General features: G+C 46.4%; 2 protein-coding genes and 1 long non-coding RNA gene across 6 annotated transcripts in view; all 3 read right to left on the reverse strand.

Annotated features, from left to right (window-relative positions):
- Nucleotides 1-8,237: 8,237 nt before the first annotated feature.
- LOC310677819 lies at nt 8,238-9,419 on the reverse strand. Its single transcript, XR_014511478.1, has 2 exons — nt 9,376-9,419; nt 8,238-9,239 (listed from the first exon to the last, which is right to left on the reverse strand). It is a non-coding gene; the product is annotated as an uncharacterized lncRNA (long non-coding RNA).
- Nucleotides 9,420-11,316: 1,897 nt separating this feature from the next.
- On the reverse strand, nt 11,317-120,327 carry SYT16 (synaptotagmin 16). Of its 4 annotated transcripts, none has more exons than XM_083436826.1 (8): nt 84,378-84,814; nt 73,499-73,525; nt 65,991-66,170; nt 55,182-55,762; nt 34,878-35,134; nt 20,405-20,848; nt 18,775-18,964; nt 11,317-13,103 (listed from the first exon to the last, which is right to left on the reverse strand). In XM_083436826.1, the coding sequence occupies exons 4-8, from the start codon at nt 55,669-55,671 to the stop codon at nt 12,790-12,792; spliced, it is 1,695 nt and encodes a 564-aa protein (XP_083292952.1). In that variant the 5' UTR covers nt 55,672-55,762; nt 65,991-66,170; nt 73,499-73,525; nt 84,378-84,814; the 3' UTR covers nt 11,317-12,789. The 4 variants fall into 4 exon arrangements, with proteins under 4 accessions (XP_083292952.1, XP_083292953.1, XP_083292951.1 ...); XM_083436825.1 differs by lacking the exons at nt 55,182-55,762; nt 84,378-84,814 and adding exons at nt 40,062-40,274; nt 120,107-120,327 and having other exon boundaries at nt 12,296-13,103; XM_083436827.1 differs by lacking the exon at nt 73,499-73,525.
- Nucleotides 120,328-126,121: 5,794 nt separating this feature from the next.
- SNAPC1 (small nuclear RNA activating complex polypeptide 1) overlaps nt 126,122-143,774 on the reverse strand; it is an 18,497-nt gene continuing 844 nt past the window's right edge. The window contains exons 2-10 of the mRNA XM_083439076.1: nt 141,890-142,049; nt 141,309-141,449; nt 139,590-139,697; nt 136,305-136,463; nt 133,663-133,731; nt 132,351-132,413; nt 130,860-131,001; nt 127,488-127,589; nt 126,122-126,810 (exon numbers count right to left, since the gene is read on the reverse strand). Of these exons, the coding sequence (XP_083295202.1) occupies nt 126,776-126,810; nt 127,488-127,589; nt 130,860-131,001; nt 132,351-132,413; nt 133,663-133,731; nt 136,305-136,463; nt 139,590-139,697; nt 141,309-141,449; nt 141,890-142,049 (979 nt within the window). The 3' untranslated portion in view covers nt 126,122-126,775. The remainder of the gene's footprint in view (nt 126,811-127,487; nt 127,590-130,859; nt 131,002-132,350; nt 132,414-133,662; nt 133,732-136,304; nt 136,464-139,589; nt 139,698-141,308; nt 141,450-141,889; nt 142,050-143,774) is intronic.

Consider the following 143,774-nt stretch of genomic DNA (forward strand, 5'->3'; position numbering starts at 1 on the left):
TCATTTAGGGATAGTTCCTTTGTATTAAGAAGTTGGTACGTTGAGGACTTGCCCTAACGTCATAGGACAAGGCAGTTCCAAAGGCCTGAAGGCCGCTGCACAAATTTGCCTTAGGAAGGTCTGAAAAATAAAGTTGCGTCAAGCCATACCCACATTCCTCTGGTCTGCCTGCAGAACGATTCCATCACCTATACAGGCAACTTTTTTTATTGGTTTGTGGGTGCAATGCATTCGCAGTAGTCTGGTTTGTGATAAGCTGATCTGTGGTTGCTAGGTAAAGGGTAAAGGGACCCCTGACCGTTACGTCCAGTCGCGGACGACTCTGGAGTTGTGGCGCTCATCTCGCTTTATTGGCCAAGGGAGCCAGCGTACAGCTTCCGGGTTATGTGGCCAGCATGACTAAGCCGCTTCTGGCGAGCCAGAGCAGCACACGGAAACGCCGTTTACCTTCCCGCTGGAGTGGTACCTATTTATCTACTTGCACTTTGACGTGCTTTTGAACTGCTAGGTTGGCAGGAGCAGGGACCGAGCAATGGAGCTCACCCCGTCACAAGGATTCGAAACACCGACCTTCTGAACGGCAAGCCCTAGGCTCTGTGGTTTAACCCACAGCGCCACCTGTGTCCCTGTGGTTGCTAGATGCCGTCAAAAAAGTGGTATTTTCTTCTCGCAGGGGAGCAGAAAAAAATCCAAACATGTGCAATGGATGAACAGAGTGTTTTTGGCGATTCCTGATTCCCCACTCACCAGTCCTTTTTATTAAAGATGTGAAAAAGCAATAGGAAAATGCTCAATTTTATTTATTTATTTTTAATCATTATGGACTTTATTTTAAAAAATCTCAGTTGAATGTACTGAGCAAATTCAGGATGCTGTGCTTTTTTGAGAAAAAAGAAAAACCATTTCCACTGTTTACCATAACAATCCTTCAGTAACTTCCTGTTAATGCATCAATCAATGTACTGAGTCACTCCAGCCATTGTGAGATCTCACACTTCAAATATCAAATTATATAAAACGAAACATGTGATTGAATATTATTGTGACATTTTAAGGTCCAGTAATTAATGGATAAGCTCTCCATACATACGCTATCAGCACATCCATCTTTCCTCCTTCTATAACATATTCATTTAGTAAGAAGAAGAAAAAGAAAGTTATATACCAGATTTCCATATGCCGTTGCTTTTTATCTGGTCTACCAGGAGATTTCCAGTTATCTGCTGTTACTAGTTTCTTTGCTATTAATAACACCATTGTTTAGTTCTAGGTCTCTGTCATTAACAGCTCCTTTTAGGCAGCCAAGGAGAATTTGCTTTGGATTTAAAGCTATATCACATCCAGTTACGTCATTTGTTTTATTTAACATCTCCTGCTGAAAGGACTTGATTTGTGTACGATAACAAAATATATGAATGCAACTGAATTCCAATATATCTCACATATATCCTGTTGGAGATTGCAATTTTTTTCACCAATACTGTATTTTATAATCATTTATTTCATTTTAATTGGTATTACATTTTAACATTTTAATAAATTCAGATCCATTCATGCACCTATGTCCTGTTTAGTCTCAGAATTGGGAACCTTTTGAGTTATATCAAGAAAAATTCTGGACTAGGGATTCTATCCTGTAAGGTTTCTATTTCCAAAGATTGCAAGTTTACGTTGATCCATTCTGTTTTTATAACTTTTATCTTATATAAGTCAAAATAACCAAACACCAGATATAGAACTTTCAGACTGAAGTAAGGTGATGGTCACATCATCTGCATAAATATTTTTCCTCCACATTGACCCAAGATTAAAGCTTTGATATACATATTAGTTCTAACTGCTGTACTGAGGGGTTTTGTGTGGATAATAATGGTGAGGGGAGAACCTTGCCAACTCCTTTGCTTAATGTAACTGGATCAGAGATATTTCCATTTACTAATATCATTGTACACAGGGCATTATAAATACTTCTGACTCAGTTTATGAAGCTTACCTAAGTACCAAAAGCTTGTAATATATTCCCACGGATTTGACATTCAATTCTGTCAAAAGCCTTTTCGGCATCTAAACACAGACTAGTGTTTTTTTCTTATTTCATTGTAAGTTTTCTATAATATTTATCAGTCGTTTGATATTAATTCACATATTATATCCTGCTATAAAACCAGTTCAGTCTCCTCAATATATTTTACATAATAAATTTGCTGCTAATAAAGTGCACCATAATTTGAAGCAATGATTAAGATAAGCTGTATATATGAAGAAGATAAGAATGGGTCTTTTTCAGTTTTAGGATGAGCATGGTACTGGTTTCACTTTTTAATTTATTTTGTGTTTTTATATCAGTATATTGAAAACAAGCATTCTTAGTGGATTTAGAATGCTGTATATTTTTTCCCCTTAAACTATTTTTTCAACCCTACAGTAGAAATATGTGACAAGTGACTTGGTGTATAAGGTGTTTTCTATTTTGTAGTACCGATTAATTAATCTCTGACTAGTTTTATGTCACTAATCCCAGCAAAAATTAGTACTGTGTATACTGACAATATTTACTTGTGCAGCATACTGGAGGGGGATGACGACCAGACATTTTAATTCATCCCTCTGCCTGCCCTTCTACTAAGAGTCTTATAAAGATGTTTCATGATAAATACTAAAAAGGCCTTTCAATGACAAGAGCCATTGTGCCACATAAAGCAAACAGGTTTCACTGAGGCACCAAACATGAGATTGTTTTTATTGTTAAATCATTTTGAGATGTTTCATAGGGAATTTGTAACTGGAATAAAATAAAATTATGAGAGGTGCATATATATAAAATTCTATCTTCTGCTTTATTAGCAGCTTTTGATTTAGAGTGTAAGTTATATATTATCTATTATATGGCCTAGAACCCTCATACCTACGGGACCGCCTCTCCCGGTATGCCCCACAGAGAGCCTCAAGGTCCATAAATAGCAACACCCTAGTGGTCCTGGGCCCTAAGGAAGTTATATTAGCTTCAACCAGAGCCAGGGCCTTTTCAACACTGGCCCCAGCCTAGTGGAACACTCTGCCTCATGAGACCAGGGCCCTGCAGGATCTGATTTCTTTCCGCAGGGCCTGTAAGACAGAGTTGTTCCACCTGGCCTTTGGCTTGGAGCCAATTTGATTCCCTCCCCCTCTTTCTTTTTTCTTTTTCCTTTCTCCTCCTGTGATGAAGCTGCATTTTAATATTTTAATGTTTCAATATTTTAATGTTGCATTTTAATCTTGTTTTTAAGTTGTATTCTGTCAACTTGTTTTTATTATTGCTTGTTAGCCGCCCTGAGCCTGGCTGGGGAGAGCAGGGTATAAAGAAAAATTATTATTATTATTATTCTTGTTGTTGTTGTTGTTGTTGTTGCCTTAGGGTCTACAGCCCAACCCTGAGCTCTTGTGGGATGGACAGTACCTCCACAACAGTTAGCCAGTTGCTACCTGTCCTTCAAGGATTAAGAACTCACTCCAAGAGCCCCACCCACTTCAGACTCAGGAAATGGAGCCTTGCAGCTGTGTCTAGGTGAGGTCCACTAGCCCCATTTGAGGGCAGAGGGTGGTATATGGCTGATCAGGCAGGGAACCTGACCACTGGGGTGGTGTCAGGGACTAGGCAGAGGAGGAATGGTGGAGACCGCCTCCCCAGCCTAACCCTTCCAGAGAAGAAGAAGATGGTTCAGAATTACAGCTGGGGTTTGATGGAGGTCACAGCTCAGAGGAAGATGAGAAGTTGGGAAATAATGGGAGAGGAGGAGGCAGAGCTGGAGCAGCTGCCTGACACGTTATCACTAGAAAGCATTCCAGATCCACCATCTCCCAGAACCCGGCGAGCCTTAAAAGTAGGGGAGCAAAGAGCTCGAAGATGGCCCTAAGTGGCAACCGTAGGGGTGTGCGTGCTGTTGACGAATGAGGAAGTGGGAGAGAAGGAGGGTGTTGTTTTTCTTGGGACAAGGCCACTATTCCATTATTACTTCAACAATGGGGAACTTGTGGCTCTCCAGCTGTTGACCTCCAACTCCCATCACCCAGCATGCGATGATGTGGCTTGTAGTCTGTTATGTACTGAGTTAAATAGGATTCAGAATGCAGCAGTCTGATTGGTCCTAGAACAATAGGATTCAGAATGCAGCAGTCTGATTGGCCCTAGAACAATAGGATTCAGAATGCAGCAGTCTGATTGGTCCTAGAACACTAGGATCCAGAATGCAGCAGTCTGATTGGTCCTAGAACAATAGGATTCAGAATGCAGCAGTCTGATTGGCCCTAGAACAATCGGATCCAGAATGCAGCAGTCTGATTGGTCCTAGAACACTAGGATCCTGAATGCAGCAGTCTGATTGGTCCTAGAACAATAGGATTCAGAATGCAGCAGTCTGATTGGTCCTAGAACAATAGGCTCCAGAATGCAGCAGTCTGATTGGTCCACAGGAGCCACCCAATCCAGCTCCAGGTGGAAGGGAATCCGCAACCTGATTGGCTTACAGGAGAATCCCGGAATTAGCCAATCACGTGGGGCCCATTGTGTAAATAATGTATATAAAGCAGACATTTTGGGGGAATTTCTATTCCTCCTCACCACTATGAGCTGAATAAAGAGCATGAAATCCACTCTCGACTCCGAGTATATTTCATAGTTCAGCAACATCTGGAGAACTTCGGGTTCCCCTTTGTCCTTCCCTTGGAGACCAGAGTGCAAAAGCTCCAACACTTTCGCTACACGCAAATGCCTGCCATCCGATGCCCTTCTGCAGCTATCTCCAAGCCTTTCCTCCTGACCTTGCGTCACCCTACAGGATAATGATTGTTCGTCTCTCTCCTCCTCTTAATAACACAAGACTCATTCACAGCCCTCAAAGCCCAGCGCTTCACAGAAATCTATGCCCGCACAACAGATCAATGCCAGGCTAGAGATGCAGGCAGAATACAAACCAGAGAGTGTGGCGATGAAGCGGAGGAAACGTTTCTGAAGGTTCACCTCCGCTCCAGATCTCGAAAAGGCGTGATGGGGTGTGGGAAAAGAAAACACACACCAATTACTGTGCATCTGCACTTCCCTTTGCATCAGACAGAAGGGTGATTGCGAGGCATGGTTTTTACAAGCGCCAGCAGTCCCTGGCTTGAAGAGATATGTGCAATTTCTATGAGGAGCAGGTGGTGGAATGCAGCTGCTGCATAATCACACGCATCCTCCCCAAAAGGAGCTCATCAATAGTCAATGGGGTGAAGTTAAACATGGGGTGAGGGAGAACCCGCAATGATAAATGGCATCACAGATGAAAAGAAGCAGAAATGCTAGAAGTGGAAACGGCACTAGCAATCAAGCCAAAAACCTGCTCCCAAAATTCTACCTCATATATGCTTTTTTTTTAAAAAAAAATCAGCTTTAAAGAAATAGGTCGTTCCAGAGTTACGTGTTTCATTTTCAGAGAGCTGGATGAGACCCTGAGGATCATCCAGCCCACCCCCCCTGCGATGCAGGAATATGCAGCTGTCCCATGCGGGGATCGAACCTGTAACCTTGGCGTTATCAGCACCATGCTCTAACCAACTGAGCTATCCAGGCTGAGCTGATTTGTTGGGGAGAGTGTGGGACACTCACATCCTGCTTAGGGGCTTCTAAGAGGTATTTGGCCACCCACTGTGACAACAGAAGAAGTCTGTCTTCATTTAAATTACACTCAGAGTAGACCCATTGGAGTTATTTGATTTATTTAACCAACTGGATGTGCCAACAACCCTTTAAGCTCCCGGGATTCCTTGGAGAAAGTCATGTGCTTTTAAATGTGCATCGAATGCGCTTTAAATGTATGGTGTTTGTGTGACCCTTTTGGTTCTGCGCGGCTTCGCATAAACCTCTACCATAGCTCAGTGGCAGAATCATGCCTTTTCATGCGCAAGCAGTGGCGTAGCTTGGGGGTGCAGGGGGGGCCGGCCGCACCAGGCGCAAAACATCTGGGGGGGCCGCGCTCGCACTCGCAGCTCTCTGCCCCTACCTGGCTCACTCACTCTCTCTCACTGCAGTGCTGGCTGTGCGAATCCGATCCGAGCCGCCGGGTCGCCGCCCACTGTGGAGGGGGGGGTGCCAGGTGTGCGGTGCGCAGAGAGCGCGAGGGACTATCTGGGGGAGGGACAGTGCAGCGGGGGGGCGCAAATTACTTGCCTTGCCCCGGGCGCTGACAACCCACGCTACACCACTGTGCGGAAGGATCCCAGTTCTATCCTTCCCCAGTTTAAGTGGTCAGGTGGCAGGTGATGGGGAAAGAGCCTTCTCAGACCTGGGGAGTTGTTGCTAAACAATCCTGGAACAGATAGACAAAACGTTCTGGCTCGGCTTCGTATTCCTTTATCAAGATTGGAGGAAGGAATGGGATCGATGCTAATCCGGTTAAAATTCTCTTTCCTCTGGGGGTGGGGGGAATCTTGTAATGCAAACTCCATGCATTACAAGAGTCAGAATGATCCATCTGCAAAGCACATTGCTGCATTTTGTAGAGGAGGCTCTAAGCAAAGAGCGAAAGGATCGTTCCTGAATGCCCCCCAACCCAAAGAGCGTGCTTTGCAAAGAGAATAATGAAAGGGTACTTTGCTTACCGCTTGACTCAAGAGAAACCAGATACCGTATTTTTCGTTCTATAAGACGCACCAGACCATAAGACGCACCTAGTTTTGGGAGGAGGAAAACAAGAAAAAAAAATATTCTGAATCTCAGAAGCCAGAACAGCAAGAGGGATCGCTGCGCAGTGAAAGGAGCAATCCCTCTTGCTGTTCTGGCTTCTGGGATAGCTGCGCAGCCTGCATTCGCTCCATAAGACGCACACACATTTCCCCTTACTTTTTAGGAGGGAAAAAGTGAGTCTTATAGAGCAAAAAATACGGTAATTGGTCGAGTTCAATGCACAAGCAGACTCTGTGGATGCTGTATTTGCATCCTGACGTCTACTGTGGCTTTGGTACTCCATGCAAATGTCTTCAATTGCTTGTGTATGCGGCTGCAATACTGGAAAAGTGTGCTGCTGCGGCCGCCAGTTTGCAGTGATGTGAGAGCCCTGACCCAGCCATTTTTGCTTTGCACCGACAGCTTGGGACTCAAACATTTAAGGAAAGGTTCTTTCTAGATCAGGCAAGCAAACCCCATGTGCAACTTTTGTAACCTTCTCCAAGCTGTGCAAAGTGGAAATGGTTTCCCCCAAAGGCTTGGTGTGGCCTAGTCACTAGAAGCAATGGATACTGACAGTCCCAGTCACTGGAAAGAAAGGACTCCGCTGCATCAATAATAATAATAATTTTTTTTAAAGTGTTTTAAATGCATTATAGCACTGTGACACCAGATGGCGCTGTGGAGTTCCGTCTTTCGGTAACATGATTTTCCCCTTACAAGGTTTATGATGCGTTTTCCCAAAACATTTTTTTGATGTGTCTAGATCCAGCCAAAGTCTCCGCAATGCAATACAAGGAACTGGAGTGATCTCAAATGGCAGTTATTTCTACCTAAGTGCACTTTGGATTGCAACCTAACTAGCAGAGTGGGACTGAATACTAGTTTGCGTGAACAGAGTGGATAAGAACAGTCAGATCTGGATTTGGCTGGCAAAAGAGAGAAAGAGAGAGAATTGGTTTTTTAAAAGTGCTCATATTGCTTTGGGAGTGGTACTGTGCCCTGTCAACCTCCACATTTGTGAACCCACAACTTAAACCCACAAACCACCTCCTGCAAGCCTCTTTAACTTTGCTTTGTTGCTTTGAAATTCTCACTGCACAGCAAAGGGAGACGGGAAGTACTGTATTTTTTGCTCTATAAGACTCACTTTTTCCATCCTAAAAAGTAAGGGGAAATGTGTGTGCGTCTTATGGAGCGAATGCAGGCTGTGCAGCTATCCCAGAAGCCAGAACAGCAAGAGGGATTGCTGCTTTCACTGCGCAGCGATCCCTCTTGCTGTTCTGGCTTCTGAGATTCAGAATATTTTATTTCTTGTTTTCCTCCTCCAAAAACTAGGTGCGTCTTGTGGTCTGATGCGTCTTATAGAGCAAAAAATACGGTATTTCGCTGCTTGGGATCAACAATTGCAAGTAGTTTCTGAACTCCGCATCAATAAGATCCATCCCTTCTGCATCCCATCACCTCTTTGGGCGGTTTTGTGCATGTGTGTGTGTGTGTGTGTGTATGTGTATATATATTTGCTGTAAAGCAGACAGCACTCTATACTTGCACATGACAGTTAAGAGAAATCTTGCAAGTTTAATGTTGCACATTCAGAATGATCTCACACAAAAGTAAGTATCTGAAAACGGTCAAGGTGTACATTTCGTTTCTATCGGTAAAAACTAAAACAATGCATACATTTAAACCAAGGGTATTCTGATGCAAGAACAAAACTACAATTATATAGATTTCAAAAAAATTAATAATAATTAGGTATTGCCCATAAACTGTGCTTAATTTATCCTGAAGATTTTGATCCCAATTCTTACCGATCAGCTACTCTGATGAACTGTGCTTCTGCATTTAGCAAGTCTAAAAAGGGGCTCCTTTGACTGGATGGAGGGTTGACCCCATGCTCATGCACCCATTTCACTGACATGCTTAAGGGACAGGCACGCTGCATAAGGGACTTTGGGGGTGAACGCTCTTGCAGAGCCAACCATTTACTGACTGAGGACAAGGGCACGGAACATTTCTGGCTCCAGTGATCTCCTCCCAGCCCTGCCAGCCAATTTGAGATGCCCTAAGCTCAGTCCTTCTCAATTGCTGGTCACAGGGCTGGCCAAGCTGCTTTCTGCAGGGATTGTGTCCCCCACAGAGAACTTGCCAATCCAGCCAGGTCTCTCCCTGCCCCCCAAACCTGATCTCAAACGCAGCATCAGGTGTGCAGGGCAGGTGGGCATGGTTTGGGGAAAATGTCCTTGCAGGCTGAAATGCACGGGCTGTAGGTTCCCCACCTCTGACATGGAAGCAGCACCCCAAATCCCACCCCCTGCTGCACTCACCCCACACATCAGACAGGGCTATGGGGCTCATAGGCTGTTTGCTGGATCTTGGGGCTCCTCCCCAGTGGCCCAGTGCACCCTTCTTGTGGCTGCACATGCCTGCAAATACATGTGACATTTCCTGGGATGACTACGTCCAACCTCCCAGCAAGCAAATCAGAATGAATGCTCCTTTTCTTCCCTGGAAAACCTGTCCAAACATATCCGAGATAAATGCTAAATAAACACGTTGTCTGGAAGCAACCCCAGGCAAGTGGCAACTCATCACACATGGCGGGCAGGAGTTATGCAGCACCTGTGTGTGTAGCAACACCCCCCAAGCAAGGTGAGATTGGTGAGTACGAGGTGCCCGTTTTTGGCTGTGCGCACACAACATTTTATTCTAGACTCAATGGAGATCAAGTACTTGTTTTCATAGAATCATAGAGTTGGAAGAGACCACAAGGGCCATCGAGTCCAACCCCCTGCCAAGCAGGAAACACCATCAGAGCACTCCTGACATATGGTTGTCAAGCCTCTGCTTAAAGACCTCCAAAGAAGGAGACTCCACCACACTCCTTGGCAGCAAATTCCATTGTCGAACAGCTCTTACTGTCAGGAAGTTCTTCCTAATGTTTAGGTGGAATCTTCTTTCTTGTAGTTTGGATCCATTGCTCCGTGTCCGCTTCTCTGGAGCAGCAGAAAACAACCTTTCTCCCTCCTCTATGTGACATCCTTTTATATATTTGAACATGGCTATCATATCACCCCTTAACCTCCTCTTCTCCAGGCTAAACATGCCCAGCTCCCTTAGCCATTCCTCATAAGGCATCATTTCCAGGCCTTTGACCATTTTGATTGCCCTCCTCTGGACATGTTCCAGTTTGTCAGTGTCCTTCTTGAACTGTGGTGCCCAGAACTGGACACAGTACTCCAGGTGACATCTGATCAGAGCAGAATACAGTGGCACTATTACTTCCCTTGATCTAGATGCTATACTCCTATTGATGCAGCGTGTTTTCTTCTTCCACACGCAATCTAGAACTACTGCATATTTTTCCTGATCTCTGGACAGCGTTTTTGGAGGAACAGGTTTCAACATGAAAAGCTCGTGGCAGATTGAGTCTGCATTACCATGCAAGTGTGTCCGTTTAAAAAATGATGAAATTCTATGTAGGCAGTCCCTTCGGGGTGTTGGTGTGTCTATCCAAGCCTGCCCAATGATATGTGAGAGCCATACACCGAGATCGTAAGCACCACTTCCTTCTTCATTCACTTGGGGCAGGTTCGGGGATGGAAAAGCATGGATAACCTACCCAACAGAGGGTTTTCAATTGGTTCTCAAGCAATCACACTCATCATTGTGGATAGCAGGCTCTAGAATCAATCTGCATCGAAAGGAGCCTGTTGAGGACGAGTGGGAACAATTCTGGATTCAGAAACAAGTTAGGTTTTTGTGCTGCAAACGAGTGTGTGTTCAGCCTTTGCGCAGAAATGCCCACCTCTGTGTGCAAAGGCTGGCAAATGAACAATTGGGCCTTTTGCCTCGGAAATTAAGGAGCTGCGGAATGGATTTCAGCCAAAGCCCCTCTCTCAATAAAAATAATTTGGGAAGCAGCCCTGGTTCTGGAATTCCCACTGGTGGATTTGGCAAGGAAAGAAAACACAGAGGTCTGAAGACGGACAACACAAGCCACACCTCCTTATAATTGTGCCATCCATCAAATTGCTGCATCACATTCTCACGCAACTATTTGAACATTGCGGATGATGGGGAGATGTTGAAAGGTTTTGCATCTTCCCAACTACCGATGGAGGAGTTCTTTGCTCATTTTGGATCCACTGCTATTCTTGGCACATATCCAAGTTTGAGCACAGCCTATAGGCACTTGGAAGTTTAAAGGGTGGGGGCAGGGATCTACAGATCTCCCAAAGGTGATCTGTTGGTCCGCATGCTTCAAATCACTGTTGTCCCTCAACCCCTTTCCAAGCCGGCAGTTGCAGCAAACGATGTTTTGTCTCAGGAATAGAAAATAAAACCCCAGGTTGTTGTTGTTGTTGTTTTAAAAAAAGAATAGATGAGTAATATGCAGTGCTAGACCAATGACATCATCTGCATAATTTCAGATTGTAAGGGTTAGAAGGGACCTAAGGGGTCATCTAGTCCAACCCCGACAATGCAGGAATCCTAGCTAAAGCATCCCCAAAAGATGGCCATGCACTGAAGGAGCTTGCTTCGCTTACTGGTCCGTGATGCTTAAAGGAGGTCATTTTTGTCTGTGCTGGTTTTTCCTGGGCCCTGTTTTCCAAGGCTAGGATTGATTTCAGCTATTTGGGGGCGGGGGACTTAATTGGTATTCTATTGAGTTCTGACCCGATGTACTGCACATTCAGGGCCCGCTTTTTTCAGATGATTCTCCTTTCCTCGTGGGAGGTCTAGAGGACACACCAGTCTAGAAGCTAGACAAAATCTTTGCAGTCTCTGCTCCCAGAGAGGGAACTCCTGACTCTCTACTCAGATTCAACGAACTCCAGTAACGAAACCATCTATTAGCTAAACCATACAAATGGCACCATCCACACACCCTCTATGTTCTGAGTGCACAAGCCAAGCTTTGCCAGACGTTTTTCTGTGTGCAGCTTTGTGCCTCAACTTGTTAAAACAAAGTTTCTAGCCCTCATGGGCTTATACTAGGAATTCTGCACTTGTGGCCCTCCAAGTATCGTTGGATTGCCATCCCATCATCTCTGATCATTGACTGTGGCTGTTTGGGCTGAGTTATAGGTGTGGCTCAGCAAAAGCACATAGGCCATGCTCAGTTTAGAAAACGGAAGGACCACACTTGGAGGAGGCTGAGAAATTAAAAAGGAAGACTTGAGCAGGGTCTATCATGGTCAGGCCAGCTTTTACGCCCAGTTTCTCCGACTATCCTACACTATAGTGCTGACGGCCAGCCTTCTAGATACTGTCTCCCCCCTTCCATGGCTTCTACCAAACATTCCCGTCGGAACCATTCATTCTTTCCATTCTTTGCCAAGCAGCCTCTTCCGAACGTCATCTCAGCGGCTGCCATCGTATAAGCAAATTGGAGTTGAGCCAAATGTTCCCCAGCAAGCATTATTTTTGGCATGGAAAAAGGGGATGGGAGGGTTTTGAAGAGAAAAACTGTACCCTTGAAGCATACTTCTTGCATGACAACTTGCTGCTGTTTACTGCCCCTCTTCCACTGGCCAACCAATCAGATTTGGCTACATGATGGCATCGCCAAAGACAAAGAAAGCCTCGTTTGGAAGCGGGGAATCTCAGGCCTTGCAATCTGGTCCTCAAAACTCAACACCCTGGCCGGAATGCATCCTTTCAACCCTAAAAACGTCTCTTGCTGGTGTGGACAAGGACTGTGTGCTGTGAGTGTCTAGAAACTCAGCCTACTGGACAAATGTAACGTTCGCCTCCCATTGCCCCCACCCTCCAAATTTGCCTCAACAGTCGCATGTGGCCCTCGGGAGGTTGCCGAGAGCAGAATGAGGCCCCGGGAGCAGAAAAGGTTCATCAGCCCTGGCCTACTTCTCTGAGGGGCCGGATCCGAGTGCCAATCCTGCTCTGCCTTTGCCAATGGCGGTCGTTTTGAGAGATCTTTTGTGGAAGGGAAGAGTGCAAATACAACTAGTAAAAATCATCAGAAGTCCAGTTCATAACAGGAACTTGGCAGTCCTTCATGTTTGGGACGCCGGGGAGGGTTGGCCTACCCCTCTGGGCCTCGGGAGGAGACAACCGCCATGCCGGGACCTCGGAGGCCCTTCCCCTTAGGATTCCAGGAGAGTGTGCCACCGGCACACCTGCTGAGCCTTACATTCCTTCATCTCCTGCCAGTGGCTCAGCTCTTCCTCCCCGCTACTGTTCTGCCCCATGGAGAGCCAGCCAATCATCTCCTTGCGCTTGATGCTGCGGCGGTTGTAGACGGAGATCATCAGCGTGACGTCCGAGAGCTGGAACAAGGCAACCTGGAAGACGAAAGTCTCTTTGTAGACGGGATTCGGCTGCCCTCGGCGGAGGGACGTCTTGCAGCGGGACATCTCCTGGCCGACGGAGTTGAGGAGGCAGAGCTTTCCGTAAGTGTCTGCAGGACAAAAATGGACATGCAAAGAAAGGGGGAAGGGACAGGTTATTGCAGGGGTCAGCAACCTTTTTCCCAAAAAAAATGTTTTATTGCTTTTCCACATTTATAACAAATATAACATAAAAAACACACAAAAGAAAACACATTACAGTACTAAAAAGAAACAAAAATATAAACACATATTACTTGTTAAACCCAATTTATCTTTCATTGTTAACCGATGTCCTCGAATCCCCCCTAACTGAATTTCAATTGTAACAGCTCTCAAAAATCATCTTTCTAGTAAAATTAACTCCTTCAATTTACTATTTACCTTCTTCAGCAGAGGGCGGTCCACCGTCCCTCAGACCTTGTGGGGGGCCGGACTATAGTTTGGGAAAAAATACGAACGAATTCCTATGCCCCACAAATAACCCCAAGATATGTTTTATAATAATAATAATAATAATAATAATAATAATAATAATAATAATTTATTATTTGTACCCCGCCCATCTGGCTGGGTTTCCCCAGCCACTCTGGGCGGCTTCCAACAAAGATGAAAAATACACTAAAAGCACGCATTCTACTCATGTAAAAACACTCAATCTTCCCCTGAGAGCATCCCGCTCCTTTCTCTTTGTGACGCGCTCTTTTCCACACCTCTGCGCCTGAGAAACAAGGTGCAATGTCTCGCTTCTGGCGTGAAAACACTTGTATACGGCTCAGAAGCAAGGAGTTCCTCTCTAGGCACCTGCCTCTTCTGTCACTGCTGCTATCATCAGTGTTTGTGCGTCTGTTTTTCTGTGCATGTTTTGAATGAACAGCCTTCAGACATTTTGCTACAAGTTCTAGGATGAACACATCAGTGTACCTGAGTGTGCATTTGGGAAACATACAGGCGGGCCTCCCCCAGACATGTAATTCTATTACGTATGTTTGTTTGAATATTGTAATATTTTTTATTCAGAAGCTTTTAAAAAGTCTGCTTTTATTGCTTTTTAAATGAATATCTTTTACTATTTTATGTAAACCTAAGTGGTTGGGTGTGCTTTTTTCAGTGACGTAAAAATCTAAGTACCGTTTTTTTTTGCTCTATAAGACTCACTTTTTCCCTCCTAAAAAGTAAGGGGAAATGTGTGTGTGTGTTATGGAGCGAATGCAGGCTGCGCAGCTATCCCAGAAGCCAGAACAGCAAGAGGGATCGCTGCTTTCACTGCACAGCGATCCCTCTTGCTGTTCTGGCTTCTGAGATTCAGAATGTTTTTTTTCTTGTTTTCCTCCTCCAAAAACTAGGTGCGTCTTGTGGTCTGGTGCGTCTTATAGAGCGAAAAGTACGGCAGACAAGAAACAAAGCGATTTGGGGAATGAGAGAGCGATCTCTTTTACAGTTCTCTTTTAGTATTTTATTTATTGTAGCTTTTTTCCTGGCGGAAGAGTTATCAGGTTAACTCTTCCCTGGAAAGATGCGCTCAGTGTGCCCCCTTTAAGATACAAGGGTTGGACCCCATCACTGCACACACTATCACACACCAGTCCTTGCTACTTATCTGGCTGTTTCAGTCCTCTAGTGTCAAACACGGACCTGGGAGATCAGGGTTGAAATCCCCACTTAGTGGCCGCCAAGACCATATAACACTGGTCCTTAAAGACTTACATTGGCTCCCAGTATGTTTCTGAGCACAATTCAAAGTGTTGGTGCTGACCTTGAAAGCTTTAAACGGCCTCAAGGGCCCAGTATACCTGAAGGAGCGTCTCCACCCCCATCGTTCTGCCTGGACACTGAGGTCCAGTGCCGAGGGCCTTCTGGCGGTTCCCTCACTGCGAGAAGCCAAGTTACAGGGAATCAGGCAGAGGGCCTTCTCGGTAGTGGCACCCTCCCTCTGGAATGCCCTTCCACCAGATGTCCAGAAAATAAACAACTATAGTCATACCTCATGTTACGTTTGCTTCATGTTACGTTTTTTCAGGTTGCGTCCTGCGGCGACCCGGAAGTACCAGAAAGGGTTTCTCTGCTTGCGCATGTGCAGTAGCGCTAAATCACGCTTCGCGTGTGCACACAAGCGCCAAATCACACTACGCACCTGCACAGATACAGCGCTTCAGGTAGCGGGCTTTTCATGTTGCGAACGGGCCTCCGGAACGGATCCCGTTCACAACCAGAGGTACCACTGTATCTGACTTTTAGAAGACATCTGAGGGCAGCCCTGTTTAGGGAGTTTTTTAATGTTTGATGTTTTATTGTGTTTTTAATATTCTGTTGGGAGCCGCCCAGAGTTGCTGGGGAAACCAGATGGGCGGGGTATAAAATTATTATTATTGTTGTTGTTGTTGTTGTTGTCATTGCTGCCATAAAGCTCATTGAGTGGCCTTGGGCTGGTCATTGTTTCTCAGCCTAACCTACCTCACAGGGTTGTTGTGGGGATCAAATGGGGGGAGGGGAAGCATTTACGGCACCTTGACATCCTTGGAGGCAAATTTGGGATACAAAACAATTACAATAATAAACGGGTACCTGCGCTGTCCTTCACCCTCAGATTACTTGTTCATTTAAAATATGTACATACTGTTCCCATTTCAGATCAGAAGAAAAACAAGAACATGGAAAATAATTTGCTGCCCAACTCTATGAAAATGCATAGGAGGTGGCCAAGATGATCAAGGGTCTGGGAATGGTTGAGGGAGCTTAGCTTGGAAAAGAGGAGACCGAGAGGGGATATGAAATCCATCTCAATATATCTCAAGGGCTGTCACATGGAAGATGGAGCGAACTGGTTTTCTCCTGCCCTGTGGAGGGAGCACGTAGCTATTGTAGCTAGAAGCTTTTTTGCTGGAGACACTGCAGAATAATGGCTTGCTGCGTAACTTGGGGAATACATAGACTGTAGGACTCGAACCCATGGACTCGAACCCATGGCTTCAAGTTGCAAGAAAGAGGTGTGACGTTAACATATGAGAGTGCTGGAGGTGAAATAGTTAGACAGGTTACCCAATCGGAACCCAGGGGGGTGGAGTCAGAGGAACTATAAAACCAGCTCTGGGCGGTTCGTTGGGAGATTGGTTGGAGTGGGAGTGAATAGAGTCTGTGGGCAGTATAGAGAATAGAGTCTGAGTTAGTGTAGCGAAATAAGTCAGGAACTGTTAGGGCTAGGAAGACAAGTAAATATCTGAGAGGTGGTTTAGTGAGTGAGAGCAGGTAGCGGAAGTTATAGGTCTGGATAGGCACCCCATGACTGTAATGGACCGATACCGTTTATGAAACCACACGCTTGTTAAACTGCAATAAAGAAACAGAAGTTTATGTTCCAATTTAACCCTGACTGGACTCAGTATTGTACCAGGTAGGGAGGGCCTGGGTGGTGGCAGCAAGAAATAAAGTGGTGGCACAGGGATCAATAGATGGTGAAACTGAGGAGATTTCACCCCTCCCATATCCAAGAATCTCCTGAGGAGTCTGCTGATTCTGCAGAGAGGAGAAGGCGTGTTCTGCTCTCTACTTATTCTGCTCCAGCACCACATCAAAGAGTCAGTGAGTCGGTCAGTCAGTCAGTCAGTGTGTCGGAGAGACTGAGTGTTAGAGATTGTGTGTTTAGATAAGGTTGCTGCTAAGAGCAGCTGCAGGCACTCAGTGCGGTTTAGCATTCATTTATCCTTAGGCTCATTTAGCTCTGTATGTAGTTGTATAATAGTTGCAGATAGAATAAAGAAGATATTCTACAGAGCTGCTCTCCGAGTTGTTTATATACTCTGCTAGACTCTGCTGTACTCTGCTGTACGACGACTGTCTTGTTGGAGTGAATCCGGTGCTCACAACTCTAAGCTGTGAGTCCACAGCACTTTGACCTGTTCCTGTGCAGAAGGTGGTCTCTGGAAGTGCTACCCAGCTCACCTAGCCCAGTCGGGGCTGAAGTGGATGAGTCCAGTTAGTAACGCTGGCTCAAGGGCGATGCTGACAGAAACGTCCGGGGACCCTGTGTGATCGTCACAAGGGGATTCTGACTAAACACAGGAAGAACTTTCTGACAGTAAGACCCGTTCAGCAGTGGAACAGTCTCCCGCGAGAGGTGGTGGGCTCTCCTTCCTTGGAGGTTTTTAAGCAGAGCTTGGATGGCCAACTGCCATGGATGCTTCAGTTGAGATACCTGCATTGCAGGGGGTTGGACTAGATGACCCTCAGGGTCACTTCCAACTCCATAGTTCTATGATTCAGCCATATGGATAATGAACACAATTAATGGTGCTTCCCAAGGAACAGGGGGCCTTGAAAGCTGCAGTCAGAAGTTCTGCAAGTCAGCACGATGAAGCTCAATTCTCACCAGCAGGAACCACTGACTGGGCTCAGCGCTAAGCCCCCACGGCTTGTTAATGAGACACAAAAAGACGTCTCCAAGTGCTGCTGATGCTTTCGACTCCTACAGGATGTGATCGGCCCAAGCAAAAACCAAACAAACCATAAAATAAATGGAGGAAATGGAATTTGCTTTGCAGGGCGGAGGCCAAAGCTCAGCTGACGAGAGTTGTTAAATCATTTCACTATCAGCGTTGCGGCAGGACAACCCGCCCTTGTTTGCTACGCTCCTCCTATGTCACCAGGAAACCGTCTCTGAAAAGCAGCGTCTTATGCAATGCTCTAGGAAGCATCGTTTCCCATGAGTGACACCTATTTATTTTGCCCTGTTGCTGCCTCCAATCAAACAGGTGTTGCTGCCTTCAATAAAACAAGTATTTTTTTTTCAGGCAACACAATAAACCTGCACGAGAAGGCGTTGTTTTCTGTCCCGCTGTTTCCATTCCGCTGCAGTTCGTCTTCCGCCCAAAACTCTGTTATTTGCCTCGCTGTCCTTTGTGGCAAAACTTTGTGACTTTCACAATTGGCAAAGTCACGTCCTCAAAACATTATTCCACCCCGTTCATTTCAACGCATTGGAAATGCAATTCAAATTGAGGGTGTAGTGGCGTAATTAGTTACGTATTGTTTGCAGACTGACGGCCGCCGTGGAATGCCGGTTGTATTTGCTGTATTGATTTCTGTCCCAGACATGGGAAAAACATGTTATTTGCAGCCTGTTTCTGTTTAAATCTGAATCCTTAGACATTTCTAGGTGCAAGTGGGGATGTGTGAACACGCCCTCAAGCCCCAATCTCTCTTTGAAATTGCCTTCCACTGTCTGGAGAAATATCTCCAGCTTTTTTTATACCCCTTCTTTCTATATGAAATGCCATGGTCAATGAAATATACTCGGGAGTCGAGAGTGGATTTCATGCTCTTTATTCAGCTCATAGTGGTGAGGAGGAATGGAAGTTACCCCAAAATGTCTGCTTTATATACATTATTTACACAATGGGCCCCATGTGATTGGCTAATTCTGGGATTCTCCTGTAGGCCAATCAGGTTGCGGATTCCCTTCCACCTGGAGCTGGATTGGGTGGCTCCTGCGGACCAATCAGACTGCTGCATTCTGGAATCTATTGTTCTAGGACCAATCAGACTGCTGCATTCTGAATCCTATTGTTCTAGGGCCAATCAGACTGCTGCATTTTGGATCCTATTCAACTCAGTACATAACAGGCAACTAGATCACAGCCCCTCTGCGCCTGATCACAAGCTTCTGAATTCAAGCCCAGCCACATCTGCTAAGCTAGGAGATTTTGCATGCTGGCTACAAAAACAAAACAAAACGCTTTTACATACCAGGCGGCCTGTTAATAGCCAGGTTCCGGAAGTGGCTGCCTTTGATCATTTCGACAGACAGCCGCCCCGTCGTGGCATTGTAGGATAGGCCCACCAGCAGTTCTGGAACCCCTCCGTGTGACAGGGACTGGGTCGAAGAAGCACTGTCGCTGTGAGAGATGGCCGAGAGACTCATCTGGGAGCTTCCGCTCTGTTGGGGATGGAGAGCAGAGAGTAAGCGTTAACCAAGAGGAGGAGGGAAAGTTCTTTCATATGTGGTGGACTTGTAAAAGAGTATTGGGAAACGATCCATAATGAATTGAAAAAAATGTTTAATAGTACTTTCCCCCCCAAAACCAGAGTCCTTTCTGTTGGAGATAATTCAGACTGAAATTCGTAGGTGTCAGAAAAGGTTATTTACGTATGCCACTACTGTGGTCCATGTTTCGTTAGCCCAAAAATGGAAAACGAGCAAGGTCCCAGCCAAAGAAGAATGGCAACTTAAACTGATGGAATATGTGCGGCTTGCAGACTGAACATACAGAATAAGAGGACAAGAAGAACATACTTTTAGTGAAGATTGGAAAATGTTTACTGAATCTATGGGAAAGAACTGCGTACAGCTGAAAACGTTGGCAGCGTTAAGATAAATTCAGCAGTGTAAATAAGTTTTGGTGGATGTAATAATGGAATGCTGAATGATTTAGTTTCTGTAAAATATGCAGGGATTTATGATATGTAAAATGAACCATGGAAAGAGAAGAAGGGAAGTCATTCATATCTTAAGGATGTAAAAATGAGTACTTTAAATTGTAAAACAGAAAACTAGAGTGAGTGAGTGAATGAGTGTGTAATAAATAAATACCATATTTTTCGCTCTATAAGACACACCCGAGCATAAGACGCACCCAGTTTTAGAGGAGGAGAACAAGAAAAAAAATGTTCTCTCCCTCTCTGCACAGTGCCCCTTCGGCAAAGCAGCAGGAGAAACGGAGCCATTTCTCCTCCTGCTTCGCTGAAGGGGCACTGCGCAGAGAGGGAAAGCTGCGCAGCGGATCTCCTCTTGCTCTCCTGGTTTCAGCAAAAGCAACGCGAAGCCTCCAGAGCACAACAGGAGCACTCTCGCTGCGCTCAGGAGGCTTCTGGAGGCTATCCCTGAAACCAGGAGTGCAAGAGGCGTTTCTGTGCCAGAGAAGCCTTGGCACCTCAAATTTAAGTGGCGCCCTGTGCAACACTGTAATCCAGAGCCCCTGCCCAACTTCTCGCCTTCCGTTGGAACTCATAGTTGCAGAGTCTCTGTGCAGTCCATTCTGAAGGAAATCAGCCCTGAGTGCTCACTGGAAGGACAGATCATGAGAAGAGAAGACTCCCTGGAAAAGACCCTGATGTTGGGAAAGATGGAGGGCACAAGGAGAAGGGGACGGCAGAGGACGAGATGGTTGGACAGTGTTCTTGAAGCTACCAGTATGAGTTTGACCAAACTGCGGGTGGCAGTGGAAGACAGGCATGCCTGGCGTGCTCTGGTCCATGGGGTCACGAAGAGTCGGATATGGCTAAGCGACTAAACAACAACAACATAAAAGAAAAGTCTCAATAAAATTTATGGGGGAGGGGACATTGTTAGGTGGCTTCTTCCAGCCTAAAAACTTACACACAAGTTGCTCCTTGGCTCCAGGACTAGCGTGACCTTCATTTCCCCTTCCTGGTTCAGGTGGCTGAGATAAAACAGGTGCTCCCCCATCATCCTCTCCTTGATCATTTTGCGCACGGAGTAGAGGCGGAACCGGAGGGCGTAGCTGCTCAGCTCCTCCGGCGCCAACTTGCTGAAGGTCACCTTGTCCTTGAACCCGGGGCTGGGGCCTCTCTGGACGCTCGTCTTCCCTCTCTGCTTCTTGCTGGGCATCAGGACCACGTGCACCTGCCAGGCGCTGACTCCGCTGCGGTCCTTGTCGGGAATCTCCTTCGCCTCCAGAACCGTCACCAGCAGCTTTTGGCTCGAGGGCTTGTACTCAAAGAGGACGTCCAGGTCGCCGCACTTGGAAATTGGCACACGGCTGCTTGGCAGAGCCGGAAGGGCACTCGCTCCTTCGTGATCCTGCGGAGGAGATGTGTAATGTGGGTTAAAAATATAAGTAATATTAATATTATAATAGGGATGCAAGTGGCGCTGTGGGTTAAACCACATAGCCTAGGACTTGCTGATCAGAAGGTCGGCGGTTCAAATCCCCACAATGGGGTGAGCTCCTGTTCCTCGGTCCCTGCTCCTGCCAACCTAGCAGTTTGAAAGCACGTCAAGTGCAAGTACATAAATAGGTACCCCTCCAGCGGGAAGGTAAACGGCGTTTCCGTGCGCTGCTCTGGTTCGCCAGAAGTGGCTTAGTCATGCTGGCCACATGACCTGGAAGCTGTACGCCGGCTCCCTCGGCCAGTATAGCGAGATGAGCGCGCAACCCCAGAGTCGGTCACAACTGGACCTAATGGTCAGGGGTCCCTTTACCTTTACCTTAATATTATAATAATTTATTATTTATACCCCACCAATCTGGCTGGGGTTTCCCCAGCCACTCTGGGCAGCTCCCAATGGAATATTAAATAGAATAAAACATCAAGCTGGAAATTTTGGTTTAAAAGAAATAACGTAAGAAAAGTTCTGCAGTTCGCACTGTGGCCAACTATATACAGTGGTACCTCTGGATGCGAACGGGATCCGTTCCAGAGCCCCATTCGCATCCTGAAGTGAATGCAACCTGCGTCCGCGCGGGTCACATTTTGCCACTTCCGTGCATGCACGTGACGTCATTTTGAGCATCTGCGCAAGCAGCGAAACCTGGAAGTAACGTGTTCCGTTACTTCCGGGTCGCCGCGGAGCGCAACCCGAAAATATTTAAGCTGAAGTGTATTCATCCTGAGGTATGACTGTACCATCCATCATTTCTCTGATGAAAATAGGGACGTCCTGTTGCAATAACAACAACAACAACAACAACAACCTCCTGCCCATCTGTCTGTGTTGCCCCAGCCACTCTGGGCAGCTTCCAACATATATATAAAAACGTAATAAAACATTGAACATTAATAAACTTCCCTATACAGAGCTGCCTTCAGATGTCTCCTAAAGGTTGTATAGTCTCCTTAGCTCAAGGGTCTCATAACTCCATACCCTCCAACGTTTCTCTGATGAAAATAGGGACATCCTAGTATACCGTCCAACATTTCTGCCATGGAATTCTACTCAGTATTGATCCAGAGTAGATTCCAATGGATAGTTAGAAGAGTAAAAACTTAAACATGTTGCAGGATTCCCCCAAAATAGACCAGAGCCAATTAATATAGAGCTTTACTGCTACTGAAGGCAAATGAGCATAATGGTCACAAATCCAATACAATCAGGATTGGCCCTGTCCATAAAAAATCCAGTTGCAGCAGACTTAACTTAAATTTACAATAACTTAACCTCACCTTACAATAACTTAACTAAACCTTAACACTAAGCGTACTATGTACAGAACACCACACCAGAAGGAAAAAGAGATAGAAAGAGAAAAGTGAAAACCAGGCTCCTTCCGGCCTTACTTTTATAGACAGCCTGACCTTGACAGAAGAGATAAGAGAACTAGTTTAAACCAGCTTCTCGGAAGGAATAACCCAAACATCACGAACCTTCTGCTTGTTTCCTTCGCACAGAGAAGCTTCCAGAACCCTCTTGAATTAAGTAATATAAGAAAGATCTCTACACATCAGATCAATACTTTCTGCACTAAGAAATGCAAAGTGACAATTTCAATTATTGTTTGTTTGTTTGTTTGTTTGTTTGTTTGAACCCCACCAATCTGACTGGGTTGCCCCAGCCACTCTGGGACATTCTAAGGAAAAGCAGGACATTCCAGGATCAGATCAGAAACCGGGACTACTTCTGTAAATCCGGGACTATCCCTGGAAAATAGAGACACTTGGAGGGTCTGCAACTAGACCTCCACGAAAAGCTTGCAAACACGACTCGAGTGCAACAACAGTACTTTCGCCTCTTGGGATTCCAGCCTGGAAGTCTGGACCCTTGTGGTGGTATTAAAATTCTGGGATCAAGTCATTTCTTTGGAGGGGTAAACAGCTCCGAAGTCCTCCCAGCTGCGAAAAACTGCAGCCAGGGCCTTAATGCATTTTCAAGCTGCTATCAGCCAAGGAAGATATTTGATACAGGACTTTAAGCCTGCCTGCTGTCAGCTGCTTAGAGGGTTCTTCAATATAATAACAGTTATTTTTGTGCTCTGTGGTTCTTTGTAAGCCTCGCTGCAATTTACACTTTGCAATGGCAACAGCACTTTGCCTTGCTTTGTTGTGAACGAATATTCGGAGGCAAGCTGCATGGCAATAGGAATTGCTGTGGCTCCATGATTCTGGAATTTTGTCAGACTGCAGGCCAAGAAGCCAAGAGAATGCAGGATCTTAGACCAGGGATATAGTCTCTTCTCTCGGCGTTAGGTGTTGGGACAGAGGCCAGTGGGAGGTCAGGGAAACGCAAAGGAGCCAAATCATTACTATTATCAGTGCTATTTTTATAGAAAAAAGGGTGCTGGAACACTCAAATAATGTCTCCCTTGTTGTCTTATAATGGTAATGGCACCCGCCTGAGAGGTGTCAGAACTGAGCTTCGGTGAGTTCCGGCTGAAAATAACTATTATTATTATTATTATTATTATTATTATTATTAAAATGTGTAGTCCAGAGGTCAGCAACCAGTCCACCATCCCTCAGACCATGTGGTGGGCCGGACTATATTTTGGGGAAAAATAATAATGAATGAATTCCTATGCCCCACAAATAACCCAGAGATGCATTTTAAATACAAGGACACAATCTACTCATGTAAAAACACGCTGATTCCCGGACCGCCAGCGGGCTGGATTTAGAAGGCAACTGGGCCGCATCCAGCCCCCGGGCCTTAGTTTGCCTACCCCTGGTGTAGACTGCCTTTCATCCATAGATATTAGGGTGGTTCACAAAATAAAAATATAAATATAAAAAACACAATGCATAATAAAAATAAGAAAATAACAACAACCAATAATACCCCTGCCACAACACATTCAAAGGGGCATTAGGCCTGGTTGAAGAGGAACGTTTTCACCTGGCACCTAAAAGTGTATAATGAAGGTGACTGGCGAGCATCCCTGGGGAGAGCATTCCACAAATGGGGAGGCACTGCAGAAAAGGCCCATTATCATGTTGTCACTTTCCGGACCTCTCATATATGAGGCACGCAGAAAAGGGCTGGTCTCATGGAGAGGTGGTCCTTGAGATATTGTAGTCCTGAGCCATTGAAGGCTTTATGGGTCATAGGATTGTAGTCGAACTGGATGATTGCAACAGTGCTCCCTCCCCTTGTGATTCCCAATTACTGATTTGTTGTTTAGCCATTTAGTCGTGTCCGACTCTTCATGACCCCATGGACCAGAACACGCCAGGCACTCCTGTCTACCACTGCCTCCCGCAGTTCGGTCAAAGTCATGCTGGTAGCTTCAAGAACACTGTCCCACCATCTCGTCCTCTGTCGTCCCCTTCTCCTTGTGCCCTCCATCTTTCCCAACATCAGGGACTTTTCCAGGGAGTCTTCTCTTCTCATGAGGTGGCCAAAGTATTGGAGTCCCAGCTTCAGGATCTGTCCTTCCAGTGAGCACTCAGGGCTGATTTCCTTCAGAATGGAGAGGTTGGATCTTCTTGCAGTCCATGGGACTCTCAAGAGTCTCCTCCAGCACTAGAATTCAAAAGCATCAATTCTCCATACATCACTACTGGGAAAACCATAGCTTTAACTATACAGGCCTTTCTTGGCAAGGTGATGTCTCTGCTTTTTAAGATGCTGTCTAGGTTTGCCATCGCCTTTCTCCTAAGGAGCAGGCGTCTTTTAATTTCGTGACTGCTGTCACCATCTGCAGTGATCATGGAGCCCAAGAAAGTAAAATCTCTCACTACCTCCATTTCTTCCCCTTCTATTTGCCAGGAGGTGATGGGACCAGAAGCCATGATCTTAGTTTTTTTGATGTTGAGCTTCAGACCATATTTTGCACTCTCCTCTTTCACCCTCATTAAAAGGTTCTTTAATTCCTCCTCACTTTCTGCCATCAAGGTTGTGACATCTGCATATCTGAGCTTGTTGATATTTCTTCCGGCAATCTTAATTCCGGCTTGGGATTCATCCAGTCCAGCCTTTTGCATGATGAATTCTAGATATAAGTTAAATAAGCAGGGAGACAATATACAGCCTTGTCGTACTCCTTTCCCAATTTTGAACCAATCAGTTGTTCCATATACAGTTCTAACTGTAGCTTCTTGTCCCACATAGAGATTTCTCAGGAGACAGGTAAGGTGATCAGGCACTCCCATTTCTTTAAGTACTTGACATGAAGGAGCCAATTCAGAGGCAAACAGTAGCCATCGATAGTCACACAGTGGTCTGAGAAGCAGGGAGGAACAGATAGAGGAAGAAAGAGCTTGGGAGGAATTGGGGTGGATGGTGATGGCAGCTGAAGAACGGAAGGAACAAGGAGAATGGGACTGATGGAAAAACCCCTGTTTAGGGGCTGGAGGGAAGAAAATGCAGGAATCTGGAGAAAGCATTGAGGCATAACATGAGGGAATCATGAGTTCCCAGCTTAAAACAGGCTAAACCCTGAAAGCCATCACTACTACTGCAAAAAAAAAGTAGCATAAATATTGTTGAGCTTTTTCTGGCACCTTGAACCCATGGCCTTCTGCAGGTGCTTCAACCTGCGATAATTTCTCCTTCAACACATTTGTACAATACAGAAGTGTATTGTGCCATGAAAATTACAGTGTGGGAGGCTGGCCTAATTCCTAGCCAACTGTGCTGCAAACATCTTTCGTACGCCTTCAGGCTAACAAAGCCAAAGCATAAATACTGTTGTAGATTCTTTGGGGGGGGGGGGGACAATAACTCCCTAAACCCTAGAAATTAATAAATGGTAGGGTTTTGATTATTTGTGGCATGAAGGGAGAAATAAAAACTGCAGAGGAATTCCTCAGCTAGCCTATGCAAAATGACCCGGTCAAGCTAAGGCCATCAAGAAAAAATAGAGGGCCATTGGCAATGCAAGAGAACTGTCCTCCCTCATTGTCCTGGGGTGACAGGAAAAGAGAGGGGTTTTTTAGCAAGGTGTGCTGGGAAGAAGAAGGGGAGGAGAGACTGGGATCCATCTTGGGCAGGTTGGCTGAAGGCTGGCTGGGAGAGATACCGTGGACCCCAGGACTGCACTGCTGTGGGGTACAAGCCCATCTTGAAATGACCATGCTGTAAGATCTGGACTCCCTCCACGCAGACTGAAGGTGTCAATAGGTGAATGAACCATATTTCTTAAAGCGATGACAGTCTCTCCCATGTCTTAATTCTCCAAAGGAACACAGACCCTGGATGAGTGCCTGGGTCCCCATGGAATCTTGTAGAGAGTGGGGCCACCAACTTTTTCCACCTCCTCACCTCTGAGTTGCACATGAGCATCTTCTCGCTAAATGTAAAATCGAGCCACAGTTTTTTTGTATTTTCCAGTGGGTCTTGCAGGCAAACCCTTCTGCCTTTTTGCAGAACATTTATTTTGATGAAACAAAACCAGGGTGGGAGGGAAGAGAGAGAGAGACAGACAGACAGTCAGGTGTTCAGCTTCCTGGGTGCATGTGTTTCCTCTTCGAAGGTGCTCTTTAATCTCAGACTAGAAAGAGTTGCTATAGAGACCCCTCCTTTCTATTTAAACATGAGCACGCGCTGAAAAGAACAGGACATTCAAGGACTAGAGCAAGCCGACCCAAGCTTAACGGCTTTTGTTTCCACTGATGCTTTTTAACCTTGATTTGTTTAGAATCATCTTGATGTTTTCCTGCTGCTGATCGCTGTTTTAATTGTTTGCACGTTGCCTTGATTGCCAGCTGGCGGTCGGATGTTTGGGAAGGGACGCACTAAGGGTTTTGCAAGCTCAGAGCTCTCACACCTTCCAAGTGTCCCTATTTTCCAGGAACAGCCCTGGAATTACAAAAGCCATCCTGGCTTCTGATTTCATCACAGAATGTCCCTAATTCCCCTGCCAGTGCCACAGCCACAGAGCTCGGGGAGGTGGGTGAGCTGGCACCTGCCCCAAGCAGCTGTGGCAGTGAGGGAGCATCCCATGGCCTCTCCCTGGTCCTGAATGAGGTAACTGTGCCCCTGAAGGACCAGGTGCGCAGCCTGGGAGTCATTTTGGACCCACAGCTGTCCATGGAGGCGCAGGTCAATTCTGTGTCCAGGGCAGCTGTTTACCAGCTCCATCTGGCACACAGTGCTGAGACCCTACCTGCCCGCTGACTGTCTTGCCAGAGTGGCGCATGCTCTGGTTATCTCTCACTTGGACTACTGCAATGCGCTCTACATGGGGCTACCTTTGAAGGTGACCTGGAGAACTGCAACTAATCCAGAATGCAGCAGCTAGATTGGTGACTGGGAGCGGCCTCCGAGACCACATAACACTGGTCCTGAAAGACCTACATTGGCTCCCAGTACGTTTCCGAGCACAATTCAAAGTGTTGGTGCTGACCTTTAAAGCCCTAAATGGCTTCGGTCCAGTATACCTGAAGGAGCATCTCCACCCCCATCGTTCAGCCTGGACACTAAGGTCCAGCACCGAGGATTCTGCAGCCAATCGGAACCCGTGCAATCTGTGTTGGACGTTCTGGTTCCAAAAGAACGTTTGCAAACCAGAACACTCACTTCCGGGTTTGCAGCGTTCAGGAGCCGAAACGTTCGACTCGCAAGGTGCTCAACTTCCAAGGTATGACTGTATGCAGGGATTTATGTTATACAAAATGAACCATGGAAAGAGAAGAAGGGAAGTCATTGATATTTTAAGGTTGTTGAAATGAATATTCTGAAATGCAAAACAGAAAATTTAATAAAAATTACAGTGGTACCTCGTGTTAAGTACTTAATTCATTCCAGAGGTCCGTTCTTAACCTGAAACTGTTCTTAACCTTAAGACCACTTTAGCTAGTGGGGCCTCCTGCTGCTGCCACGCCGCCGGAGCAAGATTTCTGTTCTCATCCTGAAGCAAAGTTCTTAGCCCGAGGTACTATTTCTGGGTTAGCAGAGTCTGTAACCTGAAGCGTATGTAACCTGAAGCGTATGTAACCCGAGGTACCACTGTATACAAAAAGAAGAAGAAAAAATGTCCCTATTTTCATCGGATGAATGTTAAAGGGTACAGTGGTGCCCCGCAAGACGAATGCCTTGCAAGACGGAAAACCCGCTAGACGAAAGGGTTTTCCGTTTTTCAATGCGCTTCACAGGACGAATTTCTCTATGGGCTTGCTTTGCAAGACGAAAATGTCTTGCGATTTTTTTTCGCTCCCCACCCCCTTTTTCTAAGGCACTAAGCTGCTAATAGCCTTTTAGCAGCTAATCCGCTAATCCCTTAAGCCTTTAATAGCCGCTAATAAGCGCTAATCCGCTAATAGGGTTGCTTCGCAAGACGAAAAAACCGCTAGACGAAGAGACTCGCGGAACGGATTCTTTTCGTCTTGCAAGGCACCACTGTATAAACTCTTCAAGCATAAAACACGGGGGTGGCCAAACCCCTTTTTCTGCAGTACCCCAAGGGCCCAAGACCAAGCATTTTCCCAGGCACTTGGGGAGCACTGACAAAGGACTTTAGCAGGGCCCTTGTCTGGCCCACCAGTCTGTGTTGACCTGCAGGGGTGGGGTGGGGGATGGGGAGAGAGACCTTTGGTCTCATCCAGCAGGACTCTTCTTACTCCCTCTAAATCCCCATGATTCCCCATCACATGGGGGGGGGGAGGTGAATATTTTGCCACGTTTGAAAGCGACGTAACTCATTGGCTTAAGGAATTTGGGTTTTGGCTGTGAGCAGCTCCTTCCTTCTGGCCAGAGTTACCTGCGATGTAAGGAACAGACTGTTGAATGGTCACTTTAAAATGTGAAGGTTCATTATTATTTCACAAGTTGTGTATGTCTTTAAGGGCCAGGGCAAATAACAAGACCCAGTCTTACTGCTGTGAAACATAGCAGGTGCTGCTGAGTTGTGTTAATCAAGTGGTGTCAGCAATTGGGTATAGTATATAAGGAGCAGCACCTAGCTCTTCCATTACCCTGGGGGATGGGTTGGTGGTTGGGTCTGGTTTGTTGTTGTTATCTTTAGTGTAAAAGGAGTTTTTGTTTTGTTATTAAAACCTTGTTTAAGTTATTTTTGAGTCCCTTTTTAATGCATGGTCTCCCAGCAAGCTCTCTGCAGCACTACTAAACTGCAAATAGCCAACCTGTGCCTAATGTACCTGCCTCTTCTGATTGGAGCACCATAATGCTTGGCATTCTTCCCATCCTGTTTCATAATTCTGCTCCTTAGAAATGGTTGCTGAACCCATTCATTTTCCAAGGCTGTGCAGACTGAACAACTCTCTTCCGAGCTCAAACAATGTTCTTCGTTTGAGCCCGGCGGAAAGATGTCATCAGCATTAGATTTAGCTGAATACGTCCTTCACTGCAATCCACTCCCAATACAACAACTGAATTTATATACGTGTGGTGGAAGGAAAAAATAAGCAAATAAGAGGAAAAGCAATATCCATCGAACAAAGCAAGCAATTACGGGAATGGCCCTGAAATGGTTTTTGTGGTTCCACCATCAAAAGCGAAGGGTTCTTTTAAAATAAAAAATTTAAAAATCCAAATAAGTGGGTGTTTGAATGGAGTTTTAAGATACCGGGAATATTTTTAGAATATAAGAATAGCAGAGGCAGCCTTTTATCTCAGCCCCACAATGCAGCCAGACAAGCTACTCAGAGGAGGCTGAATGAAATCCAACTTCGCTGCTTCTTGTTTAGCCCAACACACCATTGTGTGCTGGTGATGGAACAAGTGACAAGCTTCAGGGCTCTCCCCGTGGCTCATCTTCTTGGTTTGTTAAAATTGCAGATTCCGGCGACATCCAAACCAGGGAACTGGTTTAAGCGCTACTTACAAATCAAGACTGCAACCCACAGTTGAATCCTAGTTTACAAGCCAGGACTGTACACAGCAGTTAAACCTACAGCAAACCTTTCTTTCTTTAAAAAAGGCTGGGTGGTAAAGTAGTGTGGTGTAGTTGTTAGAACGTTGGATTGGGACCTGGGAGGTAAAAGGTAAAGGGACCCCTGACCGTTAAGTCCAGTCACGGACGACTCTGGGGTTGCGGCGCTCATCTCGCTTTACTGGCCGAGGGAGCCGGCGTTTGTCCGCAGACAGCTTCCGGGTCATGTGGCCAGCATGACTAAGCCGCTTCCGGCTAACCAGAGTAGCTCACAGAAATGCTGTTTACCTTCCCGCCGCAGCAGTACCTACTTATCTACTTGCACTTTGACGTGCTTTTGAACTGCTAGGTGGGAAGGAGCTGGGACCGAGCAATGGGAGCTCACCCCGTCGCGGGGATTTGAACTGCCGACCTTCTGATCGGCAAGCCCTAGGCTCTGTGGTTTAGACCACAGCACCATCTGCATTCAAATCCCCGCTCGGTCATGAAGCTCACTGGGTCTTAGGCCAGTACAGCCTCTCAGCCTGACCTACTTTACAGGGGTGTTGTGGGGATCAGATGAGGAGGGGAAGGACTGTGTATGCTACCAAGCTCCTTGGAGGAAAAGGTGGGATATATAGCAATAAATAAACAGACAAGTATTGTACGATTTGGGGACGCGGGTGGCGCTGTGGGTAAAACCTCAGCACCTAGGGCTTGCCGATCGTCAGGTCGGCGGTTCAAATCCCTGCGGCGGGGTGCGCTCCCGTTGCTCGGTCCCAGCGCCTGCCAACCTAGCAGTTCGAAAGCACCCCCGGGTGCAAGTAGATAAATAGGGACCGCTTACCAGCGGGAAGGTAAACGGTGTTCCGTGTGCTGTGCTGGCTCGCCAGAGCAGCGATGTCACGCTGGCCACGTGACCCGGAAGTGTCTGCGGACAGCGCTGGCCCCTGGCCTCTTAAGTGAGATGGGCGCACAACCCTAGAGTCTGTCAAGACTGGCCCGTACGGGCAGGGGTACCTTTACCTTTACTTATTGTACGATTTGAGTACAATTAAGCTGGTTAAACACACGCACACATCTACCTCATAGAATCATAGAATCATAGAGTTGGAAGAGACCACAAGGGCCATCGAGTCCAACCCCCTGCCAAGCAGGAAACACCATCAAAGCACTCCTGACATATGGTTGTCAAGCCTCTGCTTAAAGACCTCCAAAGAAGGAGACTCCACCACACTCCTTGGCAGCAACTTCCACTGTCGAACAGCTCTTACTGTCAGGAAGTTCTTCCTAATGTTTAGGTGGAATCTTCTTTCTTGTAGTTTGGATCCATTGCTCCGTGTCCGCTTCTCTGGAGCAGCAGAAAACAACCTTTCTCCCTCCTCCATGTGACATCCCTTCATATATTTGAACATGGCTATCATATCACCCCTTAACCTCCTCTTCTCCAGGCTAAACATGCCCAGCTCCCTTACCTCTGCATCTTATAATTCATAACGAATTGTGGGAAGAAAATCCAGCAGCCTAGGCAGCAGGATTTAATCTCTGCTCATTGGCTGATGAGCACAGCTGAGAGATGGGAGCAGATCCGTGAGAGGGTGAGGATTTAAAACGGAAGGGAAGGGGGAGACTTGCAAAGGTCTTTGCATATCTCCTCCTTACCTTCTAATTTCCTAATCTCAAGCAAAGGCAGAGGACTGGAGAAATCTCCTCCTCCTTCAAATGAAGGGAAAAGGAGAAAAAGAGGCATATTTTGCAAGCAAAGCCAAAAGCGCCCTTTGAAACAGGCTCCTTTAAAGGAAGGGGTGGAGGCTGCTTCCAAGAGTGCTTTGCAAGTCTCCCCGTGTTCCTCTTTTTAATCTCTGACACTGGTTTTACAGGGGAAGCACAGGAAGACTTGAAAAGCCACAGAGAAATTCTGACAGGTGGGAGGCCCCATGTCCCCTTGCAAAAAAAGAGAGAGGAGGAAACGTGGATCTCTATTTTCCCACTTTGAAATTGTAAGGAGAACTGCTACACTCATCTTTCAAAACTGTTTGTAGGCTTCATCCCCTCAGAAAGGGCAACCAGGCCCGCAATGTTCATCAACTGTGGTAGGCACTAAAAAAAGTTAGGGAGGGTATATATTTTCCTGCACAAAGACCTCTGGGTGGATCTGACACACACAAAATGGCAGGTGCTCCTTTGCCTGCAAATTTCATCCACTTAAGTAATAAAGGAAGACATTGCAGCTGTTTTAGATTCCCTGTTATTGTCAATGAGGTGGAAACAGAACTTAAGATTTAACAGGGCATATTCAAACCCGAATAACAGATTGAACTGGAATGAAACAGAGTGGATCTGAAACATATCAGACTGCTTCCGGGTGCTGCAGGTACAAGAAAAAAAATCTATCAACTTAGAAGGAAGAGGAGGAAGAGGAAGAGCTGAGGACAGAAGGACATAAAGATATCTGATCAGCCATCTTGCTACCATGGTGGCATTCAGAGGGGGCAGAATTTCCAGTCACTAGGGGGTGCTAGACTATCAACTGCCTTAACTATGGCTAAGGAGCCATCAATGACTCAAACCTACAGAGCCACTAGGGAAAAGCAGATATTCCCGGTTTGGAGGGAACAAACCAAATTCTAAGTAGCCATCTGCCAAGTGCCGCCGTTTTAACTGTGGTTTGTTAACTTTGGTTAATGATAACCATGGGCTTAGCATTATGTACAGCAGACCATACTTTTGCTTGGTAATCTGAATCTGCCGGAAAGATTTTATGTTGATTTTTTTATTTAAAAAAACTGCAAATGACGTATTTCAATAATAGCTGTCAAGCATGTGGAGGGGAGAGAAGTATCTGCAGCTGCAGAATTTTATAAAGGCTTGAAAGTCCTCATTTCCCAATCCCCTTCATAGCGATTGCTACAACATCCTTATCTGGAAAAGGATTCTGGCAGGCAAACGTGTTCTGTAAGAGCAGGCAAACTCGGCCCTCCAGATGTTTTGGGACTACAACTCCCATCATCCCTAGCTAGCAGGACCAGTGGTCTGGGATGGTGGGAATTGTAGTCTCGAAACATCTGGAGGGCCGAGTTTGCCTATGCCTGTGTAAGAGTACAGTGGTGCCTTGCAAGACGAAAAGAATCCGTTCCGCGAGTCTCTTCGTCTTGCGGTTTTTTTCGTCTTGCGAAGCAAGCCCATTAGCGGCTTAGCGGCTTAGCGCTATTAGCGGCTTAGGGGGCTTAGCGGATCAGCTGATAAGCGGCTTAGCGGATCAGCTGTTAAGCGTCTTAGCGGCTTGGGAAAAAGGGGGGGAGGGGAAAAAACCCACAGGAACTCGCAAGACATTTTCGTCTTACGAAGCAAGCCCATAGCAAATTCGTTTTGCGAAGCACCTCCAAAACGGAAAACCCTTTCGTCTAGCGGGTTTTCCGTCTTGCGAGGCACCACTGTAATTGCATGAATTGAAGTGATGGACACCACATTCTCGGGGGCTGAGCACGTGGGGTTTGCAGCTGCCTTATATATAAGGTACCCCTGGCCCTTGGCCTCTTTGAGTGAGATGGGCGCACAACCCTAGAGTCTGTCAAGACTGGCCCGTACGGGCAGGGGTACCTTTACCTTTATATATAAGGTCAGACGATGGGCCCATCAACCTACACTGACTGGCAGAGAATTTCCAAGGTTTCAGACAGGAAGGGCTCACCCAAGAGGGTTTTCTTTCTGTCCCACCCACTGTTTACGGCTGAATCAGAGCAAATGTCAATTGGGTTTTCTGCAGATTGACTTTCGTTCCGATACAGCGGTAAACCTCGGGTCTTTCCGGGGAAGGCAGTGGGGCAAAAGAAAGTCTTCTAGAACCCCTGCCAAGAAGTCATGGACCCAACGGAAGAAACTGCAGGGCAAATGGAAGTGTGGGTGAGCATAAAGTGCCTCCTGGCCCTGGCATCTTTCCTGGAGGTGCCAGGAATTGAACCCAAGGCCTTGGGCATTCAAAGCAGATGATGTACCATTGAGCTATGGCTTTGCCACTATGCATATTGGTGGTGCTAGATAAATATTAGTAGTAGTCCAAATGCATTCCATAGCAACAACAACAACCTTTAGGAGACATCTGAAAGCAGTCCTGTATAGAGAAATTTATTAATGTTCAATGTTTTACTCTGTTTTTATATATGTTGGAAGCTGCCCAGAGTGGCTGGGGTGACCCAGTCAGATGGGTGGGGCATTATTAGTATTATTATTATTATTATTATTATTATTATTATTATTATACCCCCTCCATCTGACTAGGTTGCCCCAGCCACTCTGGGCAGCTTCCAACAAATAGAAAAGCAGAATAAAACATCAGACATTAGAAACTTCCCTATACAGTGGTACCTCGGGTTAAGAACTTAATTTGTTCTGGAGGTCCGTTCTTAACCTGAAACTATTCTTAAGCTGAAGCACCACTTTAGCTAATGGTGTCTCCTGCTGCCGCCGCACCGCTGGAGCACAACTTCTGTTCTCATTCTGAAGCAAAGTTCTTAACCCGAGGTACTATTCCTGGGTTAGCGGAGTCTGTAACCTGAAGCGTATGTAACCCAAGGTACCACTGTACAGTCATTCCTCAGGTTACAGATGTTTCAGGTTGTGTTTTTTGGGGTTTCGGACCTGCCAAAACCCGGAAGTACCAGAACGGGTTACTTTTGGGTTTCGGCAGTTGCACATGTGCTTTGCGCATGCGCAGAAGCGCCGAATCACAACCTGCGCATGCGCAGATGCGCCGCTTCGGGTTGCAAACGCTGTGGGTTGCAAACGTGCATCCTAGCGTCCACTGTACAGGACTGCCTTCAGATATCTTCTATATGGGCTTTCCATAACCGCAACTACACATTATCCATTCATACCAAATGGACTTAACACCCACAACCTTCCGGGCTGTGAGCGCACAAGACGTTCCTGAAAAGGAAAGGTGTCCCAATATTACAGTGCTCTTTCATTCATTAACTCATTTCATAACATTAAACGTGGTAAACAGAAATGCAGCCGCCCTAGAGAAAACGTGTGAGAAGGAATGAAACAACCTCCATGTTTCAAGAACAACTGCTTTCTTCTTACCTCCGGGCTCCAGGCCGACGAGCTATCCGTGGCATCATTCCCTTTGAATCCTTGGTTGCTAAAAGCCGTCTCCATTTCCAAGCTCCCTTCCGTCTCTTGCCGGCTGAGGCTGGGCGTCGCGCTGACCTCCACCCCGGGGTCTTTGGGCTGCCCAGAGCCCCTGCTCTCCGACGCCGTTCTGGAGTCGAGGGATAGATGGTCATCTTCGTGAAACGAGAGGTTGTCCTGGTAACTCAGTTGGCTGAACCCGTCGAGATCTAGCACATTTTAAGAGCAGAGAGAGAAATAATTTCGGGGGGGGGGGGATTAAAACCAGCCATTTCTTTATCCCTCAAGTGTGCAGATGCTTTAATCCGCTGCACCACAGGGCCTAGAAGTGATAACTATGCATGAGGGACTTGGGAATCCTGAGCCCCCAAAGGAAGAAGAAGAAGAGGAGGAGGAGTTTGGATTTGATATCCCGCTTTATCACTACCCGAAGGAGTCTCAAAGCGGGTAACATTCTCCTTTCCCTTCCTCCCCCACAACAAACACTCTGTGAGGTGAGTGGGGCTGAGAGACTTCAGAGAAGTGTGACTGGCCCAAGGTCACCCAGCAGCTGCATGTGGAGGAGCGGAGACGCGAACCTGGTTCCCCAGATTACGAGTCCACCACTCTTAACCACTACCCCACACTGGCTCTTGGAACGCCTCTTTCCAACGGAATGGCAGCGAAGGAGCCAAACCAGCTTCTCCCTTGGGAACCAACTGAAAGGCCTCTTCGCACAAAACCCAAGGAGTTTTGTTTTGAAGTGCACACCTTGAAAATGTAGGGTGAGTGATGAGCAGCTGTTTCAGAGCATGTGCATAACCTCTGCTGCCTTGTGTGACATCTTCAGGAGAAAAGGCTACACAAATCCAGAGTGAAGTCCCTAAGATGCAACGGCGCCTTGTACGTCTCATTCTGGCAGGGATGCCAACTATAGGGGGCAGAGGGGGCTTCAGACCCCTCAAGATTTGTAGGCAGAGGGCTGAGCCCTCCGTCCAATACTGAGGGAGCCACCCTCGTTCTAGAAGAAGGTACAGGGTTATAAAGACTAGGACTAGCCGTCTGAGAAACAGTTTCTATCCAAATGAGATTTTGGTTTTAAACGCGGTGTAAGGTAGTTTCTGTGGGAGCACCATATTTTTCGCTCTATAAGATGCACCTGACCATAAGACGCACCTAGTTTTAGAGGAGGAGAACAAGAAAAAATATATATTCTCTTGCTCTCTGCACAGCGCCTCTCCAGCGAAGCAAAGTCAGAATAGCAAGAGGGATTGCTGTGCACCGATCTCCTGGCTTCAGCAAAAGCAACAGAAAGCCTCCGGAGCGTAGCAGGAGAAGCAATCCCACTGCGCTCCGGAGGTGTGGCTATCCCTGAAGCCAGGAGAGCAAGAGGGATCGGTGCAAACCGATCCCTCTTGCTCTCCTGGCTTCAGGGATAGCTGCGCAGCCTGCATTTGCTCCATAAGATGCACACACATTTCCCCTTACTTTTTAGGAGGGGGGAAGTGCATCTTATAGAGCTAAAAATACGGTCTATTGTATTTAATTATGGGGTATCAGAGTTTTTAGGGGGTTAACCAGGCTGGGATAGCTGGGATAGCAGGCTTGTGGGTTTTTGAATGTCTGATGTAGATTTTCATTGTTCTGTATGGGACAATGACAATAAAGATTATCATATTGTATCGTATCCTCCGCCGCCCCCAGGCAAGCACTAGCCCACTGGGTAGGGGCGGGAGGTGAAGAGGACAATTTTCACACACACCCCCGTGCTCCCCACCATGATTGCAAGTTGTTGGGCACAACCCATCGCACCTGCCTTCCGGCAACTCCTGCAGCCAAGCTGGCTCCCAACATCTTGCTCTGCTTTCCTTCGGACCACATCAGAGAGGCCGGAGGAGGGTCTTGTTGTCTGGGCAGCCCAGGACCTCCAGACCCTCTGCCCAGGCTTGCACCGCAAGGAAGTCACTTCGGCGCTGCTAACACAGCAGTTTGGTTTCCCCCTTGGAGGAGCACTCCATTGTCTCTCAAGACAGAAGGATGCCAACAGGCCAGGAGTGGTTAGAGGGACTGACTAGAACCTGGCGGCCAGGGTTCAAATCCCCACACTGGGTGGCCTTGAGCCAGCCACTATCTTCCTACCTCACAGGGTTGTCGTGAGGATAAAATGGAGAGGGGGAGGAATTTGTACACCACCTTGATCTCCTTGGAGAAAAGGCAGGATATGAATCTACCGTATTTTTCGCTCTATAGGACACACTTTTCCCCTCCAAAATTGAAGGGGAAATGTGTGTGCATCCTATGGAGCGAATGCAGGCTCCTTGGCTTCAGCGACAGCAACGCGAAGCCTCCGAAGCGCAGAGGGAGAGCTCCCCCCGCACTCCGGAGGCTTCACATTGCTTTCGCTGAAGCTGCCTGAAGCCCCCGGAGCGCAGGGAACTCCCGCTGCGCTCCGGGGGCTTCAGGCAGCTATCCGCAAGCCTTCGGAGCGCAGCAGGAGTTCCCGCTGCGCTCTGAAGGCTTGCGGATAACCGCCTGAAGCCTGCAGAGCCATCATAAGCATAAGCCTTTGGTTTGCTCTCCAGTCTTTCTCTCTAGGCTTCGCTTCGCTGGAGAGGCGCTGCACAGTTTTCCCTCTCTGCACAGTGCCCCTTCAGTGAAGCGGGAGGAGAAAGAGAAGGGGCTCCGTTTCTCCTGCTGCTTCGCTGAAGGGGCGCTGAGCAGAGAGGGGGGTATTTTTCCCCCCTGTTCTCCCCTTCCTATGGTGCATCCTATGGTCCGGTGTGTCCTCTAGAGCGAAAAATACGGTAATCAGAACACCCTGTTTCTCTATATCAGGGAAGGAGAGCCTCAGGCCCAGGGGCCGAATGTGGCCCTCTAGACCTCTGCACTTGGCCCTTGGATTTCTCTCCAGGCCACATCCCTCACTGGCCCTGCTATGCACCCTCCTTCCATGCTTTTGCCTGGCTAGATGTGCCCTTGAACTGAGATAATGTCTCTTGCTTGTCTGGATGGATCTGTCTTGGGTGCTTCAGCTGAGATTCCTGCATTTCAAGGGGTTGGACTGGATGACCTTCGGGGTCCCTTCCAACGCTACGATTCCATGATTCTATGACAGAGACAGGGGAGTGCAGAAACTCGCATGCTCTACTAAGGTAAGACGTACACTTGCTTCTCTGCCCACTTTTGCCTTTGCTCGGTCGGTAGAGCACAAGGCTCTCAATCGCAGTGCTGCAGGTTCGAGTCCCAATTAGGGCAAGATCCCTGCATTGCCATGGGACTGGACTAGATGACATTGGGGTGTCCCTTCCAACTCTGCAATTCTATGGTTCTTTGAAGTTGCCCAGGAGCAGGCCTGCAGCTGAAAAAGCTTCCCGCTTCCCTGCTCTGAATTATTTCTCCCACACTACACATTGACCATCCTTCATTTGCTAGAGAAGAGGGGCAGGGCAGGGAGGTGGAAGAAGCCACCCAGGAATAATGGGAAGCCTTTCCTTGGGCAAAACTCTGCAGGGGTGCTGAGACACTTAACGTTTCAGCTGCGCTCAAGTCTACAGCCTATGAAAGCCCTGCTGGAATCAGCACAGCTTTATACCGTATTTTTTGCTCTATAAGACTCACTTTTTCCCTCCTAAAAAGTAAGGGGAAATGTGTGTGCGTCTTATGGAGCGAATGCAGGCTGCGCAGCTATCACAGAAGCCAGAACAACAAGAGGGATTGCTGCTTTCACTGAGCAGCGATCCCTCTTGCTGTTCTGGCTTCTGAGATTCAGAGTATTTTTTTTCGTTTTCCTCCTCCAAAAACTAGGTGCGTCTTGTGGTCTGGTGCGTCTTATAGAGCGGAAAATACAGTAGTTTGGCCCTGTGCATCTTCACAAGCCCAGTCGGTTCAATGGGGCTTCCAGCCAAGTTAAAAGTGTGCATTTAGGTTTAGAACCACATGGTCCCGTTCTTATGCACAGAACGGGTCCAGATGGCGTTTCCCCACTCCCCAAACCAAAGTCTTATGCTTATGATGGCTCCCAGCTCTGCTAAAATCAAACAGGACTCAGCTCACACAGCAGATTGCAGCTCCGAAATCAACAAGGACACGATTGATATATATATACATTTGGGGCACGTCGGAGCGGTGGGCCGAAAAGGCAGGTTTTATAAATGTAAAAAAAAAAGAGTAAATAAAAAAGCGCCGTAGGCTTTTCAGAATAGAAGACGTGCCTTTCTAGTGAGAAGTTACATTACACACTTCCCACACAAAGTTTGCCTCCCCACCGTGCCTTGTGGATTTGGTCTGCAGCCAGGATGTTGGCTATTATTAAGGAATGTGGTTTGAGGGATTCAGTTGGGATGGTTGAATCCTGCAGACTAGGTGGGTGAAAACTGTGTTCTGTAAAATCTCGGGGTTCCCTTGGCAACGTTGTACAGTAGTACCTTGGTTCCTGAACTCAATCCGTTCTGGAAATCCGTTTGACTTCCAAAATGTTCGCAAACCAAGGCACAGCTTCTGATTGGCTGATAGGCTCTGGAAACAATGCCGACAGCCGAAATGGACGTTCGGCTTCTAAAAAACGTCCGCAAACCGGAACACTTACTTCCGGGTTTGCGGCGTTCAGGAGCCAATTTGTTTGGGAGCCAAGCCGTTTGGGAACCAAGGTACCACTATACAGGAATGTGGGGGATTCTATGATTGCAGGGTTCCATGGGGAGAAATTCAGTAATGGCGAAGAAGCTTTCCTGAAAAGATTTTCCCTTGAAAGGGGAGGATTGAGGTTCAATCTCAGGTGCAAAGTGAGAGCTAGGAAATGTCCTGCAGGAAAGTGAGTGTGTTCTGTGGAACGCTTCCCAGAATCCTCTGCCATTCGCAAGGTTCTCTGGGAAGTTGACCCAGAGAATCTTGGGAGATGCTTTTTTCTCGGGTTACCAACTGTTCCGTTACACCTTTGACGTTCTCATCATGAGAGGCTGCGCCTATCAACTGAGATTCAAAATGCAGAATCCTTTCAAGTCATGGGGAAACAGTGTGCGTGCACCAGCACATCAGTGCATTTTTTACTGCTTTTGCCATTTCCTCCGTAGCCACAGAAAACTTGTTGGACTTCTCAGAACAAACCATCTCTTGTGTTTGCCTGCTTTGTTTTTCTTTTTGGACAGAGCTGGATAATACCTTCACATTCAGAGGCCTCGGAGCTGTATTCTTCGTGGTTCGACAGCAAGCGGTTGAATTTGGGCCTGCGCTCGGAACCTGCTTGCGTCCCTTTCTCGGAAACTCCCGAACGGAAGCTCTGCGAGCGTGAAACGGAGATCTCAAACTGCTTGATCACCTCGTCGTCGCTGTCTGAGGAGGTAGTCAGGTCTTCATCCTCCCCAAAGCTATTCACTGGGAGAAAAGAGCACACACACAAACACATACAAAGAGGAATTTTGACAGCTCGTGGAGAAGGATGCAGAGAAAACGACAGTTTCCAGATAAGAGAGCGGCTTTCAGAAAATGAGAAACAAGTCACTTAGAGCATCAGTCACTGAGTATCTAAAAAAATGTAGTATAGACACTGACAATTGGGAAACACTGGCCTGCGAGCGCTCCAGTTGGAGAACAGCCTTTACCAAAGCTGTCATGGGCTTTGAAGACACTTGAACTCAGGACGCAAGGGAGAAACTTGCTAAGAGGAAGGCACGCTTGGCAAAACCACACTGTGATCAACTCCCGCCCAGAAACCAATGTCCCCACTGTGGAAGGACGTGTGGATCCAGAATTGGCCTCCACAGTCACTTACGGACTCATTGTTAAAACCGTGTTTATGGAAGACAATCTTACTCGGCTATGAGTGATTGCCAAAGAAGAAGATAAGTTGAGACCTGCTGGGTGAGTCCAGCATCCTGTTCTCACAGGGGCCAACTAGATGCCTGTGGGAAACCAACAAACAGGAGCCCTCTCTTTCAGCGACTGGTATTCAGTAGCCTTGCTGCCTTGAACTGCAGAGGCAGCATGGCTAGCAGCCATCAATAGCTTGCTGTCCCCTGGGTGACTTCGGGTGACCTTTATAGCAGACCTCCCCACCTGGCATCATCCAAATGTTTCGGACACCATCTCCCATCAACCCCAGTGTCAGGCTGGCTGATGAGGAGTGGTGCCAGCCAGGGAACCCCCTAGGGAAGCCTTAGAAGAGGAGTGGTGGTGGGACACTGAGGGCAGGTCAGAGGGAGAAGAAGGGGAGGAATGGTTGGATGCTGAAGAGGCAACAGGCTTTAGCGAGCAAGAGGAGCCAGGTGCAGAAAGCAGTTCGGACTCAGCAGAGGAAGCAGAGGAGGAGGAGGAAGACAGATGCTGCAGAAACATTCCAGGAGCTTGCTGCTGCTACTGTACTAAGCTCCTCTCCGCCCTTGTCTCCAAGGACACGGAACAAAGAGCACCGATTCGCCCCGCCCAACATAGTTTGAGGCTGCTTGGAAGGAGTCTTAGAGGGAAGTAGAAGGCGAAGACATTCAGTCCTGGCACCTGTTTCATAGGGGCCAGTCCTGCTTCTAGGCACTGCTGCCTTGCATACTTCTTCCTAGAATAAAAAGTTAACTTTTCCGTTTGTCTCTGTGTCCGGCGTGCCAACCTGCATCTGAACCAGCCCTGACACCCAGCTAGCATGACCAACGATCAGGGATTGTGGGAACTGTAGACCATGGACCTCAGAGTGGCACCAGGTTGGCAGAGGCTGGTATATACTAGTATACCAATGTTTTTGTGCTGGGTGGTGTAAGTAAGAGAAACAGACCCTCAAGTGCAGAAACGACTCTGTTCCCCATCGCATGCGTTGGTCGTGCCGAAAAACTGCTGCAACCAGCCTCGGCGGGTGCCAGAACTGTGTTCCTTTATTCCCAAGGGTAAGCAACACAAAATAGTAACACACCCGACAGCTGGTGTGTTCATATGCTCATGCTCTCCCTTTCTAGCACACACACACACACACACACACACCAGCTGTCCCTCGCACCCACCGCTCCACAAGTTCCCAAAGGAAAGCATCCTCCTGTTCTGTTTCCCCCTGGCGCAGATGGCTGGGAAATTTGAGATGCGGCACAGCGCCTCTTTTTTTAATTCCAATTAGCAGGGGTGATGGCATCGGAACATCTGTTCTTTTATAACCAAGGATCTGCGCTGGGCTCAGTCTCCGGCAAGGTTGTTTTCCCCAAGGCCAGAGCTCACCCTGGAAGTACCTTGGAGGCACCGTTTAAGGACGACACGGGGAGGACAGAGTTTTCAGGCTCAGGCGCAAGGTAGGGAGAGCCAACGGCAACGTAAAACAAAGGGCACCGTACTGATCCCATTAGCAGGGAAATACACATGAATCTGGGAGAGTCTGGGCTGCAAGAAGCATCAACGGCATACCCTCCAGCATTCCACGGGGTCATAGAATTGTAGAGTTGGAAGGGGCCCAAGGGTCATCTAGTCCAACCCCCTGCAATGCAGGAATCTCCGCTAAAGCATCCATGACAGATAGCCATCCAACCTCTGCTTAAACACCTCCAAGGAAGGAGATGCACATCTTTCGGAGCCATGCTCCCGCGCAAGTCAGCTTGCGCGGCACCAGAAGCCAGGATGGATGGCTTCTGTAATTCTGGGATGTCCTGGGAAAACTGGGGTGGTTGTGGGGAGGGTATGCAATGGGGATCTCTTTCAGTCTCACTTTCCTTCACATCCAGTTAATGTATTTATTTTTTAATGAAGGCTTGAGCCTATCCATAGCAGGGAGGCAATAGAGTTTTGGCAGTTCACGTTTCTCAGAGGTAAACACATTTTACAGAAGGTGGTCGTCAAAACCATATAACACTGGTCCTGAAAAACCTACATTGGCTCCTAGTATGTTTCTGAGCACAATTCAAAGTGTTGGTGCTGACCTTTAAAGCCCTAAATGGCCTCGGCCCAGTATACCTGAAGGAGCGTCTCCACGCCCATCGTTCAGCCCTGATACTGAAGTCCAGCTCTGAGGGCCTTCTGGCGGTTCTCTCACTGCGAGAAGTGAGGTTACAGGGAAACAGGGAAAGGGCCTTCTCGGTGGTGGCACCCGCCCTGTGGAACACCCTCCCCACCAGATGTCAAGGAAATAAACAACTGTCTGACTTTTAGAAGACATCTGAAGGTTTTTAATATTCTGTTGGGAGCCACCCAGAGTGGCTGGGGAAACCCAGCCAGATGGGCGGGGTATAAATAATAAATTATTATTATTATTAATGGTAATAGTAATAGAACTTCTACAAGGCAGGCTTAAGCAGTATGTGGGCCGAGAACTCCCAGAAGTGCAAGCTGGATTTAGAAGAGGCAGAGGAACCAGGGACCAAATTGCAAACATGCGCTGGATTATGGAAAAAGCTAGAGAGTTCCAGAAAGACATCTACTTCTGCTTCATTGACTATGCAAAAGCCTTTGACTGTGTGGACCACAGCAAACTATGGCAAGTTCTTAAAGAAATGGGAGTGCCTGATCACCTCATCTATCTCCTGAGAAATCTCTATGTGGGACAAGAAGCTACAGTTAGAACTGGATATGGAACAACTGATTGGTTCAAAATTGGGAAAGGAATACGGCAAGGCTGTATATTATCCCCCTGCTTATTTAACTTATATGCAGAATTCATCATGCGAAAGACTGGGCTGGATGAATCCCAAGCCGGAATTAAGATCGCTGGAAGAAATATCAACAACCTCAGATATGCAGATGACACAACCTTGATGGCAGAAAGTGAGGAGGAATTAAAGAACCTTTTAATGAGGGTGAAAGAGGAGAGCGCAAAATATGGGCTGAAGCTCAACATAAAAAAATCGAAGATCATGGCTTCTGGTCCCATCAGCTCCTGGCAAATAGAAGGGGAAGAAATGGAGGCAGTGAGAGATTTTACTTTCTTGGGCTCTATGATCAGTGCAGATGGTGACAGCAGTCACAAAATCAAAAGACGCCTGCTCCTTGGGAGAAAAGCAATGATAAACCTAGACAGCGTCTTAAAAAGCAGATACATCACCTTGCCAACAAAGGTCCGTATAGTTAAAGCCATGGTTTTCCCAGTAGTGATGTATGGAAGTGAGAGCTGGACCATAAAGAAGGCTGATCGCCGAAGAATTGATGCTTTTGAATTCTGGTGCTGGAGGAGACTCTTGAGAGTCCCATGGACTGCAAGAAGATCCAACCTCTCCATTCTGAAGGAAATCAGCCCTGAGTGCTTACTGGGAGGACAGTTCGTGAAGCTGAGGCTCCAAGACTTTGGCCACCTCATGAGAAGAGAAGACTCCCTGGAAAAGACCCTGATGTTGGGAAAGATGGAGGGCACAAGGAAAAGGGGACGACAGAGGACGAGATGGTTGGACAGTGTTCTCGAAGCTACCGGCATGAGTTTGACCAAACTGCGGGAGGCAGTGGAAGACAGAAGTGCCTGATGTGCTCTGGTCCTTGGGGTCACGAAGAGTCGGACACGACTAAACGACTAAACAAATAGTACTCCGTCACACAGATAAACTATGGAATTCACTCTGCAAGAGGCAGCGATGGCTCCCAACTTGAATGGTTTTAAAAGAGGATTAGGCAAGTTATTGGGGGATTAAGCTACCAGTGGCAACCAGCCACGATGCCTATGCTTTCCCTCCATTGTCAACGGCAAGCTCTGGAAACCAGTTTCTGGGAAATAATCAGGGAAAGCACTGAAAGAAAGTGCCTCACCTAAGTGCTTCGCCTAGTTGCCAGTTGAGTTGGGAATTCACGTTTGGGCTCCACTGAGCCATGCTGGCTATCCAAGGAAAATCTCTCCATTTCCCAGGCCTTGTTTTGTCGCGATGTGAATGTTTCAAAGACAACGAAGTTCAGGGAAGGGGTGTCAGATGCTAACCCAGGAATCTTGCAGAACTCCAACTCCCATCAGCCCCAGCCATCATGACCATCATGGGGGCAATGGGAATCGGAGTTGAACAACGTCTGGCAGCTGCCACATTGGTCACCCCAGATTAATCTAAAGCTGTGTTTCCCAAACTAGGGTCTCCAGGTGTTTTCGGACTACAATTCCCATCACCCCTGCTAGGGATGATGGGAGTTGTAGTCCAAAAGCAGCTTTTCCCCCAATTTTGAAAAAAACACTGATCTAGCGGAACACCAAATACCTGATTCAGCAAGGTTCTTTTCTGAAAGTCTCTTTCTACACACACACAGACACATAAAGGTAAAGGTACCCCTGACCATTAGGTCCAGTCATGACCGACTCTGGGGTTGCGGCGCTCATCTCGCTTTATTGGCCAAGGGAGCCGGCGTACAGCTTCTGGGTCATGTGGCCAGCATGACTAAGCTGCTCCCGGCGAACCAAAGCAGCACACGGAAACGCCGTTTACCTTCCCTCTGGAGCGGTACCTATTTATCTACTTGCACTTTGAGGTGCTTTCGAACTGCTAGGTTGGCAGGAGCAGGGACCGAGCAACAGGAGCTCACCCCGTCATGGGGATTCGAACCGCCGACCTTCTGATCAGCAAGCCCTAGGCTCTGTGGCTTAACCCACAGCGCCACCCGCATCCCTACATTCTTCCATAGCTCTGAAGAAAAACAGCACTTGGAAACCCTCTTGAGAAACAGAGGGAGATGAAATACTTTTGTGCTGGATCTCTCTCCCTTCCTCCCACACAGCAGATACATCACGGTAGCCTGGAAACCTACAGCACTTTCGACCGCTTGCACGTTGCTCGGGTTCCAGAACGAAGATTCACAAGCAAGTGGCTTCAGGGGCGGAAGGTACAGGTCTTCGCCGTGACACAGCCTTGCAGAGCCAGTTTGCAACGCAAGGCGATTAAGGCTCCTCTACAAGGCTTTGCGGGACGCGGGTGGCGCTGTGGGTTAAAGCCTCAGTGCCTAGGGCTTGCCGATCGAAAGGTCGGCGGTTCGAATCCCCGCGGCGGGGTGCGCTCCCGCTGTTCGGTCCCAGCGCCTGCCAACTTAGCAGTTCGAAAGCACCCCCGGGTGCAAGTAGATAAATAGGGACCGCTTACTAGCGGGAAGGTAAACGGCGTTTCCGTGTGCGGCTCTGGCTCGCCAGAGCAGCGATGTCACGCTGGCCACATGACCCGGAAGTGTCTTCGGACAGCGCTGGCCCCCGGCCTATAGAGTGAGATGGGCGCACAACCCTAGAGTCTGTCAAGACTGGCCCGTACGGGCAGGGGTACCTTTACCTTTTTACAAGGCTTTGCAACTTCTGAAAAACGAAGGGTTCAGCCACCCGTTGGTTTGTCCCATACCTAGAATGCGTGGGTGTGAGCTGTTCTGCCTTTGCCTTGCCACTTTTTTCCAGAAAACCTGCTCTTTGGCGCTACACAGGGACAAGGATCATTCCGGTGAAAACCAGAAACTCCAACATTTCTCCAATGAAAATAGGGATGTCCTAGTCAGTCGCACCTTGGTTGACGAACACCTTGCTGTTGAAACGCTTTGGCTCCCAAACGCCCCAAACCTGGAACTGATGGTTCCAGTTTTCAAACGTTCTCTTGGAAGCCGAACGTCCAGTGGGGCTTCCGATTGGCTGCAGCCAATCGGAAGCCACTCCTTGGTTTCTGAACATTTTGGAAGTTGAACAGACTTCCAGAATGGATTCTGTTCGACTTCTGAGGTACCACTGTAATAATAATTTTATTATTATTCCAATCTGACTGGGTTGCCCCAGCCACTCTGGGTAGCATCCAACACACCACACACACACACACACACAGACACACACACACACACTAAACAGGACTGCCTTCAGATGTCTTCTAAAGGTTGCATAGTTACTTATCTCCTTAGCTCATGGGTCACATAACTCCATACCCTCCAAGATTTCTCCGATGAAAATAGGGATGACCTGGGGGAAAGCGGGACGTTCCGAGATCAAATCAGAAACTTTCCCTGGAAAATAGGGACACTGGCAAGTCCTGCGACTGTTGTGAAGTCTGGGCCTACCTTAGATGGCTGTTGTAAAGATTACCTCCTAACATATACCGTATTTTCCGCTCTATAAGACGCACCAGACCACAAGACGCACCTAGTTTCAGGAGGAGGAAAACAAGAAAAAAAATATTCTGAATCTCAGAAGCCAGAACAGCAAGAGGGATCGCTGCGCAGTGAAAGCAGCAATCCCTCTTGCTGTTCTGGCTTCTGTGATAGCTGTGCAGCCTGCATTTGCTCCATAAGACGCACACACATTTCCCCTTACTTTTTAGGAGGGGAAAAGTGAGTCTTATAGAGCAAAAAATACGGTATGTGTTGCACACTCTATATTAAACACAAAGAAAGGAATCCATCTGCCATTCATTTCCAGGTTCTTTGGAAATACTTGGCAAGCTTCTCTGGAGAAGTCGTGCTGCAGCCACCTTACTGGCGGCTGCATTCACTGAGCAAAGCAAAGTTCCATCTCTGAACTGGCTGGCACCCATCCAGCTGCTCTCCAATATGCTCATCTCGTGTTTTGCTTTATTCTGTATAAACTACCCATGTGAGACAGTCAAGTGGCCCAACCCAGTCTCCTGCATGGTGAAAATTGGTTCTTCTGCCAATTCTCAGCTATTGTCACATTTGTGATCTCACTATCCCCAAAAAGGCTACTCAGACGCTGGATTAATTAAGGTTATGACTCAAATCAGAGCCAAGTGTCGGAATGAGACATTGCATTGCGTACAATCTTCGCGCTGCAGATTTCTGTTTGGTAAACAACGTATCTCATGGAAATCGGCACATGTTGGCAGCCAAACAGAGAGAGGAATGGGACTGAGTTTTACAAATATAGACTGTCCAGAACCTAAGATGTATCTGAGACATTGGATCATGCCGCATAAATGTGTGCTGACAAACCCAGAGCCAAAATGAAGCATTAACTGCCAAAGAAAACCACTGGATTACAATTCGAGAGGCATCTCTTGTGGACTGAATAAGAACTAAGGTGTGTTGTTGTTTTTAATCAGCACACTTTGTGTCTCCATTGGCTTACCAATGGCTGGATGTCTGTGTTATCGACACCAGACCAACACAGCTACCTCCCTGGAAACTGTAACATGCGAGGCTGCCTAATACGGAGGCAGCTCACTGCTCCATCTAGCTTACCACCCACCCTGCCATGCAGGAATCCCTTGCGGACGACCGCAGTGCCTGGAGATGGACAGGCCATGCATCCACAGCAAGGATCAGAGGAGGAATGGCTGCTGGGAGGAGCACAAAGAAAGACTGTGGTGCATCTGCAGCAGTATAATAATAATAATAATAATAATAATAATAATAATAAATTTTATTTGTATCCCGCTCTCCCCAGCCAAAGCCAGGCTCAGAGCGGCTAACATCATATAAATAAGACAATATGCATAATACAATATGCAAATAAAATAACATTCAACATTCAGTAAAATAATATAAACTGGACAGTAAAATATAACTGGACATCCTTTTTAGAAACCATGTTCAGCAGCAAATATATTTAAGTTGTTTGGTGCATTTATGGTCAGGGTAGCCAGCAGGGTTCCCCCCAGATAATGTGGACTACAACTTCCATTCCTGACCATGGCCAATGGTAAGGGATAATAAGAACACAGAAAAAGAACTTGCAGGATCAGGCCAGTGGCCCATCTTCTCCCTATCTCCTGCCTTCATGGGGCGAGGCAACCAGAACTGTACAGTGGTACCTCGGGTTACAGACACTTCAGGTTACAGACTCTACTAACCCAGAAATAGTACCTCGGGTTAAGAACTTTGCTTCAGGATGAGGCAGAGGCGCAGCGGCAGCAAGAGGCCCCATTAGCTAATGTGGTACCTCAGGTTAAGAACAGTTTCAGCTTAAGAACGGACCTTGAGTTCTTAACCCACGGTACCACTGTACACAGTATTCCAAGCATGGTTGCATCTTTTAACCGAGATTCAGGAAAAAAACCAACGTTTTTCAGCAGAACCTAAATAAAGTCATTGGCTAGCCCCGATTTCAGTCTTGACAGTTGCAAAGGAAGACTTCACTTTCTGCCGTTTTAACTCTGCCAGATTCTCTCTCTCTCTCTCTCTCTCTCTCTCATATGTATCAAGGCCCTTTATGTTCCAAACACAAGAACACAGTGTCAGGCTGAGAGGCCGGAAGCCTTCCGTTTTCATAAACATGAGAGTTAAAAGTACAGAACGCTGGGGGTGGAAGCGTCGATGCTAATCTAAACCATTCAAGGTGAACTGCGTCTCATTCGCCTCTCCTGTATTCCAACGATTATCTCTTCGCTTGCAAATGCCAAATGTTGTCAGCTGTCAACAGAACACTTCTCTTTGTTCGCAGTGTGCAGGTAAACATTTACCTCGCAGCATGCAGGAAGAAAGATCTGCCAGAAAGGACATACTCTCTGGGCAGAACGGCACAACCCAAAGCTGCCTTGATAACTCTCACAACACCCAGCTCATCCTTCTCCACCCTGCTGCCCTCAAAATGGTTTGGAAAAAGACCACAAGGAAGGCCGTGATAGAACTTATCCAACACCTATCAAGTCATAGAATCATAGCACCGGAAGGGGCCAATCTCAACTAGATCCTACATGACAGATGGCCATCCAACCTCTGCTTAAAACCCTCCAAGGAAGGAGATTCCACCACCTTCTAAGGGAGAACGTTCCACTGTCGAACAGCTCCTACCATCAGAAAGTTATTCCTGATGATTAGTTGGAATCTCCTTTCATATCTCCTTTCATTATCTTCTTTATCAGGCTGAACATCCCCAACTCCTTCAACTGTTCCTCATAAGGAACGCTTGGTTTCCAGACCTTTGATCATCTTGGTTGCCCTCCTCTGCACACCTTCCAGCTTGTCCATATCCTTATTAAATTGTGGCACCCACAACTGGACACAGGACTCCAGGTGTGGTCTGAACAAGGCAGAATATAGAGTGGCACTATAAAAAGATCACTGCAGATGGTGACAGCAGCCACAAAATTAAAAGACACCTGCTTCTTGGGAGAAAGGCAATGGCAAACCTAGACAGCATCTTAAAAAGCGGAGACATCACCTTGTCAACAAAGGTTTGTGTAGTTAAAGCTATGGTTTTCCCAGTAGTGATGTATGGAAGTGAGAGCTGGACCATAAAGAAGGCTGGTCACCGAACAATTGATGCTTTTGAATTATGGTGCTGGAGGAGACTCTTAAGAGTCCCATGGACTGCAAGAAGATCAAACCTCTCCATTCTGAAGGAAATCAGCCCTGAGTGCTCACTGAAAGGACAGATCGTGAAGCTGAGGCTCCAATACTTTGGCCACCTCATGAGAAGAGAAGACTCCCTGGTAAAGACCCTGATGTTGGGAAAGATGGAGGGCACAAGGAGAAGGGGACGACAGAGGACAAGATGGCTGGACAGTGTTCTCGAAGCTACCAGCATGAGTTTGACCAAACTGCGGGAGGCAGTGAAAGACAAGAGTGCCTGGTGTGCTCTGGTCCATGGGGGCACGAAGAGTCGGACACGACTAAATGACTAAACAACAACAATGACATCCCTTGATCTGGGCATTAGACTTCTGTAGATGCAGCCTAGAATAGCATTAGCTTTCTTTGCTGCTGCATCACACAGAAGCCCACCAGATGCCTAAGAGAAGCCTGCTAGCAGGACCTGAGTGCAGCAGCACTTTCTCCCCGTTTCTGATTCCCAGCAAACAGTATTCAGAGGCAAATGGCCCCCAAATAGTGGAGGCAGAGAATAGCCATTGCGGCTAGCAGCCATTGAGAGCTTCAACTTCCATGAATTTGTCTGATCTTCTTCTAAAGGCATCCAAGCTGCTGGTCATCGCCATATATTGTGGGAGCGAATTCCAGAGCCTAACTAAGCGTGAGGGCGAAAAAGTGCTTTCTTCTGCCTGTCCTGAATCTTCCAACATTCATCTTCATTGGATGATATCAGGTTCTAGGATGGGGGGGGGAGTTTCTCTTGATCCACTTCCCTGTGCCATGTGCAATTTTATATGCCTCATTTTGATCTCACAGGGCAAAGGCAAAAGCGCTTCCAAACAAGCCCTGAAGTTCTTGTGTCCATGAGTTGCTATTCCTGCATCACAGGGGGTTAGACTAGATATCCACTGGAGGGCCCTTCCGAATCTACAATTCTGTGATACAATTATTACACGTCTTCACTCCATGACCCCATGATTAGATCTACAGAATATATTTAAAGCACACCCAACACACAATTTAAAGCACCCCCCAAAAAGAATCCTGGGAATTATAGCTCTGAGAAGGGGGAAACTACAGTTCCCGGTATTCTTTGGGTTAGAGCACTGCACTTTAAAAGTACTTTGGATGTGCTTTAAATGCATGTCTTCAACCGCTACGATTCCCACCCCCGCCACCCCTAGAATCTTCTTCTTAAGACACTACTTTTCCTGTTGCTTTTACACAGGGGAAGGAAAAACCCCCACCAAGGTAACATATGCACACACAGTAGAGTCTATGTTGGGATAAGAACATAAGGGTTCTTTGCTCTTCCATCATCAGCAACTGCTAAATGAAGAGTGTCTATTTTCTTCCGGTACTTTACTATTAGCAAAAGGGTCCTTCTGTCATCCGCCCGAAGCGCTTCTATGGCAACAAAAAGCATTCAAGTGTCGCTCTTGTTTTGTGCCAATTTATCCTTAAAAGCTTCTATTATATTTTGGGGAGCGGGGAGGAAGATGGTGCATTAAGAATACGTACAGCTAAGAAAGCAACATTTAAAGATTTTTTTTAAAAAAAATGCGGCGGCACAAAAGAACCCCAGAATTTCACCGAGCTGAAAAGGCAGCGAGGCAATTTTTCCAAATTGTTTAGGTGGGGAAAACACACACAGAGAGACAGAGAGATACACACACACATTGAATCTCTCTTCTTTCACAGAATGTCAGGCCGCCCGCCCATCTGCTCGCTTTGTTTTATTTCTAAAATCAAAACAAGATACAACTCCTCGCCACCCCCTCCACCGCCATGATTGCTTCCACTCAGAAATGGAATTGTCAGTGCACGGCCAGCACTATTCTCCCTGAAGATCTTGCGTCAATGAATTGCAAGGAGGACCAGGAGAAGGAAGGGCAGCTTAAGAAAGAAAGAAAAAAAGAGTTTGGATTTGATATACCGCTTTATCACTACCTTATCACTACAGCCAATGTGATGCAGTAGTTAAGAGCGGTGGACTTGTAATCTGGTGAACCGGGTTCACTTCCTCGCTCCTCCACCTGCAGCTGCTGGGTGGCCTTGGGCTAGTCACACTTCTCTGAAGTCTCTCAGCCCCACTCACCTCACAGAGTGTTTGTTGTGGGGAGGAAGGGAAAGGAGGTTGTGAGCCGCTTTGAGACTCCTTAGGGTAGTGATAAAGTGGGATATCAAATCCAAACTCTTCTTCTTCTTAAGGAGTCTCAAAGCGGCTAGCAATCTCCTTTCCCTTCCTCCCCCACAACAAACACTCTGTGAGGTGAGTGAGGCTGAGAGACTTCAGAGAAATGTGACTAGCCCAAGGTCACCCAGCAGCTGCATGTGGAGGAGCGGGGAATCGAACCCGGTTCACCAGATTACGAGTCCACCGCTCTTAACCACTACACCACACTGGCCCTTAATTCCCGGAACAGGACTAGGGATGGAGGGACACACTGAAGTCAGGCCCAGCCCAGAACTCTGAAAGGATGGGACTAAATGTTAATGGTTAAGGCAGGGTTCCCCCAAACTTGGGTCTCTGGGTGTTTTGGGGCTACATCTCCCATCATGCCTGAGCACTGGTCCTGCTAGCTAGGGACAATGGGAACTGTAGTGCAAAAACAGACAGAGATCCAAGTTTGGGAAACTGTGGTTTATATACGTGCAGAGAAGAAGCAGTGGAAAAGCTGTCTGGCACCAAAGACAGAGGAAACCGGCAGAGAAAACAAGGGAGAAAGAACCCTGTGTGCTTCAGGGATGTCAAGAATGTTTCAGAGAGGCACTGCGAAGGGACAGACGTCCGAATTGCCTGGAGAGAATCCATATTCAGTCTCGGAATCCGCGTGCAGAAATGGGACTTTCTGTGGAACGTCAAGGCTTGCTTTCTCTTTGTCCATGTTGTATCTCCAACTGGCATGGGGAAGATACTTAGTTCATGCTTCCAGCAGAAAAGCAAGTACGTCTTGAGAGGCGGCATGAAGGCCTTAGGAGGATTTCGTAGGGCGAACGTGGAGAAGTGTGTGGTTTTCCCACGTGGCGTTTTTGCAGCAAAGAGGCGTCCTGAGAATCTTGGTGCCGTGAAACAAAGTCTGATCTCTAAACTGGCATGTACAGAGCAGGCATTGCTTGTGGACTCACTCATGAAGGCATCAAAATTATTCTGGTATTTCCAAAACAGACTGGAGGGAGGGGGATTTGCAGTGGCAGTTAGGAACTTAATCAGAGCTTGCGTCCGGAAGTTTTTATAACTACCATTCACAGAATCAGAAATCTCCCATGGCTGGAGATGTCTCTGAATTCAGCTCACATGTAAGGGCCATAAAGGTTTGTTAGTGCAACCAGCTGCCCATTCACTACCTAACCTGGTTCAAGGCATTAATTCACAAACCACAAACTTCACACCTTCAGGACTGCCTGATTCCTTATGCTCCAATCCTATTCACAGAGATGTTCTGGGGTACTTTCAAAGGTCCCCAATGCCCCTGAGGCTCAGTTGGCCTTTACCATGTCAAGTGGTGTCCTGTGGAACTCCTTGCCACTAGAGGTACAGAAGGAGTCACCCTCCCTGCCTTCTTTTTGTGATCTTCTGAAAACTCTGTTGTTCAGAATGTGAATATTTCACCAACCCATATTTATGGGTGGTTTTGTTGCTATAATTGTGACATGTTTTTAATGTTATACCCTGATTTGTTTATGGAAGTGTGTTTTATAAATATCTAAATAAACAATAAATAAATGAACCCAGCCTCAAGAAACCAGAAAATATTCATAAATGATCATATATAATAATTTCAACACAAGGGGCAGTTGTATTATAGTTCTGATTAGCTTTTATTTCCCCCCCTCTCTGACAGGCATGCACCCACCGCTAACCAATACAAGGGGTCATGGTGGAAATTTCTCAAAGGCTAAGACATGTGCTGATATAGAGATGCCAGCAAGAATATCTTAAGCCATCCACCTTTCTGCCAATATATTCTAATATAGCTTTGTCATGTCAATTAACATTACGCATAAAGATGCACTTATATGCATTCTAAAGATACGTACTTCGTAGTAAATTAGATTTCTTCTTCTCATAACAAATGTTTCACCTCTGGTCAGAAGGCATGGAATTGGTTCATAATCAAACTAAATTGAGAGTGGGGGCCCCGAATACATTTTTGTGCAATGGCTTGTCACAGGGTTGCTATATTTCAAAAAGTGAAAATTCGGACACAAAAAGATGTTGAGCTTAAATTACGTTCCGTCCAGATGCTGCTAATATCTGGGAAATACCTGCTGTGTCTGAAAATTTCCTAGCTTGTAATAATGCATGACTGCCACTATTTAGAACCAGCATTCCGGATCAACTAACTTCATTGGCTTCAGTGATGCAGAAGGCATCTCTTCCCCAATGCTGTCAGATGCAGGATTAGCACAGGATAAAGTTGGAATCCCTAGGAACCATAATCCGCCGTAAGGTAAAGGTAAAGGGACCCCTGACCATTAGGTCCAGTCGTGACCGACTCTGGGGTTGCGGCGCTCATCTCACTTTATTGGCCCAGGGAGCCGGCGTACAGCTTCCAGGTCATGTGGGCAGCATGACTAAGCCGCTTCTGGCAAACCAGAGCAGCGCACGGAAACGCCGTTTACCTTCCCACCGGAGTGGTACCTATTTATCTACTTGCACTTTGACGTGCTTTCGAACCGCTAGGTTGGCAGGAGCTGGGACCGAGCAACGGGAGCTCACCCCGTCGCGGGGATTCGAACCACCAACCTTCTGATCGGCAAGTCCTAGGCTCTGTGGTTTAACCCACAGCGCCACCCGCGTCCCTATAATCTGCCGTAAGGAGTTGCTAATAACTTTTATCCTCTGCGAAGCATTATCTGCATGTAGGTATGGAGGTGAGTATGGAGATGGAGGGGAAATGGCTGCCTCTGCTTTCATAACTTTTGACATAACCTGCCCCATGTCGCGATGTCATTACACCTTGTATTTCCCTGCCAACCAATGATATAAAGTAGAGGGAGAGAAATGCACTGTGTAAGAACAGGAAGTCATGTGGTAGGAACTGAAAGGGATCACCCTTTGGGGCAGCAACCCCATGTTTTTCTTGGAGAGTGCAAAATAAAGAGGTTAGGAGGACCCCAACTTACCATCACAGTTACGTAGAAGATTCTTACTCTGCTTGGAATGCTCCTCTTCCTCCGGGATGGTTTCCATAAGTTGGTAGCCCTTGTAGCTTGGGTATAGTCCATGGGATGTCAAGGGATCATCATCGAGATACTGATCTGAGAAGGTGGGGCTGCTCTTCTCTCCCTCGTGCCAACGAAGACCCAGGTCTGAAGCACAGGAAGACTCCAGAGAAGTAGGGTCATGAGCAGATGATGAGAAGTCATCAGATTCTCCACTCTCCTGGCTAAAGGTGCTTCCATCATCTGAAGCTTCAGAGTAACGTTCGTAAGACCCATCATCGCTGTCTTCTAAGTCCTCGTCTCCTTCTTCGGCGGGGTGGGGATCCGCTTTGCTTCCCAGGTTGGCGAAGGAAGAAGATATGGAGTCGCCTGCTTCTTGGACAGCCTCGTAGACCCGAGACATCCATGAGGACAAGGGCTGGAAGAAACTCTGGACATCCTGGGCAGACATACTTTTTTGAACACCATAAACAAATAAAGTGATGGGTCACAAACTCCAGCTGTTCATCTCTGCCAGCATGCCAGACTCAGAGGTCTGTGAGCTACAGAATAAGCATTGCAAAAGGTTATCAAAAGATTGCCTGCCCCCCTTTTAACCTCTTTGTTGGACCTACTAAAATTATCCAAGCTGAGAGAAAGAAAGAAAGAAAGAGCACAGAAAAGAGAAAGGAGAAGTGTCCACACACCACAAACCAGAAGGAGAGAATGCTTTCACCCAAATTTGCAACACAACCAGGGATTCACCATAGCGAAAGCACAGGGTGAATGTCGAAAGTTAATTTATAACTAGGTAATGCAAGGGATGGTTCAAACCATGTTTACGGGTTCCCCAAACAACAATAAAGCAGACAATTTTGGGGTGGATGCAAAGGCTTAAATTCCCCCGCTGAACACAGCAGATGGATGGGGATGTAAATCAGACACTCCCCATTCAACAGTTTGTTGATCGGCTGGGGTGTCTGCATGTGCCTATACATGTGTGTATATGTTTGAGAGTGTTCATGTGCAGGATAGCCACACCCATTCCCGGCATGTGGCCAGCAGAGGATTGGCAAAGGGGGAAACAAGACCCTTGCTTCGCTCCTGATGCAATTGGAAGGCCACAGTTTAGCAGAAGCAATAGTTTGCCGCTGCATCCAAACCAATAAACTAGGGTTTGCATTTCCACTGCAAACCATCGTTTTAGATTCTGGTACAGAGGTTGGGTGCAAAGTACAGTTTCCTAGGTTGGTTGTAACAGCAAATTATGGTTTGCATTGATCAGTGAGTGAGTGATTGGCTCTGAGCACCTGAAGGAAGGAGCCTAAGGCTCAATTGCATACAGTGGTACCTCAGGTTAAGTACTTAATTCGTTCTGGAGGTCCGTTCTTAACCTGAAACTGTTCTTAACCTGAAGCACCACTTTAGCTAATGGGGCCTCCTGCTGCCGCCACGCCGCCGGAGCACAATTTCTGTTCTCATCCTGAAGCAAAGTTCTTAACCTGAGGTAATATTTCTGGGTCAGCGGAGTCTGTAACCTGAAGTGTATGTAACCTGAAGCGTATGTAACCTGAGGTACCACTGTAATGCCTTTTCATGCCAGCTGAACCAGTATTTACTACACTTGCTGTCTCTAATCCTCTGCTATGAATTTCCCCATATTTTCAAATAAAACTGTCTTGGAATCCGAAACAAAGTGGCTCGCCACCAAGTAATTGTTTCCCATTAATCATACCCCTGTTTAGGTTTTACTTTCATCCCAACCTTTTTAAGAGCACGTATTTTGCCTTGGAGGAAAAGGAACGGCAACAATTAATTGCATTCGCCATTGTTTCCGATGCATTAAAAAAAAAGGAAGCAAACTCTATATTGTAAAAATCTGACACCCATTGTTCATTAACGGCTAGGGACAGGTTATAAAATGCAAGGTTGCCATACAGAGCAAATGTGCTGGGACGGTACAAAAAGCACAATCGCAGAAGTCTCTGGAATACCTGAGCGCAAAGCAAGACTTCCTGCAAAAGCAATGCAAAAGGGTTGTTCAGCCTGAACTGATAGAAACTCGAACAACCCAGGGAGGGGATCTGTGTGTTAGGCTTGCAGGCTGAATGGAATAGCTCAGTAGAAGAGCATGCAGAAGGCCTTGGTTCAATCCTCAGAGCTCTCTAAGGAAGCAGGGAGAGACCCGGCTCTGGTGAAGGAAGGTGAGGACAGGTGACCTCACCTAGGCCTGAAGTCACCCCCCACCAAAGCAGGCTCAAAGCTTCTCAAAATCATTTTCTCAGCAGCTAAGCATCAGAAACATCCCGCTCTGCTGTAACAAAGGTAGAGAACAGTCCATTGTTTCTCAGGCCTTTCTCATGCCTTCTGGCCTTGCTAAAGAACCACATTGCAACTTGCTTTCTGTCTGGGAACCATGCCAAAGCACAAGAATGAAACAACTGGAACACACTGAAACCCCCTGACCCCCTTTCCTGCCAAGAGTCCACAATAGTCCCAAGACAGCTTTCTGTACATGCTCAGGGGAACACATCATGGGGCAGGACTCCTGAGGGAGGAGAAAGGAGGAGGGATCTGGAATGGGTATATATGTTTGTGCACATGATTGTGAACTCGTGCATGCTTTTGTGGACTATCACACTTGCTCCTTCTACCAGTTCATGGATGGTAGAAATAAAACCTTTTTCTCTGAAACTATTCCTTGAGTGTCTGTTGACTCCCACTTCCCTTTCCCAGGCGCAATATTTTTCCCACCCGAGGGCAAAGCCTCATAAGAGCCATCAAAAATAGAACTTTATAATCACCCAGTCCCAGTGCAACAACAAGGGTTTTTTTGTGTGTGGGGTTTTTTTTAAAGGAGACTAATTGTACGTTCAGCAGACAGTCAGCACATGATAAGCACATACCCTCTGACTTTCCTCAGATGAAAAATAGGGACATTTCTCACTCCCTGCAAATGACCTTCCTTGACACCCCCCCCCCCATTTTTTTTGTCCCTCCCCAGCCTACAGAGCATTTTCTGTCAGAAGAAGCCTGAATGGCCACCACGGCTTCACCAACGGGACACAGCACACAAGCCCTCCACCGTCCCGAGAAAACTACTTAATCCCAATTTTGTTTTAATTTATTTAGGAGGGAGGCAAGATTGGGCACGGATGCACGAAGCATTTAATAATAATAATAATAATTGACACTTTTGAATTCTGGTGCTGGAGGAGACTCTGGAGAGTCCCATGGACTGCAAGAAGATCAAATGCATCCATTCTTAAGGAAATCAGCCCTGAGTGCTCACTGGAAGGACAGATCGTGAAGCTGAGGCTCCAAGACTTTGGCCACCTCATGAGAAGAGAAGACTCACTGGAAAGGACCCTAATGTTGGGAAAGATGGAGGGCATAAGGAGAAGGGGATGACAGAGGACGAGATGGTTGGACAGTGTTCTCGAAGCTACAAACATGAATCTGACCAAACTGCGGGAGGCAGTGGAAGACAGAAGTGCCTGGCGTGCTCTGGTCCATGGGGTCACGAAGAGTCGGACACGACTGAACGACTAAACAACAACAACAACAAATAATAATAATAATAATAATAATAATAATAATAATAATAACAACTCCTTGTCCTTTCTTCCCTCTCAGGGAGGCCCTGGCCTCTGCCTGCCCCTCAAAGCTGGCACGTCTCACGGGGCTGGGCCTCAGTACCGGCAACTTCTCCTCTTCTTTGCCTGCTCTCCATCAGCCATTATAAGCTGCTTTTCCAGCTGCACTGGTGGAGTACAGGGTCAGGTTTAAGGTGCTGGTTTTGACCTTTAAAGCCCTTCACGGCCTAGGACCCTGGTACCAACGGACCGCCTCTCCCGGTATGCCCCGCGGAGGATCTTAAGGTCCATAAATAGCAACACCCTAGAGGTCCTGGGCCCTAAGGAAGTCAGATTAGCCTCAACCAGAGCCAGGGCCTTTTCAGTGATGGCTCCAGCCTGGTGGAACGCTCTGTCTCATGAGACCAGGGCCCTGCAGGATCGGATTTCTTTCCGCAGGGCCTGTAAGACAGAGTTGTTCCACTTGGCCTTTGGCTTGGAATCAACTTGATCCCCTTCCCCTCTTTCCTTTTTCCTTTCTCCTTCTGTGTCTGGGACTTCCTTGGCTTTTTTTCTGGCCCACGTAAGACCAGTCTGGATAGTTGGCCTTGATGAAGATTTGACGTTTTCATCCCCAAAAAAGTTTTTGATTTGAGTTTCTACTGAAATGAGGCTGCATTTTAATGTTCTCTTCTAATCTTGTTTTTAAGTTGTATTTTAATCAATTGTTTTATACCTGGTGTTAGCCGCCCTGAGCCCGGTCTTGGCTGGGGAGGGTGGGGTATAAATAAATTACAGTGGTGCCTCGCAAGATGAAATTAATTCATTCTGCGAGTTTTTTCGACTTGTGAATTTTTTCGTCTTGCGAAGCACCACTGTGTATTGACAGTTTCCCATAGGAATGCATTGGCGGTTTTAAAAAAAGGCGCAAGACGTTTTCGTCTTGCGAAGCAAGCCCATAGGGAAATCCATCTTGCGAAGCAACTCAGAAAACAAAAAACTCTTTCGTCTTGCGAGTTTTTCGTCTTCCAAGGCATTCATCTTGCGAGGTACCACTGTATATTATTATTATTATTATTATTATTATTATTATTATTATTATTATTGGAAGAGGCCAGCAGCAGCGACCATAAAGAGCCAACGGGATACTCCATCAGAAGCAAATCAGAAACTGAGATGGCTTTTGTAATTCCAGGACTCTCCCTGAAAAATAGGGTCCCTGGATGGCATGTCTGAATGAGCTCTTTGGCCTAGAAATTCAGAACCAACTGGATATGGGAGAAGCACCCACGTTTATTTATTTCAGCCTACCTTAACCCGAAGCTTTTGACTACAACTCCCATCAGAAAGCACAACCAACCATTAGGGGGATGAGAGCAGCAGTTCTTCAACATATGGAGGACATTGAGTTGGGGAAACCTAGTTCACGGATCTGCCCCGCTGACAGTGACGGGAGAAGGGGACTAAACCTTTTCCCCAAAGTTGCACAGGGGTGAATCTTTCCCCTGCCTGAACCTCACCTCCTAGCGCTTTGTATAAGCTAAACAAGATATAGCTTAGGGCCCCACTCTCTTGGGGGCCCCAAAAAAATTAAAGGGGGGGGGAAACTGGATGCACATTTCCAAAATATAAGATAAAAAAACCCACAATTATTATTCCATGTTATAGCAAGTTTCGAGAGACTAGATTATGAGTCTTTGTAAATTGTGTTTCTAAAGGAACTTTTGTTATTGCCAAATGCCAATGTGTTTGCGTTATTAAGTTTGTTATGAATAAAAAATCATTTTAAGTTAGAGCTTAATAATTAATTCCCAAATCATATACTTCTTCTTAATTGTATTTCACTATTAATATACTTCTTCTTAATTGTATTTCAGTTGAACAATTACTTTATAAAATACATATTTTGTTATGTGCAAATTGCTTTAGATACCTATTAGGTCCATAAATTACCATATAGCATATATTCAACACAAAAAACAGCAACAATTTGTTGTTGACAAAAGACAGCTGGACATATAAAGGGCCCCATTATCTTCAGTAGCTTAGGACCTCATTAAACCTAAATCAGGCCCTGTTGTCACTGTGGCCCATTTGCCCCCTAAAGTAAAGGTAAAGGGACCCCTGACCATTAGGTCCAGTCGTGGCCGACTCTGGGGTTGCGGCGCTCATCTCGCTTTATTGGCTGAGGGAGCCAGAGTACAGCTTCCGAGTCATGTGGCCAGCATGACTAAGCCGCTTCTGGCGAACCAGAGCAGCGCACGGAAACACCATTTACCTTCCCACCGGAGTGGTACCTATTTATCTACTTGCACTTTTAGGTGCTTTTGAACTGCTGGGTTGGCAGGAGCAGGGACTGAGCAACGGGAGCTCATCCTGTCACGGGAATTCGAGCCGCCGACCGTCTGATCGGCAAGCCCTAGGCTCAGTGGTTTAACCCACAGCCCCACCCACGTCCCTATTTTCCCCCTAATCTGGTTCAAATACCAGAAGTGAGTTTGATTGGGAGGAAACTGGGAGGGGCTGGAGTCGAGGATGCAAAGCAGGGAAGATTTCGCTCCCCTAAACTGCACACCCTTTCGTTACCAAAGTCGCCCCCACTTTCCTTTCGTTATGTGAAAGCAGCAGAGGCAGATGAACAAATGGGAGCGCCCCATCACATCCTAAATGTGGTCCCCAGACTTGATATGTGGTTTCAGAAGAGGTGTCAAATTTCCTTCAAGATAGAGCATGCATGAGCACAAAGGGTGTTTGGGTCAAATTCCTCTTCCTCTTGGTACATCTATTACAAACAAACAAGATGAACTTTAACAGGGAGAAATGTAAAGTATTGCACTTGGGCAAAAAAAATGAGAGGCACAAATACAAGATGGGTGACACCTGGCTTGAGAGCAGTACATGTGAAAAGGATCTAGGAGTCTTGGTTGACCACAAACTTGACATGAGCCAACAGTGTGACGCGGCAGCTAAAAAAGCCAATGCAATTCTGGGCTGCATCAATAGGAGTATAGCATCTAGATCAAGGGAAGTAATTGTGCCACTGTATTCTGCTCTGGTCAGACCTCACCTGGAGTACTGTGTCCAGTTCTGGGCACCACAGTTCAAGAAGGACACTGACAAACTGGAACGTGTCCAGAGGAGGGCAACCAAAATGGTCAAAGGCCTGGAAACGATGCCTTATGAGGAACGGCTAAGGGAGCTGGGCATGTTTAGCCTGGAGAAGAGGAGGTTAAGGGGTGATATGATAGCCATGTTCAAATATATAAAAGGATGTCACATAGAGGAGGGAGAAAGGTTGTTTTCTGCTGCTCCAGAGAAGCGGACACGGAGCAATGGATCCAAACTACAAGAAAGAAGATTCCACCTAAACATTAGGAAGAACTTCCTGACAGTAAGAGCTGTTCGACAGTGGAATTTGCTGCCAAGGAGTGTGGTGGAGTCTCCTTCTTTGGAGGTCTTTAAGCAGAGGCTTGACAACCATATGTCAGGAGTGCTCTGATGGTGTTTCCTGCTTGGCAGGGGGTTGGACTCGATGGCCCTTGTGGTCTCTTCGAACTCTATGATTCCATGATTCTATGATTCTAACCCCCATCCCAAGACAACAGAGCGAACAGGTAAATGTTCTGAATAGCTTTGACATCACCTTGCCCATTTTAGCAAAAAAGGAAAAACTGTTACCTACTTCAATTTCCCAGTATAATTCATAAGTAGCAGCACTGTCTCTATATATACACACCCAAGGCTACAACAATACAAATGCCATCTTTCTCCCACAGTACAGGCTGCGGTTCAAGGCGATATGAGCCTTTCCATTATAAATACCACATTTTAAAGGATTTACTTGACAATCATGTAAGAATTGCTTTCAAATGCAAATCACTATAGCGTGCAGGCAAGTCTTCTCAGCCCCGGGCCCCCCCACTATTCCTCCCACTTTCCTCAGTTTTTAAAACCTACCCTGTTTATTAATAATTCACATTTTTTAAAAGCTTTGGTAAATATACGTTTGCACTGCCGTCTGTGGCAGCTCCAAAAAGCACCGACGCCCACAACGCAGCGAAGGAGAGATGTTGTCATTTTTTTAATATTTTTTTTAAGGCACTCACATTGCAATACTTGCCAGGAGAAAGAAAGACTTTGCAAAGCTCTCAACAAAGGGAACTTTTTAACAGAGCGATATCGGTGTTTGTGTAACAGTGAGAGAGTGGCGGAGAACAAAACAAAAGGCTAAGGCGAGCCCCACAAGCTACGCAATGCAAGACCTCTCCTCACGTTTCTGGAAACGGGTACAAATCCATGAGAATGGAAGGAGCAGGGACGCCTATCCCTGCACTGCTTCCGAGTCTCAACTGCTGGCCTTCCTCATGGCATAGGAATATAGAACAGGATCAGGCCACACCCCCACTTCATCCAGTATCCTGTTCCTAAAGCTGCCAACCAAATGCTAAATGGGATTCTGCAAGCAGGACCTGAGGGCAAGAGTGAGCTCTTCCAGAGGCATAGCAAGGGCGGGAACTGTAGTCCTGAGCAGTGGCGTAGCGTGGGGGTGCAGGGGGGGCCGGCCGCACCGGCCGCAACATCTGGGGGGGGGGGCGCTCGCACTCGCAGCTCTCTGCCCCTACCTGGCTCACTCACTCTCACTGCAGTGCTGGCTGTGCGAATCCGATCCGAGCCGCCGGGTCGCCGCCCACTGTGGAGGGGGGGGTGCCAGGCGTGCGGTGCGGTGCGGAGCGGAGAGAGAGCGAGGGACTATCTGGGGGAGGGACAGTGCAGCGGGGGGGGGCGCAAATTACTTGCCTTGCCCCGGCTTAGGGGGCGCAAATTACTTGCCTTGCCCCGGGTGCTGACAACTCACGCTGCGCCACTGGCCCTGAGGCACAGATTTTTCGAGGGCACATTTTGGTGCACCCATCCCAGGTGCCATGAAAACACGCTCCCCCTGACATTGAGCTCACCACCTGCAATTCCCATGTTGTCAGAGGCAGGTGCCAGGGTCAGGTCAAAAATAACTCACAAAGCATCAGTGTAGTTACCGTATTTTTTGCTCTATAAGACTCACTTCTTCCCTCCTAAAAAGTAAGGGGAAATGTGTGTGCGTCTTATGGAGCGAATGCAGGCTGCACAGCTATTCCAGAAGCCAGAACAGCAAGAGGGATTGCTGCGCAATGAAAGCAGCAATCCCCCTTGCTGTTCTGGCTTCTGTGATAGCTTTCACTGTGCAGCAATCCCTCTTGCTGTTCTGGCTTCTGAGATTCAGAATATTTTTTTTCTTGTTTTCCTCCTCCAAAAACTAGATGCGTCTTGTGGTCTGGTGCGTCTTATAGGGCGAAAAATACGGTAACGCTTTGTTCAAAGAAACCAAACAGCTCAGGTCCAAGTGAGCCCAAGTAACTCTTCCCAGTAGATTGCGGTTTCCCAGATTTGGGTCTCTGGCTGTTTTTGGACTACAACTCCCATCGTCCCTAGTGAGCAGGACCAGTGGTCAGGGATGATGGGAACTGTAGTCCAAAAACAGCCGGAGACCCAAGTTTTGCAAACCCTGCAGTTGATCTTGCCCAACCGTAACCCTAACCCTACCTCCAACCCAATCCTAACCCTAAACCCAACCTTAACCTAACCCTACCTCCAACATTGACCCTAAACCTAACCCTACCTCCCAATGCCAAAGAAGCAGGAGGAGAACAGCCATCACCAAGTAGAAAGCACCCAAAAGGAAACACCATCAATTTCGCATGTGGCTGTTGCCTCACATCCAAGACACCCCAGAAGATAAGAATAAAATATAGGAATTATTATTCCAGCATTATTATGAAATTTTACCATTTACTCTCGTAGAACTCATTGCTGTCAGAGCAAACGTAATGGCTGCATTGGCACGTCACGGCAAGCCATAGTTTAGTGTGGCATGAGCCGAAGTGAGCCCCACCTGCCCTGGATGCCCCCCTTTTGTCTCCCCCTCTGGTCCAGAGCACAACTTTAGCCGCGCTTCTTTTTCATGAAACTCTCGGCTTGTCATTGGTGGGGCTTATAAAATACTCTGGTCACTTTCAAAGCAAGTCAACTCCAAGCCTTGGTTAAACAAACCTGAGTTTGTTATAAACCGCAAACCCCTGTTTGCATGCAAAAAGTTCAAAATATTCAGCAGAAATGAAGCAAAATGCTGTTGGGAGTCCTCTTCCTGGAGAATTTGTGCAAGCCTGAGACTCACATGGGATCATTCCAGCTTCTGCATGACACAGTACAGTGGTACCTCAGGTTAAGTATTTAATTCATTCCGAAGGTCTGTTCTTAACCTGAAACTGTTCTTAACCTGAAGCACCACTTTTGCTAATGGGGCCTCTGCTGCTGCCGCACCGCGGGAGCCTGATTTCTGTTCTTATCCTGAAGCAAAGTTCTTAACCTGAAGCACTATTTCTGGGTTAGCGGAGTGTGTAACCCAAAGCATATGTAACCTGAAGCGTAGGTAACCTGAGGTGCCACTGTAATAATAATAATAATAATAATAATAATAATAATAATAATAATAATAATTTTATTATTATACCCCACTCATCTGGCTGGGTTTCCCTAGCCACTCTGGGTGGCTTGCAGCATATCTAAAAACATAAACAACAGGATGAGGAGGTGCTGAATGGCATCATCCAGACCTCTTTCTCTGCCCTTACATTTTTTGCTCCACCCACTTTTACCTCTGGCCCCTCCCACCACCAGCATGTGGACCCTGGAAGGTTGCCCACAGGGAAATGTGGCCCTTGGAATCATACACCTGTGGAATTGGAAGGGGTCCAAATCGACCCAAACTCCAAGCCCCTGCCCAGAGGTGTCATCTTCTCAAGTTGATTGAGGGGAACTGGTGGGATGTCCTAACATCGCAAGGAGCTGGGAGGTGGAACCAAACACCCTCTGAATATTGAGGGGGCCTACCCACCCCTCAAAAAAACCACTGGGGGGGCCAAAACTGCCTTGGCCTCTAGAAGCCGGCACCTATGCTCCCTGCAATACTGGAATTCGAGCTAATCATTCAGGCCCAAGGTGGAAAAGGTTCCCCATTGTGGCTAATTGATGGCTCTTTCGTGTGACGTGCAAATGTGGCCAACGGGTGCCAGAAAGCAAAAGATAGCAGTTCCAATCAATTTAGAGTTTTGCTAAAAGCGGGAGATTTCGATCTATTCCTTAAATTACTCGGATTTCTTTTAAGGAGTATGGCGGGACTTACCAAGGCTCTCGTGAACGGCCGACTTCTCTTTGTAGCGCTTACGTTTCCCGCGTTGTTCCAAGCAGGGGAGGCCCCCAATCTTCTCAAAGCACAGCTTCTTGTTGATGAAGAGGAAGAGGACCGCAAAGAGGACGATGAAGACCCCGACAGCTGAGAGGAACCCAATCGCTTCAGGAGTAACTGGCGGTGAAGAAAGCACAAGGTGTTAAGCTGGCGCTTTGCGGGGTCATGTCGGCAAATGGGCGTTCCCAGATGTTGACGGTGACAACGCAGAGGGATTAAGCATTTGTAAAAAGAGGCAGGATTCCCGAGGGAGCCGCAGGAAAGGGTAGGAAAAGAAGAGGCCTGTTGCCTTTAGGCCCAGCTTGACGGCGCAACTGTAACCATGTCTACTCAGAAGGAAATCCTATGGAATTCGATGACTCTCTCTGTGATGGAACTCCGATTTGTGGACTTCCCTGGCTTTTTTCTGGCCCATGTAGGACCAGTCTGGATAGTTGGCCTTGGTGAAGATTTGACGTTTTCATCCCCCAAAAGTTTTTGATTTGAGTCTCTACTGAAATGAGGCTGCATTTTAATGTTGTATTTTAATCTTGTTTTTAAGTTGTATTTTAATCAATTGTTTTTATATCTGGTGTTAGCCGCCCTGAGTCCAGTCTTGGCTGGGGAGGATGGGGTATAAATTATTATTATTATTATTATTATTATTATTATTATTATTATTATTATGTGACACACACACACACCCCCCCCCCCGCAGAACGCAAGCCTGGGTGGTATTTATGGAGGTCCTGGGCTGCCCAGATGACAAGACCCTCCCTCCCAGCCTGGCTCATGTGGTCCAAAGGAAAGCAGAGCAAGACATTGAGGACCAACTTGGCTACAGGAGCTGATGGAAGGCGCCATCCAACCATCTTAAGGACTCCACTCTGGATTTGTGTAGGGTTTACTCTTGAGCCTTTTCTTCTCCTGAAGATTTCCTGTGTTGTGTACTGAGTTGAATAGGATCCAAAATGCAGCAGTCTGATTGGTCCTAGAACAATAGGATTCAGAATGCAGCAGTCTGATTGGTCCTAGAACAATGCAGCAGTAGGATTGGTCTGCAGGAGCCACCCAATCCAGCTCCAGGTGGAAGTGAATCAGCAACCTGATTGGCCTACAGGAGAATTCCTGAATTAGCCAATCACGTGCAGCCCGTTGTGTAAATAATGTATATAATGCAGATACTTTGGGGAAACTTTCATTCCTCCTCACCACTGTGAGCTGAATAAAGAGCATGAAATCCACTCTTGACTCTGAGTATATTTCATCCTGCAAGGCAGCAGAGTTTCAGGATCTCCTAGACGGGCTACCTTGCCAGGTTGACAAGCCCCACCTGCCCCTCACTTCCCTCTACAGCACATGTGGAAACTGCCTTCTTGACCGTTGGACCCACAATTGGTTTGTCTGCTCAATCCGCTAGAGCCTGTCTTTGCATGAAGGAAATCCCTAACTCACTGAGGGTTCGAGACCCGTCAGCTACCCTGACCTGGTTTAGCCGGCCAGTTAATGCAGATGGCTGCTGACCACCCCCTGGGATATGCTTAGATGTAATGCCCAGCGATGATCACAGAAGCCGGAAGTACAGGGATGGGATATATCGCTGCCCTACCCCAATGAATTTCTTGTCCTGCTCCAGGACAGGCAAGCAGTTAAATATATCATGCAAGAAAGAAAGAAATAAATCTAAAAACTCTGCAGAATGAATTATGCAAAACGAGAAATTACACAACCGTGCTAGAATTCCGTAATTTTTACAGGTTGCAGAAACCAGCCTTTCCCGATGCAGGAGTGGAAGAAAGCTGCCAGCCACCATGCCCAAAGATTGCTCACTCTAGGAAAATTGACTACGCACCCCAAGATTTGGGATCCTCACCAAACCTGTGCAAAAGATTTGCAGGGTTTTTGTTTTTTTGCAGCGTTTTGCAGAGAAACCCCTGTGTTTTGCAGCACTCGCTCATTCAGCAAAGGAGATGGTATTGGAAGCATGCAAGGCACAATCATCAGTGGCAGCCTATTGCTACCACCACAGCTTTCATTTAAAAGAAAAAAAGGGGGGACTTTTTTAAGTGCACACAAAGCAATTCCTCAACTGCATCAGAGGGAGATTCAATCCGTGCACATTAAACTTGGGGGGGCAGCAGCATTGTCAGCCAAGGCTCCTTTTAATACCAGTTTCATTCCCGACTTTTGGGGTGGGAGGTGGAGCAGAGATAATAGGGAAGCTCGCGTTACCGGTATTTTTCCAATTAGAAACCCACCACCACCCAATCAGCGGCCCATAAACTGTTCTTATGCCGTTTGCGCTAATTGAATTTCATTATACATTTGGAGCAACACATTATTTCCCTGCTGGTTCCTATAGCACCCTTCATAACGAGGGGCTAATTATATAGCGCGTGTATTTGCATGCACACACACACACACAAGACTGAACACCAAGAGAACTTGTGTGGGCCGTAGCTCTGAGGAAAGGCTGTGCGGAGCAGACTTGGGCAATCTTGCACATGGTTTAATGCACAACGCATCTGCCAGCAGCATAAACTGTGCGCAGGAGGCACTGGGACGGGCCGTCGCTCAGATGCCGTGCACACAGAAAGCCGATGGTTCGATCCCTGGGATCTCCAGGAAGGAGTGGGAGAAATCCTTGCTAACCATCCGCTGTTCCTCTCCCAGGAACACAGGAAGTTGTTTTATAAAGTAGTCAGACCATTGGTCCAATTACCTTGGTACTGTCTACACTGACTGGCAGCCATTTTCCAGGGTTTTCATAGCTGTCAGCTTACAGATTTGAAAATAAGGGACCAGCAGCCTTGAAAATAAGGGATCAGCAGCCAAAATAAGGGATTTTCAGAGTTCAACTTCTGAGCCCCTCTGAGCCAACTGCAGAAACCCCAGCCAGCAGCCAAACGAAGCCTCAAGCGGTGGTTCCCACAGCGCAGCAACCCGGCAAAGGGGATGCAGCAAGGGAAACCACCGTCACCTCTCCGCTGGGAAGCGCTGAGCAAAGGCAAGTCCCCAGGCAACGCGGCCGATTTGATTGGCACCAGGCATGCAAGCTCCACCCCCCCAGTCGTTCTTAGACTCCTTATTGGAGCCTCCCTCCTCCCTGGCCGGCAGGCAAGGAGGGAGGGAGAGGAGCTGCTTCCTTTGAAACACGGGAAATTTAAGGGACATCAACAATAAGGGACGGCAGCGGGACACGGCCCTGGGATAAGGGACTTTCCTGTCAAATAAGGGACAGTTGACAGCTATGGGGTTTTAGGCCTTAACTGGAGATGCCAAGGATTCAACTTCAGACTTTATGTACGCAAAGCAGATGCACACACACCCCTCAGCTGGTTCAATCCTGAGCATCTCCAGGAAAAACCAGCAAGAGAGTCTTGCATGCAGACTCTCTTGCTTATACCAGAACAAACTTAGTTGGTCTATAAGGTGCTACTGGACAATTCATTATTATTATTATTTTATTTCGACTGCGCCAGACCAACACGGCTACCTACCTGAATCTAGACTAATAATAATAATAATAATAATAATAATAATAATAATAATTTATTATTTATACCCCGCCCATCTGGCTGGGCTTCCCCAGCCATGCTGGGCGGTTTCCAACAAAACATTAAAATACAGTAATGCATCAAACATTAAAATCTTCCCTAAACAGGGCCGCCTTCAGATATCTTCTAAAAGTCTGGTAGTTGTTGTTCTCTTTGACATCTGGTGGGAGGGTGTTCCACAGGGCGGGTGCCACTACCGAGAAGGCCCTCTGCCTGGTTCCCTGTAACTTGGCTTCTCACAGTGAGGGAACCGCCAGAAGGCCCTCAGCGCTGGACCTCAGTGTATGGGCAGAACGATGGGAGTGGAGACACTCCTTCAGATATACTGGACCGAGGCCGTTTAGGGCTTTAAAGGTCAGCACCAACACTTTGAATTGTGCTGGGAAACGTACTTATATAAGCAAGTTATATGATGTTAGTCTTTGAGGTGCGGCAGGACTCTGCTGTGTTTGCTGCAGAAGGCTACTCCTCTGGAAATATTTATCCAGGGCGATTGGCTGCATGGGGACAGAGTTCAGCACACAAGCAGCTGAACGTGCCACAGGCTCTGCAACGGCTTCTGTTGGCGATGCCCACAGTAAAAAAAAGAAATATGGAAGCAGATTGGCCCACATACTGATTAGTCCTAGAAATAGATAAAGACAAGCCTGCATTGAAAAAATATGAGGGAATTATAAGTCACCTAACGGATTGGTTGGGACGCAGGTGGTGCTGTGAGTTAAACCACAGAGCCTAGGACTTGTCGATCAGAAGATCGGCAGTTCAAATCCCCACGACGGGGTGAGCTCCCGTTGCTCGGTCCCTGCTCCTGCCAACCTAGCAGTTTGAAAGCACGTCAAAGTGCAAGTAGATAAATAGGTACCATTCCAGCAGGAAGGTAAATGGCGTTTCCGTGCGCTGCTCTGGTTCGCCAGAAGTGGCTTAGTCATGCTGGCCACATGACCCAGAAGCTGTACGCCGGCTCCCTTGGCCAATAAAACGAGATGAGCGCCGCAACCCCAGAGTCGGTCACGACTGGACCTAATGGTCAGGGGTCCCTTTACCTTTACCTAACGGATTGATTACAATATTTTCAGTTACAGCAAAGATTGGCCATGGATTTAAAACAAGGAAAAGAAACATCTAAATTTGAAAGAGAATTAATTTTTATCAAAGGAAAGAATATTTCACGAATCTACGATTACCTTTTGGAATGGGAAACAAAAGAAGAACAAGTCCAGGCAGTTATGGTGAAATGGGCACAGGATTTTGGATGCAGGCTCAGTGCAGGCATTGAAACAAACTCATGGTGACAGCATATACAGCATATATGGCCCTCTCTGAGTGTTCACTCTTAGCAGTACAGTGGTACCTCAGGTTACAGACGCTTCAGGTTACATACACTTCAGGTTACAGACTCCGCTAACCCAGAAACAGTGCCTCAGGTTATGAACTTTGCTTCAGGATGAGAACAGAAATTGTGCGGTGGCAGTGGGAGGCCCCATTAGCTAAAGTGGTACCTCAGGTTAAGAACAGTTTCAGGTTAAGAACGGACCTCTGGAATGAATTAAGTTCTTAACCCGAGGTACCACTGTAGAGGAAGTTGTCTTGCAAAGTCTCATCCATCATGCCGGCAACTGATGCTCTAAGCCTAATCCACAGCTCTAAGACAAGTGCATTCAGGATAGTTCAGGACAGATGGTCAGCTAAGGTTGCAGGTTCGATCCCTCTGCGGGACAGCTGCATATTCCTGCACTGCAGAGGGTTAAACTACATGTTCCTCAAGGTCCTTTCCAACTCTATAATTCGATGATTTGAACGGTGGCCCCAAGTGCTTTGGCTTACCAGTAGTACACGTGAAAAGGATCTAGGGGCCTTGGTGGACCACAAGCTTAACACGAGTCAATGGCGTGATGCAGCAGCAAAAAAAGCAAATGCTATTCTAGGCTGCATCAACAGACGTATAGCGTCCAGATCAAGGGAAGTCATAGTACCACTCTATTCTGTTTTAGTCAAACCACACCTGGAGTCCTGTATCCAATTCTGGGCGCCACAATTTAGGAAGGATGCTGACAAGCTGGAACGCGTGCAGAGGAGGCCGACCAAGATGATGAAGGGACTGGGAACCAACCGTTCCTTATGAGGAACAGTTGAAGGAGCTGGGTATGTTTAGCCTGGAAAAGAGGAGACTGAGAGGAGATAGGATAGCCATCTTCAAATGTCTGAAGGGCTGTCACCTGGTAGACGGAGCAAGCTTGTTTTCTCCTGCTCTGGTGGGTAGGACTCGAACCAGTGGCTTCAAGTTACAAGAAAGGAGATTCTAACTAAACTTTAGGAAGAACTTTCTGACAGTATGAGCTGTTTGACCGTGGAATGGTCTCCCTCGGGAGGTTGTGGACTCTCCTTCCTTGGAGGTTTTTAAGCAGAGGTTGGACAAGACGACTCTCTGAAATCTCTTCTAACTCTACGATTTCATGATTCTATGGCATAGGTCTGCAGTGAATGTATGTTATTTTCACTTCCTGAAAAGAAAAACCACGCCTTCACAGCTGTGGGAAAGTGTGTCCCGAAAACAGCAATTAGCTTTCTGAAAAACAAGGTGCGACCGAGTGACGCGATGTCAGGTTCTGTGGATCACGCCTGAGCAACGGCAAGGTGGCTCATGCTTTAGCAGAGAGCAAACCGGAGCCCGGCCCCGCACTCTGGGCCAAAGTCAGCGCTGGAATAAGCTGAGAAACAGCACTGCTTGGTTAGTTAATGCTCAATTAAAGAACACGATGCACCTTGTGCTTATCAGCCAGCCCGTTCTCTCAGATCAGCAGGTAAAGCCCTCCTGGTGGTCTCTCCTCTGTATGAAGTAGGTAGTGTGGAGTCCAGGAAAGGGCCTTTTTAGTGGTGGCTCCCTCCTTCTGAGGTGCATCTAGCTCCATCTCTCTATAGCTTTAGGTGGCTAGTCAAGACACACCTTTTTCAGCAGCTGTTTGGAGGAAGAGGGACCTGAAGGCTGGCGCTATAAGTAACTGTGCTTTGCTGGTTTGTGATGTGTTTTTAAGGAATGTGTTGTTTTATGAATTTTTCTTACCTATTGGTCCATTTGTTCTACGCTGGCTTGTGCAAAGTTCTCTAAATAACTAAATAGTGCTGCATACGGGGAAATGATGTGCAATTAGCCCACTTTTCCCTTCATCCTTGAAGCAGGCACTTAAATCATTTTATTTTTCAAGGTCAAGAAGAAAGAGCACACAAACCTTCTCCTTGAAAAGTGGCCTCTGCACCTTTAAATGAGTGGTGAGTGATGCTTGCATCACAATTAAAATATGAAATGACTCTGAAAATCCTACTTTTTAAAAACCTGTGTGTTTGCACTTACGGTTGAATTCCCTGAAACAGGCATGTCCAACTTTCAAGAGACTGTGATCTACTCACAGCATAAGAAAACAGGCAGTGATCTACCAAAGTTTTTAGGAAGCCAAAGTTTTTAGGGAACCAGTAGATCGTGATCGACCTGTTGGCTATCACTGCCCTAAAAAATGCAAATGAAATGGAAACTATGCTGTCTGCCACCTGATAAATGATATACTTTTTTGAAAAACATATTTTGTTTATCTATGAATTGCCTTTTGCACGGCTCAAGGAGGTTTATAATCCTGCAATAAAAACTAACTTAAGTTTTAAAAAAAATACAAGAAACAATTAAAATAGATTTTAAAACCTAATTCTAATATACACTTTAAAACAATAAACAAAACAAAAAAATCCACCCAATTGGAAAAGCTTATTCGGTTGATCCTGTATTCATCTACTAAAAAGCGGGGGGTGATCAAGCTGGAATAGATTAGTACCTGCAAAATAGTGCAGGCACATGAGTCAAAGCAATCATTCTGAAGCAAGAAACATGCAGTGTTAAGAGGATGCACACATGCGACTTACCAGCGTTTGTAGAAAAGTCTTTCCTTCCTGTGTCAAAGAGAAACAGGGGGACACTTTTACAACGTTACTTGCCATCTGCCGTTTTTAAAAGTCGTGTATTAAAAATATTTTTTTAAAAAAATAAAAAATAATGTTATGCTGCCTGATTAAATGTAGGCACTTTTAGCTGATTGATTGATTCCTCAAACCAATTTATTGATTAAACTCTGGGGCCCTGTCAGACATATCCAGACCGAAAAAGATGGGATTTCATAAAATCATAGAATCTTAAGAGTTGGAAGGGACCCGAGGGTCATCTAGTCCAACCCCCTGCAATGCAGGAATCTCAGGTGGAGCATCCATGACAGATGGCCATCCAACCTCTGCTTGAAGACCTCCAAGGAAGGAGAGTACACCACCTCCCGAGGGAGTCTGTTCTGCTGCCGAACAGCTCTTAATGTCAAGACTTTTTCTGAATGTTTCACACGTACAATATTTACGGCTGAAACTCTGCACCAACAGAGTTCATCCACACTTGCATTGGCCCTGCTTTTATTCCCCAGGGAAACCTGCAGGTTAGTGCTTAAACCAGGGGTCAGCAAACTTTTTCAGCAGGGGGACGGTCCACTGTCTCTCAGACCTTCTGGGGGGCCAGACTACATTTTGAAAAAATAAAATAAAATGAACAAATTCCTATGCCCCACAAATAACTCAGAGATGCATTTTAAATAAAAGGACACATTCTACCCATGTAAAAACACGCTGATTCCTGGACCGTCCATGGGCCGGATTTAGAAGGCGATTGGGCCGGATCCGGGCCCCAGGCCTTAGTTTGCCTACCCATGGTTTAACTAAAGTTCCCACTGACCTCAATGGGAATGACTAACACTGGACTGCCTGTTCCTTTGCATTCGAAGGTGTCCAAAGGGGCATGGTTTCTCTTTTATGCATGGCGTACAATAGCACAGTCAATGCTCAGACTATGCTCAGTCAAGCTTCTTTCCTTGAGTGAAAATTATAGCCTGCTCTGCATCCAAGCCTCGCAGCTCATTCTTCTCCTCCCTGCCAATTTGTGTGTTTGTGTGATTGCGATTATCAGGGTCACCTTTGGGGACGGCAGAGGGAGTCACACAACCGCCCCGTCCCCTGCAGCAGGCGAGAGGCGATTGCAACAATTCCGTCTCCGGCTTGTTTGAAATAGATAATCAGCCGAGAGAGCTTCTGTCCTGCGAAAACACACACGTTTTATTTCTGGAGTGTTTGCACATTGCGTGCGCCTCACACATGAATAAAAGCGCCACCTGTTTGAGGCCGATAACTGCAGCTCACGATGCGCCGTATCAGTCGCTCGCTGCAACAGCAGGCCGCTTTGTAAAAGCGACGCTCCGGCAGCTCTGACGTGACCCACATTTTGTTAAAACAGCTGCGTGCTGTTCAGTTTGCTTTAATAAGCCTCCGCTTGAGCTTCTCCGAGTTTGCACAGAAGCCCATTTCTTCTACCCCGACGCGCTGCAGAGATAAGCTTGAAAGTGTGCTGTCAGCACTGGGTGAAAAGTCACGAGTTCGAGGGCGGGGGATCTGGGAAACATCAGGATAGTGGTGGGCTCCTGCCACAGACCCTATACCTGAAAGCAGATTTTTGTGTCAATTTATATACGCATATATAGTTATAAGGGATGCGGGTAGTACTGTGGTCTGAACCACAGAGCCTAGGGCTTGCTGATCAGAAGCTCAGAGGTTCGAATCCCCGCAACGGGGTGAGCTCCCGTTCCTCGGTCCCTGCTCCTGCCAACCTAGCAGTTCAAAAGCATGTCAAAGTGCAAGTAGATAAATAGGTACCGCTCCAGCGGGAAGGTAAACGGCGTTTCGTGTGCTGCTCTGGTTCAACAGAAGCGGCTTCGTCATGCTGGCCACATGACCCAGAAACTGTCTGCGGACAAATGCCGGCTCCCTCGGCCTATAGAGCGAGATGAGCGCTGCAACCCCAGAGTCGTCCACAACTGGACCTAACGGTCAGGGGTACCTTTACCTCTACCTATATAGTTATCAAATTTATCAGCACCTGTTGAGGACCCAGTAGTTACATAGGAAGATGTCTTATACTGAGTCAGGCACTTGGTGCCTCTAGCTAAGTCTTGTCTACACTGACTAGCAAAAGTAGCTTCTTTCCCAAATAGGTTTTATCTTAAACAATAGCAATCCGACTCTTCGTTGCTAAAGACATACTGTCTTCTCTAGCATATTATATACTACAAAGATCTGTCTTAATTATGTATTCTCAACGTAGTTTTAATTTTAATTCTCCTTATTGCACTTGTTAATTCAGTGGAAGAAAAGAGGCTTTACATATGAAATCTCATTATTACACAAAGAGTTATTACAAAATAAGTCAAAAGTAATTTCTAATATATATGAAACACTGTTGGAATGGGAAGTTAAGGACGAAAAAGCAAAAGAGGTAATGATTAGATGGGCTTAAGATATAGGTAAAACTATCGAACTATCATCATGGAGAAAATTATGGAAAGTTGGAAATTTACGGCTTGCGAAATAAGGGAAAACCTGATAAAGATGTTTTATTGATGGTATTTAACACCAACCAAAATATGCAAAATGTATAAAACAAAATCAAATCTGTGTTGGAGGTGTAATCAAGTAGAGGGGACATTCATACATATGTGGTGAACATGTGATAAAATCAAGGGCTTCTGGGATATGGTGTATGAGGAGCTAAAGAAAATATTCAAACAAAATTTTATTAAGAAAACAGAAGCTTTTTTACTGGGGATACTAGAAGAAGAAGAAGAAGAAGAAGAAGAAGAAGAAGAGGAGGAGGAGGAAGAAGTTATTATTTATACCCTGCCCATCTGGCTGGGTTTCCCCAGCCACTCTGGGTGGCTTCCAACGAAGTATTCAAAACACAATACAGAATTAAACATTAAAAATGATTAACTTCTGCAAAATAAATTAAGGTATGTAAGTCAAAAATAGAAAGAAAAAGAGGTAAGAAGGAATTAAGAAGGAAACAGTTTACCAAAAATGAAAAGAGAACCGTGTTGAAGATGAAAGAAGTCAATTGGAAGAAAAGAAGAAAGGAAGTATGGTATATATATTGATGTTTGTTTGTTTGCATAAATTTTTGTAAGTAACAATGTTTTAGTTGTCTTTCTCTATTTTTTGTTTTTGTTTTAGTGTTGATTACGTATTATTATTTTTATGTTTAATGCGTGTGTATTGTAAAATAAATTCAAATAAAGGGGGGAAATTCAGTGCAATCCTGTTACAGTTGATTTTGACAGCTCGATGACTAAACTCTTTAGCGACGAAATGTCTGATTACCGGAACGATGTCCGAACACTGAACCACTGGAATATTGCAACTGGACTCTTCATTTACTGCGTTTGCAATTGTTTAAGATAAAACCTATTTGGGAAAGAAACTACTTTTGCCCTTTTTATGGACGTTTATTGTTCATTTGTGGGACGCGGGTGGCGCTGTGGGTTAAACCACGGAGCCTAGGACTTGCCGATCAGAAGGTCGGCGGTTCGAATCCCCGTGACGGGGTGAGCTCCTGTTGTTCGGTCCCAGCTCCTGCCCACCTAGCAGTTCGAAAGCACGTCAAAGTGCAAGTAGATAAATAGGTACCACTCCGGCGGGAAGGTAAACGGCGTTTCCGTGCGCTGCTCTGGTTTGCCAGATGCGGCTTAGTCATGCTGGCCACATGACCCGGAAGCTGTACGCCGGCTCCCTCGGCCAATAAAGCGAGATGAGCGCCATAACCCCAGCGTCGGCCACGACTGGACCTAATAGTCAGGGGTCCTATTGTTTGTTTACAGATGGTTGCCTTGGTTATCTTGTGTCGATTGCAGTAGTCATTGTATCGCCACCCTGTTCATTATTTTATTGTTATGAATTGACTGGCAACAGCTCTCCAGGGTTTCAGGTAGTGAGCTTTTGCCAGCCCTACCTAGAGATGCCGGGATTTGAACCTGGGACCTGCTGCGTGCAAAGCAGATGCTCTGCCACTGAGCTATGGTCCTTTCCCTGAGATGTTGCACCACTGAGCTATCGTCCTTCCTCCTACATGCCAAGGAGGCATCACAGATTTCACAGAGTTGGAAGGGACCCAAGGGTCATCTAGTCCAACCCCCTGCAATGCAGGAATCTCAGCTAAAGCATCCATGGCAGATGTCCATCCAACTTCTGCTTTAAAACAGGCACCCCCAAACTCGGCCCTCCAGCTGTTTTGGGACTACAACTCCCATCATCCCTAGCTAACAAGACCAGTGGTCAGGGATGATGGAAGTTGTAGTCCCAAAACAACTGGAAGAAGAAGAAGAAGAGGAGGAGGAGTTTGGACTTGATATCCTGCCTTTAACTCCCCTTAAGGAGTCTCAAAGCGGCTAACATTCTCCTTTCCCTTCCTCCCCCACAACAAACACTCTGTGAGGTGAGTGGGGCTGAGAGACTTCAAAGAAGTGTGACTGGCCCAAGGTCACCCAGCAGCTGCATGTGGAGGAGCAGGGAAGCGAACCCGGTTCACAAGGTTACGAGTCCACCGCTCTTAACCACTACACCACACTGGCTCTCTGGAGGGACGAATATGGGGATGCCTGCTTTAAAATCTCCAAGGAAGGAGAGTCCACCACCATTGTTGAATGTATCCTCCTTGCACACCATCTAAAGGCCACATGGGATGTGGCATTAGGCATGTGAATGCTGTCAGTGTGTCTGCTTTGGTTATGTAAATAGCAGCAGCGAAGGAGCAAAGGTCCTCTCAGAAGCTGCTATTTACATTTCAAGGGACGCCTCAAACACAAGGCACATCACACTTAACTGAAGGAACAGTTGAAGGAGCTGTGTATGTTTAGCTTGGAAAAGAGGAGGTATGACAGCCATCTTCAAATACAGTGGTACCTCAGTTTTCAACCGTCTACACTGAGGAACATTTCGGTTTTCGAACCCTTTTCGGAAGTCGAACGTGCCACGCGGCTTCCGATTAAGTTTTCAGTTTTCAAACGTTTCAGAACTTGAACAGTCTTCTGGAACGGATTATGCTCAAAAACCGTATCTTAAGCCTTTCAACTTAACCAACCAAGTCCCCTTCCCAGCTGAAATGACGCTTAAGTATTTTCTTCTGATATAAGCTATGGGACAAGGATAACTCTGACTTTAAGGATGAATGGGAACCCATTACAAAGTATCTGAAGACGCAACAAAGCGAACTGGACTCCTTGGCAGGTTTTGAATAAACATTCACAAACCTTTTATTGATAATAATCAGCTAAATAGTTTGAGGATCTATACAACTTTGTAACATGCAGAAAACAGCAATCCTAGAGAAACCAAAGACTGGAACTGAGGGAAGTCAGGGGGTAGGGGGTGGGGGGTGGGTTTTGGGGGGGAGGGAGGAAAAATGAGGGGGGGGCAAGGATGATATGTTTTTGGATAATATGTCTTGTTATAATTTTGAATAAATAAATACATAAAGTATTTTCTTCTGCGTTTGCTCACAGTCTACTCAAAGTGGGTTTAAATTTGGCCGTAGTATTCAGCTAGTCCAGGCATGGCCAAACTTGGCCCTCCAGCTGTTTTGGGACTACAACTACCATCATCCCTAGCTAAAAGGACCAGTGGTTAGGGATGATGGGAACTGTAGTCCCAAAACAGCTGAAGGGCCAAGTTTGGCTATGCCTGAGCTAGTCGGATAGCACCTTTAGCTGGCATAAAATGAATGGCCACTTTTTATCTTACACAAACATCTGGGCTCTGCAGACATGCCTCTGCCTCTTAATGTTTTATGGCCTTCTGGCCTCTCTCCCTCCCCTACAGACCGTGTGAGAAAAAGAGCAAGCTATCAGACACATCTCACACCCTGAAAACTGAAGAGTACAAGTCATGTCGCACAAAATGGGCTCCAGTCCACAACAGCTCATGCTTCAATACATCTGTTGAGCCTTTAAAATTGTCACAAGACCCCGTGGGCCCATCCAGATGACCCGATTCGATTGTGGGGAGGTTATTAGGCAATGAGCCGTCATTCTGAATTGGTCCCAATTTGCTTGCTAAGCTGGTTCTAACCTCTTCCCATTCATTCATCTCGTGCTTTTCCACGCATGACCCCCCCATCACTTCCCCGACCACAAAAAACCCGACATTTGGTGCTTTTCTAAGTGGATTTGTTGAATGAGCATTTTTAAGTTAGAGGTAAAGGTAAAGGGACCCCTGACCATTAGGTCCGGTCGTGACCGACTCTGGGGTTGCGGTGCTCATCTCGTTTTATTGGCCGAGGGAGCTGGCGTACAGCTTCCGAGTCATGTGGCCAGCATGACTAAGCTGCTTCTGGCGAACCAGAGCAGCGCACGGAAACACCGTTTACCTTCCCACCAGAGCGGTACCTATTTATCTACTTGCACTTTGATGTGCTTTCAAACTGCTAGGTTGGCAGGAGCAGGGACCGAGCAACGGGAGCTCACCCCATTGCGGGGATTCGAACCGCCGACCTTCTGATCAGCAAGTCCTAGGCTCTGTGGTTTAACCCACAGCGCCAATCTGGACACAAAAGAAGTTGGCCAAAGTTGTTCAGTTTCGGAGCTGTTTTTTGTGAAATTCCCCAACATCTACGCTTCCGACAAGGGTTGCTGAACATCTGGATTTTCCCGGAAATTTAAGCGATTTCCGCCCAGGTGCTGTTTACGAGGGCCGAATACAAGCTTGGTCCAGGAAATTCCAGACATATGGGAACCCTACTTTAAAGAGGACTTAAACTGCAGAAATGTAAATTTAAGATATGCGCCTGAATCGCACCCACAAAATACAGGTAGCGACCTTAGCTGTTTTTGCTGTACTGATCCAAGCATCAGTCTCAGGCGACCTCTGTAGCCATCCCACAATTCACTCCTGTCATTCTGTCCTTTCCCTAAAATTTTTGCAAGTTGTAGCCTGGCAAACAGCTGACTGCAGTCTCATGAACCATATCACTCTGGAATTCTTCTTACCCCTCCCCCCCATAAGAGATATGTGAACATCTTTGTTACTATGGCAACACCCGGATGCAATATTTTGAGTCAATGAAGACGGTTTACATCACTGCTAGAATACCTCGCAATCTGCAGTCATCTTCTAAAGAAAGCAAGTTCTTACTCCTCCCCTGAGATGTCTACAAAATCCAGCAGGCCCTTAAATCAGAAGTCAGAGGAACAGATACACCCTGATTTCACTCCCAAGAAGGACAATTCCAGCTATGGACTGAGTGTAAGAGGAGCCAGAACCGTATGTGGCTTGAATTTCTTGCTCCCCTGAATTTTTAACTGAAGAAATAATAATGTACAGGATTTTAAATGAAACCTGGGACTCAGCTGCAAATAAAACATTTTACGTGTGCTTTAAGTGCAATATACAAGGTGACACTAGATGGTGAAGGTGAGTGTTATGAAAAGTTCAATGTACCTTTTAAAATGCTTTTTTAAAAAAGCATTTTCAAAGTGGTTTTTATATGTGACTAGATTCCACCCTGGAGTGAATTTGTATCCATGCATTCCACCACACACACACACACACACACACACACACAAACACACCAAGTTCTCCGGTTGAGCTCTTCTGGAAATAGGGACAATACCTGCAAGAGCCCCATGGAAGGGGCAAAACAACACTGCAAGTGGCAGTGGTGTCCCTGAAGGAGCGTCTCCACCCCCATCGTTCAGAGGTCCACCTCTGAGGGTCTTCTGCTGGTTCTCTCACTGCGAGAAGCAAAGCTACAGGGAACCAGACAAAGGGCCTTCTCGGTAATGGCACCCGCCCTGTGGAACACCCTCCCATCCGATGTCAAGGAAATAAACAGCTCTCTGACTTTTAGAAGACACCTGAAGGCAGCCCTGTTTAGGGAAGTTTTTAATGTTTGATGTTTTATCATGTTTTAAATATTCTGTTGGGAGCTGCCCAGAGTGGCTGGGGAAACGCAGCCAGATGTTCAAGGTATAAATATATTATTATTATTATTATTATTATTATTATTATTATTATTATTGAGCCAGCATGGTGTAGTGGTTAAGAGCAGTGGACTCGTAATCTGGAGAACCGGGTTCGTGTCTCCGCTCCTCCACATGCAGCTGCTGGGTGACCTTGGGCCAGTCACACCTCTTTGAAGTCTCCCAGCCCCACTCACCTCACAGGGTGTTTGTTGCGGGGGAGGAAGGGAAAGGAGATTGTTAGCCGCTTTGAGACTCCTTAAGGGGAGTGAAAGGCGGGGTATCAAGTCCAAACTCTTCTGCTTATTATCATTATTATCATTATTATTTTGTGGTCCCTTCCAACTATACAGTCGTACAATTCTATTGCCTAAAACTCATATGATTCAATCAACAAAGATTTCTTTAAGCCGGTGACAGCCCTGCTTATTGGCAATGCAGCAGTGCACTATTATTATGTAGGAAAACGATGACATCGTCTCCTACCTCAAAAAAGGCCCTTCAGCTTCCGCACAACCCATAAGAGAAAGGTTTCAGAGATTTCCCATTCTCCATTCTTGCATTCCCCGTCCTCTCCTGCAACTCCCTTCCATTTTAGATCCCCTGCGTGGCAATTTACTGCATCCAGAATTTGGCCCGCTGCCCCCTTTTCCAAGCCCTGGTCCAAAAGCTCCCCCATCAAACTGACTCCAGGTGATGTAGCTCTAAGCCCTTCCTCTCAAGGTTGAATGCGTTTCCTTGGCAACCGGCCTGACCTCCATTACTCCGGGGAGCAAAGATGCTCTGCCAAAGAGCTTTCCGTTTAATCAGCCCCTGTCCTTTTAACAGTAACAGGACTTCCCGTCCGCAGAGCAGGTTGCCCAGACAAAACAGCGGCCTCTCGCAGGTCTGGCCTGCGGCTATTTATCTGCCTCTGTTCGGGGCACACGCTTTTAAAATAAAAATAAATAAACGGTTACGTAAAATGAATAAGTAGGCCAAGATGTACTTAACGCTTGCCCTGAAGACACTCTTCCTGTCCTCTGTGTGTGTGAGTGCGTGTTTTGGCAGGGGTAGCTAATAGCTATTTCAGGATCCGCAGGCAGAGGAAAAAAATTACGAGACTAACATGCGATCTCAGAACAGCGCCTGATCAGCAGATCAAGAGGCTTCTCCTTAATTTTAAAGCTCTGTGCAGCTTCGTGCTGGGCACACCTCTTTGGCTTTGTGCCCCCAAAATCCAACTCTGCAACAGTTGGGCTAACTTTAGAGTTTCTGCCATGTTCTAAGGGAAGAAAGTAAGAGCAAACTAATAGTACTACTTTATTGCAGACCTGGAGTCCTGTGTGCAGTCTGGGCACCACAGTTTAAGAAGGACATTGAAAAGTAGGAAGGTGTACAGAGGAGGATGATCAAGGGTCTGGAAACCAAGCCTTATGAGGGAATTGGGTGTGTTTAGCCTAGAAAAGGTGACAGCAGTCACAAAATTAAAAGACGCCCGCTTCTTGGGAGAAAAGCAATGACAGACCTAGACAGCATCTTAAAAAGCAGAGACATCACCTTGCCAACAAAGGTCCGTATAGTTAAAGCTATGGTTTTCCCAATAGTGCTGTATGGAAGTGAGAGCTGGACCATAAAGAAGGCTGATCGCCGAAGAATTGATGCTTTTGAATTATGGTGCTGGAGGAGACTCTTGAGAGTCCCATGGACCGCAAGAAGATCAAACCTATCCATTCTGAAGGAAATCAGCCCTGAGTGCTCACTGGAAGGACAGATCCTGAAGCTGAGACTCCAATACCTTGGCCACCTCATGAGAAGAGAAGACTGCGTGGAAAAGACCCTGATGTTGGGAAAGATGGAGGGCACAAGGAGAAGGGGACGACAGAGGACGAGATGGTTGGACACTGTTCTCGAAGCTACAAACATGAGTTTGACCAAACTGCGGGAGACAGTGGAAGACAGGAGGGCCTGGTGTGCTCTGCTCCATGGGGTCACGAAGAGTCGGACACGACTGAACGACTAAACAACAACAACAGCCTAGAAAAGAGAAGACTGAGAGGTGGTGTAACAGCCGTCTTCAAATATCTAAAGGGGGGTCATGTGAAAGAGGGAACAAGCTTGTATTCTGCTGCTCCAGAGGACACAGACCAATGGCTTCAAGTTACAAGAAAAGAGATTCTGACTCAACATCAGGAAGAAATTTCTGACAGAAAAAGCTGTTTGACAGTGGAACGGTATCCCTTGGGAGGTCGTGGACTCTCCTTCCTTGGAGGTTTTAAGCAGAGGTTGGACAGCCATCTGCCATGGATGCTGAAGTTGAGGTTCCTGCATTGCAAGGGGGTTGGACTAGATGACCCCTGGGGTATCTCCTAACTCTACAGGAGAAGACTGGAGAGTGGAATGCAGGAGTGACAGACTGCGAGACACCATGGGGAACTGGCAGACCTAAATTTTGGGGTCCCTGAAGCTTGAGCTGTTAAGGGGGCCCCTTCACAACCAGCAACAAGGTCTGGGTAACCACTGTTATCTTCTTCAGTGAGGTTGTTCCATGACATTGATTAAAATTGCTCTACTGGCTTATCTAACATGTCAAAAGTATGAATAGAAAATTCCTATGCCTTATAGTTTTTTAGCCATGTGACTCAAATTGGGTTTACTAAACCTGTTATTTTTAAGCAATGCAGACTGAAGCTGAAGCTTCTTTAGTTTCATAGTAAATCCAACGCTGTCAAGGGGACCAGGTGGTCCTCACACAAATAGCAGCAGCAGCAGACATCTCAGCAAACCTTGGTATAATATTCTAACATGGAAAACTACAGAAACACATTTGAAACACAAGATTTGTTGGCAATGGAACTCAGAGAGAAAGAGAGAGAGGCAGAATGCATGGAAAAGCTCCCTTCTGTTCATGCCATTATTATGAAAGAAACGTTTAGAGCAAAACGACTTACATAGTTTGTGATTCTGCTGAGTAGTAATTCAGAGGTCACCCATTACTTGCACCCACAAAGTAATCCCAGGTGTGTCTTTTTTATCATTTGCAGGTGGTGGATTCTGAGAATGCTGCAACTCTCAAAGAGATCCCAGATTTCTCCCTTGCAGGACAGATTACTCAACGTAGATTTTTATTTCCTATTATTGGAGCTGTTGGTGATTAGAGTCGGCTGGATGCGAGAAGGAAAAGTTCTATGCCCCCGTGGTTTAGAAGGTAGGGAGTGGCGACTTCTCTCTAGTGTGCTGTATTGTCCCAGGGAAAGGAGGAAGTTTACGGGTCTGTAAATACGTGAGTATCACCCAAGGAATGTTAGCCAAAGAGATTGCTGAGAAACCGGCTTAACTTGTTTCCGCTGCGATGCAGTTAGGCTGCTTACACCTGCGTCCATCATTGGTACCTTACAAAAGGATACTGGTTTGGGGCACCCAGCTGTTGGTGTACGAGCCAGGACCCAAATTGGTACCAAGTATGCTGAATAAGGTTCAATAGAATCATAGAATCATAGAGTTGGAAGAGACCACAAGGGCCATCGAGTCCAACCCCCTGCCAAGCAGGAAACACCATCAGAGCACTCCTGACATATAGTTGTCAAGCCTCTGCTTAAAGACCTCCAAAGAAGGAGACTCCACCACACTCCTTGGCAGCAAATTCCACTGTCGAACAGCTCTTACTGTCAGGAAGTTCTTCCTAATGTTTAGGTGGAATCTTCTTTCTTGTAGTTTGGATCCATTGCTCCGTGTCCGCTTCTCTGGAGCAGCAGAAAACAACCTTTCTCCCTCCTCTATGTGACATCCTTTTATATATTATATCTGGCAGGCAATATGATCTCAAGACCTAAACTTCAGCATTTATTTACCTCATAAAATTTATACACCGCTTTTTTGTAAACAACCACAACAACCTCAAAGCGGTTTACAACAAATGCAATGGTAAAATCAAGGAAGATTTACAACCCTACTTTAAAGCATACCAAATTTTAAATACTAAAAGAGATTAAAATGACCTCAATTATGTTCCAGAGATAGTGCCTAAAGCCAAAATTGTGAATAGTTAAATCATATTGGGTTCAACGGTGGGTGGGAGTGCAACAACAACAACAACAAAAATCCTGAGCCCCCCCCCCCCGTCCCCTTTGATGTGATTTGATATTTTTTTGCCAAAGCTGAATGTTCCCAAGTAAAATGTGAGTAAGTTGTGTGTTACCTGTGTGTATAATAATGAGTTCGACTTTAAGAAAAGCAGTGCACAAAAAGCTCAGTCATAAGGTGGGTCTTCCATGACACAAGGAGCTGTTGGGCGATTAGCAAAGCTTGACTGGTCTGGAACCATCAAATCCCTTGTCTAAATCCATTTAAAACAGATCCCCCCTCCATTCCCTGCTCAAAGAACTCCTCACAGATACTGAGACATGAGAGAGGGAGGCGGGGAAGCTGTGGCCCTACAGATGCCATTGGACGACAACTCCCGTCATCCTATGCCACTGGCCACGTTGGCTCGGAGGCCAAAGACATAGCCCCCATCGTTCACTCCACCCCCATCGTTCTGCCCGGACACTGAGGTCCAGCTCCGAGGGCCTTCTGGCAGTTCCCTCACTGCGAGAGGCCAAGCTACAGGGAACCAGGCAGAGGGCCTTCTCGGTAGTGGCGCCCGCTCTGTGGAACGCCCTCCCATCAGATGTCAAAGCGATAAACAACTACCTGACATTCAGAAGACATCTGAAGGCTGTCAGGGAACTTCAGGGAAGTTTTTAATATGTGACATTTTTAGTGTATTTTTCATCTTTGTTGGAAGCCGCCCAGAGTGGCTGGGGAAACCCAGCCAGATGGGAGGGTTCAAATAATAAATTATTATTATTATTATTATTATTATTATTATTATTATTATTATTATTGCCCCTCCATCACAACCTTTGGCAAAAGACATAACACATCTCCTGTGGAACTCTAGCAGGCAGATTGGAGCATAGGTGCATAATTCACTGGGCCTTATGAAAGCCAGTGTGGTGTAGTGGTTAAGAGCGGTAGTCACGTAATCTGGGGAACCGGGTTCTATTCCCCGCTCCTCCACATGCAGCTGCTGGGTGACCTTGGGCCAGTCACACTTCTCTGAAGTTTCTCAGCCCCACTCACCTCACAGAGTGTTTGTTGTGGGAGAGGAAGGGAAAGGAGAATGTTAGCCGCTTTGAGACTCCTGAAGGGGAGTGAAAGGCGGGATATCAAATCCAAACTCTTCTTCTTCTCTTCTTATCTGCTCAGTACTTCCCCGAGTGCATCTGTGCGCCCGAGGCATCCTGCAAGTTGCGTTTTCAGTGGTGTTACGGTACACCATGGACAAAACGTTCCAAAGTAAATCAAAAAGTGCCTGGCTCTTTGAGGGCAGAGCTATGTGGCTCTCGGCCTCACAACATGAGATTTATTCATTGCTGCACGCAGTTAGATTTTTAACAGTTAGATTTTTAACAGGCTGGATTTCTTCTGCTCCCACAAGCCCTTTCAAAAGCACGCACACAGAGGGCCCCTGGCACATTTGCTTTTAGGGAACTTCTGAGAGTTTTCTTACATTTCAGGCCACAGTATTCACCTCTTGTTTAGTTGATTAGTGATGTCTGACTCTTCGTGACCCCATGGGCCAGAGCACGCCAGGCACTCCTGTCTTCCACTGCCTCCCAGAGTTTCGTCAACTTCATGTTGGTCACTTCTATAACACTGTCCAACCATCTTGTCCTCTGCCGTCCCCTTCTCCTTGTGCCCTCAATCTCACCCAACACCAGAGGGTTTTTTTTCCAGAGAGTCTTCTTTTCTCATGAGGAGGCCAAAGTATTTGAGCCTCAACTTCAGGATCTGTCCTTCCAATGAGCACCTCTTGCTGGACCACAAACCAGATGAAAAAGAAAAATTGCCCCTCAGCTGCCCCGCCCTGCTCTATCCTGTTGTTTTGCCAGAACAAAGATGGCGGCCCTACACGACACAATTGCTCCCACAGGAGGCAGCGATGGCCGCCAACCTAGATGGCTTCAAAAAAGGGATTTGGCCAATTCATGGAGCAGAGAGCTATCAATGGCTACTAGACCTGATGGCTATGTTCTCGTGTTCATGATGTAGTACAACAACATATGGAGGCCACAGCTTCCCTGCACACTCTGGTTTTTGTTTTTATTCAAACATTTTTGCTCTGCAAAGTGTGATTATGCTCTCATTAAGGCCTCGTATCTGGGTGATTTGGAAACTGCAACTAATCCAGTCTAGGAGTCATTTTGAACTCACAGCTGTCCATGGAGGCACAGGTTAATTCTGTGTCCAGGGCAGCTGTCGACCAGCTCCATCTGGTACGCAGGCTGAGACCCTACCTGCCCGCGGACTGTCTCGCCAGAGTGGTGCATGCTCTGGTTATCTCCCGCTTGGACTACTGCAATGCACTCTATGTGGGGCTACCTTTGAAGGTGAGCCAGTAAACTACAACTAATCCAGAATGCGGCAGCTAGACTGGTGACTGGGGGCGGCTGCCGAGATCACATAACACCGGTCCTGAAAGACCTACATTGGCTCCCAGTACGTTTCTGAGCACAATACAAAGTGTTGGTGCTGACCTCTAAAGCCCTAAATGGCCTCGGTCCAGTATACCTGAAGGAGCGTCTCCACCCCCACCGTTCTGCCCGGACACTGAGGTCCAGCGCCGAGGGCCTTCTGGCAGTTCCCTCACTGCGAGAAGCCAAGTTACAGGGAACCAGACAGAGGCCTTCTCAGTAATGGCACCTGCCCTGTGGAACGCCCTCCCACCAGATATCAAAGAGAACAACAACTACCAGACTTTTAGAAGACATCTGAAGGCAGCCCTCTTTAGGGAAGCTTTTAATGTTTGATGCATTACTGTATTTTAATATTTTGTTGAAAGCCACCCAGAGTTGTTGTTGTTGTTGCTGAGAATGTGGCAGCTAGACTGGTGGCTGGAAGTGGCTGCCGGGGCCATATAACACCAGCCCTAAAGAATCTTCACAGGCTCCCAGTACGTCGCCAGCACAATTCAAAGTGTTTGTGCTGACCTTTGAAGCCCTCAACAGCCTTGGACTCGGACAGGGCTATCACAAATTCTATGACTCTATACAGTGGTACCTCGGTTTACAAACACTTCAGGTGACAAAAACTTCGGGTTACGGACTTCGCTAACCCGGAAGTAGTACCTCGAGTTAAGAACTTTGCCTCAGGGTGAGAACAGCGGCGGCATGGTGGCAGCGGGAGGCCCCATTAGCTAAAATAGTATAGTTTCAGGTTAAGAACAGACCTCCGGAACGAATTAAGTTCTTAACCTGAGGTACCACTGTATATGACTTGCTTGCAGGTTGGTTGGGTTTTTTAAAACCTTGCATGTTCACCGAGAGATCTGGCTGGTTTTCAAATTTCTAAAAGCGAGGAGAGATAGAAACGCAGCGGTTTACACGGCACACCTGCTTCTGCTGGAGAGAAGCCAGGCTGAGCCTTCGATACCTTTCAGAAGAAGGAACAGGAAATCAATCCACTAGATGTCCATTTAATCTCGCAGGGACACCTTGGCAACGGACCTTTTTATAGGGCTCTTCAAGGAGGGCGTGTTTGCCGTTCCTGCGCGAATCGCCGGCACATGCCGTGAACCCGTGGAACTATAACCACTCCGTTGAAAGGGAAGCAAGGAAACAGCGTTGCCAGGGTAACCGCCCCCTCTGCGATTCTCCGGTGGAAAGATGTTTGGTTGGGTTTTATTTTATTTTTTAATGACAGAAACGGCGCAAAGGTTTCTGAGAGGATCGTTGCCACAGGGAAGGAGTTCTGAAGAGGAATTAGCAGCTTGACATTTCACAGGAGCAAAGAATAGAAGCTGGTTTTTTATTGTATTTTTTTTACTTTTTGCGGTTTAGTTAATGGTTGACAAGTCAGAGTTGAGTAAAGAAGCCACAAATGTACTAGGTTTCACCTAGCCCTGCTAGAAGCACCGTAGCGGAAGTGGAAATCAAAATGTTTAAGCACAGCCCTGTGCAAGCGTTTTGCTGTTCCTAACCTGCTAGATGAAGACTTCCAAGAGTCCTCAAGCCTGCTTATCTGGAAGTCACATTAGTGGAAGTCGACTGTTTCTCCCTAGCTATTTTTCTCCCTGTTATGAGAATTATAAGGTCTAAGATATAAAATAAATGTACATAAATGTACCAGGCAAACACATACATAAATATATAAACCACATGTCTGAGACAGTACAGTGGTACCTCGGGTTAAGAACTTAATTCATTCCGGAGGTCCGTTCTTAACCTGAAACTGTTCTCAACCTGAAGCACCACTTTAGCTAATGGGGCCTCCTGCTGCCACTGCGCTGCCGCCACACAATTTCTGTTCTCACCCTGAATAATAATAATAATAATTTATTATTTGTACCCTGCCCATCTGGCTGGGTTTCCCCAGCCACTCTGGGCGGCTTCCAACAAAGATGAAAAATACACTAAAATATCATACATTAAAAACTTCCCTGAACAGGGCTGCCTTCAGATGTCTTCTCAATGTCAGGTAGTTGTTTATTGCTTTGACATCTGATGGGAGGGCGTTCTTAACCCAAGATACTATTTCTGGGTTAGCAGAGTCTGTAACCTGAAGCGTATGTAACCCGAGGTACCACTGTACAGGAAAGCAGTCCTAAAGCCATTTTGACTCTTTCAGTGACCTCAAATATTCCTCTGCAGTTTGGATGGAAATGGGAAAATTAATAATAATAATAATAATAATAATAATAATAATAATAATAATAATATATTATTATTATTATTATTTATACCCCGCCCATCTGGATGGGCTTCCCCAGCCACTCTGGGCGGCTTCCAACAAAATATTAAAATACAGTAATGCATCAAACATTAAAAGCTTCCCTAAAAGCCTCCCCATTGTCTCTGTGCTCACAAATCCTGCCTTAAGGGCACATTTGTGTAGGAATAGGGTGAGCCTGTGACCTGGACTCAGGAATTAAGTATTTACCATCACAAAAGAATGGCCAGGCTGTCCAGGTAAACCCATGAAAAGTTTTCCTGCCAGACAGGATTCTGCTGTAGATGTATGTATGATGTTTTGGGGGGTGGTCTTGAGCTACAGGTGGCAATTTCAAAAGTCTATATAAGGGCTTGTAGATGCTTGTATGCGTTACTGTGTGTTTACATTTGATGGCTGGTAACTGAATTCTAGAGAGTTCTCATGTGATTGGCTAATGTCGGGAGATATCTCGTGAAGGAGAGACTCCATTTTATGTGCAGCAAGATGACTGCGTGTTAGAATCCACTGTGAACACTGCTAAGTTGAATCGAGTGTGGGAGCGCTTCTTCTTTGCTTGGAAGAAAGAGAGCTAAGCTGCAGAAGGTGAAAGCGGGAATTCCCATAGGAGCTGCAAGGCATAACCTTAACAGTAATACAGAGGGCTGAAAGCACTGAGCTCTGGAAAGGGAGGAAAATACAGTTGTTTGGAAGTTAGAAGAAGAGACTAAGCCCAGGCTTGGAGAAGCATGCAACTGAAAATGTTATGTTTCGATACATCTATAAGTTTCTGCAAGTAAAGTTTTGAATGTTAAAAGTCTGGATATTAGCTTAATTTCCAAAGAAGGGTGTCTGCGTTTTTTTCCTTGTTACCTTTATGCTGAACACACTGCACTGTATCAATGGAAAAGATTAGAAGAAAGTGGATTTTGTGAGCACCTGTGGCCACTAAGCCTGGAAGGGTAAACATTCCCCCCATCTATTATGCAATGGCCTGAGACCTCAGAGCCCATGCTGCATTCTATCATGTTTCATACAAACATTAATCTCACATAGATACCTATCTGGACGGCTTAGGTTGACTTGCATTTTAAATTTACAATGGATGTACTGATGGTTATTTGGGGGTACTGGTGTCATTTGGGGGCTTTCTTTTGTTTTTCTCTCCTTCGCATTTTCTCCTCTTTCTGGTTTTTTCCCTTCTTTGTTAAGTTTGCCAGGAATCTTTTTTTTAAAGGGATTGTCACCAGCGCCGAGGTGAAATGGCGTGACTTTCGTAAATGTTTTATATTGCTCAACAAAATGCCCCCCCCACACACACACACCTTTTAAGAGAGCTAGGAATAGCGGGGTATGAATATTCGCAACAAGTCTCCCGGTATTTCACTGAGAGCATGTCCTCTGGCCTCAACCCTGGAAAGGTTTGTGACATCGCTGTGCAGCCAAGCTGAGGAGCAGGTGAGGGAGCATAGCTGTCAACCGTCCCTTATTTGGCAGGAAACTCCCTTATCCCAGTGTTGTGTCCCGCTGCTGTCCCTTATTGATGATGTCCCTTAAATTTCCCAGGTTTCAAAGGAAGCAGCTCCTCTCCCTCCCTCCCTGCCGGCCAGGAAGGAGGGAGGCTCCAACTGTGTTGCTTGGCTGCATTGCTCACCCAATAAGGAGTCTAAGAACGACTGGGGGGTGGAGCTTGCATGCCTTGTGCCAATCAAATCGGCCACGTTGCCTGGGGACTCGCCTTCGCTCAGCGCTTCCCAGCAGAGAGGTGACGGTGGTTTCCCTTGCTGCATCCCCTTTGCCGGGTTGCTGCGCTGTGGGAACCACCGCTTGAGGCTTCGTTTGGCTGCTGGCTGGGCTTTCTGCCTTTGGCTCAGAGGAGCTCAGAAGGTGAAAATACCTGTGCTCTGAAAATCCCTTATTTTGGCTGCTGGTCCCTTATTTTGGCTGCTGGTCCCTTATTTTCAAATCTGTAAGTTGACAGCTATGCCTCTGAGGGAGTTTGGTATTTTCGGGCTTGGAGAAGAGAAAGCTGAGAGGTATCTGAAGCTGTCACACGGAAGACGCAAAAAGATGCGGCTTTGGAGGGTAAGACCTGAACCAGTGGACTCAAATCGCAAATCCATTGCTCCGTGTCCGCTTCTCTGGAGCAGCAGAAAACAACCTTTCTCCCTCCTCTATGTGACATCCTTTTATATATTTGAACATGGCTATCATATCACCCCTTAACCTCCTCTTCTCCAGGCTAAACATGCCCAGCTCCCTTAGCCGTTCCTCATAAGGCATCGTTTCCAGGCCTTTGACCATTTTGGTTGCCCTCCTCTGGACACGTTCCAGTTTGTCAGTGTCCTTCTTGAACTGTTGTGCCCAGAACTGGACACAGTACTCCAGGTGAGGTCTGACCAGAGCAGAATACAGTGGCACTATTACTTCCCTTGATCTAGATGCTATACTCCTATTGATGCAGCCCAGAATTGCATTGGCTTTTTTAGCTGCCGCGTCACACTGTTGGCTCATGTCAAGTTTGTGGTCAACCAAGACTCCTAGATCCTTTTCACATGTACTGCTCTCAAGCCACGTGTCACCCTCCGTTGAACCCTCCGTTGCTGAATGAGACTTCATGAGGCATTGCCCACATACTTTGGGGGATATAGGAACGTGCAGTCCAATGGGTAGTCCAAAGGCCATTTTAAAGAGTTGTTTTCTTAGAAGATGCTTCTGCTGGTTTAATAAATGCCCTGATGGGGCAAAATAGACAGCATGAGCAGATAGCATCATAGAACCGTAGAATTGGATGGGCCTCCAAAGGTCATCCAGTCCAGCCCCCTGCAATGCGGGTAGCAAGCGAGCAGCTGCCTAAATAAAAACGATGAAAGGAAAATGAGATTCCAAGGCAAAGAAGAGCTTCAGACCCCCCCCCTGCTCTCATCCACAACTCAGATCAGCTGATACTTTCATAAGCGATCAATGGAAATTGTGGGTGAGTCACGCCAAGCCTATTAAGCCCTAAATCGCGCATTCATTTTTAATGCTCAAGTATGTGCTTTAATGAGTGCAGAAGAATCTTCCCCCTGCTTCCAGCTAATCACCACCATTCACATAAGGGCTGTCTCCCCTTGCTTTAAATGCCGTGGGTGGCGCTGTGGGTTAAACCACAGAGCCTAGGACTTGCCGATCAGAAGGTCGGCAGTTCGAATCCCTGCAATGGGGTGAGCTCCCATTGCTTGGTCCCTGCTCCTGCCAACCTAGCAGTTCGAAAGCACGTCAAAGTGCAAGTAAACAGGCCCCGCTCCGGCAGGAAGGTAAACGGCATTTCCGTGCGCTGCTCTGGTTCGCCAGAAGCGGCTTAGTCATGCTGGCCACATGACCCGGAAGCTGTACACCGGCTCCTTCGTCCAATAAAGCGAGATGAGCTCCGCAACCCCAGAGTCGGTCACGACTGGACCTAATGGTCAGGGGTCCCTTTACCTTTACCTTTACCTTTACTTTAAATTGTGGCATCCAGAACTGGACACAGAACTGACCAAGGCAGAATAGAGCAATAGACTATGACTTCCTTTGATCTGGTCACTAGACTTCTGCTGATGCAGCCTAGAATGGCATTAGCCTTTTTTGCTGCTGCATCACATTGATATCTAGGAAACACGATGACCTTATACATACATAATAGACAATCTTTATAGAATTCCTTCAAACCATAACAAGTACAAAATGAAATCTGTAGTCTCAAAGTCTCCGAAAATCTTTAAATGAAGCGAGGTAGAATTCTACGAAACAGTAGTCAATATCCGGAATCACTGTTCAGTGTTGGACATCATATTTGCTGAATACACAAAGCTTCACAGCTTGTCTTTCATCGTACAAGGTTTCTGATTTCTGTGAGACAGAGTTGTTCCGCCTGGCCTTTGGCTTGGAATCAATTTGATCCCCTCCCCCTCTTTCCTTTTTCCTTCTGAGATGGAACTCCTATTTGGGGACTTGCCTGGCTTTTTCTGGCCCACGTAGGACCAGTCTGGATAGTTGGCCTTGGTGAAGATTTGACGTTTTCATCCCCAAAAAGTTTTTGATTTGAGTTTCTACTGAAATGAGGCTGCATTTTAATGTCGTACTTTAATCTTGTGTTTAAGTTGTATTTTAATCAATTGTTTTTATACCTAGTGTTAGCCGCCCTGAGCCCGGTCTGGGCTGGGGAGGGCAGGGTATAAATAAAATTTATTATTATTATATTATTAATAATATTTTATTTTATTTTTTTTATACGCATTGTGTTTTACTGTATTGCCATTTCAATTCACGGAATCGTAGAACTGTAGAGTTGACTTGAACCACCGGCCTTCTGGCTGACAGCCACGCGCACTGAACGATTCTGCCACAGATTTCAAATTGCGATGCGATAAAATGCAAGAGAGGATGCTAAAGGAGCTGTTACAGCTGCAATTTTTAAAAAGACCTTGAGCCCCCCCCCCCCCCACTTCCTGTAGCTCTGGGGCAAAGAGCTCCCCACCCTTTCTCTTAAACCTTCAGCGAGCATTAGGCTGTGGAGTCAATTTAATGTTGTGCTTGGGGCTTTCCAGAGCTGCAGTCAGACGGTTTTCTTTTCCAACAACGCAAAGTGGTTGTTTTGCCGCTTCCAATCAATGCAAAGATGCTTATGCTGGGAACGTAAAGCCTTTTGCTGCTGCAGAGGGAGACAATTGCTCTCAGCAAGGAATTCGCCCAATTGCCTGCATCGTGGGATTATTCATTTACTCTTCAATATCCTTGCAATTTACGGGAAGGGCCAGGCAGCCTTGACCAGACAGGCTGCTACGCCGTAACCTCCAAATGCATCAAGGAAGGAGGTCTAGGGTCCCTAGAGGACCAGGAATAAAGTGCCTCGGTTCCTGCTGACTGCCTTCCAAATCTGTTCAGTACAAAACAGTACCGTATAGAGAGTCTAATATCAAAATCACCCACCGTTCTGGTTTCAGAAGGCTCGGAAAAGAAGGACTGCATCCCCCTCTAGTGGCACGATTGTGTAACTTGCCGGAGTTTAAAAAAATCTAAATTCTGCCATTCAGGGATTATTCATTACTATTAAATAAAATGAAATTAATTTTATTTATACCCCACCCTCCCCAGCCAGAGCCGGGCTCAGGGCAGCTAATGACAGTAAAAATTACAGTAAAAACATAATAGGGGGAAAACCCCAATTTAAAATACAGGTTAAAATGCAATTTAAAATACAGCCTCATTTTAAAAGTAGCAAAACCATAAGGGGAGGGAAACATATTATTATTACTACTACTACTATTATTATTATTATTATTATTATTATTATTATTATTATTATTATCTGCATTTTTGCACTTAGATAAATCTCAGAGCAACTTACAACATAAAAAAACAGAACTAAGAAAGGTCCTATTTTCAGATGTAGCAGCAACAAGTAACAGAATCGAAAACATAATTTAAAGGAGCAAGCCCTACCCACCCTGCTTAAAGGATGAGCTCCAAAGGCCAGTGTCATAACTACCATAAAATCATAGAATTTGTAGAGTTGGAAGGGACCGCGAGGGTCATCTAGTCCAGCCCCCTGCTAGTTAAACCCTGGGATTAAGGGTCTCATGCTCTCCCGACCGAGCTATTCAAGCTGCTCTTCTCAATTAAAAACTGAAAGCCTGGGGGGAAATAAAGATGAGCCTAAAAACAAGAGATTCCAGGTGTGTTTCCTTGTTAAGAGCGTTTCAAAAACTGGGAGCCACCACTGATAAGGCCTCTTCTCGTGTCTGCACCCCACTTATAGACGGCATGCAATTTAGGGCCTCGGATGGTGAATACAGTGATTGGGTCAGTTTCTGTGGGGAGAGGCAGTCTTTGGCTATGCTGAGCCACAGAAAACTTTGAGCTGAGCACTTTGAATTGAACACAGAAACTAGCTGGTTAATTTTTGGCTTTCCAGACGCACATGTGTAGTCGGGGGGCAGCTGCCCCCCCCCCATCAAGCCAATAAATAAAAATACTTAACTAAAAGTAGAACAAATCAGAATATTTGAAACTGAAACGCTCGCTGAGGTCACTCGGACGATGTTGCAAAAAGCTTTCAGCAAATCCAAGGAAACTTAGAATCATAGAATCATAACTTGCTTTAGTTTAGATTATTTTATTAAAAAAAACAAGATGGAAAAAGGCGTGTTCTTTGTAATTTTGCAAAATATACTCGATAACCGCATGAAAGGCACTCCCTGGCGTTCATGTTTTATTGAGCTTCCTAGTTTTCAAATAAGTTCCATATAGTTAAAGCTATGGTTTTCCCAGTAATGATGTATGGAAGTGAGAGCTGTACCATAAAGAAGGCTGATCGCCGAAGAATTGATGCTTTTGAATTATGGTCTGGAGGAGACTCTTGAGAGTCCCATGGACTGCAAGAAGATCAGACCTCTCCATTCTGAAGGAAATCAGCCCTGAGTGCTCACTGGAAGGAGAGATCCTGAAGCTGAGACTCCAATACTTTGGCCACCTCATGAGAAGAGAAGACTCCCTGGAAAAGACCCTGATGTTGGGAAAGATGGAGGGCACAAGGAGAAGGGGACGACAGAGGACAAGATGGTTGGATAGTGTTCTCGAAGCTAGCAGCTTGAGTTTGACCAAACTGCGGGAGGCAGTGGAAGACAGGAGTGCCTGGTGTGCTCTGGTTCATGGGGTCACGAAGAGTCAGACACGACTAAACGACTAAACAACAACAACAAAGTTTTCAGATGGCTGAGGATTTTGACGGATTCTTTTTCGGAGCGCTAACTGTTGCGGAGAAACTTTGTTCCAAATCTGCTAGAGAGAGCCAGACAGAGGATGATAGGTGCTTGCCCTGCTCCCCAACACCATTACATAAATCCTGACTACTTCCATGCCCAGACGCTGCTGGGCTCTTCTCTGGGCGAAACATACTCAGCTCCCACAACCATTCCTTATACATTTCGGCTTTCAAGTCTCTCCATCACCTGGGCTGCATCATCTGGGCACACATTCCAGGCTGCCTGACCTCTCAGAAGCTGCAGGTGCCCTGGAGATTAAGAACCTGCCTTCCATCACATGCTCGCAATCAGTGGCGTAGCGTGGGTTGTCAGCACCCGGGGCAAGGCAAGTAATTTGCGCCCCCTAACCCGGGGCAAGGCAAGTAATTTGCGCCCCTCCCCGCTGCACTGTCCCTCCCCCAGATAGTCCCTCGCTCTCTCTCCGCACCGCACCACACGCCTGGCACCCTCCCCTCCACAGTGGGCGGCAACCCGGCGGCTCGGATCGGATTCGCACAGCCAGCACTGCAGTGAGAGAGAGTGAGTGAGCCAGGTAGGGGCAGAGAGCTGCGAGTGCGAGTGCCCCCCCCCCAGATGTTGCGCCCGGTGCGGCCGGCCCCCCTGCACCCCCACGCTACGCCACTGCTCGCAATTGCAATCTTGCAACCCTCCCAACAGGAGGGCAAACAAACTGATACTTGCGAGGTTCTTTTTATTCCAAAAAAACTGGCTCGCGCTAGAATTGAATGGATTAAGGATGAAGGACAAAAATAATTTCTACTCAACAGAGACAGATGGGTGCGGGGTTTCAAAATCTGTTCTCTTTGCACACAGAAGGGCGGTGTTGGGATCTGAAAAGCCCCGTGCAGCGGGTGTTGAATACTCACAGATAGCTAGGGGTTGCAATTTGATTCCATTTGCATTTATTTTATTTTATTTGAAATTATTTTTATTTGATTTTACAAGTGTAGTATGATAACCATTCAAAATACATATCCATAGTTAGAGATTTCTCATAATCTCCCTACTTCCCCTCCATGGGTCCTATTGCCAGCCTTACCTACTGCATATTATTTCATAATCCATACTTTATATCTCTCCATGTTGTCCATAGTCTCTGCTACATTACTAGTGTGATTGGAACCCTGCTAATGTTTTCATCTGCTTACAGCGGTCTCCTAGATAAATTATAAATTTTCCCCGTTCTTTATTAAAAGCTTTTGTCATCTTGGTTCCTGAGCTTTCCGGTCAGTTTTGCCATTTCGGTGTACTCCAACAGCTTGATTTGCTATTCCTCTCTGGTAGTGACTCCGATAGGGTTTTTAAATAGTGTTTTTTTATATCTGTGTAGATCCAGCCCTGGACTAATAACATCCTTGCGGCTGTTGTCGCCAATTCCATTTGCATCTGTCAAATGCAGACTTTTTGAAATGATGTGCAAACCTTACCTCAACCATCCTTTGAAATCTTCAAGGATGATGCTTACTTTTTTCCCTAAACTAAAATGTGTCCGCTGGTTTTCCTGCTAACATATTTGAAACCTGCTTTTGCAAACTGAGTTCAGTCTCCGGTTGCATCAGGTCACTCACAGCCCTCAACTGGGGCAAATTAAGGCCTCACCTCTACCAAGAAGAGAAGAAGAAGAGTTTGGATTTGATATCTCGCCTTTCACTCCCTTTTTAAGGAGTCTCAAAGCGGCTAACATTCTCCTTTCCCTTCCTCCCCCACAACAAACACTCTGTGAGGTGAGTGGGGCTGAGAGACTTCAAAGAAGTGTGACTGGCCCAAGGTCACCCAGCAGCTGCATGTGGAGGAGCGGAGACGCGAACCCGGTTCCCCAGATTACGAGACTACCGCTCTTAACCACTACATCACACTGGCTCTCTGATCCAGCTGATGGAACTCATAGCACTAGCGAAACATCATAGCTTGCTTTGCTTCTAAGTAAACATGGTTCGGATTGCACCGCTCATTTGCATACCACACTATGAAAAAAATAAAGGCTATAAATATCAGAAGCTGCTGGAGCGGACAAATGTGAAATAATTACAGCTACCAAAGTCACAAATTTGTAATTTTGCCAACTATTTCCTAAGTCAATTCATTTTGAAGGCACGTCCCCCAAATCGCTACAGCAGAAAACAATTCCAGAGAACAAGCTGTCCTCCCCTTGCTCAAAAATTTGATTACTATACAATGCAAAAACTGCAATTAGAGAGGAGCAGACTCCAACCGGAAAGACAAAAGGAAAACCCAAACCTTATTAAAACATTTGACTCCTTGCTGTCAAAAATGCTAACCCCCCCTGCTGAGGCAGCCCAATAATTAAGACACAATGTAGCTCAGGGGTTTTAATCAGTTGTTAAGTATTCCACATACAACTCACATACAAAATTCAATCTGCAGTGCTTTTCAGCTTTTTATCATTATCATCAAAGATGGAGGGAGAGACAGAAAAAGAAAGAGAGATTCCTTGTTAGAAAACAGTGCATTTAACTCAGCTCTAGAAGGATATCCAGAGAGTTCACTAGCATTGCTCTGGTCAGACCTCACCTGGAGTACTGTGTCCAGTTCTGGGCACCACAGTTCAAGAAGGACACTGACAAACTGGACCGTGTCCAGAGGAGGGCAACCAAAATGGTCAAAGGCCTGGAAACGATGCCTTATGAGGAACGGCTAAGGGAGCTGGGCATATTTAGCCTGGAGAAGAGGAGGTTAAGGGGTGATATGATAGCCATGTTCAAATATATAAAAGGATGTCACATAGGGGAGGGAGAAAGGTTGTTTTCTGCTGCTCCAGAGAAGCGGACACGGAGCAATGGAAAGAAAGAAAGAAGATTCCACCTAAACATTAGGAAGAACTTCCTGACAGTAAGAGCTGTTCAACAGTGGAATTTGCTGCCAAGGAGTGTGGTGGAGTCTCCTTCTTTGGAGGTCTTTAAGCAGAGGCTTGACAACCATATGTCAGGAGTGCTCTGCTGGTGTTTCCTGCTTGGCAGGGGGTTGGACTCGATGGCCCTTGTGGTCTCTTCCAGCTCTATGATTCTATGATTCTATGATTGCAGTGCTGACCCAGGTGAACTTGGGGCACAATCCACCGAGTGGTTCTCTGCACAAGCCACAAGTGCTAATGCTACAAATGCATCTTTTAGAATGAGGCACACTGAAGACTTCTCTGGTCCAGAGGGCCTATCCAGACACAGGATTTGGTTACATCTGTTCCAAAATTTGTTACAGCTGTTTCACGGCTTTAGATCGTTTTTGGAATTTTCAAATTGTGCTTCTGTTGCTATTTTCAGTTGTGTTACAGAAGTGTTTGCTTCCCTGGGTTCCTCTTTGGAAGGAAAGGTGGGATGTAAATATTAATTAAAAAAATTGTCCAGTAGCATCTTAGAGACCAACTAAGTTTGTTCCGGGTATAAGCTTTCGTGTGCATGCACACTTCTTGATACACTTTTTGATATTTAATATTTTTATTTATTTATTTCGACTGCGTCCGACCAACACCGCTACCTACCCGAATCATTAATTAATAAATCACTCAATTAATGGGGTGTCAGGGGAGGGGCAGTGCCTTTGGTGGGGGATACATCGTGCTCCTTCTGAGGTATTTTGTCCATCCTGCACTCAGCTCTCACCTGTGGCTCCTGGAAGCTGTCAGCATGCGACATTTCCCTGGCAAACGGCTTTGACTGGTCGACTAAGTCAGGTGAGGGGTCTCAATCATAGCTGTCAACTTTTCCCTTTTTTAAGGGACATTCCCATATTCTGTTTTGGTTTTTTTAAAATAATATTTACTCCATTTTTCACAAATACAGAAAAAAATTGAAAAAGATAAAATACAGTAAAATAAGGGGAAAAAACAAAAATTAAAATTAAAAATACATAAAAACACCACCCCTCCACCCCACCAACAAGAAAAGAAACAAAGTACAAAAACATTTAAAGAAGAAAACACACCATTTTTCAGAAAAGAAACAAAATACAAAAACATTTAAAGAAGAAAACACACCATTTTTCAGAGTTCCATCCTTCGATAACTTATTTCCTCGACCTCCTCCCACCTCCCTTTTTATATTCCAATTATTAATTAATTCAGCAAGTTCTTTCCATCTTTCACTGCTTACTCGCTTATTTATCTTAATCCATTTAAACCTTATCCTCCCATCAACATCTAGAAAGTTATCCAAACTCCAATCTAATAAACAGAAAAGAGAAAAACCTTAAATCTTATACCCTTAAATCCTAATATCTCAAATCCTTATCATATTTCCACTAAAGTCAAATAAATTCATTCCACCATCTCCCAACATTCCTTAATTATACAATATTATACTAAATGCTGTTTTTAAAAATTCCCAATTTTCCCCCACCATCTCTTCCCCCTGGTTTCGGATTCTATCAGTCTTTTCTGCTAATTTTATGAGTCTTTTCTGTCAGTTCCATTAATTCCATCAACCCGGTGCTCTTATGTCCGATATGTCCATATTCTGAATAGGATTCCTCACAAGAAAAGGGTAAAGTTGACAGCTATGGTCTCAGTCAGCTGATGGGTCTCAAACCTGCAGTGAGTATCGACTTTCCCTGCATGCAAGGCAGGCTCCGCTGAATTGAGCGAATGAGGCCAATGTTGGGCCCAATGGTCAAGAAGGTGTTTTCTGCATGGGCTGTAGAGGGAAGTGAGGGGCAGGTGGGGCTCGTCCACCTGGGAAGGTAGTTCATCTAGGAGAACAAAAACTGGTCCTAAACCTCAGCTGCCATGTGGGACAGGAGAAGAAAAGCCTCCGGAGTCAACCCTACAGGAGGGGTCAGCAAATCTTTTCAGCAGGGAGCTGGCCCACTGTCCCTCAGACCTTGTGGGGGGTGGGACTATATTTTGAAAAAATAAATACAGTCACACCTTGGGTTGAAGTTGCTTCAGGTTGAGCGCTTTCGGGTTGCACTCCGCAGCGACCCGGAAGTAATGGAACGCATTACTTCCAGGTTTCGTTTTGCTGTTCGCGCATGCGCAGACGGTCAAAACGACGTCATGTGCATGCGTGGAATCGCAACCCGCGCACGTGCAGATGCGTGGGCGCAGGTTGCGTTCGCTTCAGGATGCGAACGGGGCTCCGGAACGGATCCCGTTCGTATCTAGAGGTACCACTGTAAATGAATTCCTATGCCCCACAAATAACCCAGAGATGCATTTTAAATAAAAGCACACATTCTACTCATGGAAAAACAAGCTGATTCCCAGACCATCTGCGGGCTGGATTTAGAAGGCGATTGGGCCGCATCCGGCCCCCGGGCCTTAGTTTGCCTATCCATGCCCTACACCAGGCTTCCTCAACCTCGGCCCTCCAGATGTTTTGAGACTACAATTCCCATCATCCCTGACCACTGGTCCTGCTAGCTAGGGATCGTGGGAGTTGTAGGCCAAAAACATCTGGAGGGTCGAGGTTAAGGAAGCCTGCCCTACACAAATCCAGAGTGGAGTCTCTAAGGTGGTCGGCTGACGCCTTGTACGCCTCCTTCCGGCAACTCCTGCAGCCAAACTGGTGCCAAACATCTTGCTCTGCTTTTGCGATGGCCTGGGAATCTGATTCAGAGGCTGAACCTGAGGAATCCCAGCCTGCAGAGGAGTCTCCGCCTCCAGGGCCGGCTGAGCTTGAATCTGAAGGGTCTGCACCTATGCCGGAGCAGACACCAGATGTATCCACTCTGGCTCCGGAGGTGATTGAGGACCCATTGCCTGCAGGTGCTCCTCTCCCAGCCCTGTCGGGAAGGTGAAGCTGCCCCTGGGTCCAGTAACCCTCCAGCCTCTCCTGAGCTGCAGAGGCTCAGGGCAGAGAGGCGGAGGGAACTAAGTTCTCACAGGAGGAGTGCTCGCCTTAAGGCCAGGAGAGGTGAGTCACCTGTGGGCTGGGACCGCCCTAGGCCCCAGAGGAGATAAAGGCCAGTCAGCCCAGTCCCAGGTTGCGGGAGCAACATCGCTGGAAACCTGTTCCTGCCGGCACCTTGACCTGCTCTCCTGAGTTCCTGACCACGCCCAACGCCTCGCTTTGGACCTCGCTTCGCCCCTGACGGACAGCCTCAGTACCCTTGACCTAGGACCGGACTTAGACCACGCCGCACGGTAACTCCCCCCGGGACCAGCACAAAGGCAGTCGGCTGACGCCTCCTTCCAGCAACCCCTGCAGCCAAACTGGTGCCAAACATCTAGCTCTGCTTTCCTTTGGACCACATGAGGGAGGTGATGCCCAGGCCTGCGGTTTGACTTCACCTCCGGAAGCACGCTCCATTTGTCTCACAAGGCAGACAGGTGCCAACAGAAATATGGCGAGAACAGGGCTGCAGGGCTGAAATCCTAATTATGCATGCTGGAAAGTCCCTCCTGTTGCAACAGAACAGAACTTACTTACAGATCAGCATGGCACGGGCTGGGTCGTAAAACAATCTGAAGCTTGATTCATGCAGCTCTCCGGCTACACTTGAGATAATGCTCCATTAGGCAGCTTTGAGAATGGTGAGAATGTTCAATAATTCAAGTCCTGGCCTAATTTGCCCACAGCTCTGATAAAAGCTGTGCATATCCGGTGCCTTTTGGGGTTTTGCCATATGTGCATTCATCTTCCCTTAGGGACCTGCTCTAGCCAGTCTGAAGCGAAAAAATAAAAAGGCAAGAGAGGTTTTCAAAGCGCCACAGAGCAAAGGATGAGAAAGCCGGAACATTCCACAGGTACACTTGGCATTCTCTTTCCTAACCCAAGGTGGATTATACTTCCTGTGCCCTCCTAATTTCTAGCCACCAACATCGACATTTTTGATGCCAAGTTCTTTTTATCTGTGAGGCAACAAAAATGACATCAGAACAGCCTGATATTGTTCAGCATCCTCTTGCATGTCGAGGTCCCCAAGCCACCCCTCAAATAACTCACAACACACACATAAATTTTGTTTAAGGTTTTTGGTATAATTTTGGCCACAACTTTATTGAAATACATAAATGTGAGTGGTTGTTTAGGCATTGGTTAAGACTATCTGTCTCCCTGCCAGGGGACAGAACTGACTTCCGGGCACCACCGAAAGCCAGTAAGGGAAAACAATATTGGGGAGAAATGGAGCTGAGGCACAGGCCCTCACTTCTCCCCGCATGCTCCCCAGGGCTTGCCGGCCCTAGCCCCATTCCAGGGATTCGGACGAAAAGATGGCAAGCCCCTGGATTCCTTTAACAGAATTCCCTTTCCACAGCAGCCTTGGAGGGGCAGGCCCAGCCAATCCTAACCCCTCCTCCAACCAATTGATAACCAATGCCTAACCACAACCTTACAAGTTGTGAGGATTTGCTACGCAGTAGGCAAAAACCAAATGGCACCAGCCAATCAGCCAGATGGACAAAATTCCTACCAGGCCCCTGCCTCAACGGCAGACGACCCCATGACAGGTATAGCAAGGTCAACGCAAAACCCATAAAATTAAGGCGGGTGGGTGGGTGATCCGTTGCACGCAGCAAAAGAGAAAGCTCCAAGTTGCGTTCACAGGATTTAAAACATCTGATCCCTCCCACCGAATTGCAACATAGGATTTACCCCAGCAAGCCAGCCATCCAATCGCTGCCACAGGCTTCCTTAGTAATCCTGCCTGGCAACAGGTGGAGCCCACCGCAACACGCGCTCTCCATGAGGGAAAACATGCTTTCTCATGCTTTCTCACAGTGGCCAGCCACACTGGAAATCCCACAACCGGGAACCAGGCACAAGAGCCCTCTCTCCTCCTGCAATTTCCAGCAACTGGTATTCAGAAGCATTTTCTGCCTCCAGTAGTGGGGGTAGATAGTGTCACTTGCCACGTCTCCACTCAGGAACGGGTGGCCAGTCCCTCCCACGAACTTGGCAGGATGCACGCTGGAACTGTTGACACCGGACCGAGCTGTTCGCCTTGCAGTGACGCCCTGGACCTTTGTCCCTCAACCGCGGGGAACGTGCTTTCCCGGCCAATGCACTAAGAAATGTAGCCTTTCTAGGCCCTTTTAACCATGGGTAGGAAAGCGTTGTCCCCGGAGAGAGATGAAAAGAGTCAGACGACACCAAGGGGGTTAATGAGGAGATTTCACCCCTCCCATATCCAAGAATCTCCTGAGGAGTCTGCTGATTCTGCAGAGAGGAGGAGGCGTGTTCTGCTCTCTACTTATTCTGCTCCAGCACCACATCAAAGAGTCAGTGAGTCAGTCAGTCAGTCAGTGTGTCGGAGAGAGAGAGTGTTAGAGAGAGATTGTGTGTTTAGATAAGGTTGCTGCTAATAGCAGCTGCAGACACTCAGTGCGGTTCAGCATTCTTTATGCTTAGGCTCACTTAGCTCTGTATATAGTTGTATAATAGTTGTAGTTATAGAATAAAGAGAATATTCTACAGAGCTGCTCTCCGAGTTGTTTATATACTCTGCTGGACTCTGCTATACTCTGCTGTACGACGACTGTCTTCTTGTTGGAGTGAATCTGGTGCTCACAACTCTAAGCTGTGAGTCCACAGCACTTTGACCTGTTCCTGTGCTGAAGGTGGTCTCTGGAAGTGCTACCCAGCTCGCCTAGCCCAGTCGGGGCTGAAGTGGATGAGTCCAGTTAGTGGCAGTGGCTCAAGGGCGATGCTGACATTTAAATCCAGAGAAAGAGCTTTATTCTGCCATTCCCGGGGGGGGGGGGGAGAGGAGCAAGTGTGATAGATTCACAAAACAAGCACGAGTTCACAGCCATTTGCACAGAGTATATATTCCCCTTCCAGTTCCCTCCCCTTTCTCCTCCTCCTAAAGATTCCTGCCCCATGTGTTTCCTGAGCATGAACAGAAAGCTCCTGTCTTGGGACTCCTTTGGACCCTTCCCAGGAAAGGGGGTGAGAAACCAAGGGGGTCGAGGAGCCTTGCAGTTCAGCATGTTCAAGATGTTTCTTTTCTCTGCAATCTGGTTAGCAAGGCCAACTAGCCTGAGAAACAAAAGACTTGTTCTCTACCTTTGTTACATAGAAGGATGCTGAGACAAAAGCTTTTAGCCTTAGAGGGGGAAAAAACTTTGAGAAGTGCAGTTTGAAAAGTGCTTGAGGCCTGGCTGGGGGGGGCGGGTTCACAAACAGTTTTTAGGGTAACCTAACTGACTGTCCCCCCGCAATAGAATGTAGCCCTCATTTGTTCAAAATGATTGATCAGCCAAGAACAAAACCTTGGCTTCATGTCCCGGTTTGTTCAGCAGAAACAAACCATGAACGCTGGTTCGCCTGGCATGAAAAGCCAGGGTTGGTTGCCACCAGCTTGAGGAACGGAGAAGTGAAACAGGGACCGTTTGACAGCATGCTACCCACACACAGTAAACCATGTGTCAGATGGCTGTTGCGGTTGCTCGAGAGTAACCAGGCAGGACTCCAACCTGTCTTTTACAGGCTTTATTTTGGTGCAAACTATTTACAGTGCAGGGGACGCGGGTGGCGCTGTGGGTTAAACCACAGAGCCTAGGACTTGCCGATCAGAAGGTCGGCAGTTCGAATCCCCACAACAGGGTGAGCTCCCGTTGTTTGGTCCCTGCTCCTGCCAACCTAGCAGTTCGAAAGCACGTCAAAGTGCAAGTAGATAAATAGGTACCGCTCCGGCGGGAAGGTAAACGGCGTTTCCGTGCGCTGCTCTGGTTCGCCAGAAGCGGCTTACTCATGCTGGCCACATGACCCGGAAGCTGTACGCTGGCTCCCTCGGCCAGTAAAGCAAGATGAGCACCACAGCCCCAGAGTCGGCCACGACTGGACCTAATGGTCAGGGATCCCTTTACCTTTACTATTTACAGTGCAGAGCGTCGTAAGTTCATGTCTGGCTCAATCGCTAGCAGAATCCGGGAGTGGTCTTTTTTTGTACCTCCCCCAGCATAAAAGTTTCATTACCCCCAACCGTCTCCGCCCCTCTCTGCGCCTCAGACTACTGTGCAGTATAGGCGATGGCAAGGGCATTCTTCCCTCCTCTCCAGCTTGCTCAGGAGGGGTGTTAAGGCTCCCACTAGCATCCTCTGGTCCTTGCACCTCTTCTGTACTGGAGGTGGGGCTTTCCTGCTCCCCGGAAGAGGAACTGCTTTGCAAGATGTTCGGAGGCTCCCTGTAACACAACTGTCCTTCTATTTCTCGCCTCTGAGCCGATGGCAGTTCCCTGACACCATGGTTGACATTTGCCCACCCAGTGCCTTCCAGATGTTTTGGACGACACAGGAGTTGTAGTGCAAAACATATGGAGGGCACTCGGTGGGCAAAATCTGGCTTACGGTGACATGCCAACATAGCCAAGGTCAACAGGACACCACTGTGGCATTCTAAAGAAATAATGTGCCACCTTTATTATAAAGCCAGCGCCATTTGTTCAATCCTTAAAAAAACAAAAAAGCCATCTGCTTATATGAAATCCCCAGCATTTGCAGGGTCCATACAACCTTTTCCCAAAACTCACAATATAATAATAATAATAAATTTTATTTATACCCCGCCCTCCCCAGCCAAAGCTGGGCTCAGGGCGGCTAACAACAATCAATGAGTTGTTGAATGAGTTTCTAAAGCAGCGTTTCTCAAATCTGGGTCCCTGGCTGATGTTGGACTACAACACCCATCATCCCCGTCCGCTGTTTCTGCCAGCTAGGGATGATGGGAGTTGTAGTCCAACGATGTCTGGGGACCTGAGTTTGAGAAACGCTGCTCTAAAGGATCACATCTGAATGTGGCGGACGGATGTTGCGGGTTAAACGTGAGAGCCCCCCCCCCCCAAGATCCACATGCCAGACTCTCTTCCAGTCCTGTCTGCATATTGGGCAATATTTCTCCTAGGCCCGTCTCTGAGACGTCGCAAATTCAGATCATGCCACCTGAAATGTTGTACTCAAAAAACCTGTGGCAGCTACAGTGTGTCACAGCATGCAGAGGGCTGCAGAAGATGAAAACAAGACATAATTGCACAGCCTGCCACCTTCATAAGCAGAATGTTTCTCATTCATGCAACATTTGGATGGTACACCAGAAGGACCTAAATTGGCAACAGAAGTTGTCTCTTGCATATTTGCATATATATTCATCCAAGGCCCTGAAAGCAGAACAATTCCTGTAACTATGCAACCACAGGCTGAGCCAAAATAGAGGAACAAAGCCATTTCAATATTTTAATTTCAGCAGAAGTAAATATCCCTCACTATTTCACTGGATGGGAGGCGGGTGGCGCTGTGGGTAAAAGCCTCAGCGCCTAGGGCTTGACGATCGAAAGGTCGGCAGTTCGAATCCCCGCGGCGGGGTGCGCTCCCGCTGTTCGGTCCCAGCGCCTGCCAACCTAGCAGTTCGAAAGCACTCCCGGGTGCAAGTAGATAAATAGGGACCGCTTACTAGCGGGAAGGTAAAAGGCGTTCCGTGTGCGGCTCTGGCTCGCCAGAGCAGCGATGTCACGCTGGCCACGTGACCCGGAAGTGTCTCCGGACAGCGCTGGCCCCCGGCCTCTTGAGTGAGATGGGCGCACAACCCTAGAGTCTGTCAAGACTGGCCCGTACGGGCAGGGGTACCTTTACCTTTACCTATTTCACTGGATAGCCTCACAAAACAACTCTCTGAGGTTCCACCTTGTGGGGGCATTTTATCCTAAGAGTGGCTTCCCCACATCCCATCACAGCTCAGCCTTACGATCAGCGCTCTTGAATCTTGGGTCTCCGGAGATTTGTCAGACTACAACACCCATCATCCCCGACGACTGGCTAAGCTGACTCAGGAAGATGGGAGTTGTAGTCCGACAACACCCAAGCCCCCAAACCCATTTGTAGCACGTGAAACCCAGTGCAAACCAACAACCAGTAATGCTGGATTTTAAGCACATATCAAGAGATTTCCATTCAAATCTCTGCTAAAAGATACAATTAAGTAGGTGGCTTTTAGGCAAGTCACTTCCCGCCCACGTCCCTCCACCTCAATTCAACATTTCTAAGATGGAGCAATAGTCTTATAGGATCTCTATAGTCACAGCAGGTGCTATAACTCTCCATCGATTTGACTTCATCCCCGAAGACACATTCTTCCATTGTCTGCTGAGATTGACAGATGCCAACCAGGGTGGGTGGGCAGTGAGTCTGGATATTTTTTTTTTTTTTTTTGGCTAGCCTCACTTTTTTTCTTTTATTTATTTATTTATTTAGGGTTTTCTGGTTTTACAGAAGTAAGTGTAATGCCTCGTTGTTGTTTTTCCATGTAACATTTTTACAAATCCATTTCATTTGTTGAGGCATTAGGGGGAGAAGAAAATAAAAAAGAAAAAGGGGGGTGGAGAGAGGGGAAATGGATATTATAAGCAAAATCTCCCCAAAGCTCATGCTTTTATCTGCAAAATGGGATTATGCAGAAAACCCTGATAAAGAGCTCAAAGCAGACTCTTTGTTAAGTTACGCCTCTAGCTAAATTTACGCCGGAAGAATATGCTGTGGACTGGTTGCCCCAGAAAACAACTAGCCAAAGAACTTTCCAGATGTTGGCTAAAGGGGGCAGGCCTCTCCATCCCCACTTCCCAGCTGGATTGGGAGTATAAATTGTTGTTGTTGTTGTTTAGTCGTGTCTGACTCTTCGTGACCCCCGGACCAGAGCACGCCAGGCACTCCTGTCTTCCACTGCCTCCCGCAGTTTGGTCAAACTCATGCTGGTAGCTTCGAGAACACTGTCCAACCGTCCCGTCCTCTGTCATCCCCTTCTCCTTGTGCCCTCCATCTTTCCCAACATCAGGGTCTTTTCCAGGGAGTCTTCTCTTCTCATGAGGTGGCCAAAGTCTTGGAGCCTCAGCTTCACAATCTGTCCTTCCAGTGAGCACTCAGGGCTGATTTCCTTAAGAATGGATAGGTTGGATCTTCTTGCAGTCCATGGGACTCTCAAGAGTCTCCTCCAGCACCAGAATTCAAAAGCATCAATTCTTTGGCGATCAGCCTTCTTTATGGTCCAGCTCTCACTTCCATACATCACTACTGGGACACCATAGCTTTAACTATATGGACCTTTGTTGGCAAGGTGATGTCTCTGCTTTTTAGAATGCTGTCTAGGTTTGTCTAGGGAGTATAAATAGCAATGCAGAAAGCTGACAAACCCTGTAAGCTCAATTCTGTCTGCACTAACTGGCAGCAGCTCTCCAGAGTTCAGACAGAGGACATCCCAGCCTTTTACCTGGAGATGCTGGGGATGGAACCAAGGGCTATTTACATGCTGAGCAAATGCTCTCCTACTGAGCTGCGGCTCTTCATTACACCTGTGGACAATCCTGCCCTGGACTGGTCTCCAAAGAGAAGCAGAGGGTCAACTTGCTCTTTACGCTGAATGTGATTTTCTGGCTTTTGTGGAGAGCAGGACGCGGGTGGCGCTGTGTGTTAAACCACAGAGCCTAGGACTTGCAGATCAGAAGGTCGCGGTTCGAATCCCCATGATGGGGGGGTCCTGTTGCTCGGTCCCAGCTCCTGCCAACCTAGCAGTTTGAAAGCACGTCAAAGTGCAAGTAGATAAATAGGTACCTCTCCGGCGGGAAGGTAAACGGCGTTTCCGTGCGCTGCTCTGGTTCACCAGAAGCGGCTTAGTCATGCTGGCCACATGACCCGGAAGCTGTACGCTGGCTCCCTCGGCCAATAAAGCAAGATGAGCGCCGCAACCCCAGAGTCAGTCACGACTGGGCCTAATGGTCAGGGGTCCCTTTACATTTATCTTTAATGGGGGAGCAAAATGTTGTCTCCTCTATGCCTCATGACTTCTCCTGCTGGGTCAGACCTTTGTTTTTTGTTTTTTAAATATTTTTTATTAACCATTCCAACAGAACAACATTTCACAACATATCATATTCATCATTCCCCCTTTTTTTTCCCTCCCCCCATCCAACCCCCCCCCAAGACTTCCCTCAGCTCCCCTCTCTGATTTCTCAGCACATGTTATTCTCTGCATGTTATAAACTTGTACATATCTATCTATCATGTTATCAACCAATAAATTTGTGTATGTTTATTCAAACCCTGCCAAGGAGTCCAGTTCATTTTGTTGATTTTGTTGTCTTTTTAGATAATTTGTAAAAAGCTCCCATTTTTCCTTAAAGTCACAGTTGTCCTCGTCTCGCAGTTTGTATGTCAATTTAGCCAGTTCTGCATAAGTCATCAATTTTTCTTGCCACTGTTCTTTCGTTGGGATTTCCTCATTCTCCCATCCTTGTGCAATCAAGACTCTTGCCGCTGTTGTAGCATACATTAATAAGTTCTTTATTTTTCTTGGCAGGTCTTGTCATAGAATCCCTAACAGAAATGCTTCTGGGGTTTTTTTCACAAATGTCATTTTAAACATTTTTTTCAGGTCATTGTATATCATTGCCCAAAAATTTTTTACTTCTCTACGCTCCCACCTGGGTCAGATCTTTGTTGACAACACAGCCCTTCTTTTCTTTTTTTCTTTCTTTTTTTCTTTTTTCCTTTTTTTTTTTCTTTTTTTTTTTTTTTTTTTTTTTTTTTTTGAAGCCAACAAGTTTAATTGGAAGGAAATGCCAATTAATTCGACCGTTCCCACATTCCTTTTTTTTTATAAATAATTTTTATTCAATTTCCAACAAATATTTTATCCAAATTTAACATTTGTTTTAACATAAGCATCTTTTGGACTTCCATCAGCCTATCTGACAATTCTCCATAATCTCACTACATCTCACATTTCTTACATTTATATTGCACTTTGTCTCTCTTAGTCTTAACCTTTCTTTTAAACAACATTTCTATCAATCTTTTTCACAAAGCTTCTTGAAAGCCAACAACACAGCCCTTCTTTTCAGGTACAAACAGGAAGTAAACTCACAATCTTCAGACCTGTAACAAGCGAGCCCTTAAGAAAGGAGAATTTTGAGAGGCACTGCTTCTCACAGCATCGTCCTCAGCAGTGGGAGAATCAGTTTCCAGCAGCTTTGTGTTTTCTGGATGTTTTCTACTATCCCAGCCACGCGAATAGGCTGACAGCAATTGACACTTCTGAGAATAAAGTTTTACGGCCTGTGTGTTGACTGGGGCTAACAGGAGTTGTGCCCTCCAGGTATCTTGGACTAGCAGGCTGAGAAAGGCTGCTCTAAATCACATCTACTATTTTACGGATACTGCAAAACAGAGAGACAGACTTAATCCACAAACTACGGCTCAATAGTACAGAGCGAAGGTTGCTTTAAAGTCACCATTCAGCAGACTTGCGCCCATTAAAAGTTGCCAAACATGATGGCAAGAAAAGTTGATGAACTAGGCAGAGTTAGCAAAGTTAATGGACAAACCGCGTGAAAAGGGCAATAGTGACTTTGAAAAAGAATGGGAACCCTTTACAATACATTTGCAAAAACAACAGAAATAAATGGTCTCGATGGCAGGATTTAAATAAACATTTACAATTTTATTTACAGAGAACAGGAAGTACAACAATGTGATAACACTGTTGTTGTTTAGTTGTTTAGTCGTGTCCGACTCTTCGTGACCCCATGGACCAGAGCATGCCAGGCACTCCTGTCTTCCACTGCCTCCCGCAGTTTGGTCAAACCCATGCTGGTAGCTTCGAGAACACTGTCCAATCATCTCATCCTCCGTCGTCCCCTTCTCTTTGTGCCTCCATCTTTCCCAACATCAGGGTCTTTTCCAGGGAGTCTTCTCTTCTCATGAGGTGGCCAAAGTATTGGAGCCTCAGCTTCAGGATCTGTCCTTCCAGTGAGCACTCAGGGCTGATTTCCTTCAGAATGGAGAGGTTTGATCTTCTTGCAGTCCGTGGGACTCTCAAGAGTCTCCTCCAGCACCAGAATTCAAAAGCACCAATTCTTCGGCGATCAGCCTTCTTTATGGTCCAGCTCTCGCTTCCATACATCACTACTGGGAAAACCATAGCTTTAACCAGGTATACGTGATAACATAGTAATGTATATAAGCAGCAGAATGTATCATCTGATGTAATAAACCAGAAATGGTAGTTGAGGGAAGTCAATGGGGGGTGGGGGGAGTGGATTGGGAAATGTATGTTTAGCAATATTACTGGATATTTGTTTTGAGAAAAGAAAATCAATAAAAAAAAAATTTAAAAAGTTGCCAAACATGCAATTATATATATTAGAGAATTGCAGAGTTGAAAGGGATTCCGATGGCCACCCAGCCTCCCAAGGGAGTCTGTTTCACTGTTGAACTGCTTTTACAACCAGAAAGTTATTCCTGATGATCAGTCAGAATCGACTTTCTAGTAACTTAAACAGTTCTGGGCCGCAATACCTCAAGGACCGCCTCTTTCTATATGAACCTACCCTGAGATCATCTTGTGAGGCCCTCCACGAGAGATCTAGAGGGTGGCAACACGAGAACAGGGCCTTTTCTGCAGTGGCTCCCCATTTGAGGAATGCTCTTCCCAGGGAGGCTCGCCTGGCACCTTCATTATACACTTTTCGGCACTAGGCAAAAAGTCCTCTTTAACCAAGCCTTTGGCTGATTGACATCCAATGCTCTTTTAAAATGTGTTGGGAGGTGTTACTGGGTTGTTTTTGACTTTGATAATGTATTTTGTGATTTTATATTGTAATTTTATCCCGTGAACCACCCTGAGACCTGCGGGTATAAAGGTAAAGGTAAAGGTACCCCTGCCCGTACGGGCCAGTCTTGACAGACTCTAGGGTTGTGCGCCCATCTCACTCAAGAGGCCAAGGGCCAGCGCTGTCCGAAGACACTTCCGGGTCACGTGGCCAGCGTGACATCGCTGCTCTGGCGAGCCAGAGCCGCACACGGAAACACCGTTTACCTTCCCGCTAGTAAGCGGTCCCTATTTATCTACTTGCACCCGAGAGTGCTTTCGAACTGCTAGGTTGGCAGGCACTGGGACCGAACAACGGGAGCGCACCCCGCCGCGGGGATTCAAACCGCCGACGTTTCGATCGGCAAGCCCTAGGCACTGAAGCTTTAACCCACAGCGCCACCCGCGTCCCTCCTGCGGGTATAGGGAGGTATAAAAATGTAATTAATTAGTAATAATACAGTCATACCTCGGGTTGAAGTCACTTCAGGTTAAGCCTTTTTGGGTTGCACTCCGTGGTGACCCAGAAGTAACAGCATGTGTTATTTCTGGGTTTCGCTGCATGTGCAGACACTCAAAATGACGTCGTGCGCATGTGCAGAAGCGGCGAATCGTGACCCGCACAAGCGCAGACGCACGGACGCAGGTTGCGTTCGCTTCAGGATGCGAACAGGGCTCCGGAAAAGATCCCGTTCGCATCCAGAGGTACCACTGTAATAATAATATTTATTTATTTATACCCCGCTCATCTGGCTGGGTTTCCCCAACCACACTGGGCGGCTTCCAACAGAACATTAAAAACATGATAAAACATCATGTAAAAAGAGTGACTAGTGGGGTGCCACAGGGTTCTGTCTTGGGCCCGGTCTTATTCAACATCTTTATCAACGACTTGGATGATGGTCTCAAGGGCATCCTGATCAAATTTGCAGATGACACCAAACTGGGAGGGGTGGCTAACACCCCAGAGGACAGGATCACACTTCAAAACGACCTTGACAGATTAGAGAACTGGGCCAAAACAAACAAGATGAATTTTAACAGGGAGAAATGTAAAGTATTGCACTTGGGCAAAAAAAATGAGAAGCACAAATACAAGATGGGTGACACCTGGCTTGAGAGCAGTACATGTGAAAAAAATCTAGGAGTCTTGGTTGACCACAAACTTGACTAGAGCCAACAGTGTGACGCGGCAGCTAAAAAAGCCAATGCAATTCTGGGCTGCATCAATAGGAGTATAGAATCTAGATCAAGGGAAGTAATAGTGCCAACATCAAAGCCAGAATTCCCAGTGCGGATGGCTCTCAAACAGGATTGGATAAATTCAGTCCAACCAGGGATAGCCATGTTCTATCTTGTGGGTAGGCAAACTAAGGCCCGGGGGCCGGATCCGGCCCAATAACCTTCTAAATCTGGCCCGCGAACGGTCTGGGAGTCAGTGTGTTTTTACATGAGTAGAATGTGTCCTTTTATTTAAAATGCATCTCTGGGTTATTTGTGGGGCATAGGAAATTCATTATTCCCCCCCCCCAAAAAAAAAAATATAGTCCGCCCCCCCACAAGGTCTAAGGGACAGTGGACTGGCCCCCTGCTGTTCCATCTCCAATGCCAGAGGTCACATGCCCCCTAGTGGCAGTTGCTGGGTATCGCAGGGGGGCAGAATGTTCTTACGCTCTGGTCCAGCTTGTGTGCTCCCCATGGAGACATCTGGTCAGCCGCTGTGAGAACAGGATGCTGGACCAGATGCCCCTTGCCTGATCCAGCACAAGATCTTCCTATGTTCTTATGACTTTACACAAGCCTATGGCTTCGCGCTGAACCCAGCATTTGTCCGGAGGAGAGGGATGCTTGTGGATCTTGGAATGGTTTTCCAGACTAGGCCATAACATTCTGGAAACGGTTTGTGTTAGAAATTGTATTCAGAGGCAGGCAGACATTTCCGTTTTTTGATGGACGGGTCCTCGCATCTAAGTCAGTTTAGAAACGACCCACCTTGGAAGAATGGCAGATGAAGGTGATGGACTATATGGAATTGGCGGAAATGACCGGCAGAATCCGAAACCAGGGAGAAGAGTTGGTGGAAGAAGATTGGAAGAAATGTAAAGACTACTTACAGAAATATTGCAAAATTAATGAATGTTAGAATGATGTTGGATTGAGGTTAAGTGGTTTTTAGTAATAATGTTATGAAGGAATATGTAAAAATGGATTGTTAACAGGTGAAAATTCAAAGTTACAATATATTAAGATCAAAGATAAGGATAAAAGTAAAGAGGGAAAGGATTTGCTGAATAAATTAATTGAACTGGAATACAAAGAGGGGAGGTGTGGGGAGGTCCGGGAAACAAGCAAATGCAAGATAAGTTATGAAAGATCGAATTGTTTTTAATTGTCTTTTATTTTTGTATTTTTCTTCTTTTTCTTTTTGTAATGTTCTGAAAATCTTAATAAAACATTTTATATAAAAAAATAGAAACGTGACAGACTGCTATTACAGAAAGCACACAGCATAATTTAAATTGCAACCCATGGGATGGCCTTGACATCAGGAATGAAAACGATATTAGAACATAAAAAGCTGATCCAAAAATTATTAGCTGCAGCAAAATTATTAGCTGCAGCTAGCTGTAGCACCAAAAACAATAAGGTCAGGACCCCCTAAAGGTAAAGTTAAAGGGACCCCTGACCATTAAGTCCAGTCACGGACAACTCTGGGGTTGCGGCGCTCATCTCGCTTTATTGGCCGAGGGAGCCAGCGTACAGCTTCCGGGTCCTGTGGCCAGGATGACTAAGCCGCTTCTGGCAAACCAGAGCAGCGCATGGAAACGCTGATTACCTTCCCGCCGGAGAGGTACCTATTTATCTACTTGCACTTTGATGTGCTTTCGAACTGCTAGGTGGGCAGAAGCAGGGACAGAGCAACGGGAGCTCACCCCGTCGCGGGGATTCGAACCACCGACCTTCTGATCAGCAAGCCCTAGGCTCTGTGGTTTAGACCACAGCGCCACGTGTGTCCCTCAGGACCCCCTACTGCACAGAAATACACTCAGCATGGGAGGCAATGATTGTGAATTTCCAAAATATTCAGACAGAGGCTGGATTAGGAGTAATACAAAACCACATCCTGTTTAGCTTAACTCTGGCTTGTTTGCATATACAAACCCAACCGAGCTCCCTAAAACGATGGTCAGTTTGCAGCCGGCAGACCATAATCTGAAATCACAAGTGAATCTTGGCTTGCAATAACTGCCTTATGTAATTACATCTGAACACCCAATTCTGGCTTAATTCAGCCCCCTTGGCCTGCCTGGCTATCAAGATGCAAGGGCTCAAAAAACAGTGAAATGGCTCATTCTGCCAAGAGAATTTTGCCACGGCTTTTGCAAAACTCTCTTCCCCACCCACTTCCACAACACACATACCCCTCCAGTGGCAACAGGGGCCTTGCCCCATATCTAAAGGAGCAAAGGTTCAGCTGCAGCAAAGGTTCAAATGTGTGCATTGACTCGGCCAAAGGAGGGCACTTCTCCTGCTTATAAGGCACAGCTCAGTGGTTGTCTTGGGCTGGCTGGATGCAGAGGGGGTGGGGGGAGGCACCAGCTGGGGAACCCCCCGGGGAAGAAGGCTCAGAACCCGGGGGTTGGTGGTGGGATGAAGGTGAGTGGTCAGAGGGAGAAGACTGAGAGGAGGAGGTGTCGGAAGCTGGAGAGGCAACAGGGCTTCGTGAGCAGGAAGAGGCTGAGGCAGAGAGCAGTCCAGAATTGGAGGCAGAAGCTGAAGCAGGAGAGGAGGGAGGCCAAGAGGCAGAGATGAGTCAGGCTGCTGAAGAGGGCAGGTTGCCTCCTGCTCCTGCTACAGCAAGCTCCTCTCCTCCCTGGTCTCCCAGGACCAAGAGAGACATGATGAAGGAGCAAAGGCAGTCTCAGATTGCTTGGGAAGGACCCCCAAGAGGAGGAGCCTTAGGCAGCTGCCCATAGCAGTCAACGTTTCCCTTTTTTTTAAGGGAAATTCCCTTATTCCGAATAGGATTCCTCGCAAGAAAAGGGAAAAGTTGACAGCTATGCAGCTGCCTCACAGGGGGAAGACCTACCAAAGAAGCGCTGTTGTGCTCATTAGGCCTGGCACTCCTGAGCTGATCTTGTTTCTTCTAACTTCACTAACTCCATGTGATTTATGGCTGGCTCGCTCCTGACAGTGGTGGAGCATTTGCCTTGCATGCTGAGGGTCCCAGGTTCAATTCTCGCCCATCTCTGGGTGTGGCTGGGGATCACCCTGCCTGAAACCCTAGAGAACTTCTCCCTGGAGGTATACAAGTTAAAAGTGAAATGAAATGAAATGAATACGGTCATGTTAACTAGGATCTGACGGCCGCCACTTCTGCTTTCATAGAAACAAAAAATGGATTAAGAGTCGGCGGCAAATTTTCATATCTGACGAAGCAAATCAGATCAGGGTCTGTTCAGCGCCTGCATGAGAAGCCTATGTGTGGTGGAAGAAGAAGAAGAAGAAGAAGAAGAAGAAGAAGAAGAAGAAGAATGTATTTATACCCCGCCCATCTGGCTGGGTTTCCCCAGCCACTCTGGGAGGCTTCCAACTGAATATTAAAAACAATACAGCATCAGACATTAAAAACATCCCTAAACAGGGCCACCTTCAGTTGTCTTTTAAAAGTAAAATAGTTGTTTATTGCCATGACATCTGCTGGGAGGGCCTTCCACAGGGCAGGCGCCACTTCCGAGAAGGCCCTCTGCCTGCTTCCCTGTAAATGGTCTATAAATGTCGTATAAATGCCATAAACAAAGTCAACTTGTCTTGGGTGACCCAACTTCGTTAGATAAATAGAAGCACAAAACTGTAGATTTGGGAGGGATTCCACGGATCATCTAGTTCAACCAGAAACAATGTAGGAAATAATAGACTCACAGATTTGTAGATTTGGAAAAGGCCATGAGGGTCATCTAGTCTAACGCTGTGCAATGCAAGAATCTTTTGCCCAACATGGGGCTTGAACCCACAACCGTGAGATTAAGAGTCTCGTGCTCTACCGACTGAGCTATCTATGGTGACAGCTAGACAGATGATCACCCAACCTCTGTTTCCAAAAAAAACCTCCAGTGAAGGCGAGTCCACCTTCTGATGCAGCTTCCACTGTCAAACAGCACTTCCTCTCAGAAAGTTCTTCCTAATGTTTAGTTGCAATCGTATTTCTTGCAACTTGAAGCTATTGCTTCAGGTCCTACAAACTTGCTTCATCTTCCATGTGGCAGCCCTTGAGATATTTGAAGATGGCTATCATATCTCCTCTCAGTCTCCTCTTTTCCTGGCTAAGCACCCCCAACTCCATCAACCGTTCCTCATCAGGCTTGGTTTCCAGACCCCTGATCATCTTGGTCACCCTCTTCTGCACACCTTCCAGCTTGTCAACATCCTTCTTAAACTGTGGCGCCCAGAACTGGACACAGTATTACAGGGGCGGTTTGACCAAGGCAGAATAGGGCGGTACTATTACATCCCTATACAAACACGAAACTGACTGGCACAAAGTAGTTACAGGGTAACAAATGCAATTCTTCCACCACCACAAAAAAGGACACACATATGCACACATATCCAATGCTAACAAAGGGACTTCTATCCCATCTTAGTGGCTGTGGCCACACACAGCCAGCTGTGCAGCTATTTTGGACGACAAGAAGTTGGGATTTTAAGCAAAGCTGTTGCACTGTGGCCAGCTCCTGTTCAGAGTCCATGCTGGCCAGCCAGCCAGCCATGATGTCCCAATTCCAGGAGATTCCATTCCCCTCCTCCAGTTTTCCTTTTTCTCCCCCCAACAACCAACCAACATACTCTGTACCCACTGGGGTTTTGTAGAGGGCTTCTCTATTACATTCTCTTTCTGCGCCCCTTAAAGATGTGCTGCAACTCTCCAAATTTCAGGGATCCCCTGATCAGATCAACGCCTCCCTCTTGGTCATAACTGGTGACCTCTTAGCTACGCAAGGCTCCAATACATAAAGTACCGGTACTTTGTGTGCGTCCTTAAAGTATATAAACACCCAATACAAGATGCACAAAACCCTGGGGGGGGGTGGACGACGACACTGCCTCGCCCCAGCTTCTTGCAGTCACACCCCCAGCCCATGGCCCCATAGACCTCGGCACGGCACATATTATGCCAGAGCCCCACACAGCAACATAGGGGATAAGGATTTGGAATGTGGGGGGACGTTGCCTAAAGCCTCCGGATTCAGCTGCAGCCCCCGACCCGGCCCGAGAGCTCCTGGAGGAAGGCTCCCGATGCAGCAACGGCGGCAGCAGCCCCGCTCGGCTCACTGCAGAGAGGCGCAGGCAACGGGGAAGAGGGCAGGCGAGAGCGATGGCTCAGGTGGGCCTCGCAGCGAAGCCAGGAGGAGAGGATGAGGAAGGAGGGAGGAAGGTTTCGCGGAAGCGCGCGAGGCTCGTGCACCTCGCAAGGAAATTGGAGGAGGGGGGTTGATAACAGAGAGACCCGCGCGTCTAGCAAGGGAGAAGGGATCCCGCGCCCAAGCCTGCAAAAACAAGAGCCCCCCCCCCCCCCCCCGTTTTGCAAGGACCCGCCAGGAGCGCACTTACTGTCGGTCGCCATCCTTGCAGCTGCCAGCAAGAGATGCTCGCTTTGGCAAGCGGGCGGCGGCCCTTCCTGGGCCTCGCGGTCTTCCACCTTGCAGCGGCTGCCTGGCTGTCCGTCGGGCCGGAGGGCGGAGAGGCAGCCGCTTCCTTCGGCCGGTACCTGCATGCAGCGCGCGTCCCAGGCGAGGAAGGAAGGGCGCACGGGCGCCTTTACGCACGCGCCGCGCCGCGCAGCCCCGGGGTGGGGTGGGGGGGCCTCCGGCACGTGCGCCTCGCCTTCCGCGCTGCGGGCGGCGAGAGGCTTCGGGGGACCCAGGAGTCTCCCAACGCGAGAGCGCCTCTGAGGGCGTGCAGAGTGCGCCGCAGCTAAGGCACAAAGACGCGCCGCAGCTAAGGCACCGCAGCTAAGGCACAAAGACGCACGCAAGGACGCCAACTTGGACGGCTCGGGGCTACTACTAGTCATGATGGCTATGGCGCTGCGCCTCTGCAGCTGGAGGCAGTGATGATTTTGGGTACCAGTTGTTGGAAACCAGGCGAGTGGCTCTTGGGCTCATGGTCTGTATCCCTGGCTTCTTGTTGCTGCGCCTGGTAGGCCACTGTGACCCAGAAGGTTCTTCTCATGTTCTTTTGGGCCCGATCTAAATAGTTTGAATTGGATTTGGAATTAAACGTGCAATTAATTCATAGAACTGCAAGGATGGAAGGCACCACTAGGATAATCTAGTGCGCTGATTCCCAAACTTGGGTCTCCAGCTGTTTTCGGACTACAACTCCCACCATCCCTAGCTAGCAGGACCAGTAGTCAGGGATGATGGGAACTGTAGTTCAAAAATGGCTGGAGACCCAAGTTTAGCAAACACTGAATTCTAGTCCAACGCCCTACAAGGCAGAAATATTCTGCCCAACATGGCGCCCTGGGTGTGGCCAAGGGGGCAGGGGAGCAGCTGCCCCCATCAAGTAAATTGATAAAAATACTTAACAGAGGTTCTGCCCCCCCCTTCTCGAAATGAAGCCTGCCCTCCCACAGGATTGGGGGGGGGGGCAGAACAGTTGTCTGTGATGCAATTGGTCAGTTTTTATTTGCTTCATTTAGTGAGGGGAACAGCTACCTCCATGCATGGAGCTTGAACCTTTGAGATTGAGTGCCTCATGCTCTACCGAAGGAACTATTCCAGCCTATATTGTTAGCTTTGGATTTCATTGTGTTGCCACCTTCCTTAGTGGATTGTGTAAACCACTACCATGAGCAATGCTTTTTATGAGGTGGGGGGCTCTGAAGAGGAGCTTATGAAACCAAGGGGGCAGGGGCCCAAACACTTTTGGGATCTAGACCACCTGTCTCTTTGCAACCTGTTGGCCCAACTCTCAGAAAACAAGCGAGAGAAGTGATTGACCTGTTTCCTCTGAGGGAGAAAAAAAGAAGTCAAGACTAAAAAGTAGGGAAGATTTTGTGGTGAGTGAACAAGCCCCTTCCCAGACTGCCAACTGGCACAAGGACCGGTGCTCAGCAGCTATTTGAATCACTGAGCTGGTTCTGAATTGCATTAATTGTTGGAGGAATTTGTTTGCCTTGTGCCTTATTTCTACACTGTTATGTTTAAAAGACCTACACTCGCTCCTGGTACGTTTCCAAGCACAATTCAAAGTGTTGGTGCTGACCTTTAAAGTCCTAAATGGCCTTGGCCCTGTATACCCAAAGGAGCATCTCCACCTCCATTGTTCAGCCCAGACACCAAAGTCCAAGGGCTTACTGGTGGTTCCCTCACTGCAGAAAAGTGAGGCTACACAGAACTGGCAGAGGGCCTTCTCGGCAGTGGCACCTATTCTCTGGAATGCCCTCCCATCAGATGTCAAGGAAATAAACTCCATAATTTTTCACAGAAATCTGAAGGCAACCCTGTTTTAGGAAGTTTTTAGTGTTTGATGTTGTTTTTCCTGTACTTTTGTTGGGAGCCACCCAGGGAACAACCCAGTTAGATGGACGGGATATAAGAAATAAGGAGTTGTTGCTGTTGTTTGTTCATTTTTAATGTTATCATTAATACTGCAAGGCACTTTGAGCTGGGAAAGCAGAGTAAAGGTAAAGGTAAAGGTACCCCTGCCCATACGGGCCAGTCTTGACAGACTCTAGGGTTGTGCGCCCATCTCACTCAAGAGGCCGGGGGCCAGCGCTTTCCGAAGACACTTCCGGGTCACGTGGCCAGCGTGACATCGCTGCTCTGGCGAGCCAGAGCCGCACACGGAACGCCGTTTACCTTCCCGCTAGTAAGCGGTTCCTATTTATCTACTTGCCCCCGGGGGTGCTTTCGAACTGCTAGGTTGGCAGGCGCTGGGACTGAACAACGGGAGCGCACCCCGCCGCGGGGATTCGAACCGCCAACCTTTCGATCGGCAATCCCTAGGCACTGAGGCTTTAACCCACAGCGCCACCCGCGTCCCTGGGAAAGCAGAATACAAACATTAAATCGAACCAACCCAAAGCAAAAATCACTCATGCCATCCAGGAAGAAAGAAAAACACAGCAGTACAAAGGAAGCAGGTTTCTGATCAAATTTTTAACATTAGTTTCAGAAGCACTTGGGTTTGTATCTAGTCCATATTAACAATTAAGTTTGCTTAACTTGCTTCGTCAAAATGACTGAAACACAGGTGTTCAAACAGACAATAAAAGGGTGGCTTGCAAACTGTCAATGTCTTTGCAGGAGGTATTCAAATGCATATAGAACTTTAGGGGGTTTTTTTTGCAATTAAAGGGCTCTGTCACTCCAGCACAACCAATTCACGTTTTAAAAGAACTGACTTTTTGCTGTTTGGAAAGTGACTGAGAAATGTTTTGAGAAGCGTGGGATGAACAAATGACTAGTGGAAAGAGATGTAAACACCTTGCAAGCAGATGAGGATAAATGCTCCTTGCTGTGCAAACCGCCCTGCAAAACATGTCAGAGGCAATGCTCAGCAAATAATCTAATCTCTGCATAAGCAAGAAAATTGGGGCACGTGTTCAATAAACAGGTCATCTGGAAGGGGTCCAAAGAGAGGAAGAACATAATTTTAAAGATTCCTTACACACCGCTGCTCCTCATTATTTTGCAGGCAAGTATCGAAAGGGCTTCGCTGTGCAATGTGCTATTAAGCAGTCAAGATGTTGCTGCCTAGAAAAATAGCACAAAACAGCCGAGGCATCGAAAGCTGCATAGTAGGAGAAAAATAAAAGAACAGCGCGTTCTACATTTCTTGGGGTTTTATGAAAAAGAATCTCCATAGTATGGGGGTAGGCCAAGAGTTCGAAAATGGTATAGGTGCAATCTATTCTGAACAAAAAGCAAAATTAATTGTTAACAATGTTTTGACTGAAGAGTTCAGAATAGAAAAAGGAACACAACAAGGTTGTCCTATTTCCCCTCTGCTTTTTATATCGGTCCTGGAGGTGTTGCTGAATATGATTAGAAAGGACCAGATGGTAAGAGGGATACAGGTCGGAGTTAAACAATTTAAATTAAGAGCATTTGCAGATGACTTGGTTTTGACATTGCAGGAGCCAGAGTCCAGTGTGAAGAGGGTTTTAGAACTGATTCAAGAGTTTGGTCGATTAGCAGGTTTTAAACTCAACAAAACAAAAACTAAGGTTTTGACAAAGAATCTAACAGAAAAAGAGAAAGAAAGGTTTCAGAATGAGACAGGTTTGACAGTGGTGAAAAAAGAGAAATATCTGGGAATTATTATGACTTCAAAAAATGGGAACTTATATAAGGATAACTACGAAAAATGTTGGATGGAGATAAAAAAAGATCTAGATATATGGTCTAATCTAAAACTCTCACTGTTAGGTCGTATTGCTGTGATAAAGATGAATGTATTGCCAAAAATGTTATTTTTGTTCCAGACACTGCAGATTATTGATAAAATGGACTGTTTCAAGAAGTGGCAGAAAGATATATCCAGATTTGTCTGGCAGGGCAAAAAGCCAAGAATAAAATTTAAAATATTAACAGATGCAAAGGAAAGAGGAGGCTTTGCCCTGCCAGACTTGAAACTTTACTATGAAGCAGCAGCTTTTTGCTGGCTGAAAGAATGGCTACTTCTTGAAAATACAGATATACTGGATTTAGAAGGATTCAATAATGCGTTTGGGTGGCATGCTTACTTATGGTATGACAAGGTTTAAGTTCACAGAATGTTTAAGATTCACATTGTCAGGAAAGCATTGTTTAATGTATGGATTAGATATAAGGATTTCTTTGAAAACAAGACTCCAAGGTGGTTATCTCCGATGGAAGCAAAAGCAGTCAAAAAACTCAATATGGAGGTCAATTGGCCAAAATATTGGGAGATACTAGAACAAGATGGAGATAAATTGAAACTGCAGAGTTTTGACAAATTAAAAAGTAAAGTCCGTGATTGGCTCCACTATCATCAGATAATGGAGGCATATAAATTGGATAGAAAAATTGGCTTCCAGGTGGAAAAATCAAAATTGGAAACAGAATTGCTAGAACCCAAAACTAAGATATTGTCAAGAATGTATAATCTGCTGCTGAAATGGAATACACAGGATGAGGAAGTGAAATCAGTAATGATTAAATGGGCACAAGATGTGGGTCACAACATAATGCTAGCCGACTGGGAACGGTTATGGACCACTGGGCTAAAGTTTACGGCATGTAATGCCCTAAGAGAAAATATTATGAAAATGATATACAGATGGTACATAACACCAGTCAAACTAGCAAAAATTTATCATATGCCCGATAACAAATGTTGGAAATGTAAAGAAACTGAAGGTACCTTTTTTCATCTCTGGTGGACATGCCCAAGGATTAAGACCTTTTGGGAGATGATCAATAATGAACTGAAGAAAGTATTTAAATACACATTCCCGAAGAAACCGGAGGCCTTTCTCCTGGGCATGGTCAACCAATAGGTACGTATGAAAGACAGGATATTTTTTATGTACGCCACAACAGCAGCAAGAATACTTATTGCAAAGTATTGGAAGAGACAAGAATTACCCACGCTGGAGGAATGGCAGATGAAAGTCATGGACTATATGGAATCCGCAGAAATGACTGGCAGAATCAGAGACCAGGGTGAAGAGACGGTGGAGGAAGATTGGAAGAAATTTAAAGACTATTTACAGAAACACTACAAGATTAATGAATGTTAAAATAACATCAGATTGAATGTATAAGGTTATTGGAGTAAAATTTTAAGGATCAGAAGACCCAACATTCTAAGTTCTAAGCATTGAATAAGCTATATTAAGACATTCAAATCAGAAAGGAGGTTAATTATGACAGAGGGAAGGGATTTGTTGTTTAATTGTATGAATTGGAATACAGGGAAGGGAGACTCGGGGAAGTCAGAGAAACAAGTTAATGCAAGATCAATATGAAGATAAGATTGTTTTTATTTCTGTTGTTTGTAGTATGTTATGTTTGTGTAATTCTGTATGTTTTTGGTGTATTGTTTGTTGCTTTTGTTTTGCTTTGTTGTCTTTTATGCAAAAACGAATAAAATATTTATAAAAAAAGAAAAAAAGGGAAAAAAAAGAAAAAAAGAACAGCGCGTTCTTTCTAGATGAAGGTGGACTGGAAAACTGACTTTACGAACAGGCCAAACTCCATATTTGGTAATTTATGTTTAATTCAGTGTATCTGGAGTGTCTAAGGCAGCAGTCCTGGCCTACCTCACAGACTTGTTGTGGGGATTAAATGAGGAGAGAGGAGAACCATGTATGCCAACTGCAGCTCCTTGGAAAAGGTGGGATGCAAATGAAATGGGAAAAAATTGTGAAGCGTAAGGCAGAATGCAATAGTGGTGCCCGCCCTGTGGAACGCCCTCCCATCAGATGTAAAACAACCACACAACTCCCCGAAGACATCTGAAGGCAGCCTGTTATCAGGACGTTTTTTATGTTTGATGTTTCGTTGTGTTTTTATTATGCTGAAATCTGGGGGCAACCCAGTCAGATGGCCAGGGTATAAGTAATATTATTATTACCATTATTATTATTATTAATAAAAAAAAAATTTATTTATATCCCGCCCTCCCCAGCCGAAGCCAGGCTCAGAGCGGCTAACAACAGTAAAACGATAAAACATTCTAAAATCATTTCATTATAAAATTAATTCCAATCAAATTAATGGCAACCATTGGGCTAGAAATTCTGTGAGGATTACAGAAGGAGGGAATCAGGCTGTGCCCTGGCCAAAGGCCTGGTGGAACAGCTCTGTCTTGCAGGCCCTGCGGAAAGATGTCATGTCCCGCAGGGCCCTAGTCTCTTGTGACAGAGCGTTCCACCAGAACGAGTATAATCTATACCCTTTCATTTAATGAATGTGGGGAGTTTTTTAAAACCAAAACTTTATTTTAAGATACGAGTTATACAATATAATTTTATATACAATGCTAAACCTGAGAACCATTTCTCAGCATTCGTAAGTCCCAGGGGCATGAAATCCCCTGTTCAGCACATCAAACTACTGCACGACACAGAACAAGTTTTCTTCACTTTGAGCTTTCCATAGAGGGTCTTCCTGCCTTCTTGAAATGAGAACAGGGGCGTGTGCAGTTTGCAGCGTGTCTTCAGGCCACTTGGACAGCCTTGCCCGCTAGCCAGAGGTACGTTCCCTTCAGGCAAAGCCAATTCACACCGTTTGGATTCTCCTCTCAACGAGCTCGCTTCCTCTTGCTGGGCATGAAGTCTGGCAAACAAGAGAAGGAAAAAGTGGCCATCGTCCAACAAATCGGGGAAGGAAAGGGATTTAAGAAAGCCAAGCCTGAACAAGAAACATTTCTCAGTAAAGTTTTTAGGAAGAAATGGTGAGAAGAGGAAGATTAGTTTGTATGACTTCACACAACAAGGAATTGTTGTGGAATAATTTGGGAATTATAGGGACAGAACTACCTAAATTGTATAGAAATTTATTTATGCATGCTACTACAGCAACAAGAATGTTACTTGCCCCAAAGTGGAACGAAGCAGAAGTCCCAGTAAAGGAAGAATGGATACAAAAACTTATGAAATAGGCAGAAATGGCAAAACTTGCCAGAAGAAGAAATCAAGATAACAAACACTTTATAAAAGAACGGAAATGGTAAACAGATAAAAACATTGGCAGGATTACGGTAACAACCTGCAGTTTTAGAAGAGTAGATATTTATGGTAGATAATTAAACGAGTAAATTAAATGAATTCGGATATGCAAAAATAAATTTAAGGAACCGCAGAAAGAGGGGGGAAGGAACACAAATTTTGAAATGTTAAATGGATTGTAAAATTAATGAAATGTATAAATTTGAAAAGTATGAATAAAAAACTATTTTGAAAAAAAGAGAAGAGGGAAGTTAGCTTGCACAACAAGGACACCCCCCAATGTACCTTCATCACTGGGATGGTCAACATCTTCATCATCATCATCCTCTGTAATCACAGGCATACTCAGGTTCCCAGCACTCTGCTCCTCTGTCAACTGCAACATCCCTGCAAAGGCAACAGCAATCTTGAAAAGGAACTGGTTTCACTTTCAGAAGAAGAAGAAGAAGAAGAAGAAGAAGAAGAGTTTGGATTTGATATCCCGCCTTTCACTCCCTTTAAGGAGTCTCAAAGCGGCTAACATTCTCCTTTTCCCTTCCTCCCCCACAACAAACACTCTGTGAGGTGAGTGAGGCTGAGAGACTTCAAAGAAGTGTGACTGGCCCAAGGTCACCCAGCAGCTGCATGTGGAGGAGCGGGGAATCGAACCCGGTTCCCCAGATTACGAAACTACCGCTCTTAACCACTACACCATTCAGCTCCATAGCTACCGTAAGACACCCCCATGTATAAGACGTCGCTTATTTTTCAGGACTAAATTTAAGAAAATGGGGGGGGGGGATGTTGAGCTTTTTTGAGGAGGATTTCCCAGGGTTGATGAGCTTTGTTTGGGTGGGGGGGGGGGATTGCCAAAATTCCACCTCCCGTCTGTCCCATCGCCAGGAGAAGCTGCCAATCGCCCACCCAACTGCCGGAGTGTCAGCCAATCAACACTACCCATTGACGCAGCAACCAATAACACGCACAATAGCTGCTGACAGCCGTGGCAGCAACCAGTCGAACGTCCACCCTATGCACGACCCCCACTTTTTAGGATGGCAGAGACATCACCTTGCCCAGAAAGGTCCGTATAGTTAAAGCTATGGTTTTCCCAGTAGTGATGTATGGAAGTGAGAGCTGGACCATAAAGAAGGCTGATCACCGAAGAATTGATGCTTTGGAATTATGGTGCTGGAGGAGATTCTTGAGAGCCCCATGGACTGCAAGAAGATCAAACCTATCCATTCTGAAGGAAATCAGCCCTGAGTGCTCATGAGAAGAGAAGAGAAGAGAAGAGAAGAGAAGAGAAGAGAAGAGAAGACTCCCTGGAAAAGACCCTGATGCTGGGAAAGATGGAGGGCAGAAGGAGAAAGGGACGACAGAGGATGAGATGGTTGGATAGTGTTCTCGAAGCTACGAACATGAGTTTGACCAAACTGTGGGAGGTAGTGGAAGACAGGAGTGCCTGGCGTGCTCTGGTCCATGGGGTCGCGAAGAGTCGGACATGACTAAACGACTAAACAACAACAATGCATGGAAAAGTACAGTATGTCCTTGCCGGTCAGTTTTGCAGATGCGATTAAACTCTTTGGGGACGTGGGTTTTTAACAAAAGGAGCCTAATAATGCAAAAGACTCTGCAGAGCATCTCTTTACTGATGGTATTTTGTGGGGAAGCAGAGTTTTGGATTTGATATCCCGCTTTATCACTACCCAAAGGAGTCTTAAAGCGGCTAACATTCTCCTTTCCCTTCCTCCCTCACAACAAACACTCTGTGAGGTGAGTGGGGCTGAGAGACTTCAGAGAAGTGTGACTGGCCCAAGGTCACCCAGCAGCTGCATGTGGAGGAGCGGAGACGCGAACCCGGTTCCCCAGATTACGAGTCTACAGCTCTTAACCACTACACCACACTGGGAACAAAAAGATGGTAAGCACCTAAGAACCTTTTGTCTCAGCGATGCGATTGGCAGCCCCAAAATGGACATCTGAGACATCTGCATATTCACGAATGGAGGCGGAAGGTGCAGACTTCAGCACTTAATGGAGAAACTTGCGGAACAAAGGAAGGCAGGAAAGGGAAAGCAACAGGGAAAACAACTGTATAGAAAGATGGCTTCCTTTGAGGACTCGTATGAACAAATACAAACTGATCTGGAACGGTTGTTGTGCAATGTGTTTCATAGGTCGTGTGCTAATGAAGAGGGCGTGGAACGAGGTTGAGTTACAAGAATACAGGAATATCAAACTGTAATTCTAAAAATTAAAAACAGTTTAAAAAAAAATACAGGATACGTTTCCAAGCACAATTCAAAGTGTTGGTGCTGACCTTTAAAGCCCTAAACGGCCTCAGTCCAGTATACCTGAAGGAGAGTCTCCACCCCCATTGTTCAGCCCAGACACTGAGGTCCAGCTCCGAGGGCCTTCTGACGGTTCCCTCATTGAGACAAGTGAGGTTACAGGGAACCAGGCAGAGGGCCTTCTCGGTAGTGGCACCCTCCCTGTGGAACGCCCTCCCACCTGATGTCAAAGAGAACAACAACCACCAGACTTTTAGAAGACATCTGAAGGCAGCCCTCTTTAGGGAAGCTTTTAATGTGTGATGTATTACAGTATTTTAATATTCTTTTGGAGGCTGCCCAGAGTGGCTGGGGAAACCCAGCCAGATGGGCGGGGTATAAATAATAAATTATTATTATTATTATTATTATTATTATTATTATTATTATTCTGTCATTATATTCTGCTAATTGCTTGCATAGCTGCAACTGACTGAATTCTCTTCCGATCTTCTGTTAAAGAGGAAGAGGAACACTGTTCTTACTTCCCCCTGCAAGTATCTTGGACCAACCATTCGTATATTATATCGATTCCGGCCACTGGGCCCCATCTAGCACAGTATTGACTACACAGTAGTTCGCTGGGATTTCACATGGGACATTCCCAGCCCTAGCAGGAGACTAAACCCGAGACTTTTTGCGTGCAAAAGATGCTGTACCCCAGAGCCATGGTCTTTTATAAGCATCTGCAAAGTTTGGGAGGGTGGGGGAGGCGTTATAACGCTTAGCATAGTACAGTGGTACCTCGGGTTACATACGCTTCAGGTTACAGACTCCGCTAACCCAGAAATAGTACCTCTGTTTAAGAACTTTGCTTCAGGATGAGAACAGAAATCATGCTCTGGCGGTGTGGTGGCAGCAGGAGGCCCCATTAGCTAAAGTGGTGCTTCAGGTTAAGAACAGTTTCAGGTTAAGAACAGACCTCCGGAACGAATTAAGTACTTAACCTGAGATACCACTGTAAAAGTAAGTGGTTTCCATAAAATATAATAAAAATGCAACAAAATTAAGTAAAAAAAATCCCTGAAAATTAGATAAAACCTGTTCAAGGTGACTGCCAGTAGGCCACCCCATAATATCCACAAGATCATCAGAAGCATGATGGGCTGAAGGAGGCAGCGGCAGGCGCACACGCAAGACACTCACATCCCCTATGGCAACCAGTCAAAAGATGCTCTTATCAAAGGATGGCCCTTTGCAGGAGCTGTTCATGGAGGCCTGTGCAGCAACTGCACCGATTTCAGGAGTGAACATGTGTTATGTGAGAGCAAAGGATTTCAATCCCCTCTCCCCTGCCCGACACACACAAACACACTTCTGTTTTGGAAAAGCGTTTCCCTACCTCTGCTTTTCAGAGTTTCTCTCTTCCTCCTCGGCTGCAAACTTTTGCTGGCTTTCTTGGCCCTCGGCGACTTGGATTTCCCACGATCGGTTGACTCGGAAGACTCCAGCTTAACTTGGCGGTGCCGTCTTGATTTGGAAGCCTAAAACATTTGGTGTTGTTTTTTTTAAAAAAGCCAGAGAATTAAACTAAGCAAGAAGGAAAACAAAATTTTAGTAGTGTGCATGGGGGAGGGGAGAGAGACAATCAAATGAACTGCTTGGATCTTGCCACTGCGTAATTCTGCCCCCTGTAATGTTGTCATATGCCATATTCATTAATAGAATGATCACGAAGGAAAGTTAGGAATTCAACCCCTTGGCACAGGGTAGGCATGGCCACACAAAGCGGGGGGGGGTGGGGGGGAATCCAGATTCTACTACCCACCAGTATTATACAACAGCAATTTCACCGTTGCATGAAATCATGGATCTCTTATTGGTACTTCAAGGGAGCAGTGTTAAAATTGTTAAATCCCTCATCACGACCCTAATCGATTTCGCCCCTTCTCCCCATGGCTGTTTTTAAGCTTCAGAAAAAGATGTCAGAGATCCAGTTGCAGATATCTACTCTAGCTTGCCCTCAGTCACTGAGTTTTCCCTGCGGCATTTTAAATACAGTAGTGCCCCGCAAGACGAATGCCTCGCAAGACAGAAAACCCGCTAGACGAAAGGGTTTTCCGTTTTCAGAGGTGCTTCGCAGGACGAATTTCTCTATGGGCTTGCTTTGCAAGACGAAAATGTCTTGCGATTCTTGAGGTTTTTTTCCGCTCCCCACCCCCTTTTTCTAAGGCGCTAAGCTGCTAATAGCCTTTTAGCAGCTAATCCGCTAATCCCTTAAGCCTTTAATAGCCGCTAAACCGCTAATAGCGCTAATCCGCTAATAGTGTTGCTTCGCAAGACGAAAAAACCGCTAGATGAAGAGACTCGCGGAACGGATTAATTTCGTCTTGCGAGGCACCACTGTACTGATCTTCAAGTGCTGCAAGTCTGCTAGTTGGCCACTGATCAATGCACTTAACTTACGTAGGTGATTTTTTATTTTAAAAAATCACTTTTTAATATTACAGTGCACTCATATTTCAATATCAGTGCATGATATTGTGCAAAACTGTTGGACCCAACTAGCTACAATTGGTACTTCTTAGGACTAACCTGTGAAAGACTGTGAGCTTTTCAAATTCCAGAACTTGGATCATTTTTTCATCTCATCTTTAACTCAATAACACAGTCTGTCCCGTGTCATAGGCAACCAATATATATTATAACTTATACTGCATTAACATATCATCAATACATGCATCAATAAAATAAATCGGAACAAGGAGTAGTAAGAGATATATAACTTCATCATACAGAAAAGTAAAGAAGGTACTAAGGAGAGTCATATATTTCAACTTAGAACCCATTATTGCGATGGAGGAGAATTTCCTGATATTCCCTTCACACTTACTTGAACAACTGTGGAGTAAGATTTGGATTTGATGTCGGCTAACGCTCTGGCTCTTTCAAATCCCTGGAAAAGAAAAGACTTTTAGCATTGCCTCGCCCAGGCCTAGACAATGACACAGTTTCTACACCCAACTCTTTTGCCCTGAGATTCCAGGTGGCACAACAAGGACCGTATTTTTCTGTGTATAAAACGAAAATTGGGGGTCATCTTGAACACGGAACATGGGCATCTGGGGGAATTTTTAAAATATTTAAGCATATGTTGGGGATTTTGGCTTGGGCGGGGTGAGGCGGTCCCTCCTGCTGCCGTCCCCCCTTTCTCCCCACCCCACCCCCGGGCTGCTTGCTGGCGACTGGCTCGCCTCGTGAAGCCCCCACTGGCTAGACCACCAGATCGAGAGCAGCTGCCGCCACTGAGAGCTGCCTCAGCTACCTCTCCTTGCCCTTTTTTCCTTCTTCCCCTCTCAAACTCCCACCCTGCCCCCAACCCTCTCACCACCTTCCTCAGCTCAGTTTGCTCGACGGCATGGCCTGATGCAGAATGGTCGCTGCCTTCCCCCGGCTCTTCCTTGGCATCCTGCTTGGGAGCCTGCTTCCCCGCAGCAGCAGCAGCTGCCACCGAGGGGGAGCGTGTGGTGGTGCCCCCCCCCCAGTCGTTGCCTTTGCTTCTGCACCACTGCATTGCAACACCCTAGGGGTCCCAGGCCCTAAGGAAGTTAGATTGGCTTCAACCAGAGCCAGGGCCTTTTCAACACTGACTCCGGCCTGGTGGAACGCTCTGCCTCATGAGACCAGGGCCCTGCAGGATCTGATTTCTTTCCGCAGGGCCTGTAAGACAGAGTTGTTCCATCTGGCCTTTGGCTTGGAGTCAATTTGATTCCCTCCCCCTCCTTCTTTTTTCCTTTCTCCTCCTGTGATGAGGCTGCATTTTAATGTTTTAATGTTGTATTTTAATCTTGTTTTTAAGTTGTATTCATTCAACTTGTTTTTATTATTGGTTGTTAGCCACCCTGAGCCCGGCCTTGGCTGGGGAGGGCAGGGTATAAATAAAATTTGTTGTGGTGGTGGTGGTGGTGGTGGTGGTGGTGGTGGTATAAATACAATTTTGTTGTTATTATTGTTGTTGTTATCTCATGCTGGAAACTTTGAAGCTGATCGTCCCCCCAAAAAAATCAACAACTTGCTGCTGCCAATCATCCAGATTTTCACTTCTATTTTAAGGTTTCATTTTCTTAATTTTGGGTTCAAAAAAATAAGGGTCGTCTTATACATGGGGGGCGACTTAGACATGGAAAAATACAGTATTTCCTTACCTCTGTCCCTTGCGAAGGACCTTCTTTTTCATTCGTCGCTTCTTCGCCCACAGTGGCCAAGGCCGGCTCCTGGAAAGGGCAAGACATTCCACAGGGATGAAGACTGAAATACAGAGGCCTTGGTCTAGAACAGCGGCTCCCACTGGCCCCTTGGTTCCATGAACCAAGTACTCCCTACCCTGCCCTATGAAAGGCGTTATTCAGAATAGCGGTTTGCACGACCCACTGAGGATAATAATCCCTGAATTGCGGAGGGTTGGACCTGAAGTCCCTTTCAACTCTACAATTCTACGAATAGCACAATAAAATTCAAATCTGAAGGAGTGTCTCCACCCCCATCGTTCAGCCTGGACAATGAGGTCCAGCTCCAAGAGCCTTCTAGCGGTTCCCTCTCTGTGAGAAGCGAGGTTACAGGGAACCAGGCAGAGGGCCTTCTCGGTAGTGGCACCTGTCCTGTGGAACACCCTCCCATCAGATGTCAAAGAAATAAACAACTACCGTATATACTCAAATATAAGCCAACTTTTTCAACATATTTTTAAAGCAGAAAAAGCCTCCCTTGGCTTATACTCAAGTGAGGAGGGCGGTGGCGGAGGGACAAGCAGCGAGAAAGGAGCCCTTTCTCGCCGGTCATCCCTCTGCCGCTGCCCGCCTCTCGCAAGGGCAGGCACAGGAGCCGCAGCTGGGAAAGGCACTGCGCTGTGCCTCTCCCAACCAGGCTCCTATGCCTGCTCTTGTGAGCGGCAGAGGGACGAACAGCCCAAAAGGCTGTTGTCAGCAGTGGCAGAGAAGGAACGAGCAGCCTGAAAGCAGCCCTTTCAGGCTGCTTGTTCTTCCTCCTCCGCTGCCGCCGCCACCAGGTTTGTGGTGTGGTGAACCAGCTTATACTTGAATCAATAAGTTTCCCCAGTTTTTTGTCCTGAAATTAGGTGCCTCGGCTTATATTCAGGTTGGCTTATACTCGAGTATATACTGTATTTGAGAAGACATCTGAAGGCAACCCTGTTTAGGGAAGTTTTTAATGTTTAATGTTTTACCGTGTTTTTAATACAGTGGTGCCTCTCAAGACGAAAAGAATCCGTTCCGCGAGTCTCTTTGTCTTGCGGTTTTTTTCGTCTTGCGAAGCGAGCCCATTAGCGGATTAGCGCTATTAGCGGTTTAGCGGCTATTAAAGGCTTAAGGGATTAGCGGATTAGCTGCTAAAAGGCTATTAGCAGCTTAGATCAGCTGATAAGCGGCTTAGATCAGCTGTTAAGCGGCTTAGCGATCAGCTGTTAAGCGGCTTAGCGAACAGCTGTTAAGCGGCTTAGGGGCTTGGGAAAAAGGGGGGGAGGGGAAAAAAACCCCAGGAATCGCAAGGCATTTTCGTCTTGCGAAGCAAGCCCATAGCAAATTCGTCCTGCGAAGCACCTAGAAAACGGAAAACCCTTTCGTCTAGCGGGTTTTCCGTCTTGCGAGGCATTTGTCTTGCGGGGCACCACTGAATTCTGTTGGGAGCTGCCCAGAGTGGCTGGGGAAACCCAGACAGATGGGTAGGGTATAAATAAGTAAGTAAGTAAGTAAGTAAGTTAGTTAGTTACTTTGTTTATTCATTCATTCGTTCATTCATTCTTAGAACTAGTTTAATGAATTCAACGGCACTGATCAGCTTGATCCAGTGATACAAGCTTTTCAAAGTCTGATAGTCATTTACGTTTCCAACAAGCCCCCCCCCCCCTGCTTAATGCCCCCCTAGGTGACCCCGCTGCTCCCCAGGGGGTAATACTGCCCACTTTGGGATGCAAAGGGCTAAAGCAAGGTACTCTAGAGATCGGAGGAAGCGTGACATGCAATGAGCACTGTGCATCAAATTTAATACACACAGAACACGCCCCCTCATCTGTTCTGCATAGGTGTCTTGGCTATTCACATATGACCAGTGAACTGGCTCTCTCATCTGCTTGGAAAGCAAGCTGTTCTCTTGTCCTGTTTACACAGCACTGTGCCGCAATGGCAGCTGTAGGCCCAAGTGGATCTCTCTAGATCTGCCCGTTCTTCGCTCCCCGGAACAAGAAACAGAACAAAGATTGCCTCTGCAGCAATCCAAACAAGTGTGCAATTCACACACCCCTATATTGTCCCCATTAGCTTCTAGATCTAATGTTTATTGGATGGGTTTCCCCCCCCCCTAAATTGATTTTTGAATTCAGAATTTATTGTTATTCACATTTTATACTGCATTTTATGCTGTTTTTTGTTGCATCAACTAAGTGTTTTAAATTTGTTGTTGGCTGCCCTGAGCCCAGTTTTCTGAACCGGGAAGGGCAGGGTATAAATTAAAAAAAAAAAAAAAATATTATTATTATTAGATGCCACCCAAACACAACAGAAATTTATACTGTTTGGCACTCCACTGCATTGCTCTTGCGTCATACAGAAACAGAGAGAAACAATGCGCAAAAGCCAACAACTAAATGGCGAATTTCCCCGGTTCAGCTCTCTTCTGCACAGACCTGCATTTGCCTAAAATATTTAAGGCTTTGGGGAAAGGTAGGTGGGATACTTTAAAAAGTGCAGCATAAGCGGCAAAGTGAGAAAAGGCTTTCCCATCACCCGTACAAGCTCCAACAGCACACACACAAACAGAAAACGAAGCCACCTACCGCTTTGTTCTTCTGCCACTCTTGATGCTCCAAAATGATGTTCTTGAAATTGTCTATGAAGTCGTCTTTTATCAGATTAAGAGCCTTGTCCGGCTGGGACTGGTCCTCAGAGATCAGGCACTTCATCTTTTGGTAGTGGTCGTGAATGTTCTTAGCTTCCTTAAAATGTAAATAAATATATTGACCGGCAGGAAAGCTTTGGAAGCCAGAGTGAAACTTAACCACTGAAGACTTTGAAAGATTGCAACAGAATGCTCTCCCCCCCCCCCCCCCCAGGGAAATTAGCCTAGCGCCTTCTTTATACACCTTTAGGCACCAGGCAAATGTTCTGATTTACATTCTATGTACTTTTTAAATGTGGGGGGTATGGGGGGGTTATTGGGGTGTTGTTTTTATTTTGATTATATATATTGTGGTTTTATGTTTTTATTTTGTTTTGTGAACTGCCCTGAAACCTCTGGGTTTAGGGTGGTATATAAATTTAATAAATCATCATCATCATCTGACTTTCTTCACTCATGTTTTATTCTGGATTGTTTTATTTGATATTTTACTGTGTTTTAAACCACATTTGAGATTTTCTCTTAGATTTCTTAGATCTCTCTTAGATTTCTCTTCAAAATATAAAGCAGTATGGAAATGAAATGAGTAATATCATTATTACTATTACTATTATTGGTTAAATTTATATACAGCCCTATACCCACAGGTCTCAGGGCAGTTCACAAGATAAAAATCCCAATATAAAAAACACAAAATACATAATCAAAATAAAAACAAGAACAACCCAATAACCCCCCCCCCCAAAAAAAAATCAGAGGGGGAAAATAAAATTTAAAACACACAATATTTGTAATAAAACATTTAAAAATAAGCACCCATCAGGTATTGTCATGGAGTAGATTAAAAGATTTAACTGGCTTTCAGATCAAAGCAATTTAGCCATTAGTTTTTTCCCCAATTGTAACCGTTCACAGAAGCTCTTTGATCCAGTGGAGACTTCCAGGAAGGGGCGCTGGGAGGCAATTTTCTATCACTCCCCCTTCCTTCTGCAACCCCTACCCCATCCCCAAATCTGATCCAAGAGTTGGGGAAACCATTGGGAGAGCATTTAGTGGGAGTAGGGAAGGTGGCATTGAGCGCCGTGAGAGAAAGGTGGAATTTGCAAAAACTGCCTCGTAATAATGGTACAGTCGTACCTTGCGAACACCTTGCGACTCAAACGCTTTGGCTCCTGAATGCCGCAAACCCGGAAGTGAATGTTCCAGTTTGCAAATGTTCTTTGGAAGCTGAACATTTGACGCAGGTTCTGATTGGCTGTAGGAAGCTGCTGCAGCCAATCAGAAGCCGCACCTTGGTTGTTGGAACGTTTCCAGAAGTTGAACGGACTTCTGGGACGGATTCTGTTCGACTTCCGAGGTAGCTGCAAACCAGGAAAAGGCGGGAGAGAGCTGGAGAGTCCTTGTGGCTCACGAGGAGACCCTCCCTGGAGCCTGAAGAGGACTGAGAGCAGAGGAAGAAACCCAGAAGGGCAGGGGGGCTTTGTTTAGACTGCTCAGCCTCCCCGTCTAGCAGCTAGCGCAGGGGTCAGCAAACTTTTTCAGCAGGCGGCCGGTCCACTGTCCCTCAGACCTTGTGGGGGCCAGACTATATTTTGAAAAGAATGGATTCCTATGCCCCACAAATAACCCAAAGATAAAAGCACACATTCTACTCATGTAAAAACACCAGGCAGGCCCCACTAATAACCCAGAGATGCATTTTAAATAAAAGGATGCATTCTACTCATATAAAAATACTCTTGATTCCCAGGCCGCCTGCAGGCCGGATTTAGAAGGCGATTGGACCAGATCTGGCCCGCAGGCCTTAGTCTGCCTACCCATGAGCTAGTGCATGTGGTATTGAAGCAGCAGTAGCTACTGCTTTGCAATGCATCCTAAAACCACTTCCAGAGCTCCGACTCTAGTTGGAGAGAGAGTTGTAAGGAGGGAGAGCAGGGGAGAAATAGGTACAACTGTATTAGTTGTAATGAATGGCACTTTTCTCAGCATTCTCCATTGGCAGCAGCCTGGAGCCGATGTAACAATGATCTCCAATCCATGGCAGTATATCCGAGTGGGTTCTTCAAACCTCAGTTGGCTTTAGTTACAAAGACAACCATGGTTAGCTGAAGCACAGTTATGATGCTACAATAATATTGAAGTAAAATATGAAATGAAAGGAAGGACATTCAAATGAGGAGAGAGGGGCAAGTCGGCCCTTTGTATATCCCTAAGCGCCTAAGATTTTACTTTCTTGGGCTCCCTGATTACTGCAGATGGCGACAGCAGTCACAAAATTAAAAGACGCCTGCTCCTTGGGAGAAAGGCGATGGCAAACCTAGACAGCATCTTAAAAAGCAGAGACATCACCTTGCCAACAAAGGTCCGTATAGTTAAAGCCATGGTTTTCCCAGTAGTGATGTATGGAAGTGAAAGCTAGACCATAAAGAAGGCTGATCGCCGAAGAATTGACGCTTTTGAACTATGGTGCTGGAGGAGACTCTTGAGAGTCCCATGGACTGCAAGAAAGAAGATCAAACCTCTCCATTCTAAAGGAAATCAGCCCTGAGTGCTCACTGGAAGGACAGATCGTGAAGCTGAGGCTCCAATACTTTGGCCACCTCATGAGAAGAGAAGACTCCCTGGAAAAGACTCTGGTGTTGGGAAAGATTGAGGGCACAAGGAGAAGGGACAACAGAGGACGAGATGGTGGGACAGTGTTCTCGAAGCTACAAACATGAGTCTGACCAAACTGCGGGAGGCAGTGGAAGTCAGAAGTGCCTGGCGTGCTCTGGTCCATGGGGTCACGAAGAGTTGGACACGACTAAACAACTAAACAACAACAACAAAGCGCCTAAGTATGAATATGAAATTGAGAAGGTTGTGTCTGCACCACATTCACAGAACACACACACACACAAATGCTAGATTGGGCTTTTCCTAGGGCTGAGAGATCCAACAGGAAAACTAAGAGCTGCGCTTCCTGTTCCTGAGCATGCGTATGTATTGATCAGAAATGCAATTCAAATAAAAGTCATTCTTTGCAACCCCAACACATAGGAGGGTTTGCGGGTGGTATTTAAATTTGTTACACCTTCCATGTGGTTGTGGCATCACCGTCTGTACATGAAGGGACAGAATGGCCCCTGGAACAGGGCGACGTTGCTAAATCAGCAGGCTGGGCCACCTGAGAGATGCTGCAGCACAAACGGCAGAAACGTTAAGAGCATGATGCGTACTCCACCTCTAAGAAGTCATCCGGCTTAAGCATTGCAACTCGGTCGTCCGGATCCCTGAACTCGCTCCTGGTCTCCGTCTTCTCCTGCATGTTCTTCTTAGTCCTAAAGGAAAGCTAGAAAGAGGTGGTTGTGTCAGGATAAAAGCGGAAGGGGAAACTGGATGAGCAAACGAAGGTGAAATGCCACTGAGGTTTCAAGAAGGTAAGAAACTTAGGCAGGAATCACCTAGCCAGTCCCATCAGTGGAAGCCAGGGTGGATAAAAATCAAATATTTTTTAAATAAAAAAAATGGATTTTTTAAAAAATTAAATCGGATTTTTTTTATTTAAATTGGATTTTTAAAACAAAATGCTTTTGGAGGAAAAATCTTTCTATAGTTTTCTATTTAAGTTACATTATAGTCCAAAGGCTATTCACCAGGAAATAAGGATTTGTTTTAAGTTTTTCATGTGTGCTAAAACTCAGTCTAAGTTTTTTTTAAAAAAAAATTGTTTGACCACATCAGTCATTGAGACATATGCTATAATGTTATTGTTTTAGTTACATGAATTGTTTAAATTGTTATGAAGAAAATGGTTGTTTTTCTCCTTCCAATAAAGTACAGCAGAAAAGTTGACTAAATATAAACAGTTAACTTATTAAACCTCACAATAATTTCATAATTATCTGTCTATGTATTTCTAATAGTATAACCAAACCAGTAATTTTTGGTATACCTGTAGAAACTGTAGAGGAAGCCCTGAAGAAACCCAGAAGAGCAGGGGGGCTTTGTTTACAATGCTCAGCATCCCTGCCTAGCAGCTAGCGCAGGGTCCCTCAGACTTGGTGGGGGGCCGGACTTTTTTGGGGGTGGGGGTGGGGGGGGAGAACAAATTCCTATGCCCCACAAATAACCCGGAGATAAAAGTACACATTCTACTCATGTAAAAACACCAGGCAGGCCCCACAAATAACCCAGAGATGCATTTTAAGTAAAAGGACACATCTACTCATATAAAAATACGCTGATTCCCAGACCGCCTGCGAACCAGATTTAGAAGGCGATTGGGCCAGATCCGGCCCCTGGGCCTTAGTTTGCCTACCCATAAGCTAGCGCTGCTGCATCTTAAATCCAGTTCCAGAGCTTCGACTCTAGTTGGAGAGAGAGTTGTAGGGAGGGAGAACAGAAGAGCAGGGGGGGAAATGGGCGCTTTCAGCAAGGGTCTGCAAACTTTGTCAGCATGGGGCCGGTCCACTGTCCCTCAGACCTTGTGGGGGGCTGGACTATATTGGGGGGGGGGATGAACGAATTCCTATGCCCCACAAATAACCCAGAGGTGCATTTTAAATAAAAGGACACATTCTACTCATGTAAAAACACACTGATTCCCGGACTGTCCACACGCTGGATTTGGAAGGCAAATGAGCCGGATCCGGCCGCCGGGCCTTAGTTTGCCTACCAATGGCTTAGAGCAGCGGTTCTCAACCTGTGGGTCCCCAGATGTTGTTGGACTACAGCTCCCATCATCCCTGAGCTCTGGCCTTGCTAGCTAGGGGTGATGGGAGTTGTAGTTCAACTCCCACAGGTTGAGAAAGGCTGGCTTAGAGGCTTTTTAGAGGGTGCTCCCCACTTACACGATTTTTGCTTATTCACGCGGGGGGGGGGGGGGGGGCTTGGAAGGTGATGCCTGCGTATGTGGGGACGATGCCTGAACAATTTTGCTAATATCAATCCACTAACTCACAAATTTAGGCATTGCTGTGAAATGGAATGCTCTGTCCATCCGAAGCTTCCGGAAGACATAGGCAGCGTCGTAATGCTGAGCATCTAACAGTTCCTGCTGGAATTTCATGACTTCAGCCCAGTCTTTGAGCGCGACCCTGATCTGAAGAAACAAACACATCAAGTCAGAAAAACACAACCTAAAGTAAAGGTAAAGGTACCCCTGCCCGTACGGGCCAGTCTTGACAGACTCTAGGGTTGTGCACCCATCTCACTCAAAGAGGCCGGGGGCCAGCGCTGTCTGGAGACACTTCCGGGTCACGTGGCCAGCGTGACATCGCTGCTCTGGCGAGCCAGAGCCGCACACGGAAACGCCGTTTACCTTCCCGCTAGTAAGCGGTCCCTATTTATCTACTTGCACTTAAGAGTGCTTTCGAACTGCTAGGTTGGCAGGCACTGGGATCGAACAACGGGAGCGCACCCCGCCGCAGGGATTCGAACCGCCGACCTTTCAATCGGCAAGCCCTAGGCGCTGAGGCTTTTAACCACAGCGCCACCCGCGTCCCTTAAAAGCCTGTAAGCAAATGCAAGCAGGATTTATACCTTTTGCTTCGGTTGGCACAACTGTGTATTGTACAATCCATACAGAAGATAAAGGGCACCAACTCTGATCTGGAAAGTGTAGGGAGGAAAGAAGTACGGCCAAACCAACGCCAAAGCTTCCTTGGTGAACTTTATCTGCTCCGGAGTCCTTATTTTACCACTAGGATGAAAAAAGAAAAAGATACGGCATGGCATTTGTCAATCCCATCAGTTATACGTCAAGAAAATACTACATCAATGATGACAGAAGAGGAGGATCAGTGCTCAAGAGTTTAAGCAGGTTGCCCCAGGTTGCCCAGCCTTGTCCTAAAAGCCCTAGACCAAAATCAGATGCTTAGAAAGTTGAGACCATTTTAATCCGTTCTAGTATTTTTAAATTTTGTGCGTTTTAAAGTAGGCTGGTGATTTTTTCTCTATTTAACTGTTTTATCTCTTTGTAAACCACTTTGAGGTTTTATATCGTTAAGCGTTGAAATAAATAAATAAAACTAACAAAACTAAAATAAAATGATATAAATGAAATAAAACATAGCATTGCTTGGGGGGGTGGTTATTGGTTTGTTTTGTTCTTTTTCCTGTTTTTATAATGTATTTTGTGTTTTTACCTTGTATTTCAATGTTGTGAGCCACCCTGAGATCTATGGATGAAGGGTGGTATAAAAATGTAAATAACAATAATAATAATATTAATAATAATAATACTTTTACATCCTACCCTTTTTTCCAAGGAGTTCAAGGTAGAATACATGATTCCCTTTCCCCGCCCTCCTCCTTTAATCCCCACAACAGCCCTGTGAGGTTGGCTTGCCTGGGGGGCTGTCACCCCCGGTGAACTTCATGGCCCAGTGGGGATTTGAACGTGGTCTCCCAGGTCCCAGTCAGACATTCCTAACCCAGCCTTTCCCAACCTTGGGTCACCAGATGTGGTTGGCCTACAACTCCCATCATTCCTAGCTATCAGGACTGGTAGTCTGGGAAGATGGGAGTTGTAGTCCAGCAACATTGCAGGGGGGGGACGACCCAACGTTGAGAAAGGTTGTTCTTACCACTAAACTTGAGAATCACAGAACTGTAGAGTTGGAAGGGACCCCCAAGCATCATCAAGTCCAGGCATAGGCAAACTTGGCCCTCCAGATGTTTTGGGACTACAACTCCCATCATCCCTAGCTAACGGGACCAGTGGTCAGGGATGATGGGAATTGTAGTCTCAAAACATCTGGAGGGCTGAGTTTGCCTATGCCTGATTTAGTCCAACATCCTGCAATACAATGTTAACGTTTTAGGGTTTTGTTTTGTTTTTTTAAATGTATGTTTTCAAAGTAGGTTTGTTAATTTTTTCAGAATGCATTGTTTTACTCTTTTTTGTAAACGGGGTATAAATAGATATAATAACAACAACAACATCAGCATCAGCATCTGAACAGCACACCACTGGCTGGCTCCTGGTCAGGGACAGTGAGAACCACAGGAAAGGCTGGCCCAAAGTATTTTGGCACCTGAGACTAACCAGTGTGGAGGGGGGAGTGAAGATCTACACTAGTACAGTGATACCTCAGGTTAAGAACGTAATTCGTTCTGGAGGTCTGTTCTTAACCCAAAACTGTTCTTAACCTGAGGCACCACTTTAGCTAATGGGGCCTCCCGCTGCAGCCGCACAATTTCTGTTCTCATCCTGAAGCAAAGTTCTTAACCCGAGGTACTATTTCTGGGTTAGCAGAGTCTGTAACCTGAAGCGTATGTAACCCGAGGTACCACTGTACTTCCAAACTTGAGTCGCCAGCTGGTTTTTTGGGACTACAACTCCCATCATCCCTAGCTTGCCGGACCAGTAGTCAAGGATGATGGGAACTGTAGTATATAAAAAAAAATACAGTTAGTGACCAAA

The sequence above is a fragment of the Podarcis tiliguerta genome (genome assembly GCF_965153285.1).
Source record: "Podarcis tiliguerta genome assembly, chromosome: 1".
Taxonomy (NCBI): Eukaryota; Metazoa; Chordata; class Lepidosauria; order Squamata; family Lacertidae; genus Podarcis; species Podarcis tiliguerta.

Coding starts and splice junctions, on each gene's coding strand:
- SYT16 (XM_083436825.1), bottom strand. CDS start 120,269: ATGCAGGTACCGGCCGAAGGAAGCGGCTGCCTCTCCGCCCTCCGGCCC. Junction 73,526..120,106: donor TGCAAGGATGGCGACCGACA/GTAAGTGCGCTC, acceptor TCTTTGACACAG/GAAGGAAAGACTTTTCTACA. Junction 13,104..18,774: donor GGCTATTAACAGGCCGCCTG/GTATGTAAAAGC, acceptor TTTGTCCTGCAG/ACACTTACGGAAAGCTCTGC.